This window comes from Tachypleus tridentatus, chromosome 7 (genome assembly GCF_004210375.1).
Source record: "Tachypleus tridentatus isolate NWPU-2018 chromosome 7, ASM421037v1, whole genome shotgun sequence".
Lineage (NCBI taxonomy): Eukaryota > Metazoa > Arthropoda > Merostomata > Xiphosura > Limulidae > Tachypleus > Tachypleus tridentatus.
The window spans coordinates 58,668,386-58,812,564 of NC_134831.1; the positions used below are offsets into that span (position 1 = coordinate 58,668,386).

The window sequence follows — 144,179 nt, forward strand, 5'->3', positions numbered from 1 at the left end:
GCAAAGCTGCACGAGGACTATCTGCGCTAGCCGTCCCTAATTTAGCAGAGTAGGATTAGAGGGAAAACAGCTAATTTAAAAATGACAAATATTTTTTATCAAATAATTAAATGAAATTTCTATACTGAGTGATATTTTATTATTAAATCTATCTATTATTTTCAGTATTATATACAATTTAGGTTAATTTCCTGCTGTTTTTAGCTTTCGAACTTGACGAACTTAAGGTCTGACACTGGTAGTCCTTCTGGCTTAAATACGTCTATAATTAGACGACAAAACAACTTTGATACCAAATCGAGGCAGGTCGGTAATATAAAGCCAGCGCAGATCATTCTGACACTGCTATGAAAATTTGAAAATAGACTATGGCTCTTAGACTGATACTGGGTATAATATCAGTAATACCACAGATGTTCAAATCTCCACTGGAGAAAGGGTCATAACTATGACATTCTAACCTATAACTGTAATAACAGAAATTACTTCACTTGTTGTTATTTATTTTGGCATAATGTATTTACTAGTCGCATTAAAAATAAACCTTTTCGAGTTATTAACCAAAATTTACCAATATTTTACAAGTGAGAGAAACTTCAAAGTCTTTATTTGGAGAATATACGTAAATATTTTCTGTCAAATTGATATAGATTTATAATTAAACTAATCTTTAAACGACAAATTGTATACCAGCTTTGCCCATGGTAAAAGCCGGTCAGATTCGGTAAAAGTGTACAAGTGAGCTCACAGTGCGTAATGGGCGTTCATTTTGAAGCTCTTGCAATATATTACCTTAAAAGTTTCACAGGTTATTTTAGGGAGACTACACTCTGTCCTATGCTTTCTCTTGAGAGTGCGGAAAACACGAACAAATTTGCTAAAAATCTCTACGAAAATATTCAGTAGTATTCATTTCCCAAGAAAATTGTTATAATACAGGGTAAGTAAATCAGAATTGAATAAGTTTAGCAGTCGAATCGAGAATCTTGGCAGAACTGGCAAAACACTTGCATTACTTCTTGTTCAAAGTAGTCCATTTCACAGTAAAGATGTTCTACTGTCTAAATTTGGTTCATATAATGTGTTAAATTTAATAATAATGTGAATTTGCTTCTATGGAAAACTATATTCTACATCAAGAACTAAGAAATATTCTAAAATATTTTAATTATGAAACATTTATCTTATTCAAACTTAAGCACTTATTGTAACCATAGTATAAATTGAAGTTGGATTATATGAATCAGAAAAGAGAGAGGGAAGTTAAAGAGCAGATATATTCTTATTTCCTGAATTGTAGCTAGCTATTGTATTACTATGTATTTTGGTTAGTATAGTAAACAAGCCAAAATGCTGAAAATTATATATATATGTACAATATTTTAACGTGTAGAACATTGTTTTGGTGTGAGACTTTTTAAACTCAACTATTTACAACAACTAGTGTAGTAACGATATAGGATTTATTTTATAAAATAGTTTTTTCAATGGATGAGAAAGTTGAATATGAATTTGGTTTACTTTTGGACTACTAAGTTAGAATACAAAGTTCGGTCTGGATCAGTCAACTCATTTAGGAGGAAGATGAGTTGACAAAAAGACAGAAAGTTTTCTTCGTATTAAAGTCACTGCACCGATATGGTTTAACTTGTGTAGTGTATCTGGAATAACACCTGTACCTTAATATTTTATATTAAGCTCTGTCTCGTTTCGCTCGCCAGAGCTGGATTACAACGATAGAATTCGAGTTTCGATGCCCCTGTAGGGCAGAGCACAGATAGCCTAGTGTATAGCTTTGTGTTTAACTTTAAACAACAACAGAGATGCGTAATTTCCTATATCAACACTATAGATCTCATTGTCAAATCTTTTAGTTCATCAAATAATATATGTTAGTGTGATGATCCACTGGTTACCAGAGTTGAATTATAAGAAAACACAACTAGCTGATTAATCATGAGATTATTTATACATCTAGGTTTAACGGCAGAGTTAAAAAAGAAAGTATTGTTTTTAAAATTACAAATCTATCACTGATTCTTAGTTTCCTCGACATATTAAACATATTTCCATTTTACACGGTAAAAAACAACATAGAACTAACAACAATAAAACACTGTTAATATTAATAGAGGAATTAATTGTAGTAAATCAAACAAAAGGTATCCGTTCACTTTATGTTGCAGTACAAGGCATTGCAATAATATAAAAAAGACAATTTATTTTGCAAACCAATTTAAATTCCACAGATGCTGATAATCAATTTAAATTAGCTATAATGTGTTACTTGTAAACAGTCTTTCCACATAAACCAGAGATATCTAACAAAATTAAAGTACTCTTTCAATTACTTATTCCCCTTGTGCCTCAGTGACAGGTTTGAAAGTTTATAACGTTAAAAACAGATTTTCTAAAGAAAAACTATCTAAAAACATATACTTAACGCCAAGAGATCAAGCAATCAATAAATTTGTTGTTATTTGGAAAAAGTCCACCTCTTTGGGACAGTGGTAAGTATACCACTTTACAACACTTAAATCAGGAAGTTCGATTCCTCCTGATGGACACAGCAGAGAGCCTGACGTGGCTTTGCTATAAGAAAACACCCACACATTATTTGCAAAACAATCTGTTTTCTTCAAGTCAGTAAGGAAAAACTATTTATGTTAAAACCAGTACGAACGAAGTTATCAAACAATTGAACATATATTTTAAACAAAACTTGCATTTCACAACAATAAGTCCCCCTGTGGGACAATGATAAGTTTACGGACATATGAAGTTAAATTCCGGCCTTCGATTACCCGCGATTGGCACAGCAGATAGCTCAATGTAGCTTTTCTCTAAGAACACATAAACATATCCAGTAATACAAATAATAACAGTAATTAATTTCTAAACGTTTTTATTCATTTTTGTGTTACTTTAGTATAAATACATGTAAATCTTGATTCACATGTTGTTTTATGTAAATGAAAATGTGCAAATTTGTCCGTTTTTTTATAGAAAATAGGTTAATTTCTAAATTTCATTATCTAGGTCAGAAAAGCAAAGTTAAAGGGAATATGGCCATTTTCTGTACTTTTACAACATAAGCAATTAAGAAATAACACATACTATCCAGGAACAAAATTTGTGTTACATGGTGTTATTATATATATAACCATGTTTTCAATCTTCCTCTTCTTTTATTCACAATTAAATTTTTTGAACATTTCATTTTGACGAAATATAGTGAGACGTACATGCTTTCTAAAATCAGATTTTTACTATATAACAAAGTCATTCACATACGTTAACTTTCATATTTCTTCTGGTATAAACTAACTGAAATAAATATTAATGTTTATACCATTGTAGGATTTTCCGTAGTATTGATATGGTATCATAACATCTACGATTTTCTGTAGACTATGCAATTTGATGTGCGAAACGGTACACACAATGTTTTGGAACACAGAACTCACGCCACAAATTTAAAATTTACAAACTTTATTATTTTACAGTGGATTCTATTTGATATAAAATAGACATATAAACAAACTTGAAACGTGCGTCAAACAAACTTCAAGTATTTACACGCATGAAATGTCTGCAGCCAATATTATTACAAACGAGAATCGTCACCGTTTTGTTCTCATTCGGACTGAAACTGTAAGGGTTAATCTGTTAGCTTGAGTCACGATAAAAGTTAATGGCGTGTTCTAGGAACCCTAGATAAGTTGTTTCCAATTACATTTAATATGTATAGCATAATTTGTAGATTGTAAGTTAAACTACAAGGTGTCCCAAGAAATGTATACACACTTTGAATGATTATAAGTACAATATTTATTAAGATATATCTAGGTTTTATAATACAAGTTTAAGAAGACAAGTATTTGGTATTTGGGTGTATTCTCTTTCAATTTCTGCTATCAACTCATTGATTGTTGCAGATTTTGTGCTATAAACCTTATCCTTGACGTATCCCCATAAACGAAAATTCAGAGGTGTGAGGTCTGGTGAATGTGGGGAAAATTCTGTGCTACCTCTTCGTCCAATCCACCTGTTCGGCAAGATTTCGTCAAGATAGGTCCTCACATTACGATAGTAGAGGAGAGGTGCTCCATCTTGCTGAAACGAAAACTCCTCACCTCCAAATTGCTCTCGAATGTGTGGAACGACAGATTCATGCAGGAAGTTCAGATAAACATGACCAGTGATTGTGTTTCGAAAAAGAATGGTCCAATTTCGCTCAACACTGATAATCCACACCACACTGTATCCACTGGTAAGGTTACGTGGTATTCAATCGTAACATGCGGGTTCTGAGGTGCCCAGTAGGTGCAAATGTGGCGATTAACTGAGCCATTTAACTTAAATGTGGCTTCATCGCTCCAGACAATCTTGTTTGAAAACTGTGCATCCTCTGTAGATTTTACCAGGTACAACTCACAGAATTCATCTCTTCAGTCAGGATCATCTTCATTGAGGGCGTGGACTAAAGCCGGAATAAAACTTTTCCAACAAACGAGCTTCAACATGCGATGGACGCTCAATTTGGGATTCCTGTCTCACGGGATGTTTGCCGAACAGATTTTCTTGAAGATCGGTGGAGACTTTCCAACAGTTCTGCTTTTCGTGTGGGATTGGTGAATGACCCCGGTCTTCCAGAACACCCTTTATGGACGTTTTGAACAGTTCCATTTGTTTTAAACTTATCTCTGATGCGAGTATCGTGATGGCGGATCTGTTTGAAACTCCAAACCGTCTTTGCACTTCAGCTACGTTCTCGCACTTCCGGTAGCACTTTAAGATAAATTTCCTTTTCTCAAAACTTAGTCTTGCTTCTACCATTGCTTCAAATCAATTGTACCTGTAAAAAAAGAAAGTTTGAGTGAGGTATAATCATTCAAAATGTGTATACATGTTTTGGGACACCCTGTAGCATGTAAATATTCATGATTGTTTGCTTGCTTGTTTTTGAATTTCGCGCAAATCTACACGAGGGCTATCTGATCCGTCCCTAATTTAGCAGTGTAAAACTAGAGGAAAGCAAGCTAGTCATCACTACCTACCGCACTCTTGGGCTACTCTTTTACCAATGAATAGTGGGATTGACTGTAACCTTTTAACGACCCCACGCGTAAAAGGGCGAGCATGTTTGGTGTGACGGGGATTCGAACTCCCGACCCTCAGATTACGAGTTAGGCGTCTTAACCACCTAGCCAAATATTAATAAAGTATGATGCTCAAATATTCAAACTGTAAGACATAAAATGCTGATTTTATAATTCAAACACACTTTGTTCTTATTGTTATCGAAGTGAAACTATAAAATTGACCCTAATGATAATGCAGAAACTAATATAGTTTGAAGAACTATAGAGAATGAAATAATAGTATTTAAATATAACATGAAATAGGTTGAAATTAATAATAAACAGCATTTGGTGGTTCGCGAGCAAAACATGTAATAAAACATCTGGCACACGCACCCTAGATGAATTTATAGTAACATACTTTAGAACTACCTAACCCTGCTAACACAATTATTAGTAGATTTATACATACATCGGAAATATTTTTACATAGTTTTGTATTGAAGTTCAATGAAACATTAATCAGGGACATAAGTAACATTGTCAGAAGAAACGAGAAACGTTGCGCTGATTTTTACATTTTAATTCAAACAATAAATCATTTCTCTGTTCCCAATATTTTTCAATATTTTTTATTTATTGATAATAGTGATTCTCAAAAACAAAATTTTTACTAATGGATGTACAGTTTCTATTTAAAAAAATTTCTGATTTTGTGTTTTGTAAATCAGGTTGCTAGTTTTGTAGGTTATTATAACACAGGCGTGCGATGGTTTTATTGTCTTGAGATATTTATACGTTCTTCTAAAATTCATGAAAATTATATCAAAAAAATCTCTATCTCGTACAATTTTTTTACAAAATGTCGTCCCCCGCTAGTACAGCGGTAAGTCTACGGATTTACAACGCTAAAAGCAGGGGTTCAATTCTCCTCGGTAGGCTTAGCAGATAGTCCGATGTTGCTTTGCGATAAGAAAACACACACATGCACACACTTTTACTTTACATAAGTGAATCATTTTCACTTAACTCGGGTTACAGTTTGTTATACATAAAATGTTACAATCACTGGTTATATATTTTACTCGGTCAATCGCGACGGGAGAGTCTTACTAATCTTTCTAGAAACCACGAGAAACACGTCGCTTGCATGTATATGGCTAATTAGCCACATTATTTATAATTTCTAGGAAGTATTTGTTTGTGTGTGCATTTTGACATTATTTTTATTTCAATATTACTTATTCATCACTACGGCAACAATAATTTATGTAAATGACCCAAATATATTGTTATATTTGTGTCAAATTTGGCATAAAAATTTGTTTGTTTTTGTATTTCGCACAAAGCTACTCGAGGGTTATCTGTGCTAGCCGTCCCTAATCTAGCAGTGTAAGACTAGAGGGAAGGCAGCTAGTCATCACTACCCACCGCTAACTCTTGGGCTACTCTTTTATCAACGAATAATGGGATTGACCGTCACATTATAACGCCCCACGGCTGAAAGAGCGAGCAAGTTTGGTGCGACCGGGATTCGAACCCGCAACCCTCGGATTACTAGTCGAACGCCTTAACACACTTGGCTATGCCAGTCCCCCTAAGTACACATAAATAAATAAATTTATTTACCTGTTTGTTTGTTTGTTTGTTTTTTTTTCAAATTAATCAAGCCCTTAATTTTTATTTGTAGAGATAATACTACTAATATATTCTATATCTTTAGCATAAACAAGGTCAATAAGTGAATTTATTATTTAGAAACGTTTAAACATAAGAAAACAAAAATCAAGAAAATTGTATGATCATTCTTACTAACCATCTTCTCATGGCTGGATTGGTAGGGCGCTCGATTCGCCATTTGAGGGTCGCGGGTTCGAATCTTTGCCACTCCGAACACAATCGCCCTTTCAGACGTGTTGGCGTTCTAAGTGACGGTCATTGTTTGTGAATGGTGTTAATCAAGCTGTGTTCCTTCTGGTCTTTGAGTGTTGAATTAGGGACAGCTAGGCTAGATAGCGCTCGTGTAGCCTTTATGATCACAAATATATCTTCAAATGAAACTTGTTTAATGTAATGTAAAATATCAAAAAAAGAAGAAAACAAAGTCGAATAAGCAAAACACTTCTTAATCGTTAAAAGTCCAAATTCACTCTTCACATTCATGACACTCTATCACTTTGCCTAATTATCCTTACTCACGGCGACATTTGATCCTCTCTATTTCAACCTATCCTCAATGTGATTTTTATCTACATATGCAAAAATTATTCTTATAAAATATCTCCAAGCAAAATGTGACATCCGCCCCCCTTCCAAAGCGACGTGTCTGCGGATTTACAACACGATTTCTGTGATCTGCTCATCACGGGCAGCCATTGTGTAGTTTGGGGTTTAACTTCATACAAACAAAATGTAACCTCCGTCATTTTATCCCTGTTGACACTGTTGTCCTAAAATTCGTGTAAAAATATTTTTTCTATATATTTCAGTAAGATACCAGTTGAATGCTGATTCTGGTACAGATGTTTTGCCAGTTCTTTAAATAATTAACGTGTGTATTATACTTTAAATATTTGATTCCACGTAAACATTTCCCTATTCTTTCACAAAAATGGATATTTTCTGTTGTCTTTATATCCTTTATTTATAATATTATAATTAGGTTTGATGGTGTAATACAAACAATAAGTGTTTGTAAAATTCATATACGTTTACTATTTATCAGGATTTCCGTATCCATTTCTTCTACGTCAACATGTGGAAAGATTATCGATTGAACCTAAGTTTCCATGATTCCAGTAACCCTTCTGTGATACCTCTTGATAGTTGTGAAAAAATATGGCAACCAAGCACCTACGTCGAAAACAGTAAGTCGACGGAAATGGTTGAATCGATTGGAAATGGCGTCATTTGTAAAATTTTTTCAGATGGAACAATATTTCGGTCCAGCATGTAAGTATTCAATTTTGAATCTTTATTATCAGTGAATTCATAATATGATAGTTGTGTCATAATCTGATTCTGTTTAATTTATACTTTACTTTGTGTGTTTTTCGTGATGACGAGAAAACGAACTTGAAGAGGAAATTACATATATTTTTTTGTAAACCTGACGATGACCAAAGAAGGTCGAAACGTTGTTCGCTCCTCTACTAGTGCTTTCTCTACTCATACCAGCCGTTTTTAAATAGATAATTTGTGGGTTTTTTTTGCCTTTTAATTCTGTAATGTGACGATAAATCTCACTATTAGTTGATAAAACAGTAACCAATGGGCCTGGCATGGCCAGGTGGGTTAAGGCGTTCGACTCGTAATCTGAGGGTCGCGGGTTCGAATCCCCATCACACCAAACATGCTCGCCCTTTCAGCCGTGGGGGTGTTATGATGTGACGGTCAATCCCACTATTCGTTGGTAAAAGAGTAGCCCAAGGGTTGGCGGTGGGTGGTGATGACTAGCTGCCTTTCCTCTAGTCTTACACTGCTAAATTAGAGACGGCTAGCGCTGATAGCCTTTGAGTAGCTTTGTGCGAAATTCAAACCAAACCAAACCAGTAACCAATGAACTGGCGGTGGGTGGTGCTGACTTGCCGTCTTCCTTCTAATTTAACACTAGGGCCAGTATGGCCAGGTGGTTAAGGCACTCGACTCGTAATCTGAGGGTTTCGAGTTCGAAACATATCAAACATGCTCGCCCTTTTAATCGTGGATCAGGTAGCCTGCGAATATCTTTGCGCTAAAAATAAACTCCGTAATTTAATCTTCTATCGGTGTATAAACGACTGGAACTGATAGATATCAAGTTATTCTTAGCAGCAGGGGAATCTTTGTTTAAGATGAATTTTGATAACTAAATTTTATATTGTTATGTTTGAAGATAGAAACAGTTAAGGCAAAATCAAACACAAAACTGTTTTAATTTTTTAGTTTATAAAGCACACATAACAAGAAGTGAAAACAACAACAAAAAATATTATGTTTCTATTCCTCCGCTGTCAGTAATAAAAAATGGAAGTTTTAACAAAACCTAGTTTGTTTGAGTATGAGTAGCTCTGCTTCACTACTTGTAACGTTTAAAAGCTCGCAGGTAAGCTAAGCCATCCATTTATATATTTATATAAGTGCATATGTATTGGTACTTTGTTTATCATTGCACCAATACATAGCACTGCTTTATATTAGCTAGTGGGCGCTTCTGGTGAAACGGTATTTAAATAAATCGTTTTATAAATGTTAACTTGAATTGGAATCTTCAACCTAAACAGCACATCATTGTGCGCGTGGAAATTTAGTTGTACAAGAGAGAACCCCTAGGGCTCGAGTATAGCGTCCCCTCCAAAAAAACAACAACAAACAACATAGCGATTTACTTTCCAAACTAGTATCTCCGCGAGTCCCTTTTATCAGGCTTACTTAATCGAATTTGCAGTTGTACATATTGGGCAATGTCTAGTCTGTTGGAACTTGCGTTGGTTGATCGCGAAACAAACGCACATTTATAAGCGTATTAAAGCTATAACTAATGTTATTGTAAGCACAGTATTTCCATGAGAGGTGTTCTGTTAACAGACCATAACTAAATATATGTTGCAGTTTGTTAATAAATTTTAAGGTTATTGTTTTTAATGTTGATAATATCTAATGAAAAACGCCTTAGGTGTAAAAAAGGTGCAACCAAAAATGAATTGAGTGTGCGATTTAAAAGAATGAACTCAAAATCAGCGGCCAAACTGTATTTATAGCACTGATAATAAATGCAACAGTAAATATTGATTCATTAGTTAGCCAGGCCACAAACTGTATCAGCTTCAAGTTTGATGACGGGTAAAACAAACATTCCATGAAAACTGAGAATGGTTTTCTATCCAACAAAAGTTCCGTACTTTGGTGCGAAGAGAAAAAAGATAAAAAATCAAACCTGTAGGTAATATATCAGGTATTTCTTAATGGATTGCCTTGAAATTTGGTATGTGAAGTAAGAACTCAGTACAGCACATTCACTGAAAATATGTGATTATTTGAATCACCACATTTTAAAAAACAGAAGGTAGAAAGTCACTAAAATATTACTCCTGTTAATAACACACTCTATATCCTCTAACAGGTTGTTTTGAGTGCACGAAACACTACCGTGTATCTTGATTTTTAGTCTATTTTTCTCAGTAGTTCAGACTTTTCCATTAGACGGCGTTAATGTATTGTTAATTTAAAAAGTTTATGTTGAAATTTTCTAGAATAGTGTTATTGTTAATCATAATCTTTTTAATAACGTATTTTCTACTTACCAATCAAAGAATAAATTTTAAATACCAATCTTGAAGCTGTGGTAAAAACTAATGAATTAATAAAAACGAAGAATTTCGTGATCAACCAACAATTGTGTTTATTTTGTTGTGAAAGATCTGAACTACAATCCTTTGTGGATTGCAACGTTAATTTAAAAAAAATGTTTATGACTGTATGGCAAACAAAAAAGCTATTTTTTCACTCATAGATACTTGGTAGTAGCAAGCTGCCCAATGAATTTACGGAATTATCCAATGGACACGCAAAGATGTACCATGAAGATTGGAATGTGTAAGTGTAAGAGTTTTATCTTGTCCAGTTGTTCTGTTTGTATTTTGTATGTAAGATTGTAAGTTCATGTATGTACATTAGTACTTTAAAATATCAAATTCTTGAGTAACAGGGAGTCTAATTAATAACATTTCTCCATACTAGGAAAGTATTTTATATTACTATTATTATGATTTCAGTCTGAACTTGAACGAGCTTTACTCGCATGATGTTAATAAAGCTTTAACTTCCCAAATATAAAGTTCACATAGTATATATTATCAAACTTACTTTAATTTTAAGGTGTTAATATTTTCTATCAGTCATTTGGTTAATAAATCTTTAATCGTGACTTTTATTAAAAGGAGGCGGACGTGGTTCATCGGTTAGCATGTCGAACAGTAGATTTATAGGTTTATGGCTCGCGTCCCGTTACTGATAAAATAAAAAAAAGCTACTCTTTACTTTGGGATCGTAGTTACGTAATAAGCTTTTCGGTCAATTTCTACTAACTTATCAGACAAGACCAGCCCAAGATATGGCGTTGGGTGGTGCTCACAAGATGCCTTCCTTCTTGTATTTTATCTTAAAATCAGGTACGTCTGTTCACAAATAGCTCTTGTGTAGCTTTGCGAGAGTATTCGAAAACAAACAAATGAATTTGTGAAAATCACTCTTTATGAATCACACAGATGAACAATTTGACTAATCTTTTGAGCAGCAAACTGCTTATGAAGATCTATCTGCCTTTGGTGAAAGCTCGACATATCCAGTGAAAATTAAAAATCTATAAGTCAAAGTAAGTTTTTAGTACATAATAGGCTATTATTTTGAAGCATTTGTAATGTATTATCTTAAAAGTTTCAAAGGTCATTTTAAAAAGATTACACTCTGTCCTTTATTTTCTCTTAAGAATGCAGAAAACACGAACAAATTTGCTAAAAATCTCTGTGAAAATATTCAGTAGTATTCATTTTCCAAGAAAATTGTTATAACACGGGAAAGTAAATCAGAATTGAAGAATTTCTAGCAGTTGAATCGAGGATCTTGACAGAAATGGCAAAACGGTCGCATTATCTTTAGTTCAAAGTAGTCCATTTCACAGTAAAGATGTGGTCAAGATTTATACTGTCTGAATTTGGTTCATATAATGCGTTAAATTTAATAATAATGTGAATTTGCTTGTATGGAAAACTATATTCTACATCAAGAAGTAAGAAATATCCTAAAATATTTCAATTATGAAACATTTATCTTATTCAAACTTAAGCACTTATTGTAACCATAGTATAAATCGAAGTTAGATAATATGAATCAGAAAAGAGAGAGGGAAGTTAAAGAGCAGATATATTCTTATTTCCTGAATTGTAGCTAGCTATTGTATTACTATGTATTTTGGTTAGTATAGTAAACAAGCCAAAATGCTGAAAATTATATATATATATGTACAATATTTTAACGTGTAGAACATTGTTTTGGTGTGAGACTTTTTAAACTCAACTATTTACAACAACTAGTGTAGTAACGATATAGGATTTATTCTATAAAATAGTTTTTCAATAGATGGGAAAGTTGAATACGAATTTGGTTTACTTTTGTACTACTAAGTTACGATATAACGTTCGGTCTGGATCAGTTAACTCATTTAGGAGAAAGATGAGTCCACGGACAAACAAAAAGTGTTCCTTCATATTGAATAGTAACTATATTTGTATAGTTTAATATGTATAGCGTTTATGTGAAGAACTCCTATACCTTAATGTTTTATACATAGCACTGCCTTCCATCTTAAGCCTAAATTGGATATAAAATTCATTTTGTTTGATGTTAAGTGCAAAATTATAGAGTGTGTACTTGTTCTTTACTCATCGAGAGTATGGAAACCATCTTTTTGTTATTATAATCCTTCAGAGCTGCCGCTGAGCCACTGAGGGCAGAGTGAGAATAATTAAGTTTAATTAATGAAAGATAATATCAGTAATGTGCTTTTTATTTATTTGTTAATAGTTACGTATTTTAGAAAAACTAATACAATTTTAGGCTATTATTTTTTTAAGCTACGAAAACTTTAAAAAAACCATATCATTAAGGGTTCGTCAGTGAATGTAGATCAAAGGGCATCACCTAGCAGGGGATATCCTTTGAAAATGAAAGTTGAGGTGGCATTATAGTTTTACGAAGTAGCACTAGAGGTAGGTGTTACTAGGGGCGAAAAGTTCCAAGTTGTATTATTAGTTGTGTGTTGACGACTTTCTAGGACGATGAGGTCTATTATAATGTGTGGGTGTTTGGTTCAGAAATGAGCCGCCAGAGTTTCTGGACATGGTTATCAATCAGTATCAAGTTATCCTGTGAAAGTTCCTAATACTTTTCGTTATCAACTCTGCACTTTTACTTCAATACGAAACATAGTGTTTTGTATACACAACTTTGTGCTTTATGTCCATTTGTATATATCCACTAGATTATCTTAATATATCTCTCGTTTATCATGGGAAAATGATATATAATGAAAATAGTTTCAGCTCCAGCAATTATTCCTTTAATATGCTTACGTGGAGACAATGCACAGAACAGCTCTTGAGGTTGTTTAACACTAAAATTCATAACAATTAAATGAATCGTGTTTGTGTGTACAAATAAATATAAGACATGGCAAAACTGTTTATTCATGCAATACTCTATACCCAGCTGAATATAATGTCAACTTTTACACACTACACTAATGTCCTCGGCTGGGACAGCGGTAAGTCTACGGATTTACCACGCTAAAAGCAGGGATTCGATTCCCCTCGGTGGACATAGAAGATAGCCCGATGTGGCTTTGTTATAAGGAAAATACTACAGTAAAAATAATGTTAATTTATATGATGTGTACAAGGTACAGTTGACTAACATTCAATTCCAAATGGTAACATGAAATTTTTAGGATGTTAACCTTCTCTTTAACTTTCGTAAATTTTTCTCTTATTATTCCTGCCACACTCCATAGGTAGGGGTGGTCCATGCTTCTATCTATCCTGCGAACTTGATGAATGCAGAGGGTTATTTATTCACACTGGCAACTGTATGTATCTAAAAATAATCATCCAAAAATGGAGGCTTAAACCAAAATACACCTACGTTTTCAGTGGCTAAACATTTTTAATGTAAGTTCTTGAAGCACATAACGCTCATGCTTCAGATACAGCCCTTCGAATACTATCACGGCTGTTACGTTTACGATTTAAAATAGCCTAAAACTGAGTTAAACTGCAATTTATATTTATAAGCTAATTAAATCTCGAGATTATCAAATTTATTATATTTGTTAACAAGACTGATTTACATTGTTTTCTTTCTTAATACAAATGTATTTTAATATGCAAACAATAATATAATTTATAATAACAGTTATTACAAATAATGATTTATTTACAATACTTTTACAAACTTATAAATAATATTGAGTCTTTTATCTGATCCGAAACTTCCTTGATATTCTATCGAGGGCTCACGATGAGGAAATTAATTTCGAGTTGGTAACGACACAGTTCACTTAACGAATAGCTAGCTAGCTCTTCGTTGGCCACACTTCGTTTAACAGCTGAAGTTATATAACGTCTTTATAAAAATACTAACGTCCGATGTTAATCCACTTAAGTTAAACAGTTTGTAATGTTCGAAATCTATAAACATGTGTGGTCAATATCTCATTTTACCAGTTATAGGTTCCGAGGTTTACAGCATATTAGCTGTAACAAACCAATAATAATGTATACTGTTTCTTGGCGCCTCGTTTTAGTTTTATAGGCGTGAGGCGAGACTCTAAAAATTTCATCTTGCTATATATAATCCTGGCATTTACAAACTCATATACATTGTCGATTCTTAGATTCGAGAATCTTCTACAACTTTAGTAAATAGGCGGGAATTTCGCTATACAGATTTAACTGTATAAATTAAGTACACTTCAAAATATAAATTTAATTTATATTAACATTGATATTAAAAGAAATATGTAATAGTAAATCCGACACACGGCCATAACCACGTTAATCAACAAGTAAACATATATATATGTATAAACAATAAAATATTTGCTTTTATCTCACGTGGACACATACATTACAATTTTGTTTCATCTGTAAACAGTCCTCGGTGATGTCGAGAAAAACCCACTTGTAAAGAAATATATATGTAAAAACGGCTCGTTTGGGTTGAGAAAATATTTTACGTAGAGGAGCAAACAACGTTTCAACCTTCTTAGGTCATCGTCAGGTTCATAAAGAAAGAAGGAGGTAACTGACCGGAAGCTGACCACATGTTTGAAAAGGGTTGTGTAACAACTTAGACCCAAAATGAACCAATACAAAGGAACACCTTTATGCCTATGTTAAAAATAATAAAATAAATCATATAAAATTATATATTCAAACATCTAACACCGCCCTCTACATTCCAACACTCAGCTACACAACTTCTTTCAAACATGTGGTCAGCTTCCTGTTAGTTACCTCTTTCTTTCTTTGTGAACCTGACGATGACCGAAGAAGATGGAAACGTTGTTCGTTCCTTTACGTAAAATATTTTCTCAACCTAAACGAGCAGTTTTTACATATATATGTAAACAGTTCTGTCCTGTGGCTCGTTTGTTCTGGAGGTTTTTGGTTTCAATTCAATGAGTAAATAATCAAAGGGGTTACTAAGTTGCGATTTAAGCGGCTCCTTGGAGCACAGGTTAGGAATCCCAATTACTCCTTTCCTTGAAAAAAATTGTTCTTTTTTCCGTTGCTCAGTTTAATCTTTCGAGTACTTAATTAATTAGTTCCACAAGCATTGCTCGTTTTGAATAGTTGAAGACATTTGTGCAGCCAATGATAGCTATGTTTCTTGAATTCAGAACAGTTTTTAATAGACAAAATGTGCATTAGAACGTTAATCAAAAACAATACAGTATGAACTATAATAAAGGTCACCAGACAGATAAATGTATCAAAATATCATTATCTACCAGATATATAATAAGCTGTACTCGCAGTTCTTCTTTAAAATTCAGTGTATTGCAATAAACAAATAAGAAAGTTTGGAAATTCTTAAAGTGATTGTTTAACATATTAAAACAAAATAATTGGAAGCTGAACTTGCCAGTTGTCATACAATCGCATTAGAATATTTTTCAATGTTGACTTAAACTCAGGTTTAATTTACTGTTGAAGAATTACTAAAACTATTGCACTTCCTTTCTTTAATGTATAAGAATATAAAACAGTCAGTGACGTTTATGAAGCTGTAATATTTAGTAATGACTTATCCAAAAGTGATGTCTTTTGATAACTCATGAGGTAAGCTTCAGAGCTAATAAAACTAACAGTCAGCGTTGAACCATTGTATTGCAGATGGGCGATTGTGTATTAAAACAATATTACTATATTATATTATAAGAACAAAACGGGTATTATGAGCAAGGTTTAAATTATTTATTGGGTTGATTTTTTTAATAATATTTATAATTATTCAGGACAAAATAAAGACAAGTAGTTGTGTTAAAACAACTTTTTGAATGTTTTACGTATAAAAATGTCGCTTATGTTGTTTTACAAGGACAGTTTCTGTGTTAGGAGATAGTTCGGTATATAACTTAAATAACTGTATAATTTTTTGTCATCAGTGGTACTAACTAGAATATCTTATAGTCTTTCATTCTGATGATGACGTTTTGCTGAAGTGGGCAGAAGAAAGAGAAACTTTCTATTTTGAGAGTTTGGTGGTACATAACAATGTTCGACTTCCCCAGTTCGAAATCCAAAATACATCTGCCGAAAAAGTGACCCAAGAATGGAAAACTGGTAATGACATTTTCAATATCGAAACTGGAAAACAGTACTTATTTTCGTTAACATAATACACTACTCAGCTTTTGCTAGAGATAACTATTTTCAACAAAGAGAAGTTTCATATTGTTCCATCTACTGATTGTATGAATATGTAGTTTATTTCGTGGAAAGTGATGCATAACAAGCATTAAGGTTAATAAAAACATAATGATATTCACAACAACGGGCGTCCCTTCCTTTCGCCTCTCACAACACAAGACATTTTTGGGAAAATTCAAAGTTATGAAAACAGTTTTTTTAAAGAATCATGTCTTATTTGTTTGCACAAGTTCAGTGCTTTGCATGCCGTATGGTAATCACTTTAATTCGAATAGACTAGTTGACACACACCTTGATGTGGAAGCTAAACCAACTTTTTGATAAGGAAAACTTAAGCTCTTGCGTAGTCTTGATCTGCAATGGATGACGACGAATGGGTTATGGAAGCTGGGGCTAGTTTTAGATAAGGAAATCCTGCAGTTCCTGCGCATGCCTTTGCTTGCACTGGATGACAAACACGTGTTGGTGTTGCGGAAGCTAATCTGAATTTTAGGTAAGAAAGTACCGAAAATCTGCCCAGATTGTTCTGGATGGACCGCTATCGTCCCCTGCAACATTTCTCAGTAAGGATCAGTTCAGGAGATCCTGCTGGTCAATCCATTCTCTCGATTCCATCTCGTTCAAGAGTAGCAGCGATAATCTTTCTCTGATATGAAGTTTGGCTCAGTGACACCAATATAAGATCTCACTATAAGATGGAAATGTCTTATCTCATCACCTAACTACAGTGAGTGTTGGTGACATGTTGGTTCCTCTTCCCCTGCGTGCTGATTCTAGCTCGCACCATGACAGATCCTTTTCACTATCTTCTGTGGTTTGCAAAATATTGCGGGCAAAGAAATGCCCACCACGTTCTCTCCTAACTCGGGGCTCGTAATTGAAGAGAACTGATGTTCAATCACTTATATTACATCTAACGTCCCCTTCATACCTCATCTCAAACATATCTGGATGTGTCAGAATGTCATAAATACGGGGTTTCATATCATCCTCATGAAATCATCTGGAAACCGTCTGTGTATAAATTCTATCCATTGTTAGATTTTAAAGGTACATTTTCAACTGCGTAGCGTTTGCGGCAGGTTATGGATGTCACTCAGTGTGAATATTGAGATTTTCCTGAGGGTTAGTATCATCCTAACCTGCTCCTCCTGATATTGCTACTGATTTGGTATAGGATCATAACACCTCCAATAATTAAGCAACATGGCATTAAATTGCCTCATTTCAAGCATCCGTATGTTTTTGTTCAGATTCTCATTATTTAGTCACTGTCAAAATTATCTAGTGAAACAAGAAACAAAAACAAACAAATAAAAATGAGTATACGTTCAAACTTACAATGATATAGTACACTTGTTTATATCCTAGGCTTGCCCAAGGAGTTCAACAGACACGTACTTTGCATGTGGACAAGTTGAAAGAATAACTTAGCACCGATAGATACTTACAATAATACGTGTTAATTAAATTAATTATAATTTTAAAAGGTGGTTCTCGGCAATAGTTGAGTAGTATAATATTAATATATACATGATTATGACTAAATGAGGCGGTCCGGCATGACCAGGTGGGTTAAGGCGTTTGACTCGTAATCTGATGGTCGCGGATTCGAATCCCCGTCACACCAATCATGCTCGCTCTTACAGCCGTGGGGGCGTTATAAAGTGATAGTCACTCCAACTACTTGTTGGTAAAAAGAGTAGCCCAAGAGTTGGCGGTAGGTGGTGATGACTAGCTGCCTTTCCTCTAGTCTTACACTGCTAAATTAGGGACAGCTAGCGCGGATAGCCCTTGAGTAGTTTTGCGAGAAATTCAAAACAAACAAACAAAACTAAATGAGAGAGAATATTATTGTTTTACATTGGCAAAAATATTCATCATTTTGATGTAACTTTGTAAACGGTAGATTCAGGTGGACAAATATCAAATACAAATGATATAATACAACTTAATATTATCAAGGTCATTTAAAATGTTATTATTTTATTATGTACGTCACCTTCTGTATTCTGAAGTACTTTATCTCCTTCTTTAATACAAAGTTGTTTCGTGTATAGAAATAGTTTGATATTTTGTTGGTAAATTTCTTTAGTGTATTATTGATTTTTTTGGAGTGATCCGTTTTCGATATGCTTGTTTTTAGAGAAAGGATATTTTCTTAACTTTTTATGACCCTAGAAATTAGCGAAGAAATTAATAATGAACCCAATGGATCATGTTATAACTCTATAATATTCTCCCATACAGAATTTGATATTTATTTTATGGATTGTATTAATAAAATTTACCTTGGCCCACGGTTCACGATTCATTATTACAAATAACAAACACACTCCGTACATTAGGACCGACGGTGTTATAAGTCTGACAGTTAAATTCAACTGTTTGTAGCTTAAGAGTTTGCAATGGACTTGCTGTTTTTCTCTAGTCTACCTGTTCAAAATTGGAAATGCTTGTACCCAGATAGCTCTTGTATAGTTTGGCTAAAAAATTATAATAGCAAAGAAATAAATGTTGTATATTTCTGAAAACGTATAATAATGAACTAGGAGTTTTGCATAATTTTAATTATTTTATTTTAGATTTAGTGTTTTTCAAGGTAATCCTTTTTAAAACTTAGATTTTCTAATTAATTGATCAAGACCTAGAATGATTATCTTGTGATTTAATAAGTTTATTTACTTTTGTACTTCTTTAAACTAATGCTAAGACAAGAATTAATTGGTCATGTTTTATTATGACAAATCATTTCAAAATGTGTAAATCATGACTGGTAATACGATATACCTAATCAGTAAGTAAATTAAAAATGAAACTATTTTGGTTTGTTTGTATTAGTTAAGTACAAAACTACATATTGGGTTATCCGTGCTGTGTCCACCACGAGTATTGAAACTTAATTTTAACATTATAGGCCCACAAATTCAGCATCGAACCACCGGAAGCTCTTGTTAAATTTATTTAAAGTAATATTATTTTACGTACATAAAACCTGTTTGCACCTGAACGTATTTTTTTTTTCTACATTTCACTATAAGATTGATGGTAAAAATCCTACTATCCAATTAAAGTATCCCAAGAGTTGGCGGCGGGTGCTGTTAACTAGCTGCCTTCTATCTAGTCAGTTAATTTGTAATTATACACGACTATACGCAGATAGTCCTTGTATAGTTATGCACAAAAATTCTAATAACTATTCTATCCAATATTTTACTTTTGTATATCTGGTTACTGAAATGTATTTGCATTCTGTATTTATTGCAAAGCTACTAAGAATAGCTGCTGCCATTTTGAACTATTTACCACAAGTAAGCAACGCCATACCACCCACAATTCGACTTTAATTGATTGACTGTTACTCTTATAATGCACCACATCTTGAATTACAATTCGAATACCGGTTAGCCAGCTCCGTAATTCAGAGTTCTGCCACACGGCCAACTAGCGATACATAGAAGTTTTGTGAACACATTTTGGTGGAAAGTTTCAAGTTCTACATTGTAGAGACAGCTCGATTTTTATCAACGGAACATTTATAATTACTTCACATTTCAACAACAAAAATTCTGGCCATTTAAATGAGTAGGGAGGGATATAGCTTAGTGTCAATACGCCAAGTTATTTTGATGAATATTACATGCAGATTTAAGTCAGATAGCTTAACATCAAATAGGCTATTGATGTTAATAACGACAACTTTACTACAGTAAGTTGAAGTTGAAAAACATACTTTTGCTTTCAAAACTTTAGCAAACAAATGAAACTTTTCAATGTTTTGGAATTTAAACAGTATCTCAAAAACTTACTTTGGAAGGTAGTCAGAGTTACTGCTAATCGTGTTTACTTTTTATTTCGCTTTTATGCAACAAAAATTCATAATGATTTTGTAAGATGATCTAGACTGATTATACGAGAAGTATAATTAATTTTGTGTCAGTGTTTTATTCTAATTTAAGCCTCTATTTGATTTGTAGGTAATTTTACTTACTTGCTGGCAACATTTGAATTTCAACGTAACGTGCATTTCTACGTACTTACCAGCTACATTCCAAGTTCACTTGTCGTTGTCGTGTCCTGGGTTTCTTTCTGGCTCGACGTCAAAGCAGCTCCTGCTCGCGTCGCGCTCGGGATAACATCACTATTAACATTAGCAACCCAGATGGTTCAGTCACACCTATCCCTGCCACCTGTCTCCTACGTGAAGGCTTTAGATGTTTGGATGTTTTTTTGTCTCTTCATGGTGTTTTCGTCCCTGATAGAATATGCATGCTCCTATACGCTAGCAGCTATTTCGTCTAACCAAAAACCATTGCAATCGAGTTTCGATCGGATGGGATTTCAGCTGAGGAGAAATCTAGTAAGAACTCTTCAAATGTTAACTTTCAGTGATAATCAGAAAAGCTTCTTTAAAAACTTTATTTACTATAAATATTTCAAGAGTGACTAGTCAATTTATGATTACATGGTAATTATTTTTTTTGAAAAAGAGAAACTGCCTTAACTCTTTCCTGATTAAATGCTTTTTCATCCACATAATGTACGTGATCAAAGTTCTCAGTTCTAACTTCACTGGTTATTAAGGGTGAAATTGGTAAGGCTTTTATTCTACGTGGATTGGTTTGTAATTACAAGAACTTCATCGTATGTCAATCACATTGATTCAAGTGTAACTGGGTCTATTAGATCTGTTTGGAGACAAGAAGTAACGTAGCACTTCAGACGCTATTTATATCATCAGTTGTTTGAACAACTATTTTGGTGTGAACTTTATTAAGTTAGTGAACTGTAATTTTGTAATAATTTGATTCAGGTCATTACACATCAGAATTAGGTTTATGATTTTATTAACATCAAAATATCTATACATTCCAATACTTAATTCGTTATTACCAATTCGATTCATACATAAATTAACAAACCTCGTGATTCAAAAGAACTGACGATCTATTGAGCTTGCTTAGAGTCCTCATATTTTTAAATGAGAGTTGGGTTTGACTAACTCTTGGATTCAGTTTTCTTTTTTCTTTTTTCAAAGGACACTGATGGCCTGATGGTTAGGACACTCAACTCGTACTCTGTGGGTTTCAGGGTCAAATGCCATTACTGAATATGATCATCCTTTCTGTCGTTAGGACATTATAACACAGTCAGTCCCACTATTTATTGATAAAAGAATAACCCAAGAGTTAGCGGCGGTTGTGTTGTCCCTTGCTGGGACAGCGGTAAGTCTTCGTATTTACAATGCTAAAATCAGAAGTTCAATTCCCCTCAGTGGATACATGAGAAGAACACACACATACTTGACTAGTTGTTAAATTAGGGGTGGTTAGAACAGATAGCCCTTGAGTAGCTTTGCGTGAAATTAAAAATAAATCAATCCTTGATTTTAGGTCTTACGAATTACGAAGGTAAGAATAAGATATTTAAACGAAGAGCGACATCAGATCACTTTCATGAAAACCAAACTTTTGTAAAAGACAATGTTGTTGGATAAGACTACTTGAAACAGTTAACATCTGTTACAGTCTCACTAAATTGTACATATTTTAGAAAAAACAATCATAGAGCAATGTAGTCAGTATTATATTCATAGAATATAGTCAAATGAAATTTAATCTTATTGTGAATTAACTGCTTTTTGGTGGGAGCTTTTCAACCGTTTTAAAGAGATCGATCGATTGATTATTAGGTATTAAGTATAAAGCTACTGAATAATCAGGGATGTCGAGAAAACCACTTGTAGAGAAATATATATGCAAAATCGGCTCGTTTGGGTTGAGAAAATATTTTACATATATAAAACTACACAGTTGGCTATCTGTGCTCTGACCACCACGGATATCGAAATACGGTTTCTAGCGGTGTGAGTCCGCAGACATACCGCCGTGCCATTGGGGTCCACTTTGAAAAGACTTAACAATTAAATTTATCTTTTCTTACACATAAATCTAAAATTATATCGAGTTTTGACCATTATTACTTCACTAGTGGTAGTTGCTGGCCGTATTGAGCAGTTTCCCATGTCTAAAGGCTCCAAGAGTTTGGTAATCGATGCATTTTCTGTACGTGGGAGAATATTGTGATGAGGGGTTTGTAGTCGTCATGTTGTATTATTTTAGGTTCAAGTGTTTCCAGTTTGGAGTCTGGTGCTTATAAAGATGGTAAAAGATAGAATATAAAATTAATCTATTTTTTTCTTTATGATGAGAAACCCACTTGAAATATTAATATATCTCAGAATGGCAGGTATGGGTATTAATTAACACTTTTACTAATAAAGCAGAGAACAACGTTTCGACCTTTCTCGCCCGTCTTCAGGTTAACAAAGAAGATGAACTAGGAAGGTCGAAACGTTGTTTTCTACTTTATTAGTAAAAGTGTTAATACCTATACCAGCTTTTCAGAGATACAATTTAATTTTTTTTTTCCCACAGATTTTTGGTGCCTCAAACATTGAAGTTAAAGATATTACGGAAGGACCTACTGGACAAGAAGTTGAACATAAGGCACGATCATCTGCTACACATCCCAGGGAAAATATTGTTCCATCTCTGCATCCCAGATATATTTCTACAACAATTATTGATTACATTTCTAGAATACTCTTTCCTTTTTCATTTGTAGTGTTTATAATAGCTTACTGGTCGATTTATGCATCAGATCACTAAAGTAATTACATTTGATTGTCAATTTTTTAAAAATCAGTTGTAGACACAACCAAAGTTTACATGTGCAATTATTATTGCAGCAACTCTGAAGATTTATTGAAACGAGTAATAAGAGTTCTTTTATCTGGTCACTTCGGTCTTTTAGAATCATATTTTTGTTGGGTAGCTTTCATTTAAAATAAATACAGCAACATGTGCAAGTGTTTTAGATTAGGAAGAATATTACATATGTTGTCTCATACTTTCTATGTAGGAACATAAAACACTATTTCTCAATACACATAATAAATCATTTGCTGTTAGTCTCGTTTCTTATTAGAATGTTTTTAAAGACGTTATTTGTTTTAGAGTGTTACTAAAGTGAAAGTATTCTTATAGTCTCATCTGAACCTCTCTGAATTTCCATGTCGCATTACGATCAAGTATTCTGAAAAACTAAGATTTCCAAGAAGTTATACTAAACAAGTTATATATCTTTATGAAGTATTTGAGTCGGTTTTACTTCTGTTTTTGCCATTTGAGTCCAACATCATCGCAGATACGTAAAACTATTCTTTCTAATTTGTTAGTTCTTGAGGATCTGTCACTTTTTTGGTAATAAATTCACTAATAATATATCAGTCGAATAAAAAACATTAAACAAAAATATACTTAGTAATATCTGATCCTATTAATATAAACCGATCCTTTGAATAGAAATAAAGAAACAAGTGGTGTTTAAGTATTATGGAAATAATGTTTTGTAAAGTATCTTATAGATAGATCAAAGTATTAGTTGTAAATGAATAACCTTTGTTTAATATAGACGTAATCTATATAAATACAGTTTTCGTCGTGTTCACGATTTCACTGAGGGTTTTAGCATTTTGTTAAGACTGTCATAAAAAAAATATGTTTATTTTTCTAGTCAGAACAAACAATGTCACATTACTTTGCGAAACTGCAAAAACGATGGAAAACTATACTACAAATATTAATTATGTAGAAGCCGCTAAAATACAGTACTTCACGGATATGATAAACACGAAACCGCACAAACAGTAGCATTGTACCTCATGGATATTATTGCACGAAATCGCACAAAGAATAGCAAAGTGCCTACAGATATTATTGTCCGAAACTGCACAAACCATGGCACAAAACTTCACCGATATTATTTATACGAAACCGCTCAAACAACAGCACATTACCTTACAGATATTGTTTATATGAAACCACTCATACAATGACACGGTATCTCACGGATATTGTTTATATGAAACAATTCATACAATGACACGGTACCTCACGAGTATTAAATAATTAAATAGAATATGAATACACAAATCAAGAACAGTTATTACATATTTTCATATCTTATTTTAAATAGGCGTAGGCACTATACATTAAGGTTTGCAGTCGGTATCAGTACCGGTATTGGTTTGTGGTATATCATTTCTTGCAAATAATATGTTATTACATGTCGCTTCCCTGTTATTCCAACTTCACTTTTCAGAAAATTATAAATGCTTGATGTGGTAGTTTTGAGTTCATACCTCAGTCACCTTGATACATAAAATATAGGAAACTGGTGACTTCCACACCGCCTATAGGATTATGAAGTGTAATGGCAATTATTCATTATAATTTCGTCATGAATATTCTGAAGCTATATTTTTATATTATTAAATCTTATAGAGCTAATGAATAAGCAATGAAAATAAAAATAAAACATTTTCCACGCCTACCTCTGACTTGCTCTAATTTACAATTTGCTAATAGATTTTTCTGGGGCTGTTTCTCATTAAATTTGTGCCCCCGTATAGCCAAGCGCGTTAAGGCGTTCGACTCGTAATCCGAGGGGCGCGGGTTCGAATCCCGATCGCACCAAACATGCTCGCCCTTTCAGCCGTGGGGGCGTTATAATGTGACGATCAATCCCACTATTCGTTAGTAGTAGCCCAAGAGTTGGCGGTGGGTGGTGATGACTAGCTGCCTTCCCTCTTGTCTTACACTGCTAAATTAGGGACGGCTAGCGCAGATAGCTCTCGAGTAGCTATGCGCGAAATTCAAAACAAACAAACAAACCCATTAAATTTATAATTAACAGAAAGCCTAGATTTCAATTAATTCATTGCTATAGTCGTCATATCAAGTGAACGTGAAGATAATTGACAATTTGGTTTCGTGTAAAAATATTTTACCTCAAGAACAAACTGGGAAGAATAGTTCAATTTCTAACTACTCAAGACGTGATAAGAAATACTCGAGTATCGATACCGGCAACCTGTTACCGCCGATACTATTGCAAACCCTGGCATACCTATTCAATTATAATCTTTATATTGTAAACTTTTCATTAATATAAGCTATATAACTTGGTGTTTCTGTGTGCGAATTGCACTTTTAAAATTTGTTTCGTAACAACCAATTCGCACTCTTCTGGTTAGGAATGAACTTACAGAAAAGAACAACAAAACAAAACATTTAATACGAATATTATTTAGATTCATAAATGACCTAGCATAGTTGTTCAGACGAAGTTACTGACTTGATACTTCTTGTATAATATAAGCATATGTCACGCATCGGTTAGAACTTAGAACTGATTGTTTCTCCAAACATGCTCGTCCTTTCAGACATGGTGGCGTTATAATGTTATGGTTAATCCCATTATTCGTTGGTAAGCTTTATATTACATGCTTCTTCTTGAAAACAGCAATATTACATTAGCATTCCCTTTTATTGCAATCTATTTCGTTCTATGCAGCATACTTCGTGCAACATAAACACAGTTTCTGAATTGTTTTAATATTAGGTATGCACGCACACATATTTTAGAATATTCATTTACTCTTTTCAGATAATATTAAACCTAACGCCTTAATAAAATATTTGAGTATTGAATTTAATTAAATAATCTTTATTATGTATAAGAAATACCACGAACCCATGAGTGATGGCAAAGGATAATACAGTATCACCCACACTATATCTGCCATAAGCAGCGCCAACGAAGCCTTTTCCTGGAAAACCATAAGCTGTCTGAGATACGAAAGACGTAATAGAGGTCTAGGTGATACGTGTGTTATGAATTTCTATGTATTTATTAAATAATATGCACATTTTAGAGCAGCTTATGTTAGAAAACGAATTTATTGTTCCGAATTACTAGTCGTACCTTTGAAATGCTTTATATTTTAGTTCCCGAGAAATTATGTTATTGTAACCTGTTAAATATTATTAATGAGCAATAAATAAAAATGTTAAATAAGTTTGTGTTTGAAACTAAATGTATGGTTGTCATAATTGAAATTACATTCTTCGTGCTATTTGAATGTCTTTTGTTCTTTTAATGTTATGTAAATTACATATTAAAGTGATATACCGCACTGGACATTTACTTGATTTTGCATCCATCGCTTGATTCTTGCCCAAAAAATTATATTTCTTTTAAATGATTATACAATTGAAACCTTTTTAGGCCCAGCATGACCAGGTGGTTAAGGCGCTCAACTCGTAATCTGAGGGTCGCGGGTTCGAATCCCCGTCGCACTAAACATGTTCGTCCTTTCAGCTGTGGGAGCGTTATAATGTGACGGTCAATCCGACTATTCGTTGGTAAAAGAGTAGCCCAAGAGTTGGCAGTAGGTAGTGATGACTAGCTTGCTTCCCTCTAGTCTTACAATACTAAATTAGGGACGGCTAGCTCAGATAGCCCTCGTGTAGATTTGCACGAAATTAAACCAAAAACATAGAAACAATGAAACCATTTTAGGACCCAGCGCCATCTTCCACTTGTGTGTTTAGGTGAACCTGTGCAGGACATCAGAATGTAGAATGCTAAAATAATATATTAAATTTATCATTATAATTTAATTTTACATAACTTGTATTAAACACAGACTTATTGATTGTGTTCATGTATCCCATCGCGTTTTTTAACAATACATTTTTGTAAACTATTTATGCATTAAGCGACTTTTCGGTCCATAAATTTGTGTGTGTGTGTATGGTTTTGGTTTTTTTTCTTATAGCAAAGCCACATCGGGCTATCTGCTAAGCCCACCGAGGGGAATCGGATCTCTGATTTTAGCGTTGTAAATCCGTACACTTACTGTCGTACCAGTCTGGGACAAATTTGTTGGTTATAGATTCTCTAATAACACAAACGTCACATAAACATATTAATCAAAAATACCGCCAACGTTGCAATTCATGGCGCTAACAACTAAAAGGTTTTTTCACGTATTTGACCCTCTTGGTTCAGCAATAAGCATGAAGGCTTATCACGATAAAAACTTGGTTTTGATACTCATGCAAAGTAAACCACAGATAGCCCATTGTGTGGCTTTGTGCTTAACAACGCATAAACAGATTCTATGTACTTAGCAAAATACCCATTTAATTCACTTTTTTGTATATTTCGAGTGTTGTGACAAATAAAAACATAGAATTAACCATATAACGTAAAATGCGAAACCCATTAAATCAATGCCGAATTAAACAATGTGTTCTCTTTTCACATGTACAGAATCTCCAGCGTAATCAGTAATAAAGAACCATAATCAGACATAGCAGAGTAAGCAGTGTGTATTTGTTGCACAGATATAAGATATTTAACTCAATTAGAGATCTACGACAAAGGAGTATATAATTAATCAACAAGAATTGAATATATGTTATTCAAAACCTGGTGAAGTGAACGATACACGCAAAAACCATGTTTAGTAATTGAAAGTAATAAATCTAGGTCATTCTAACAATTTATTTTGTTATGGAGTTATAAGGCTGCCGTGGATTAGACTTAACTACGTATGTGTATGGATCCAGAAAAACATTTGAAACAAACACGATACGATACTTCATTTAGTCTCGTTGATTTAAAATTAGTTGTTATTTTCAATTAAGCACAAAGCTACACATTTGGCTATCTATGCTCTGCCCACCATGAGTATCGAAATCCGGATTTCAGCGATGTAAATCCGCAGACATACTGCTGAGCCATTGGAGGGCTTTAATATTAGTTAACATATATGTACAGTAGTATGCTTTTAATATATGAACGGTTATATCAACTGAAAATTAATTAATTAAAAGAACTGCAAGCCAAAGAACCACTCGACAAAGTATACAAATGTCTAATTTGTTAACCCATGCTTTCTGAAATGTAAGTCATGGAGTCCATTAGGTATTACTACTGCAAACAGTACACGATGGTTTTGTTTACAGCTGTTTTCTTTTCGTTATGATGTTTGGCATGGCCAGGTGGGTTAAGGCGTTCGACTGGTAATCTGAGGGTGGCGGGTTCGAATCCTCGTCGCACCAAATATGCTTGCCCTTTCAGCCGTGGGGGCGTTATAATGTGACGGTCAATCCCACTATTCGTTGGTAAAAGAGTAGCCCAAAAGTTGGAGGTGAGTGGTGATGACTAGCTGCCTTTCCTCTAATTTTACACTGCTAAATTAGGGACGGCTAGCGCAGATAGCCCTCATGTAGCTTTGGCGAAATTAAAAAAACAAACAAACAGACTTTCCGTTATGCCTTACGTCAATCAATCCGAGCTAGCTAATTCCAATGCCACACATCAGCTGCCTGATTAATCTGTGGTCTTAAGAAAATGTGTTAGCTTTTATTTCAAGCTAGAGAATCTGATAGACTTTTTTCTCTTTAAATTTTAGTTAAGTATATATATTATGTTAAAATAAAAAATCTTCTTGCAAACTTGTATTTTTCTTGTCATGAATTGTACTTATATTGATGCATGGACGCCCACAGAAAAACTTTCGAGGGGTGCAAAACATGAATGTAGGAATTAGCTTTTTAATGTAATTCATCAGACTAAAAAATATGTGTTATCTGTGCTTAAACGTAAACACAAGTTTACAGTGTTAATAAAAACTATTAAAATATTTAGTTTAACTACAATGTTGACTTTAACTCATAATACGTGCAATTTGTGTGAGTGTGAAATGTAAGGGGGTAAATGCTTCTCTTGCCCCTTCCTACGGGTGCTCATGCATTGATATCTATCTCTCTGTCATAAACAGTAAATTAACATAGCTACTGTTGGGCTTATTTTAACATTCGCATTCTTTTTTTTTTATCAGTTATAACATATTATTTCATTAAAATAAAAGTATTTTTATTTAATATACAACCTAAAAATTACACCTTCGTGGCTCAGTATTAAGTCTGAGAGCTTATGATACTAAAAATCATGTTTCGATAATGATTGTGGGCATAGAACAGATATCACATTTGGGCCGTACCGTATGAGTTTATTTGTTTGCTTGTTTTTTAATTTCGTGCAAACCTACTCGATGGCTATCTCCACTAGCCGTCCCTAATTTAGCAGTGTAAGACTAGAGAGAAGGCAGCTAGTCATCACCACCCACCGCCAACTCTTGGGCTACTCTTTTACCAACCAAAAGTGGGAATGACCGTTACAAGGTCCCTACGGTTGAAAGGGCGAGCATGTGACGGAAATTCGAACCCGCGACCCTAAGATTATGAGTCGAACGCCTCGACCACCTGGCCATTTTTTATGAAAAGTTGATTTCTAATTATTCTGGCCCATGTTTTGTTTATCAGGTTCATATTACTAAAGTTTATGAGGACTTCTTTACAAAAGCAAGACATAAGAAGTCGACAATAAAAACAGATTAAGTTTCTTAACCGTGGATTTCTTTTTTTTTTTTTTAATCACTGTTCTTCAAGCCCCAAATGGTTTTTACACTGTGTATAGTACGGATATATTTGTGTATATAACATTTCTTATTGACTCTTAAAAATTTAAATACACCGTATCACATTTAAAAAAAAATCCTCAATAAACCAAAGGAATATTACAACTGTGGTTGAGGGTGTTGATTTCTAATATTACAATCTTCAGGTATCTTGTTAGGGTGTTGATTTCTAAAATTACAATCTTCAGGTATCTTGTTGCTTATGATATTATTGTTCTATAATATCGGCACTGGTATAATTAACTGCCAGTATAATTAAAATTTTAGTTGATTATAAAAATTTTAAAATTAAACCAAATATAAACTAGCACTTTATCATTACACGATCCCAAATTTCTATCTAAACAACAGTATTAATTTTCATCGTTATGACTTTAAACAATCGGAAGTTATATTATATTAAATAATATGTATCAATATAAATAAACGCCAGTATGTGTATGAGTGTGTGCATATTTCGTTCTCATATGTTTTCAGATTTCTTGACCAATCAGTACCAAGCTTGACACAATAATACAGGTTGGTACGAGAAAAGTCACCAGGATTTTTATATCCTTCATACAATTTCATGTTAATAGCATTCTTAAAAAAGTATGTTATGTTTTTCAGTATTGGCACCTTATGTACTTTTATTTCACATTTAATATTTGTTATGTTCAAGAAAAAACACAACAGAAGTCCAATTTCTTATTCTTTGTTAGAAACGAGTTTTTAATTCCAGCTATCATATATATATATATTAGAGAAAATTAATATTGTGCGAGTGTATTTTTCGAACAATTAAATACTTTTATATAGGTTCACATTGTACACGAATTGCTTAACTAGCTTATTTATCTTATCACAAATACTTTTTCTGATTATTGTTTGTCCAAGGAGATGAGTTATTAATTACTAATAGATATTTCTGTAAGTGAATAGGGGCCTGGCATGGCCTAGCGCGTAAGGCGTGCGACTTGTAATCCGAGGGTCGCGTGTTCGCGCCCGCATCCCGCCAAACATGCTCGCCCTCCCAGCCGTGGGGGCGTTATAAGGTTACGGTCAATCCCACTATTCGTTGGTAAAAGAGTAGCCCAAGAGTTGGTAGTGGTGGGTGGTGATGACTAGCTGCCTTCCCTCTAGTCTTATACTGCTAAATTAGGGACGGCTAGCACAGATAGCCCTCGAGTAGCTTTGTGTGAAATTCCAAAACAAACAAGTGAATGTGAAAGTTTTAATAACTTCTTGCTGAAAACATTTTATCTTGAAATCTTAACTCAACTAGTTAAAAGTACCTTTTTATATTTATGTATGTTTCTTTGGAATTAAACACAAAGCTATACAATGGGCTATCTATGCTTTGCCCACTGTAGGTATCGAAACCTGGTTTCTAGTACTGTGAGTTCGCAGATATACAGCTGTGCCACTAGGGTACTTTATATTTATGAAATGTAATTATAATTTCGAAAAATATCAACTTTTGGAAAATCACAATAAAATAAAAGTGTTTATATTTCTTCAGATGATATATTTAAAAAAATGACTGTCCTTTAATTAAAGAACCTGTGATAATAGTACCTTTATTAACCAAAAGGTAGCAGCACATTAGTAGAAATAGTGCTTCAAGTTGTATTTTATCCTGGAAACTACCTTAATGATTTATTATTCAAATTATAATCAGAAAGTTTTAAAGTTAATCATTTCCTTGTTTTTATTTGTGAAATTCGTTATGTTAACAATGTGCACAAAATAAAAATATATTGTTCTTATTACTACTATTTTATGCTATATAAATTATTTATATGATATCTTTTTTTTAAGAAATGGCATTGGATATTGTGTTTTCATAAAAACATGGGTGTTACGATTTTCTATTATAATCGAACATATTGTAGAAACCATGTACTATAGGATGTGTGTACAAATACACTGCCACTTGATAGTCGCCTACGTCACGTTCCAGACGTCATTTCCGTCAACACTGTCATAATAGCCGTGAACACAAGCGCAGCTGATCATTAAAGCTAATCGTGATATTTGTGTTGATTGAGAAGAGATTGCCAAAAAGTGAAACTTGTAATATAAAAGGGAAATAAAAAATGCCGTTCATAAGTAAAGATTGGAGATCTCCTGGCGAGGCATGGGTAAAGACGGAGGAAGGTTGGGAACGGAAAAAAAATCTTGAGCAGCTAAATCGCAATATGAAGAAAAGGTAGGTAGGCCTAACATACCAGACGATATTTTTATTGCTTAGTAGTGGGATAAAAGGAGACTTTTCAGAAGCATACCACAAGTAACCGTTTAATATTAGTAAATGCTTTTTACAATGTTTATATGCTATATTATTAAAATTATATTGCTGCAATACGTAGTTTAAAGGCTATATTCACTTAAAAAGAATGATTATCTTAAAAACAACTGGATAGATTTAAGATTATCTTTTTTTCTCAAATGGCTCAAAATTTTCAGAAAAATCCTAAATTATTTATTTTAATATGAAGCCTCAAGTTTAATATTTTGTGGCATTAATAATTACCATTTCTAAATGTTTTACTCTTTAAATTTTATAATATCCATTAAGAACTGAGATTAAATTTGATTTGTAATTGCAGTTGTAGATATATATATATATATATATATATATCTAAAACAATGCATGTTTTTGTTTTTTCTCATTGCTTCTTGCATGACAGAAAAGGTTTTGTGGCAGGTTTTACTTGGATACAAATATTTCACTGGAATGTATCATCGTATAATAGATTTAGTATTGTATTTGAGAACAAAACATAAACTCGGAGTTAAACTAGCAAAATTACGTAATTCTGCAAAAAATAAACGGAATTAAGTTAATGAAAAATATCGTTTACTTTGTTCTCAATAACTTGTATATTAAATAAATTGCTTGTTTTTATTATATTTGTATTAGAATATAATATTCCTACCAATTACAGCGTGCTTTATAAGACGAGTTATTTGTAACCTTAGTATTATGTTTAAATTGTATTAATTGATTGTAATTTGTATACTAAAACTAGTCATACTGAACGAAATATAACTAACTCGTTATAATGGAAATTTCTTAGAATTTGCAAATTAATTAACTGTTAACAATTGGATACCTATCCCGGGTGCCAAGAAACATCGAAATAATTAAACATGATGATTTCTAAACGTGGGACTGAGAAAAAAGTTTTGATAATGTTCGTGTAAAAAAATGTTAATTTCTATTTTATATTTAAACTAATCATATAGATTTCTTACATTTCCTGTTTGAAACGCTGCTTGGACTTGTTTACAACTGTAGCTGTGCCGTTTTTCGTGGCCCGGTATGGTCAGGTGGGTTAAGGCGTTCGAATAGCATAAATTGCTTTCGTAATCTGAGGGTCGCGGGTTCGAATCCCCGTCACACAAAACATGGTCGCCCTTTCAACCATAGGGGCGTTATAACGTGACGGTCAATCCCACCATTCGTTGGTAAAATAGTAGCCCAAGAGTTGGCGGTGGGTGGTGATGGCCTTCTCTCTAGTCTTACACTGCTAAATTAGGGACGGCTAGCGCAGATAGCCCTCGAGTAGCTTTGCGCGAAATTCAAAAACAAAACAAACCTGGATCGTTTTATGAATTACTTAAGGTACGATATTCATGATGGTTAGTATAATTTAATCTAAGTCAAATCTAATTATATAGTATTAAACTAAAAACTGCTATTAAGACACTTTAAGTGATGTCTTTTAAAAAAAAATGTTTACTTTATACTACTTAGCTTTTATAACGGACTTAATGACATGTTTATTTTTAATTTGGCGCAAAGCTATACGAAGGGTATCTGCGTTAACCGTCCATAATTTAGTCATCACCACTCATCATTGACTCTTGGACTACTCTTTTACCGACGAATAGTGAGAGTGATGCCCTCACAGCTGAAAGGGCGAGCATGGTTGGTGCTATGGAGATTTGAACCCGCAACCCTCAAATTACGAGTTGAGGGCCCTAACCACTACGCCATGCCTAATAACATGCCAAATCTTGTTCTATATAATGTCACTTTCTTATCACACCTGATGTCACATCCGAGTTTTCCATTCATGATATGATCCGGCATGGCGAGGTTGGTTAAGGCGTTCGATTCGTAATCTGAGGGTCGCGGGTTCAAATCCCGGTCGCACCAAACATAAACAAACAAACCGTTCTTTATAACGAAGAATTGTTTGATAATAAACAGAAAGCTACAGAAAGGGCTATCTGTGCTGTGCCCACCAAATGTATTGGAACCCGATATCTAGTGGTATTAGTCCAGACACGCACAGCTGTGTCACTGGGGACATATCGAAGAGGAGATAAGTCGGATACGCCAAAGTCACATGAAGCTTTCTCTGTTGTGTTACTGAAACGAATGTAAATTAAACATGTATATCTTTATTATGAATTGTATACATTATTAAATCGCTAAATACCACAATTTACGGACACGTGTATATATTCTATACTGTTGATACGATAGGTACTTTTTTTTCGACTACGCATGTGCTTCAGAATATATTATACTATATTTGTCGACGTATTTTTCATGTACACTGTATTCTCATGTATATTAATTTCTCTATATCATAATCAAATATTTGCTCTAACCTTTATTTTTTTATAATGGTACACGCATCTTTAACTTTACCCAGAAAAAAAACTGCTTCACAATGTAATCTTTTTTTTTTTCATACCTGGTAAGTGTGATGGCTTAATGGTGTTGAAAACAAGGTAAATACTTAGAACGGCTGGCATGGGTATTGACACTTTTACCAATGAAGCAGAGAACAACGTTTCGACCTTCCTGGGTCATCTTTAGGTTAACCCATACTAGCCGTTCTGAGATACATTTTACTTCACATGGGTTTCTCGTCATCAAGAGAGACCTGCGTCAACCAGTAAGTGTTTTCAATACTCATGTAAAGGTGTAATTGATATTACATTTGATTGAGTTAGAATAAAATGGGACAGGGGAACACAGTGCCATATGTTTTGCAACTCGGTGAAAGTAATTAACGTGATAGTTCTTCAACAGCTGATTCAATGAACCCTTTAGGCTTTGTTGTCTGTCTATGCATCCAGGGAGGTCATACTCAAGGCGTGCTTTGTTTGTAAGGAATGTCACGTTCTGAACAGACGTATTTTGTCGGGCAGATGTGTGTGTGTTTTCTTATACCAAAGCCACATCGGGTTATCTGCTAAGACTACATAGGGGAATCGAACCTCTGATTTTAGCGTTGTAAATCCGTAGACTTACCACAATGCTAGCGAGGGGCCTCATTTTTATATATATTTGTTTGTTTGTTGTTGAAGGCAAAGTTATGTAATAGGTTATTTGTGCTATGCTGAACGCATATATCGAAACCCGATTTCTACCTTATAAGCCTTCAAACGTACCGCTAACCTTCGGGAGGGTAAGCTTCATATCTAGATACTTTATTTTCCAATCAGTAGATGTTTAGAAAAGTGTATGTTTGTAAAAAAAAACGTCTTGTTAACTTTTTACTATTTAACCAAACTTTCAAATTTTCAGAAGTTTTCCTCTAATTAGAAGCTTTTAAATATTCAAAACGTTTTCCTAGTTTCACATAAAATTAACCAGTGTTTCTAGCAATTTTAAAAAGAAATGTTTAAAACCAACAAAACATGGTAGATATTAGGGTATATCTGGGGTGTTGAAAGACAACTTATTTTCGCCTCGCTTTGAAACATGGTTAAGTTTTACGAAGTGAAACCTGTAATGCGAAAACGGTAAGTGGAAAGAATAAACAGAAAACTTAATTAAATAATAAGAATAGAAAAGCAATACACGATGAGCAAGATCATCTGTATCAGGATCCAAAATGAAAGAAAAACGTCAGCAAACATCTAGAAATCCAAGTGGAGATGTACACAGAAAGAAAGAAAAAAGTTCATACATCTAAAAGAAAGTATCGTATGTTAAGTTTTCAAATAAATAAAGTAGTCTGGTAAATGGAGCTACAAAAAATGCTTATCGCCTTGTAGCGGCTTGAGATACTTATGAATAATAATGATAGAATAATGTTCCCAGCTAGAAGTTCGTTATAGCCAGGTAGCTAGATGTGTCATAGTGACGTCATAAATCGTCATGAAATGAATTCGTATTAGAGCCAAAAACTGAAGAACTGTAGGGATTGTTTAGGTAGTTCCACTTCGAGTTTTAATTTTAGTCTGGGTTTCAAGGTCAGAAGAGGGACTAGAAACGGTCTGAGTTGTACCGCAGACGGAAGGTAAGGGATACATTTGAACTGTTTGAGAAGGAAGAGGACGAATTTTAAGAACCTGAGCTGAAGAAAAGTTACCCTTAAGCTTAGGGTAATTTTGTGGTTTCTAGGCTTGAAGTTGGTTTGGAAGAAATTATAGTGAGGCAGATGAATTTGAATTATTATAAATAAAGTATCGTATTGAAAAACTTCGTTAGTTCTTTGACGGCTTCAGAATCAATGTGGTATCACAACAGAGAATACATTAATACATTAATAGTTCACTCTTTGTGGAAAATATGGTTAAACAAGACGTCCGCCTCTTTTTTTTTTTAACATACAATCTTAAAAGGATCCAAACTTACTGTTCACCTGAACTTGGGAAAGAGTTGAGACCGACGTGGCGGAAAAGAAAAGGAGTTGAAAGGCCATAATTTATGAAAGGTGTGACGTAAAAATGGAAAAGGGTGAAAAGGAACAAAATAAGTAAACAAACTTGAGATAAAGACCTGAAGTGGACTGTTTTTAAACAATAACAACAAAATTAAACAGTGCTTAAGAATAAGACGAACTATACACCTGAAAAAAATTACGAAGTTAGAGACACTTACACTTGTTTATTTATCAAACAATAAAATAATAGTTTTCTTCATTATATGATCTATACTAGGCCTATTACATTATATGTTTAATCTATATGAACTGTATAGTTCTAGGCCTATTTTGTTAGTATTCTAAATCTACTCCTACTCCATTATTTGACCTACACAGATCTAGTTTTATTTTATTTCTGACTTAAATTTACTCCATTATGTGTCTCATAATCGGACAACTATAAACTAATAAGTGTCTAATTGTCCGTGTACCGAATATGACAAATAACAAAGAAATGTAAAAAACAGTGGTTTGTGCACAGAAATAATAGAGAAAATTATATTAATACAAAAATAAAAAGATAAAAAATAAATTCTTTATTGTGCATGGAAAATGAAGAAAAAAAGCTATTGCCAAGAAATTTTACAAATGTTGCCTTTTTGTTTACTATCAGAAGGTTGTCACCCAATAAGTGTCGGGGTTTTAACTGGAAGTGACAAAAATGTCCTTATTTAATGATATTTATTGTTGTAATGCCAAATTATAAAATAATAAACTGGTGTAAATGTATCGTTTCACAGTATGAATAAAACTGCTGTTGTTTACGTCACAACTATCTCCACAGATCTAGAACCTATGCATGTCCAATCGAATTAGTAGCTCTTGACTCAGTTTTCCTGGTGATTGTCTAATAACTATTATCTTTAGTCGCGAAGAGTTCGCCTAAAAATTAGCATATACTATCTTTTTAACTACTCTTTCTTTTCCTGGCGGTAGTACTTAATGTTTGATCTAAAGTATTTAGTGAATAGGACAACAAATAGTGATTAATTTACTATAATTTAACATCTTAATTCTATTGTGTCATTTAAAAATTTGTCGCACTTCTGTAAATTAGTTCATGATCAAGAAATGGTACAGATTTAGAAATATTTTTGTCCAAAAAATAACAGTTTTCTACCCAGATAACTTTCCCATTTTTATTTAACCAGAAGTAGCCAATGCTGGATTAGCAAGCATCAGGCACAAAGCTGTAATGTTAAACAGATCATCTAGTTCTGTCATATACTTAGTGTTAAAAGGGAACTCAGGGTGTTTACCTATTTTTTTTAAGGCTTAAATTAGGTGCCCATAGTTAAAGGGCTAAAAATTATACTTTGTTTAAACTTTTGCGACAGATAAAAACATCAACTACTGTAATCCTAATTGTTATTTTACCTAATAATAGAAAGCTCCAAGCAGTCGCTTGTCTTGCTTGTTCTTAAGGTCGGCTTCAGTTTTTTTTTTCCTATGAATCCGTTCGGACTTTATCAAACTCGCGGGTTCGAATCCCCGTTACACCAAACATGCTCGCCCTTTCAGCCGTGGGGCTATTATAAGGTACGTCAATCCCGCTATTTGTTGGTAAAAGAGTAGCTCAAGAGTTGGCGGTGGGTGGTGATGACTAGCTGCCTTCTCTCTAGTCTTGCACTGCTAAACTAGAGACGGCTACCGCAGTTAGCCCTTGTCTAGCTTTGCGCGGAATTCAAAAGAAACCAAACCAATAACCAATGAACTGGCGGCATTATTTTGATAACCGTGGAACGACTTGTATTCATACTGTAAACCTTGCATCAAAACCTAGATCCATGAGAATTATTATATCTTGTGTCGGTTATCTGTGCTATGTGTTACTAATTGTATTTTCTATTAAAATATTTATGTATATTTCTGTAGTACGTCCTCTTGGTTCAATAATGTCACGATCAGCTCGAAGACATCAAAATCTCCTAGAACGTAAGCAATTTAATACATATTATGTTGTGAAGTAGTGTTAGTTTTTAGCCGTACCAGCAGAATTATCAGTAACTCGTATATATAAATATGTATCAACTTTTATCATATTCTAACACATTGTGTGTATATATTTGCGGATAATTTGTTGTTATACGGCAAAGGACTGACATTGAGGCACATCTTTGTGTGTCTGAGTACTTTGTTTTACATATTTTAAACAGCTCGACACGCAATTGCTTTTTTAACAGAGGGTAATCTTTGCTGAACAAAAACACGCCAAGTTTGGCTATGTTCTTGCACTGTTGTGTTTCCGAAATTAATGAATCCCTAGTACTAGATAAAAAATATATATTTTCTTTGGTGATTAAATATTGGGTAGAGCTATGTTAAATTTGCTTTTTATAGTTTATTAACATTTTAGTGTAAAGCAAGCAAAGGTAAAGTGTTATTTATCGTTGTTATAAGTGTTAACCTGTCTTTTTAAAATATAAAATAAATGCACGATGTCAAAATGTACAACTTGTATCATTTTGAAGGTTACTGTAAGGTCCGATATGGCCGGGTGTTTAGGACGCTTGACTCGTAACCTAAGGATCGCGGGTTTGAATCCCTGTTACACTAAATATTCTCGTCCTTTCACCTGTGGGGGTTATAATAGGCGATCAATCTCGTTGGTAAAAGAGTAGCCCAAGAGCTGGCAGTGGGGGGTAGTGAGTAGCTGCCTTCTCTTTGGTCTTGCACTGCTAAATTAGGGACGGCTAGTGCAGGCAGCCCTCGTGCAGCTTTGCACGAAATTCGAAACAAACTGAAAGTTACTGAAATCAGCTGTAGTTTTTATTATACTACGCGAGTAGAATCGATCATATTGGTGTTGACCATTAATTAACATGTGCCACAAGTCTGCATAAACACGTTATGAAGATAACCTTATTTTATTAACAGGTCTGTAACTTCGTCCATGAAGAAATATTAGGTGTGTTTTACAGCTGAAGGTGTGTAGTACTAGTACGTTGTAAGTGTGTCGGGAAGTAGAATATAAAAAGCTAACCGTGCTACTGTTCACATCCTACGCAGGTTACCGTAAGGACAGGTTTCGTGTGACCTTGTGCTTGTCTTAGCAACAAGCAAGCAACGAATTTGTTCTCGTACATGGAACAATACATTTGTTCTACCTTACACAACAAAGGACAATTACTTCACTCGTCTATTGCTGAAACTCTTTTTGAATCTTGAGCAACTAATATACCTTGCACATTTTAACTTCCACTTCTGTGCAGTGTTGCTAGGAGTAAAAGAAGGGGAAATGCATATTAAATTGCCAGAGAAATGGTGTCTCAGCCTGAAATGGTTTGAACATTAAAACACTTAAGTAATGTTAAACTCCCCCTCCTCCCTTTTGTGATAAATCTTTTTTATGTTTTCAACGTCATCGTATCACAGTGGTCTGTCCCAGAAGAAACTCGTATTTTACTAATACACTATATGGGATCGATATTGGATACCCTAGGAGCAAATTCAACTAATCATCAGAAATTTAGCAATACAGTTCCCATCATTTCGTTAACAAAAGCAAATGTTTTTTTTCCAAAACTGCTTGTTTCATATATGAATTAAATTCCGATTGTTATATACTGGTCAACTTGTTGGCTTTATCTCTCGAACCTTCAAGTACAAGCACACTCACATTGCTTACGCTGGTTTCATTCGAAACAATGACGAACAGTACGTGATTTGAGTAACTGGTTTGTTAGCCACGTGCACAAAATATTTTACTTTCTCAAATAGTACGGGGCTTAGGTTGCTTTTCTGGTACGGGACTTTCGATTGACTCGCTGAAAACATCGTACAAGACTCAAAACCCTCTCTCTCTCTGTATATATTACTTCATCATAATTGATTCTCTCTCTCTCTCTCTCTGTATGGGTATTTGGGTATAGATGTTTATCTACCCAGGAGGGTCAGGTTTCGTTAATCTCTTCCTCCTTCCTTGAAATCGAAATTTTGGTTTTACAACTGTCAAGTGTATTTATATGTGGTACACGAGGGCCAGAGTAACCCGCACTTACTCTGGCCCCTTTCAGGGCGATGTCCATGCACAATCTATACATACACTTGATGTAAATAAATCATTTCTCTTGTAGTTCCATAGATTATTAGCACTTTCATCAGTCAGGTATTAACTATAAAACGTTTACATAAAAAAAAAACCTTTTCAATGTTGAGTAATTAATCCCTAATCTAATGTGGAGTCTAGTTTATAGGTGGCCTTTTATATATTTAGGAAATATATATTCACTGGGGAAAGGTGCTTAGGTCTATCCTCATCATGTAAACAGTACTTGTAAAATTCGCTTACTAGTTCATTTTTTCTCCAATTTTTGTCAAAATAGTTTATTGTACTATGTAGGAGCTTATCTGCTATTGTTTCCATGTGTGCGTATTTATGCATGAATTCAGATGATGTTGTTCTGGGTACTTTATAAGCTGTTGTGAGTAGTGTATCTTGTATTGTTTGTAGTTTTAAGTAGGTTTTTGCTTACGTTTATCCATGCATGGGCTGTTTAGTCAATGACTGGTCTAATGTATGTTTTATATATTTTTATGATGTTGTCTGCCGTCGCTCCACTGTTTTTGCCAGTTAGACTCCTAGCATAGTTTGTTCTTCGCCAAATTTTTGTTCTGATATTATTTATGTGGTTTACCAACGTTGGTTTTGAGTCGAATGTAAGTCCTAAAAATTTTGCTGATGTAGCAGTCTGGAGTAGTTCTCCATTCATATAACTCTGTGTTTGTGCTTTTTCATGTTTAGTTAACTTAATGAATACTACTAGTTGTGTTTATTTTGATTCTACATTTTTGACAATATTCACTTATTCTGCTTAATTGTAGTTGTATGTTGGTGGCTGCTATTGCTGGTGTTGATGCGCTTTTCCAGATTGCTACATCGTCTGCGAACTATGAGGGGTATCCATTATTTGGATCTTTCAGAGGTATATTATTTACGTACATGATGAATAGGATAGATCTAATAACCTCTCCTTGAGGGACACCAGCTTCTGGAGTGAAAGTGTTAGAGAAGGTCCCTTCAACATTTACTCTACATGATCTGTTTACCAGAAAGTTTGACAGCCCCGCGGTAGTCCCATTTCTTGCATTCGGAACCGGAAACTGTTATGCTATACAGTGTCAAATGCCTTCTCAATATCGAGAAAGGAAGCGTCAGTGCATTCTCGTTTATTAAAATTATCAACAATTGCTTCGGTTGATCTAAGTGGTCTGTTTGTCTGAATTTTCTGAAACCATTTTGTTCTTCTGGTAATTATCTCCAGAAATGTGGAGAGTGTGTTACTGATTATTCTCTCTAGAATTTTTCCTACACAACTGGTCAGGCTGATTGGTCGGTAGCTATTTGGGTTATTGGCTGGGTTTCCTTCATAATGGAACATTGATACATTTGCATGCTTCCAAGAAACCGGGATATAACCAGAGAATAATGATAAACTAAAAATTGCTGTGAGATGTTCAAATAACTTCGGAGTGCCTTTTTTAAGAAGAATGGCTTGTTTACCATCTTATTGTGATTTATTTTTGGTGTTTGTTATTGCTTCTATGAGTTCTTGTACCGAAATTGTGTTTGTAAACATTGTGTTTGCGTAGTCGTTTGTGTTGTTGATTTGATAGTTATTTAAGTTGACTGGGAAGAGTGGTTTGAATAGTTCACTATTATTCATTATAAAGTTATTTGCTTTGTTATAGAAGTATGTGTTCATTTCTGGGTCGTTGTGTGTTGTAAACCTGTTTTGAAGTTGTTATTTGAATATTTCGGCTTTTTCTTTATTTGTATATGCTGTGGTATTATTGTGTTCTAGTGGTAGGTATTTTCTTCTTGTTGTGTCTCCATTTGTGAGTCTTTTTTGGTGTGTACAAAATTGTTTCGGCTCTGTTTTTTTCATTAAGTTTGGTGCAGAAATCGTCCATTTTTCCTTGTTTTGATAATTTAACTTCTGCTCTGATTTGGTTTATTTGGTTTATTTTATTTATTTGTGTTTTTAATTCACTGTCTCTTGTCTCCATGTATTGTCATCTTAATTATCGTCTGTGCTTGATTAGTGTTAACATTTGTTTATGTGGTTTCCATGTATTATTTATAGTTTTATGTTGTTGTTTTGGTATTGTCTGATTTGCTGCGGTTTGTAGGCATTCCGTGATTATTTGACAGCAGTTATCTATATCTGTTGTATATTTAGCTGTTGTTATAATTTTGTTTGGCAGTCGATGGTCTAATTGTTTTTGGTATTCTTTCAAATTTGATCACAATTGATTTTTTCTTTCTCTCTCTAGTTGTTTGGGTATATAATAAATTTTGTATACTCGGGAGGGTCAGGTACATTAGACCTCTTCCTCCTTCCTTTTCATTGTTAGGGTGGACTGCTTGGTATATATAAAATTAATACATGAGGGCCAGAGTGATGAACATCACTCAGACCCTTTTTCAGGGCATTGTCCATGTATATTGTACTTTCAGATTCAAAGTCTAGATCACAGATGGCCTGTTTTATTTTAGCGCTAATTTATTATTTTTATAATACTATAAATTAATCGGAGAGACGTGTTTAGGACTCTCTTCATCATATATGCAATACCTGTCTAGTTTGCGTAACACTTCATTTTTTCTCCAATTTTTATCGAAATACTCTATTGTATTATATAGAAGTCTATCTATCATAATTGATTCTCTCTCTCTCTAGGTGTTTGGGTATATATATTTCTATATAAGGTTTCGTCAAGCCACGCTAATGCATATAGTTTATATGAGATTTTTATTATACAACGTTAATGCATACTGTGTCCTATTTTCCTAATCCTTTATAAGATAGAAAATATTAATACAAAAATGTTAATCTACGATAATATAATTCATATATACGTAAAAATAAAAAAAATAAATAAATTTTAAGCATTCACAATACTACCCTTTGCCGAGAGTTAAACTGATCTCGTTAAATTACAAATAGATAAATTACATAACTCACAATGGCCGTTTGCTTACTCCCAACTTAACTTTTAAGGTCCTTTTCGCTTTCCATTAAACTTTATTTGAAGCTTTCAGTCTTAATCATTTGGTAGCGCTGAAGTGACCGTATATGTGTTTTTGTATTTATTAGTTTGCTTGGAACAACTGCTCCTCCGCCACTTTTCTGACCCCTAGTGATACTGGCCATCTTAGATATCTTGTAGTATCCACCCTTTACCTGGTACATGACATCTGGCAGTTGCTATGTCATATCGTAAGGACCTTTCCAGTTGCTATACAGCTTTAAACTTCCATTTCTTCCCATGAGATTATGAAACTATGAAGGTTTCCAGTATTAAAGTGATATAAATGCGACCTAACATAATAGTTCTACCTTATTGCCTCTGCAGCTGAGATGAGGTTCTCTCTTGTTATTGGTGTATTTCTTTCAGTTATTCCTCACAAAGTCGGTACTGTTATCTTGTAGAACTTTATTCAGTGGTCTCCAACCGACCAAATTCACTGGTTGTCAAAGTTCTCGTCCCATCGTCATCATTATAACGACTGTATAGCATGTAGTTTAATGCATAGAAGGCTTATAAGACATGAACAGTAGTGTTAAGTTTAGATCCCAATTGATGTAATTTTCTTGGCTAAACTTGACATGTTGACTGCCTAGTATCTGGTTGAAACATTCATTCCATCTGTTGTTGTTTTTTTTATGTCAAATAATTCGCATCATTCCTTAAATAATGCTAACTCAGTCTCTTTCCTAATCAGAGTAAAGTTCCATGGGTAGACAGAGTCTTGTAAAAACTAATCAAGTAACACGTTTACTGCTGTAGCTGCCTCTTGATCTCGGGTTATAAGCTTCTGGTCACTTTGTAAAATAATCCATAGCTTGTTTTCTAATGTCACTTTTTGACAGTCATCCCATAACTGTTCACTGCGTTGGAGCTAGCTGTAACTTGGTGCAGTTTGTGTTACTCTCCTTAGTTTGAAAGACCCAATATTTTCAACACACACTTTATATGCTCATTGGCATTACTTGTCATCCCTTTTCATGCTACTGCAGTAGAATTTTGTTCAAAGTTTACCAAATGTCTTCTTCATTCCAAGATGTCTACCTGAGATGCTATAATATTACTGTCACAAGTGGCTGCTTGCTTTGACTTTGATAACTGTTTACCAATATTGTTTTGACCCATCTGGGTTTTATCATTTTCTTTGTAATATATCAAACTGTTAAGTATAACATGTTCCACTGAGCCCAGTAAGATTTAGTCTCAGGGCTTGGGTAAGATATTACATGGTGATCCGTGTGTGTGTGTGTCTGATCTTATCTGGATTCTTTTCTCTTGGAATAGCTTAACATATGGATCATTATTTCTGGAAGTAGTAATTTGATAATACTCCTGAAGTTATTTCTTCTCACAATGCTTACATTATTTTCGTCCAGGTCATTGACTAAAACTGCCAACATTACCATGAGCTTGCACACTAAATCTGTTATTGGTTGTGGTTCAGCTTTCTAATCCGTCTGACAAATTGTCCCCAGGTCATTTAAGGCTGTGAAACATGCATAAATCAGCGTGATCTGCCCAACTCAAGAATGTTTGCTCATAGAAATAATAATACAAAGTACGTAAAGCATTCACCACAGCCAACAGTTTTTTGTTGGTAACATAATAATTACATTCAGACATGATCAACATTCTACTCTAATAAGCCACCACTTTTTTGTCCTTACTAGTTTTTATGATACTACAGCTTCTATTCCTTAATTCAAATCGGGGCTTTTTTAAATTTAAGTTATTCTGTTCTTTGTTAGATTTTAAAGTGGTTTGACTATGTTTATAAATTCTGGAACATATCTTCAGTACTAACTATGCAGGCTAAGAAAACCTTATAGCTGACTTACATTACAGCTTGTGGTTAATTCTCATTTGAAGCTCTTGTATCAGGATCTATCCACACAATATTTTCAATAGTGATATGCCCTAATATATCGCCTCCTTCTGAAATAACAGGTAATTTTGGGAGTTAATACAATGTAACCTTTTTATAGCTATCAGGAGACTTCCTGCAATCTTCTTTACTTCGCTTTGGAAGGTATTCCCAAAGACAGTGATATCATGTATACCAGAATAATTTTCCAATGCAAACCATCGAATACTAGCTCCATGAATCATTCTAATATTGCAGGCGAGTAAAGAGGCCGTAAGACATCATTTTGAGGTGCTACACCCTTCACAAGAAACGCAGTTTTTCTTAATTTTCATTTTCCATCATCACTTGATATAAGCTATAAGGTGTAGAAGTACTTGGTATGGGTATTAACACTTTTATTGATAAAGAGAGAACAACGTTTCGACCTTCCTAGGTCATCTTCAGGTTGACAAAGAGAGCTTGCAACTGACCGTTTCCGGCCACGTGTCTTACGGACAAGATTATAAAGGGGTACGGGAATATAGGGGACATTGCAGTTGGATGTTAGGTTATTAATCAGTATAGGTATAAAGGTGTTCCTTTATATCGGTTTAATTTTGGTTTCAGTTGTTGTATAAGTAGGGATTCTTTCATTTTGCCTTTGTTTCTACTTGTTTCCCGACTTAGTATGTGGGAGTATTCTGTGGTTACGTTGTGTTTATTTGACTTGCAGTGTTCAAAAACGTGTGAGGTGTTTTTTTTTATTCTTTGAATCTAGTTTCAATTTTTCTGCTTTTCTTCAATATAGAATGGAAGTTGTGGCAGTTGTTGCATTGTATTTTATAAATTATGTTGGTGTTATGTTTGTCAGTGTAGTTTCTATAAAGTATGGATTTTAGTTTTGTATCTGGTTTTTGAATAAATTTGGTGTTTACTGGAATGCTGTGTTTTGTTAAGTTTTTTTTCCAAATATTGGTTATTTTTTCGCTGATGTTGGGAACATATGAAATGCAGCAGTATAAGGTTTTGTAGTTTGATGTATCTTGAGATTTATTGTTGTTTGTTTATTGGTCTAGTTGTGTGTGTAAATTTTTCACGGTTTTTTTTTGGGAAATTTGTTGATGATGATAAAGTGTTGTTTTATTTTGTTGATTTCATTGTTAATTTTATCGGGTGAGCATAGTTTTGTGGCTGTGTTTATTTGGTTACTTAACATGTCGAGTTTTTTGTTCTTTTGCATGAGTTGAATCTCAGGGAATATATAATCCAGTATGGGTGATTTTTCTGTGGATTTCTGTTTTGAATTGTGTATCAGTTCTAGTGATCTTGAGGCTAAGAAATGCTATTTGGTTAGTTTTTCCTGTTCACAGGTGAACTTAATAATGGGGTGTATCGAATTAACGTGATTGAAAAAAAAACTAAGTGTGTGTTTTGTAGATGTGAATCTAGCAATGGTATTATCAACATACCTGTACCACTGTAATGATGGGTGTAAGGCTGAAATGATCGCTTGGGTATGAACAGGAAAAACTAACCAAATGGCATTTCTTAAGATCACTAGAACTGATACACAATTCAGAACAGAAATCCACAGAAAAATCACCCATACTGGATTATACATGTCCCGGGACTCAGCACATGAGAAAAAACAAAACAAAAGAAACTCGACATGTTAAGAAACCAAATAAACACAACCACAAAACTATGCTCATCCGATAAAATTAACAATGAAATCAATAAAATAAAACAACACTTCATCAACATCAACAAATTTTCTTCAAAAAACTGTGGAAAAATTATACGCACACACCTAGACCAACAACAATAAATCCCAAGATACAACAAACTACAAAACCTTATACTGCTGCATACCATATGTTCCCGACATCAGCGAAAAAATAACCAACATTTGGAAAAAGAAAAACGTATAACAAAACACAACATTTTAGTAAACACAAAATTTATTCAAAAACTAGGTACAAAACTAAGGTTCGTAATATGTAAAAACTACACTGACAAACACAACATTTTAGTAAACACAAAATTTATTCAAAAACTAGGTACAAAACTAAGGTTCGTAATATGTAAAAACTACACTGACAAACACAACACCAACATCATTTATAAAGTACAATGCCACAACTGCCACGATTTCTACATTGGAGAAATAAGCAGAAAAAGGGAAACTAGATTCAAAGAACAGAAAAAAAAAAAACACCTTCACACGTTTTTCAACACTGCAAGTCAAATAAACACGACATAACCATAGAAAATACCCAGATACTAAATATGGAAACAAATAGAAACAAAAGTAAAATCAAAGAAGCCTTACTTATACAGCAACTAAAACCAAAATTAAACCACTATACCTGTATACCTATACTGATTAATAGCCTAACATTCAACTGCAACGCCCCCTACAATTCCGTACCCGTTTATACTTTCGTCCCTAAGATATGTGTGCGGCAAAGGTCAGTTGCAAGCCCTCTTTGTCAACCTGAAGATGACCTAGGAAGGTCGAAAGGTTGTTCTCTGCTTATCAATAAAAGTGTTAATACCCATACCACCCGTTCTGAGATGCATTTTTATTTCAAGTGGGTTTCTCGCCATCAAGAAGGCATCTTGGTAGCTCATTAGTATATTGTTGTCAGTGTAAGTTAAATGTTCTGATATGTAAATATTGCTCGAATAATTTGATCCTTTGGAGAAAATATATGCACTGGCTGTAAGTAGATGTTTTTAACTTATTGTAGGGCTCTTGGTGACAATTGCATATAGCTGTGTTTATACAAACCATACAGATGCAGTTAGAGTTATTCAGTTAACTTAATCATTAACCAATATTTCTGTTGTTCTGATGAGGTGTTCACTACCTTTACGAGTTCACAATGTCTAATTCTTTTCCCACTTTTGATCTGAAAATTTCGAATCAAAATGAGTCTTCACAGCTGCAGGTTTCTTGAATCAAAAACTACTAGTAGTGCCACAATAATGGGAATGGTCTCAGTTTCTTCCGTAAATTTCCAGAGTCAACTTTTGAAAGTCAAGATTACACCCATTTTTAATGCAAACTTCGAGTCCCAGGAGACGTTTATGTTTTGTGTCTATGGTATAGACTTTCTGCACACCCACTTTAACCTTTCAAGGACTATTTAATGGCACTGACTGTCTAATTACTTAGTTTCTCTCCAGAGTCTACGAATTAGTCCTGACCCAAGAGCCCTGATTGTAGCGATATTTAGTTGAACTCAGCTTCTAAATATACTTGATTCCTTCAACCTCTTCTGCTACTTGTATGCCGTATGTAGAAGTCTTTTCTCCTCACTCTTCATAGGTAGGGTTTGTCTGATTTTGGAAAATGTGGGCCCTGCAAGATCAGACCTCAGTCGTTTGTTACTGCATTCTTGCTCTCTAGAACATCTATTTTCATTTTTGAACCGACAGTTGTCTTGTAATGACCATTTTTCTCACAGTTATAACACTGAGTATTTTTCATATTTTTATTGTGTTTTCCCAATTTCCTCTTCGAAATAACTGATTACATTTCTTTTTTACCCTAGTTTACTGAAAGCCATTTTTTCAAAACCTTTGTTCATCTGTGTTGCTGCTTTTTTATTTTGTTTTCCAGATCATCTACTAATCTATTGCATGATTCCAGGTTTCTAACTTGTATTGTTGTTGAACACATCTCATTGTCAACACTAAACATTGTTTTGTTGGCAGTAGCTTACAATCAATATCATGCATGCTTCAAATTTTAATTAATCTTGACAATTTGGGGTCAACGTTTTTTAACGTGGATTTTACCATTGTTGTCTAGAGCAACACTGGACCACTCTCTTTACGATACTTGTAATAGGATTGTTTCCTGCATCAACTGTTGTAGTGACCTCTCGTGTTGTTTGATCCTTATTCTCAACTTGGATCAATGTGCATCTTTTTGGTGTAAAGCTACCAACATCTGTTCTAAAGTTCTAGTTAGAGACATATAATCGTAAGAAAAGTGGACTGGCAGGTGATCCAAGACTTCTGACACTGTTCCTTTCAGGTTAATTGCAAATTGGATCATACACCGTTCCTCTCACCAACTATGACATCTAATCAACAACTGGAAAAGGAGAAAGCATGTTTCTTGAGAAACTGATCAGTTAAACTCCTGATGTTGTTTTTGCATTTGATGATAAATTTGTTAAAAAGGGCCAAGTCCAGGAATGTCCTGTAAGAGTTATTTTTCTTTTCATTAGCTATATGAACTGGTTGAAGAACGTTGAAATACTGTCTTTGATGGTTGAGTCAACATTGTATGCCTGGATATGTCTATTGTGTAACTTCAGTTTCGTTTATTTAACTCCTCTGCCTGATCACACTTCTGCTTGTCTATTATTTCATTTTCAATGTGTTGTTGTGCATGTGTTTTTACATCCTTACTCCACTGTTTGACCTATTGCTCAAAGGCTTCTTCTAAACAAATATTTTGTTCTTTCATAACAGTTTTAGAAAATCCAAGCTTTTGATCTTGTTGCTTATTCTTATAATTGATTTTCCATCATTATTTTTGTTTTGTATTATATCTGCTTCTTAAGTAAACTCCTTTGTTTGTTGATTTGTTTTTGCTCCTGTTGTTCTACTTCTTCTTAACCTGTTGCACTTGCTCCTCCGCTTACATTATATTGATTTTATCTTTCATTAACCTGTTGCATTTGTTGATTCGTCTGCTGATACAACTTTTGAATTTCTTGATTTGTCTCTATAGCTTGTTGATCAAACTTTTTACTGACCTGCTATATTTGTTGGTTAACCAATACAGTTTGTAGATTTATTTGTAGCGTTAATTGATTTAACCATGCTGTCGCATCTTCCTTTTCAGTTTCTGCAACTTTGATTTTTCTAGTCTGCATGTTTACTGCTTTCTTCTTTGGCGTAACCATGTTGAAATACTTCCGATAGTCTCTTCCTTCCAGTAGTTAAAAAAAAAAAAAATGTCATTCCAAAACGTTTGTTGTTGTTTAGATTAGACAAAAATGAAGTGTTTGGCATTATTTTCGAGGCCTAGGTCGCTGGATCAGACTTGATCTGATCCGATACCATGGGTTAATGGATCAGTTAACTTCTAACTATAAAGTAAAACGATGTAAAAACGAAATATGCCAGAAATGTTAGATGTGTTTGTGAATGTGATGGTTTAAATGTTACGATTAAATTAAACCGTGGAACCAGATCGGATGAGGGAAGAACTTATTCAAAGATATCTCAATCGATTTGACGTGCCACCTGAATCGGAGATTCCTCAATTGATTAACTTTATTGGCAGTAAAACATAAAAATAGGCACAGTATTATCGTTATCTTCAACAATGGAGATTGGAATAATTTATGAGAAATCATTAGTTTCAATATTTTGTGACATAAACGACACAGTAAAGCCCAAATATGCAGTGTCGGAGTTTAAGCAAATGCATGATGCATTATAAAATAACGTCCCTAGCGATTCTCAAATTTAAAATGGCATTTTTGCAATGAAAAGTAAATACGAGAAGGATTGTGTAATGCCGCATGGTACCATCATAGTATAATCCATGTAGATTTCATCATGTTTTATTTTCATTGAATATGTAGTTGTTTTTTTTTTTTAGAATTTGTACCGAGCTTCATTCATCTTGATTTGTCAAAATATCCATAAATCACCGGTTTCCGGAGTCACCTTTCTGTTGACCATTCTTAGCTTAGTACTAAAATGCTGGGCTTACTTATGTGGTAGCTGTTAAAAGTAAAAGAAAATGAAATTGATAGACTCCATTTCTGAACTTAAAAAAAAAGACGAAGTTAATATATTCTACTTCTGATCAAATTGTTCCACTAATCTAATTAAAACAACGACGAACTGTCTGTGTATTGATTTGAATAAATGGTTTATTAGTCAGTTTTATAAAATATTTCACTTCCCTTACCAGTACTGAGCTCGGACGTTTTTAGATTACATAATTAAATTGTTTCTTAATTGATTCACTTCACGCGCTATGATTTCAAAACCCTAAACCATAGTAGTTTTCTTCATGAACAACGTGTGTGTGTGTGATCACACTATTCTTTGGTAAAAGAGTAGTCCCAAGAGTTGGCGGTGGTTGGTGATGACTGGCTGCCTTCCCTCTAGTCTTAAACAGCTAAATTAGGGACGGCTAGCGCAGATGGCCCTCATGTAGCTTTGCGCGAAAATCAAATTTCTATAGATAAATCTGAGGAATGATTGTTTCAATTGTTCACAACACTAATAAAAACATCATTTATTCCGATATGCATGTTCTGTTTATTATATATATACATAATTCTTTTTGCCGTTTTGTTTGCAGAAAAGTCATGCATTCGAAAATGGTAAAAAAAGAAACATTGTAATAGTATGTTGTATAGCAGGAAATAAAAAAGTTATTTACATACAAATTATTAGTCCCCAAGTAGCACAGCGATATGTCTGCGGACTCGCACCACTAAAAACCGGATTTCGATACCCGTGGTAGGCAGAAAGCAGATAGCCCATTGTGTAGCTTTGTGTTTAATTCAAAACAAACAAATAAAAATTGTAAACGCTTTTAATGATTTGACGTGTATTAAGTTCTGTTGGATTATCTTGTGATTATCCAAGTGACTCATAAATTTATTAACGAGTAAGGCGTAATGGTTTAGTGACTGAAGATTATGGGGTTTGTCATTATGTTTATAATACTCCCACAACTGAATGTGCAAAGCGTATTCTGTGGCATTGCGTCTCAGACTTGATAGTCGTTTTATAGCGTGACAAGTTAGCAACTATGACCTGATTTACCTAGCTGGCTACTTTTTATAACTCTGAACTCTAGTCCCGGAGTTGAACAGGAACACCTTATGAACAATGACTTACTCGTAAAATGTACAATAAATTTGCTACATATTACGCGGTCCGCCATGGCCAGGTGGGTTATGGCGTTCGACTCATAATCCGAGGGTCGCGGGTTCGAATCCCCGTCGCACCAAAATGCTCGCCCTTTCGGCCGTGGGGGCGTTATAATGAAACAGTCAATCCCACTATTCGTTGGTAAAAAAGCAGCCCAAGAGTTAGCGGTTGGTGGTGATGACTAGCTGCCTTCTCTGTAGTCTTACACTGCTAAATTAGGGACGGCTAGCGCAGATAGCCCTCGTGTAGCTTTGCGCGAAATTCAAAAGCAAACAAACAAACATATGATGCAATAGTTTTCAACTCCAACCTTTATGTGCTTTTGCATAATTTGGCCATTTTCTCGAAGTTTATAAAATAAAAATACTGTCATATAGAATGGTCGTAAAACTAGGAAAGTAATTCTAACATCTTAAATGAATCGTATAAATATTGGCCAATAAAGAGCCTGTAAGAAACTAAACGTTTACCATATAATGGCTAAATAAAAGTCATATTTACAGTGTTGTGAAACTATCGTAAAATATAACTTGCATGAAATAAGCTGTTAGCTCATAGCTGAACATTTAAAATTGCATTGCTTTTTTTTGTAATTTAGTGAGCAGATGGCGACTACTACTTTTTCAATGATTAAAAACAAGTTATACAAAGTCATATGAGAGTGTTAAAAATAGAACGTGAGAGTGCAATAAAGTTCGCAGAAAACTACATGATATTCAATACTGATTTATAATTCGCTAATATTTTTAGATTAAAATTATGTTTATGTGGATTTATTATATCAGGTTTTTACGTAATCGACACTTGCTTGACTTTGATAAACAATTAATCGTTTAGTTTTGTCTTTTGTCTCGTGCGTGACCCAGTAGTTGATGTGCTATACTGTGGATCTAACGTTTCGTGGTTCGCATCTGTTATAATTGAAAATAGGAATAAAAATATCACGCTCCACGCTTTGGGGCCGTGGGTGCTTTATAAGAGTGGTGGTTAAATTCAGTTATTCTGTCTGGCAAGAATAGTTCAAGAGTTGGTGGTAGGTGTGTTGACTAACTGTCTTCAAGATTAGAGACGGTTCGCACAGACAGTTGACGAATTGCTTTCCATGAAATTTAACAAACAGTCTATTTTTGTTTATTTAATATAATTCTCTCTACTTACCGGTAACAAAAATCGTTGGTTAAATGTAAATCTTTAAAAAAAAAAAAGATTCATAGTTATGATAAAGTGGTATTTGATGTAAAATATATTAATTTCTTCTATTTAATATCTTGTTTACATATGTATATATGCGTAAGAAGAATAGTACTGTTTTTTTTTATGATTTACTGTTATTTGCAATAATGTATAATTTTCTCGAGTTGTCAAGTATGCAGTGTTCAAACTGTACAATTCTTCAACCATTCATGCGGGTGAATGTACCCATTAAATGTAATTTACGTGTCCGATTGAGGCCCGGGTAACAAAATGCGAAACTCTAGCTTGGTGACGTTTTGGTTCATACATTATGGGAACATAGAGGTACATTAAAACTAGTATTTTATTTTTGTCCGTTCTTCTGTTTTCAGGACCGAAACTGTTCTTTCAGTACGTCACAAGCCAGTAAACCGACAAGTTTATTTCATTGTCAGTGTTTGGATCCTGAACTGTGTAAACCTGTGTGTAACACAGCTGAACTGCTAGAAAATAGTTCCGTGAACTGGAACTTGCATTAGTCATACTTTTGTAAAGGTAGATTATTTAACGCGGAAATGACTGTGATCTTCTCTTTCTGTTTGGATACGTTATTTACAATCGACTTACTCTCTCGTTTGTTGAAGAACAATCACCGTGGAATTAGTTTTTTTTTTTTTACATAGCATTAGATAAATGTGTCGTAGAGGGACACTAGCCCATAGTAGTAAAACAAGGTGCTCAGTAATTCACTTAATCACAGTGGCCCTAATTTTATCCAGTGAGAAGCACTTATTGAAACTAAAGCATAATTTGTAGCTTTAATTTTTATTTTCTCGAAAGTAAATCTAACGTATATAAAGTAAATTAGTTAACCAGGAAAAGATGGTGACTATAGGCAAATAAGGTGTTCAAAAGGCTGGTTTTTCTTAGCATTGAAAATAAATGATATGTAGTCTTTATGTAAAGGGCTTTGATCTCACTGAATGAAAATAAGTGATTCTAAGTCAAAAGCTTTCACCGAAAGAAGCTCAATGGTTATAGGCACTGTTCGAAATTTTCAAAATAGGTAGTTATCTTGTTTAATAATTCCGACACCATCTGTGATATGAAGGTATTTGTTTTTCATCAAGCACACCTAGTTATTGCTTTTGGCTACTCTTCCCAAAGACTCGTGTTTCAACCACATCAGCAAATATCATAAGCATGTGTTAACTCTGTTAGAAATTTTATTTCCATCTCTGAATAATATAGTATTTAAAAGAAAAAAACAACAACGAGATGTTTAGTATATACATAATATAACAGTACAAATTTCAAGCAGTATCAGAATCTTTGTTATAGTAGAAGGCAGTCCACTTTCTATAAATTCTTTCATTGATCTGATTTAAATATAGTATTTATGCTTTCAGCTTTCAGTTAAATGTTACACAACAAATAATTTAGGATTTTTTGTGGAATGATGCTTACATTTCAAAAAACAGATGTCTGTTATAAAAAATCTAAAAGCAATATTTTTGCATCAACATGTATTTTGTGTTTGTTTTTGAAACTCAAGGGATCAAAGTAATAATGTTTCTTCAGATAACAGTATCGTAATCTTCACTGCATTTTCTACAAGATTTATGTAATTTCTGTAAACTAAAAAATATGTTGGAAATTTTAGAGCATCAGCTAATGATACAGATAATTTCTGATTTGAGTAATTTGGCCATATGCATAACTTCGTATATTTACAAGCATACACGTGTGTTTGTTTTAGCTTATCGGATATTTTTTGCATCAGAAAGTTTAAGAGTAACATTGTAGAAAAAATTCCTTATTTCTCAACGAATTTAAAATTTTTAAAGCTTCAGTCCAACAATATGCAAAAAAAGGTAAAATTAGTGAAATGTTAATGTATATAATTACTGTTGTTTACTCTCTTCTGATATTTTCTTTGTCTTTAGAAAACAGAACTACTGTGATTATTCTATTTTCTTTATACCTGGATAGTGCATTTAAATTACTTTGGCTCTGTAGGAAATGCCGATTTGTCTGTTGTGTAAGTAAATTTTATCCTCAAAGATAGGCCTTTTGGATTCAAATGCTTCTCTACTTTTTGACCCTTAAACGGTAACTTTAAAATTCTTCAAACTATAGATATAAATAGCATTATATATATATTTTTTTTCACTGTCTAGCCCAGCTAATAAATTTGAGTACGAATTGAAATGTCTTCTCGGCAATGACTTCAGAAAGCTGAAAGCTAGATCTGAAGTGTTATTTTTAGAATTATTGCTTGAATTCTGAAATGGAACAAGATAAAAGGAACGTGAAAACATTAGCAGTCTGGTTGTTATCACGTATATCATGCATACTGAATGTAAAAGAAAAATGTGCTTTATATACCGTACTAGTAAACTTGCAAAATATGAAACTGACGTTACTTTTTGTCATTTATTTTTGATAGAAGTTACTGTTTTTCAGTTTACTACTAACTTTTATGGAATACTGTATTACATTGAATAATAACGATTGTGTATTCATGTCTCTCAGAACGGCTGGTATGGGTATTAACACTTTTACTGATAAGGAGAGACCAACGTTTAGACCTTCCTAGGTCATCTTCAGGTCGAAATGTTGCTCTATCCTTATCAATAAAAGTGTTAATACCCATACCAGCCATTCTGAGATACATTTTTATTTCAAGTGGGTTTCTCGTCATCAAGGATTGGGTATTCAGTCTTAACACCAATAGTTTCGGTAATAGTTTTAATTTTATAAAGTAGTTTCCTATCAAGATAAGTGTTATCTGGTGAGGGCTTATAGTGTTGAAATTCCGGGTTCCATGCTTGCAATGTGCAAAACATATTGCACAGTTTTGTGTTTAATAAGTGATTCAAAGTAACCAATATGTGCACTGTGGGAGCGAGTATTGTCGATTATCACAGCAATATTGGTCAAATGGCATGAGCTTAAAATCTGACAGTGCTTGTCCATATTTTGGTTTCTAATAACGTGCACCATTATTCTTAATGAAGCATAGATCATCACTACGTCTCCCCCATATCGTCTAAAAGCTACTCTCCACTTCTTCACGAAGCGGCCATATTTAAACATACTTGCTATCTGTGAAAATCAGTATCATTTGAGTATAGTCATACACCATGAACTCGACGACAGTAATTTAATTGTTTGTCCTACAAGGTAATTTTAAGGGTACAAAACAGGCTCTTAGTGATCAAATACTGAAAATTGTACTAAATATTCATAACTGTGATTACATCACATGAGTTCGTTTGGTACTTTTATGATGCATATGTTGTAATAATAAAGTGCAAGAGTTTCATATGGATACTTTTTGTTAATAGCTCAGTGATAGTGTGGGACTAGTTTTGTTGTACAAGTATTCTGAATAATTAAGAACATTTTTGTAATGGATTTTATGTACACGTTATCATTATTATTAATTTTATTTCATTTCATCCACCATATTTGAATTTCTTACTAACTTGAGTGAGGTGACCATTAATTTTTAAGAACTCCCTATATGGTGGCATAGAGTGTGATCTCTAGTAGTAGCTCATTTTAAAACTTATTGAATAATAAATGGCACTAGAAATAATGTAAACTAGTGGAGGAGACTTTTCCCATAACTTTCCATCATCATTCCGGCCTCAACTGGCACTGCTTAGAAATAGAGTTTTGATAATCATGGTGGGCAGAGCACGGATAGCCCATGGTTTAGCTTTGTGTTTAACTTGAAACAAACAAACAAACCATTATCATTGGTGCTATTTTCATCGAAACTGTTATTACTGGGTTTGGCGTGCCCTGCGAATGCCGACCTGCTTGTTAGATCATCAACCCGAAACGCCAAAAGCTTCCATTTTAAATAAAGTAGTATATCCACGAAATGTACAATTTTCATATATCAGAGACTACATCCCATCCATTCTTGATCTAATTTCAGATAAAGGTTAACTTTGCAAATTTGAAGAGGAGAACGACAATGTCAATTTACATTTCTCATTAATCTAACGATTTTTCTGTTATTAGTGTTATTACTTCTAATGGTCTGGCATGGCCAAGCGTGTTAAAGCGTGCGACTCGTAACCTGAGGGTCGCGGGTTCGCATCCCCGTCGCGCCAAACATGCTCGTCCTTTCAGCCGTGGGGGCGTTATAATGTCACAGTCAATTCCACTATTCTTTGGTAAAAGAGTAGCCCAAGAGTTGGCGGTGGGTGGTGATGACTAGCTGCCTTCCCTCTAATCTTACACTGCTAAATTAGGGACGGCTAGCACAGATAGCCCTCGATTAGTTTGTGCGAAATTCAAAAAACAAACAAACATTACTTCTAAGACTGGTTTGTATTGCTTTATTCTTAAATGAACTTGCAAGTTAACTTTTAAGCAGGCACTTGTGTAGAGACAGATTGTCGATTTTCATTGTAAACAATGCTAAACATGCTAATGAAATGTATATAATTATTTTAATAACTGCTAGGTTTTATTTCTATGATGAGGGTCAGAACGCTGTTAAGCGTTTCGCGCGCCCGCATTATGAATCCAAGGATTCTTGGTTCGCGATACATTGTTTCAAAAACGCGCTTTGCATTTTTGAGTCGTCGTCGCACTATAAAAGTGATGATTTAATCCTACTGTACAATTAAACAATAAAAAAATCCAAGAGTTGGCGATAAGTACTTTCGGTTCAAAATTAGGGACAGTTATGTACTAATATTCTCTGTGTAGCATTATATGAAAATCAGAAACATACAGTCAATCTTTAGGATGTTGATTACCTTCCACGTGCCACTCTGTCTTGCTTCACGTGTGTTTCGTAAGTGTCGACTGTTATCTTAAAGATTAAACAAATTACAGAAATAACTGTATTTGAGATGCAAATAGCATAGCAGTTACTTTTTTTTTGTAATTCCAATATGGTTACGACTATATTAAGCAACCTGTGTGTTTTAAATATTTTTCGTAATGGAGGAGAACTTAATCGACGTTTTAGAATACTTTTAGTGATTTATTTATTATTATTTTGTTTTAGTTATAAAATCTAGCTTATATTTTGTTTTAAAGTGATACTGAGAGGTGTATGTTATTACTGTGCACATATTTATTTAGTAGAAAGTTTGTACAACTCAATTCTGGAATATTTCTAGCACTAAATTTCCAATACAGTATTAGTACGTCATTGAAAGTCTGTGATAGATGTGGGCGAGTGTTCACGTATTGTCAATGAATTGAGCACGCTGTATGCAAACCTATGAAACAACATACGGCTGAATAGGTGCTCGTAGCTTAAATATTTAAAGAATAAATTTTGATTTGTTGATTTTGAGAAGTTTTTTTTTTTATCATATCCAACACCAGACTGAACGGCCTGTTTGCTATGTTTTAGTATGGGGCATTTGTTTATATTCTTTTCTATAGTTCACATGTTTTTTCATAAATGTTCCAAGTCTTTTCTAACTAGGCTATTCGTATATCCTTTTCCTGCGAAGATATACAATTTCATGAACATCGTGTGCATTGGTTTGGTTAAGATATCTTTTTGTATTTCCATTTTATTGCAACTGAACCTCGTTGCATGGCTTAATGAAAACTTTACTGTCATGTCTTTAGTGTGCATAAATACGCGATTCATTGTCCGCTTGCCTAAGGTTGCATATATGCAACGATTGACCAGATACGTTTTGCAGGAAACAACTTGTTACACAGGACGTTTGTTTCTTTTTCCTTGTTGATTATGGTTTGTGCAGTTGCCTTGGCCACATGAACGGCTGTTGCCACTGTTTTTCGTTCTTAGATTATCATCTGTTACGAAACACCAAGTTTGTTCTCCGCGGCTGAGGTTCGACTTATTGCGGTCTCTTTTTGTTTGGTGTTGGTTTCCAAAGTTAATCCATATTCCTTTGTTTCGTAACGCCATTAAGTATAATTGCTGTCTTATGACTTGGAATTCTCAATCTTCGATTCGAAAACATCTTCTTGATCTGAGTGTTTTGCATTTTAAGGGGCTGCTTCATATCCTTCCAAAAGTGACTAGTTTTCAGTGCATCGCGTACTATTCTTATGAAACCTCAGTTTCACAATGGAGTTTTGATACATGCCATTCCAATACAACTGTATGTAGGTTGTGGTTGTCGCATGACTTGCAGATTTACATAACATACTCAATCGTATGTGTCACTGTGTAATATAATATTAAATGACACTTCGACTTACAACTTGTACGTGGATTACTAACGTTCTACACTGCCGATTTCTCAGCCTTAGAGAGTTATTCTGCTTGTGTGGATTTAGTTGTTCTCACAAAAATTGCAGTACATATATATGCCCATCAGGATTAATATGTTTTTAGGCCTTATTAAGAAGGCGGCTGTTTATTTATTAATACTGTATATTCTAGTTGCGAGGTGCGTCTACACTTGTTTTTTTGTCGATATTTTCTTATGTAAAATATAAAATGTATGTAAAATGAATGTAAAATCTGTGCGTACGTATAATCTATTTTTTATTCGAATCTGGTGTAATAACAGAACGAACATTACGATGGGTTGAATATCTTTGTGGTCAATAAAACATCATATTAACAGAACTGAAGTCTGTGATGCTAGTTAGCAGAATAATATTTAGTGAAGTGTAGTATTTTTATTTTGTTTGTGTAATACTGAAGTTCTTCATGGAAACGCTGAACTTATACAGATCATAATATTGCATTATGCGGAATAGATGCTTCATAGTGATAGAGAAAAAACAATAGCATTGTTATTATACGAGGGCTGTTCAAAAAATACGCGGACTGACGTCATAAAACAAAATGTACTTTATTTAGAAGTTACAGGTCTGGGACCCCTTCAAAGTACTCTCCTCCCCAACGCACACACTTATCCCAACGGTGTTTCCACTTGTTGAAAAGTCCTAGTACGCTTCTTTTGTAATGTCCTCCAGCTCCTTCGTCGCATTTGCCTTAATCTCGGGAATCGTCTCAAATCTTCTTCCTTTCAAGGGTCTTTTGAGTTTGGGGAACAAGAAAATATCTCAAGGAGCAAGGTCAGGTGAGTAGGGGTGGGGGTGGGGAAGAACAGTGATCGAGTGTTTGGCCAAAAACTCACGAGTTCTGAGGCACAAATTTCGCAGCAACGCGGTGCATCTTCAATTTTTCGGTCAAAATCTCGTAACAAGATCTAACTGATATCCCACACTCTTCAGCAAGACAGTCAGACGTCGATTTGCCCGCGCCAGGGTGTTGATTTTGTCGACGTGTGGATCGTCAGTTGACGTGGAAGGACGTCCAGGACGCTCATCATCTTCAATGGACTGTCGACCATCCTTAAAACGTTCATGCCACTTGAAACATGCCGTACGCTTCATAGCAACATCACCGTAAGCCGTGTTAAGCATAGCAAAAGTTTCAGTCGCAGAGTTTCCAAGTTTAACACACAATTTCACAGTGAGTCGTTGCTCCTTCAGATCATTCATTCTGAAATCCGCCAAACGAAAAAATCGCACTTCACTTAAAACCGCGTAGCTAATACACAAATAAAGATATCTGCAATCGGGAAATGGCGTCGTAATCAGCTGATCTGTGCGAACCTAGCGACACCAAGCGGATTTCCCTGGAACCAACTGGAGCCGCGCAATTTAAACAGTCCGCGTATTTTTTGAACAGCCCTCGTATAAACAAGTCATTCGTACAAAGTAAACATGACATTTATAAAAGTTATTTCCAATCTTTAATGAGTGCACACAAGTGCTGAGATCTCTTTAGTGTCCACCGATGGGCCGACGACAAGTTTACGGGCTCACAACGGTAAAATCCAGTGTTCGATTCCTCACAGTAGACAAAGTGTAGATAGCTTGTTGTGTAGCTTTTTCACTAAAAAAACATAAGATTCTCTAGAATAATCGTAAATTTTTTTCAAGTAGTTCTGTAGTTTTATTTGCAGAAGAAAATAAGCAAGTGGTAATGTTAGGTCAATAATGTAATGGTTCTTCCATCTTTTTGCTAAACGGGTTGAGATGTTTATGGTAGTAACACAGGTTTTATAACTAATTATACATGGATGCTCGCAATACATGATTTCTTTATTTAAAAAAAAACTACCGAACTAAGCTTGTGAGTTAATAAGAGCGGATTATTCTGCATTTCGTATTTGCTAGGTATTCAGAGCAGCATTTTTTATTTTTTGTGTGAAACAAAAACTCGCTTAAATAAATTATAATTAAAATGAAATGGGATATAGCTCAGAAATTGGCGTCTTTTATGCTTTATTTTTCAAAAAAAATGTCTCAACGGGTTGGTAGACGTAAGGTTGGTTTCAACACTGTTTTTGTACCAGTTCTTTGTTTTCTCTCTAACTCCTTTATTCAAACGTTGTTTTAAAGCATGTATTGGAAGATAAACTAGCGACATTTCATGCCATCAAGTTTCGTTACATGGAATATAAAGATATAAATGAATAGAGATGAGAATGTTTGTAGTGATTGATCGTGTAATTATATTAACACGTTTTTAACACAATATAGTGTAATTATATTAACACGTTTTTAACACAATATAGTGTAATTATATGAACACATTTTTAACACAATATAGTGTAATTATATTAACACGTTTTTATGAACTAAGTTGTAACAAGATGTTGTAGTAGTAAATATTAGTAATTAATTTGAAATTCTCATTAGTTATGCAAATGATGAAATTTATCATAATAACGAGTTTCTTAAAAGGTTGAGTATGTTATATTAAAACGGTTTTGGAGCTTTCCTACAGTTCATGTTACCACGTACAGTCATACTCTGATGACTACACATTTTAAAAATAGTTCTGAAACGTAATTTCCATTGCAAAATCCTTTGTTGTAAGTTTCTCATGTCAAAAGTACATCATTCCTTAACCCATCTTGTGAACAATGATGATGGTTTCTCAAATATCATTTCGACAGTATTACCCACAAATTCATACACACTACATCTGGTGACTTCACTAGCATGCTTTCATGTGGAATAATATGAATATTTGTTTCATTTTACAGCTACATGAACAGCAGGAATGATTGGAACCTTTATCTTTGTGAATCTATTCCCATTTGACCTTGTTTCGAAATGGAGACTCTATGTGATTTTGTAGATAACTGATGTCTGAGACAATAGGGAAGTTTTTATTACTATCTTTTGTGTTCATATATTCTCACCTGTTACAGGATACCACACTCTTCTCACCATAGCTGTGGTGTGGTTTGCTGTTCTAATACCTTACATCCACATCAACCCAAACATGCTTGCCTTTTCAGTCTTGGGGGGGGGGGACATTATAACAATATGGTCAAGATATCCCTTGTGTAGCTTTGCGCGAAATTCAAACTAAACTTTGTGCCTTAAGCTAATCCATATTCCTTTGTTTTTTAGTTCCATTAAGTATAAGGGTATTCCCATCTTTGAAATTCTTAATCCCCTATCTGAATACATCTTTATGACATGAGTGCATGTTGTATGTATGTTTTGGATTGGAAATCTCTGTTACATAACCCTTGCCAAAAGTGATATGTTTTCAGTGGCATTACACTACCTATGAGTGTCTAACATTTTCTCACTGGATTTTGATACATGCTATCTCATTGCAACTGCACTTAGAATGTGCTTGGTTGTGATGTAACCAGTTGATTTGTATATTCAAAATTGTTTTGATATAATATATTCAACCCTTGGTGTGTGTATTGTTTTAAGCTATGTTTTTGTGTTGTAAGTTAGCTGAAGGATACATCTCTTTAGGATCTGTGTTTATTACTAGAATATTTGTGAATATTAATGAACAAGAAACTTTTCAAGATATTTTAAACAAGGATTAGATTAATCAGTGGGTTAAGTAAGTTTGAGCGAAATAATGAAGCATCAAGAAGATAAGAATTGTTTTCTAAGTGGTAGAGTTAACCAATCAGTGTTTTTATGTTTTTGGATAAATATCATGCATATTGAGTTACTTTGTAGAAGTAAGTTGCTTTTTACAGTATTGTAGAGCAAATAGTGTAGCTGTAAACATAGGTCTGCAACAAGTTACATCGTTTACAATCCTATAGATGTTAAGAAGGAAATAAAACTAATTTGTTATACATCCTTGTGCAAAGTAATTGAAGGAAGATGTAAAATTACGATTTTTTCAATATTTTATTTTATTTCTGAGAATTCAAAAATTATTCACAAATTAATACATCATATGACCACCTTTATTTTTCAGAAGATCACTAATTCTCTTTAGCATCGAGTCCATGAGATGACTGCAATCTTTACTAATTTTTGGATCTTGTTACTACATCTCAATTATGGCCTCAATTAGCTTATCTTTCAAAGTACAGTCTTTCCCCCAAAGTCTTTCTTTACAAATCGCTCAAAAATTTTCAATAGGATTTAAGTCCAGAGAGTTTCCAGGCCAGTCCAGCACCTTTATTTGCATTGTAGTCATAAAATTCTTCAAAAGTTTCGATGTGTGGCACAGAGCCAGATCTTGCTGAAAAAAGCCAGATCCATCTGGAAATCTCTTTTTCAATTCTCTTCTCTGCAAAACTTCGATGTACTGTGGTTGTCGCATCATACCTTCTACGATATGTAAGACTCTGATGCCATAGTAGCTGAAAAAGCCCCAAAACATCTTCTTCCAGGGATGTTTTACGAACTGACTAATGTGAGATTCTCGAAGTTTCTCACCTGAAGATCTGTGAACATGCAGACTTCTTTGACTCTGTACGAAGAAATGAGTCTCGTCACTGAATAACACATTTCTCCATTGTTCTTGTGTCCAGTTCTTGTATGTCAGACCCCATTGATACTGTTTTTTCTTCATTGAGTTGGTAAGAAGTTGTTTTTTGACTGGTCTCCTTGCCCTTCTAACGCAATTTCGAATGATGTAATATTCCTCAAAATTTCGTCATATATCCCAAAAATAGATCGACCGTACTACAAAACACAGCTAATGATGCCGTCTGTGTGAAAAAATGACTATTAAAGGAAATCAGCGGGTCCAGCGAGCCTACACTGGCTGACATGCTGAAAATATTGTAAAATGACCATTTGCTTCAGTTAATTTGCACAAGGGTGTATAGACTGAACACTGAATTATTTGCATGAGATAATTTAAAAGAACAATATTACAACATGGTGTCAGAAGTGGCTGGGTTATTAAATTTTACTTTTTCTTCAATTTCTACTAACAAATATTTAAGCAGTATTAATAAATGAAAATGAGATAAAATAAATTGACTGCATTAATTCTAAGCTGATTAAGAAAAAATTGGGAAGTTTAGAAAATGATAAGGCCAGATAATGTTCCCTAAGCTTTTTGAAGGAGGTTAAAGATTGGATATGTGAGCCACTTACTACTATTTTTTTTAATCAGTCATTGAATAGTGGGAAGGTACCACTAAGGTAGCTAATGTAACTTCTCTTTTCAAGGGAAATGATTAACATTGTCCTAGTAATTACATTAGCTTTACATCAGTTCTGGGAAAATGTTTGGAAAGTCTGTTAAAAGATGGTTTGCAAGTCATTTAACAAATGAATTTATGAATTTAAAATTAAACTTAGGATATACTTGAGTGTAATCTTCAACTGTGAAAATGCTAACCATAAAGTGAGAGAGTGAGTATTATTTAAGATGATGAAATTATTAAGATAAGACCAAGAATAAATTTACAGAAAAATCAAGAGATCAAATAAAAATGAAATGGGGGAAAATATATTGATGAAATTGAAAGAAAATGAAAAGATCAAGAGGTAAGAGACATATACTACTTAAGGAAAAAAGTAAAATCAGCAATAAATCTGCTTGAAGACAAGATCAATGAAACTATCACATATGTAGTCATACACTGTCTGATGATTACACATCTTAAAAATGGCTCTGAAATGTAGTAATTGGCTAATTGAAAAAGTATGGAAAGGCTGTAGTAACAAAACTGACCTACAGCAAGACTAATGACAAAGTTAACAAGTGAAAATTGAAGTAAAGAAAGACATTAAGATAGATCGGAGTGTCACTTAGGTATAAACTAACATCACTAACAGAATAAAGTATTTGGAAGGTAAATTATTTAATGCAAAGATTAAGCCAGCTACTTCTTTTTGCATTGGCTCAAAAATTCCAACTAAAAACACCATCTACTATCAAATATGAAATAGGAGAACTTGTTACCACTGCTGTTGTGCCACCTGTTGCTGAAGAATCTTACTGAACTACTCTAGTCATGAAATTACCAAATTCAGTTCCAGAGTTTATATGGTCAGTTCAGTGTAAGTCTATAGAGAAACCAACAACTGTATGGGAAGGTACAATGGCTCAGTTTGAATAGGTAGAGTAGTTAACACAAGCTACCTATCTTGTGGCCCTTTAAAAGGATCAGTGTGTACAACATTAGGTGATCTTCCAGTGGAGGAGAGCTGTACCGAGTAACAAGCATTGGTAGCTATCTAATCTAACACTTTTGGAGTTTTGAACCAGAAACAAGTATTCAAAGCAAAGTTGTGAAACAGGGTACAGATGAAAGAAGAAATTGTAGCTGAATTTACACTGTTATCTTAATCAGATGCTCCTCATAAAATGATGGATTTGTTGACATGGGACTGTTGTGTATATATGCCATAGCAGATGAGGGTCAGGTTGAAGTTAAGTAAGTGTACATCTTTGAAGGACGTTTTAATGTTGGTGATGGAACTTGATTCATCAAAGGTGCAGGTGTTGAATTTACAAAGTGAAGATCAGCTGGCAATGCTCCAACTGTCCCTAATGAGAAAAGAAGTATATTATTTAAGGAAAATCAACAGGTGTCCGTGGGATTATTGATAGAAATTTGGTTTGATAATGCTTCTGTAGTTATAATTGTTTAATCTGATATGTTAATAAAAGTGTAAAATTGTTTTCATAGATGAAGAAATAAGGTTTAATGCAAAGAGCATGTTTACACATACTTCCAGCAAAGAAAAGTTGTAAATTACGCTTACTGTTGGAAGCTATTCTGTACCTCATGATGTGTGGATTATTGATGTTGAGAAAGAGTAAACACTGGGAACTGATTTCATGTGAAAACATATAAGTAAGGCTGGACTAGCTTCACAGTCTATGACTTGGAAATTCATGTACATTACATGTACATTACTGTATTGGAGGTTGAACTTATGGTAGAAACAGGGATGGGAACATTGCACCACCAAGAAGTGAAATACTTAGACCAGGAGTTAATAGCAATAATTCTCTATCAAATGGCTTTGTCTAAATATTCTGTTATGTCCTTAGGAAGCAGTGGTTGGATGAGTTCTTATGGATGTGAGGAATAAAGTTGTGGTACTTTATCCAGTTGTTAGTGGATAAATCAAAAGTACCTATCCTAGCTAGATGATTGATTATTGCATGGCCATTATTCATGGGTATCCCAGTGCTTCCTTGAAGGAGGTTCTGAATAATTGTTTTTGTTTTTTCTTTAATAGCTGTTTCCTTTCATTACTGGATATGATGACATTTTGTTTCACTGATGTGATAGATTTTGTATAAGCATTGTATAAAGGCTATATTCATCAATACCATCTTATACAACATTGCACATTACATGCATACTTGAATAAAAGCCATGTAGTAACATTAGATATTATTCAATTTATTACAGCATTTAACTGTTCTTATTAGATGATTGAAAATGTAACTTTTTTCCTAATAGACAAACAAAAATATTAAGCATTTTGCTTATGCAGAATTACAGGGAAAGGCAAGGGAAGCAGTTCAGGATAATTAAATCAGCTTATGATAAGACAGAAGGTAGGTATGATGTTGCTGTTGATAAAACTGATTTCATTGAGGTGAAATGGTATGCAAAAACTACTTGGAAGACTGACTAAATGGACATTTTATTGTAATTTCATTTTTTTGCATTAGAATTATTCAAAGGGCTCACAATTATTAAAAGTGGCATTGTTTTAAGTTAACAAGTTAACACAATAGTTGGGAATATTAATGAACAGTATACTTTGAAGTATCTAGAATAAGAATACGATCATAAATATGAATCAGTGATGTCGAGAAACCCACTTGTTGAGAAATTTATATGCAAAAACGGCTCGTTTTGGGTTGAGAAACTCTTGTTCGGTCGTTGTTCGCTCTTCTATGTAAAATATTTTCTCAACCCAAAACGAGCCGTTTTTGCATATAAAGATCATAAATATGGATGAATAAGTCAATTGGCTAAAGTAAGCTTACAGTGAAACAATGAAGTATCAAGAAAGTAAAGAGTTGTTTTTAGTCAATAAAGTGAATTAATCAATGTGCATTATTTAAATCTGTGTTAGCAATTGTGAATATTTAGTTATTTTATATAAATAAGTTAATTTTTATAAGAGTATGGCTGTAAACCTAGGCCTACAACAACTTACAAATAGTACAAGAGTGTACAGAAATTTTAAGATAGAAATAAAATTAATATGTTGTTGTTAAGTAGACTGGACATTAAATCATTTACACAAGATAAAATGCCCCACCAACAAAGGAATAATACCACAACGGTGCTGTATATACAAGCTAAGAAATAAATTTCATAACACTTTTAATTTTCTATATACAATAAATTATTGAAATGTCAGAAGGAATAAGAATACTTCTTGGAGATCTTGTGACTGGATTAGTAAAAGGATAAGAATTATTCTCTGTTATTTTTGGAAAATTATAATTCATTAATAGGCTTTGTTATTCAACTATCTTTGGGTTATTATCAAAGTTTTGTATATTTTTCTTTTTATCAGTATTTAAATAACTTTTTTAGAAGTTTAGTTCTGTCATTTTTAGCACTGAAAATACTTTAATGGTCAAGATGGAAAGTTGTCTATTCTGAGTTTGAACTACATAGTTTGTAGGGTATAGCCTTCACAACACAAATATGAGTTATGAGTTCATGGCCCAAGCTCAAGTAATGCAGATTTCAAAAACCCTGCACATGCTTTCTATCTCACTACAATCAGTCCCCATATTTACTGGATGGATATAATGACTGTATTATTAAGGTTATCCCAGAACAATGGAAAGAGGAGGAGGGACAATCTTGTAAGATAAATGTTGTACATAATTCTTGATTTCTACTTTGAAACTAAAAGAGATGATGTTGTGAGAATGCTTACTTTAATTTCTTACAAGTTATATACATTTTTTGGAATGTGATGGTTTTTTGTTTTTATCAAATGTTTTTGTGAAAGTGGGATTTTTAGATCTCTCTTGATCAAGCAACTGTAACATTTAGAACTAAAATTGTTAAAGAATTTTGTTAATGAAGTAAAAATGTTGTTTCATTAATTCTAGGTTTTCATTAGATAGTGATGGGAGTACAGATAGCAGTGACAGTGATTCAGAAAGCAAAATTAAAACTACAGCCATCACTGCTAGTGAAAAGTGTCAGAAGAGAAGAGGTAAGAGTTTTAAAAACTATTAATATTCATGATTTCGAAATTGCTTTCCATGAAATTCATACAGCTTTAAGATAATGTGTGTACCAGTGATGGTTCTAGAACCTCAAATTTTAACTCATATAATATAGTATGTGCTTAAATTTGATGTTTGTTTGTTTGTTTTTAAAGTAAGTAAAAGTTCATCAGCTTTGAGAAACTAAAAATATTATATATTAATGTTATTTAGAAAAAGCTAATATTTTATACTTCATAAATTTGTGTCAATCCTACCTTTTTAAAATAAGAAACAGTGAAGAAACATTTCCTCTGCTTTTGTCTGAATATACCTGAAGAGTATGCATGCTACTACTGACCATATATTGGAATAATAGTGCTTATTTTCAAACACGAGATTTCACACTTCTGTGGAAAAGAAATTCTGTATTTAAAATCAACTAGTTGTAGTTGTTAAATTACAATGGAGTGATCTGGAACAGCATTTTATAAAAGGGAATTCCAACTCTTTCAAAATTTCAACTTAATTACTGACTAGTTGCATTTTACATTATGACACAAAAGTATTATTTAAATTTATAGCAAAGGCTAGAAGAAGGTTAACTTGTCTCTTGTGATATTAGAATATTTGTCAATTGATAGGAGTTTGATTACATTGTTTTACTACATTACACATTTTTAGGTTAGCTCTACATGAATTAAATTTCAAATTGATAGTTTCAAGAAAATAATGCACATTTTATTTTAGAAAATCATCTATGGCAGCCACATTTCCCCATTACCATCAAGTCAACAAGAGAGGTAAAATACCTTGCTAATACGTTTTTCATTTTTATATTCAATGATTTTGTAAAGGAAAGTTAAAAAGATGATGAGATTTAATGTATGCTTTGTTTTTGCAAAATTAATACCTATTTAGTTTTATTCCTGAAATTGTGATTTGAAATTAAAAATGAATGTTTTATCTAATAAACCTTGTTTTTAAAATAGAGGCAAAGTTTTCAACTACATTTTTACATGTGTGTGTTAAGTTTTTGGTGTGCGTGTTTGTAGTGAATTTGAAACTAAATATGTATATATAAAAGTGAAGACAAACATTGACATACATGTAAACAGTATTTTTATTGTTAGCAAGTTAGTTATCCTATGACATTATGTTTCTTTTTATTGAAAAATGTATTTTTAGCATAACAGTTGATGGAATTAAAATATTTTAGGTTGCAGGTTACAACACAATCAGTGAAGCTTTTCGGAGACTTGACTTTCGAAATGGTGTTAAGGATATTAGAAGATTTAATTACATTTGCAAGGTGAGACACATTATTTCCTATCAAATTATTTTAGGGTTTTTTGATTATTTATTTATTTTAGAATTAGTTGCTTATTAAGTGTTGTTGTTGTTGAGTATGTAAAAATCTTCAGATAAGTAAAATATGCTATTAAACATGGTTTGTAGATAATTTGTCTTTGTTCTTGGTAAAAATAAAATCAACTTTTGTATGTACATTTCTGCAATGCATAATTAGTTAAACTAAGAATATGGTTGTTTATTATTTACTTAGCTTATCCACCTTATCATCAGCCAAAATCTCACAACACTCAGTGGCTGTGCTACCAAAGTTCTCTTTGTTTTACTAGAAGAAGTAGCTGGTCAAGGTACTGTCAGCCATTTTCATGTTTAATAGCACAATAATGAATTATTGAAAATATTTTTGTACAAGTCATTGCAGAAGCCAGAAAACGTTTTTTTATCACTATGTGCAAAATCTTATTTTTTAATGAAAGTAAATAGAATTTGGTTGGGGAGGGGCAGTAGAAATGTTAAAAGAATTATTTGAAAGACTGATCTGAGATATAATATTTATGTGGTTTTGTAATACAGTGCATATTAGGTAGTTTAACTTTATTTTATTAGTTTAAACCTATTTCAAATCCAGATTTTATATATTAACTATTTCTTTTCATAAAGCATACAACAAACCACTCAACTAAAGACTGAAATAAATTTTTTAAAAAATCAAGAAGAGATTTGTATAGGTTAAACACAAAGTAAAAAGAAACTTATTAAACTAATGAAAAGACTTGGAAATATGCAAACTAGTGTGTCAAATTGTTTGCTTGACAGGTAGTTTCAGTTGCAAAATTAATAATGTCGTTTGAAAGGTAGAAAAATTATCACAAAATAGTACTCCTCGGTGTGGATTCCTGTATGTGGTGAGGGGACCTTCCAGGGAAGGTTCTGTTCTTTTAGTTTACCTACTCTGGGATCTAAACATTCACCCACGTGTTTGCCGTGCATGGTGACCTGTGAAGGGGAGGAGAGGATCTTGGTGGTTGAGGGGTCCAACCCTAACACACCACTTTGGCCTTGAATTCCTGTAGATGGGCAGCCTTGGGTCAGTTTTCTTGTCCACCTGGGCTAGGGTCAACCAAATACTAGTGTTGGATGTTTTCAACAGATGTTGTGGACATTGTATCTGATGTTGGTTTTTGAGTATGGTACTCATGAAACCCTGGCATTGCTGCAGTGTCCTTGTTTGACATTGTAGTGCCTCCCCTCGTAGGGCTCCATAGTGGGTTGGGTCAGTGGACACTGAAATTTTCGTTTTTCATTATGGATACTCCAATTAAAAAACCTTAATAATATAGTGAAAAATCAGTCTGTTGGTAAATGACCACATCTTAAAGATTCTGAGCAGCAATCCTCACCAGCTGTACCACCTGTTGTACCTCATTTTCTTATATTGCATTCACTTTCAGACAGATCTTTAGGGCATATGTCTCCCTTTTTCATTCAAAAGAAACTAGAGGGACTTGCTGTCTCTCCAAAGTCAGTAAAGAAGCTTCGATGTGGTGACATATTGGTGGAAACATCCACATCTCAACACAATGAACTCCTCTTGCAGTCAAAGGCAATTGGGGATATACCAATTGAGGTTACACCTCATGTTACTTTGAATTCATCATGAGGAGTTATTGTTGAGAGGGATTTGGAGAACATCCCAGAGTCAGAGATTCTCACTGGTTTCTCCACCCAAGGAGTTTCTGCAGTGAGGCATATATTCACTTGCAAAGATGGAATTGTGATGCCAACCAATGTCCTCATTCTCACATTTATATCACCATGTTTGCCTGCCACCATCAAGGCAGGTTATCTTAATTGCAGAGTATGGCCATACATTCCAAACCCTCTGCAATGTTTCCAGTGTCAGTGGTTCAGTCAGTTGAAGATGTCTTATAGTGGCTCCTTGATGTGTGCTTCTTGTGATGGCAAGAACCATGATGCCTACAATTATGAAATGGACCATTGTTGCCTCAATTGCAGTGGCTGTCACCAATTCTACTTTCTTTTTGCCCTAAATGGTTGGAAGAAAAAGAGGTGCAATGTTTGAAAACGATTCATAACATTATTTATCTTCCTGAGGCTCGCAAGTTGCTGTCCACCACTTCATCTCAGATATATGCTCCTGCACTTTGTTCCACTACTGTAGTGGGAGTGCAGATGGATCTCTCTGTGCCTCCAAAAGAATTGTTCTCAAAACAATTGAAAAGTTTTTTGACCTCCATGGTTAAAAAGGTTGAAATCAACTTCAGCACTCATCTCTATTCATAACATACATTTCAACAAGTCCCAAGATTCCCTTCCTTTGGTCTTGGGTACAGGCATTTCTATGGATACATCTTCTTTTCCCATATTGAGATGCAAAACGATCATTCATTCACGTCCTCAGTCACTGGAATCCTCTTCAAAGAGCAAAGACCTGCCCAATCGACCTAGGGAAGGATCCATGGAGGTCGATAAACCTCCCTCAAATAAAGACAGCAAAGAAAAAAGTCATGGTTGTAAATGGAAAGGTTCTCCATTCAATTCACTTACACGTAAATAAAAATGGCCACCTTGTACAGAAATGACAGGCTGTGTGATGGAGGGGTGGCACTGTTGGTTGATCAGCATGTGCCCACCCTATCTTTGCCACTCGACACACCCTTGGAGGCCATAGCCATCTGTGTTTCCTTGGGTCATACCATTACTGTTTGTTTTCTCTACCTGTTGCCTGGAGAGACCTATGATCAGTCAGACCTTGATGCTCACATTGAACAGTTGCTGTCTCCCTTTTTAATCCTGGGGGACATTAATGGACATCATCCCCTATGGGGAAGTGCTGACATTGATAGGAGGGATTGCTCCATAGAGCATATGCTCTCTGATCACAACGTTTCTCTTTTTAATACTGGTTCTTCTACTTATTTTCATGCACCTAGTCAGTCCTTTATTGCTATTGACCTCTCAGTTGGCTTCTCTTCACTATTTTCCTATTTATCTTGGAGGGTTGACAATAATCCATGAGGCAGTGATCATTTTCCTATAATTTTGAGAGAAATTGGCCGTGGTCGATACCACCCGACCTGCATGCCCAGATGGAAGCTGGATCTAGCAAACTGGCTCTCTTTCACTGCTCTTGCAGAACTTGATTCTGCCATTGTCTGTAAGCCATCAGTAGACGACTGTATGGCAGCAGTAACTGACTATATTATACAAGCAGCTGCTCAGTGTATTCCTAAAATTTCAACACGTTTTCCACGATATCCTCGTCCGTGGTGGAATCCTGCCTGCCACATGGCATGAAAGTCTCAAAAACAGGCCTGGGATACTTTTCAAAGGTATCCCACACTCTTGCACTGCATTGCTTTCCAGCAGGCCAGTGCATGTGCTTGGTAGATAAGATGTCAAAGCCAGAAGGGATCTTGGATTATGTTCCCCTTCTTGATCCTGCTCTCTGATAGCCAGGAAGTAGCTGATACCAGGAGCATCACTGATACTCTAGGTGAAAACTTTTGCTGGGTATCTAGCACTTCTGCTTCTTCCTTCACCTTCTTAGCCATCAAGACTCAGGCAGAGCAAATATTTCTGTCCTTTTGAGCTGATTGTCTCTATGACTATAATCATCCCTATACACTGTGAAACTCAAACTGGCTCTTCATTGGTCTGGCAGTACATCAGTTGGACTTGATGATGTACACTATGAAATGCTGCATCATTTATCTCCTGCTTCTCTTACTATTCTTCTGCTTGTTTTTAACCGGATCTGGCAGGAGAATGTTTTTCCTGATGCCTGGCACTAAGCTATTGTCCTATCTTTCTATAAGTCTGGGAAGGATCTCAAGTTTCCTTTAAACTACAGTCCAATTGCTTTGATGAGCTGTCTGTGTAAAACTTAGAGAGGATGATTAATGCTCATCTCATTTGGTTCCTGGAATCAAACAACCTCCTCTCATCCATCCAGTGTGGGTTCCAGCAACAGCACTCCACCCTGGATCACCTGATTTGACTTGAAACGTCCATCAGAGAAGTCTTTCTCAAATACAACATCTTGTATCAGTATTCTTTGGCATTGAGAAGACTTATGATACAACATGGAGGTATGGCATTTTTCGAGTCCTCCATATATATGGGTTACATGACCGTTTGCCCATTTTTATTAAAAATTTTTCATTGGACAAGAGATTCCAAGTTCATGTGGGTTGGACACTTTCCCATTCTTTTCTACAGGAACCTGTAGTCCCTCAGGGCTGTGTTTTGAGTGCCACACTTTTCAGTATAAAGATTAATGCCATCACTGAACAACTCCCTCTTACTGTTGCTAACAGGCTCTATGTTGATGACTTTCACATCTCCTGTCAGTCATCGAATATGAGGTATATTGAGCAGCAGCTACAGACTGCTCTCAATTGTTTACTAAAGTGGACAGCAGCAAACGATTTTAACTTATCTCTCTTTAAAATCGTTTGCATGCATTGCTGCCAGTGGGGTATTCACCCCGATCCTGAATTCCGTGTTAGTGAAGTTGTGCTACCTCTGGTCCCTGAGACAAAGTTCTTGGGCTTATCTTTGACCACAAGCTTACCTTTATACCACATATCAAGTAGCTACGATTCAAGTGTTCAATAGCACTGAACATCCTCCGTGTCCTCTCTTCCACCAATTGGAGGTAGATTGATGTTCTATGCTAAAGATATATCATGCTCTTATTCTATTAAACCTAGAGTATGGGTCACTGGTCTATAGCTTTGCCAAGCCTCGGTCTTGAAGATGCTGGACCCCATTCATCATCAGGGACTTTGGTTCTGCATTGGGACTTTCTGCACTCCCCCAGTTCAGAGTTTATACATAGTCTCATAAACCTTCTTTGCACCTCTGCTGTTTGCAATTATCTTTACTATATGCTTTGAAACTTCCTTCCTTACCACAGCATGCCACCTGGGATTGTGTTTTCCTTCCTCGATGGGCCATACTTTTTCAGAATAGATGGTCTGCCATTACTCCTTTTGGCTTTCGTAGTTGGATGAATTGGGTCTGCCCTTGGATAACATTGCTGTATCTAGTGGCCAGCCCATCCCACCGTGGCTTCTTACAGTCCCCAAATGTGACCTGTCTTTAAGTCATCTGAGAAAGGTGGACACTCCTGATTGAGAATACTGCCTGTTATTTGCTGAACATCTTTTGAACCATCCTTCCACTCCTATTTATACAGATGGTTCAAAATCAGGTGACGGTATGGGGTCTGCCATGGTTTGTTGTGGTTCAGTGGTTGTACCCAGAATCCCCTCTACAGCTTTTCTGTTCAGTGCTGAACTGTATGCCATTTCTCTTGCCCTGGATCACATAGAAGCTAATCAGTACTCAAACTGCACTATTTATACTGACTCGATTAGTTCTCTATTGACCCTGGAATTGCTTCACATTAGTTCACACCCTTTTCTCACCGATATTCAAAACAAACTGGCCCGATTATCTGTAACATCTGCTTCTACCCAGTTTTTCTGGATACCGGGCCATGTTGGTATTCGGGGGAACAAACTCACCAACACCACAGTTAAATCTATCTGCTCTGGCATTATCACTGCTGTGCTTATTCCATACATGGACTATGGTCCTGTATTCAAGGCTCGGCTCTGTTGGCAGTTGACTTGGAATGAGCAACGTGACAACAAGCTTTTCCAAATAAAACCCTATATTGGACTTTCGCTGCCTTGCTTCCGTAAGGATTAGAAAGAGGAAGTTGTTCTAACTAGACTGCACATTGGTCACAGTTTTTTAACTCATCTTTTTCATTTATCTGGAACTGATGCACCAATGTGTAGTCTGTATGATACTCAGGTCACAGTAAACCCCATTTTACTTTCTTGTCATTGTATGACTCTCAATGACGCACCATTTTCACCATATTTTATCCGAAGGTTTGTCCATAATGTTAGACAGTGTTATTTGGTGATGGTGGAAATGATTTTAATTTTTAAAGGCTATTAATATTTTTAATGCCATTTAAGTTTCTTAATTTATATGTTAGACCTTTTTTAATGAGATTCCTTTTCAAGAATCACAGTCCATCTAGTTCAATTTGAAATTAGAAAATGGCCATAATGTCAAATAACTCGAAAGGCCAACTTCAGGTGACTAACACTGCTGTTCGAACTACCTGTTAGTCATCCTGGCGAGCTATTATTAAAATTTTTCTACAAGTCTTTTAAAACTTTTATTGCCTTACTTTTTGAAAATACCCATAATGTCAAATAACTCGGAACCAGGACTGAAAAGGCCAACTTCAGGTGGCTGATGGTGGTTTTTGTACTTACCTGTTAGTCTTCCTGGCGAGTTATGATAATTGCAGTTATGCTACAGAAAGTCCTCTACAATTTGTATTACTGTAGTTTTTCTCTTAATGATGTAGACTAGATGTAAACATAAGTTTTATGCCTTTTTTTAACTTTGTTTTATTTTATCTTAATTTCCTTTTATAAATTTCCTGATTTTACTTTAATTTTTACCTTTTGCTGGATGTTTGGCACAGATAGCCTAGCTGCTTTGTGCCATAAAACACCAAACCAACCAACCTCCCACAAAATAGTAGAGGAATTACATTCACCTCGGGTGACAAATAGTCATTGAGTCCCTCAGTTTCAAATGTCAATGAGTTTTCTTCTTATTTTCAATTATTATTTATGTTTAACTCTATGAATTTGGCTTGTTTTGAATTTTTCGCAAAGCTACGCAGGAGGACATCTGCACTAGCCATCCCTAATTTAGCAGTGTAAGACTACAGGGAAGGCATCTGGTTGTCAATACTCACCACAAACTCTTAGGCTACTCTTTTATTAGTGAATAGTGGGATTGACTGTCTCATTATAATGTCCACACAGCTGAAAGGGTAAGCATGTTTGATGTGAAGGGGATTTGAACCTGCAACTCTCAGATTACAAGTTGAGTGCCTTATCCAACTGGCCATGCCGGGCCTGACCCGATGAAAATTGCAATATGTAAATTAAATGTGGTTGCACTTACATCCACTTGGCACGTTATAGATAACAAACTAAGTATTAAAAATGTGGGACAGATTTCCACCTGAAATCAAATGCATATCCATGGTCTCAATCTTTAAACAGTGTAGACATCAGAAACTCTGTATCCTTCACCTTAAACCAAATAGGTTTTTCTGTTGTCTTTACCTGTTACAAGATACGCATTAGTGATTTGATGTATTTTTTACCTGAAATGATATAGATTTTTAGTTGAAAAAGAAAAACATTAGTAATAGTCTTTTTTGTGGTCTTTATCTGAAATAAGACAAATGTCAGAAACTTTCTGTACTTTCCACCTGAAGGCAAAAGACTTCTTTGTGCTCATGGCCTGAAACCAAACAACCATTTATGTAGTCTCTACCTAAAATTAGACAGATAATTATGACATATTTATTTATGGACTTCACTTGTAAATACATATTTTTTCCAATGTAATTTTTTTTTCTGAATTTATACACATCTCAGGTTTTTTCATGTTAAGACTCCAATTGTTATAATTATGATAAGTTGTTTTAGTTTGTTTTCAAGACTACTCCTAATCTCTACTTTGAGTTATTGTAAGTATGTGATACTATATAAAATACTTATATACCAAAAAGGATAAAGTACAAAAAAGATTCAGACCTTAATTTTTGAATTCTTCCTGTAACCTTCTTGACCTTTGCAACCAATGTACCAAGGTCTTTATTGGTATTACTGTTGAAATTATAGGAATAATCAGTTTTTCAGTAGAACATTGACTGCATAATAAGTTTAAACAAGATATATAATGATAGGAGTATTTATTTTTAGTAACAATGTCATTACATAATAATTTAAAGTATACTAATAATAAATGTATAAACAAGCACAATGAATGTCTTAATGCCCTTCATTGTAGCGAATTATTCTGTAATGATATGTGCATTTAACAAATGCAAAAAAAATAACTTGAGACTAATATTTTATCATAAAGTAAATTATACTTGATTTTTCAAATGAAAGTATAATTGGAAGCTTTATTTATAGTGGCAAGCAACCAGCAGAACATCCACATGCTTCAGGCAATTTTATATGACTTGAAGAAAACCATGAGAAAGTATTACTGTTGGGGGCGCCCTCTGGGGAGCACACTTCTGTGGGAGCAGCATCTTCAAACAATTGAGCGGATATGCATGTTTGCTAGTAATATAAAGATCAAAGAGGTTAGAATTATGGGAGTTTCTGTTTAAATAGCATAATATTTGAAGATAACAGTAAAGTGACTTTCCATAGCCATTAATGTTTGTGAATGATTTAGTAATTATAAACTAATCTCAGGCAGTGATTGGGAGGGAGCTCCTGATGTAGACTATAAATATTTATGCATATAATAATCATAAGTGCAAGATTTCTTAAATAATTGTACCAGGATCTTTTGAGTTAAGTGAAAGATACTGTGGAATAAGAAACATTGCTATTAAATTTTAATATTCTGAATGCAGATCTTTTGTAATTTTTTATATTTTTATTTACTCTAGTGGTGTAGAAGTAGTTGAGATAAATAAGATAGGGAAATTGCCTTGAAATATCCACGAAAAACAGTTTTTTTATGAAAAGGAAAAATGGTAGTAAATAAAACAGTTTAACATTTTATGAACATTAAAAAAAGACTTGTTTAAATGAGTTTTCAGCTCTATAATCAATACTGAATTAGCTATCAACTTCTGTCTAGTAGCTGTTTCCAGGCTAACTGTTACAAGTTCATTGGAATTTAACTTCTTATAACTAGCACAGTTTCATGACTTTTGGTAATTTTCCTCAATGTTATAAATAAACCTTTTTATGTATGTAATTGTGGAAGATTGTTTTATAATGAGTAGGTTGGAAGGAGCCTCCCACAGGAAGATCTTGTCCTATAACCTCTCAGATCTCTTTTAGACCTCCATTTGATTTTGATTTATATAGAAGCTGTTTTTAAAATATAAGATATAATGTCTGTGTGAGAGTATTATAAGAGAATGAAGAGTATATCAATAATTCTGAAAATAATTATTTAAATGTCACTATTGTAGGTGAATAGCCTGATGTTGATTAGTAGTAAGAGGATTTATTAATAGTTTTCAACTACACATGTCACCCCAGATGAGCACTTTTGCTCAGTAACTATATGAAAGCTGGAATTAAGTCTTTAAGATTTTTTGCAGTTTTAATGTAATCTGTTGGTGTATTGGCTCAAATATATAAACACATTATGCAAGTATGTAGAAGCCTGATTTTCTAACCTGTGCAGTCCATCAGAGGTTTTATTAAATGTTTGTTCCTTCATTATGTTGTTTCAGATAATAGAAGGCATATTTTACAAATTTAGTTCTTAAACCCCACAATGAGGTAGTAGTGTGTATGTGTTTACATGGCAATGAAAATTTATCATCTACTTTTCTGTTGAAAACACAGAGGTGTAAAGTTTCATTATTAATACTCTGAAAAAAAAGCAGTGTGAAATTAATAAGAACATTTCAATAAATGACAAAGCAAATCATGACATTTTTTTTTTTTCATTTTAAAGCCAAAAGATGATGGAAGTCTTAAGCTGACACATCTTCCAGCTGAGCTTATTCGAGAAATACTCCTACGACTTTGTGACTATCGAGACCTCATTAATTCAGGTCAAGCATACAGTGTCATGCAAGGCCTAATTAATGAACAATACATTTGGAGACAACTCTGTTATTTTCATTTCACTCTACAACAGGTTCATCATGCTCTTGACTGCTATAAGAGTAAATCTGGGCATCCCATGAAGTTAGACTGGCAAGGAGTGTTCCACCATCTTCGAAAGTAAGATTGATACATTTCTATGAAAACAACAAATACACAGATGAAAACACTACTTTTATTATTTGTTATTTGAAATAGTTTTTACCTTATTATTCTATTACTGTTCTTATAATATCTATAGCTCATAAAATGTGTTTAATTTTTCCTTTGAATTTCAAGATAATTGTTTCAACTTAAAACTTGAAAACTGAGCATATCATGATATTCTAAAGTTTTTCGCTTTAAAGTAATTTGAGAATATGTAAATAAGTTTTATTCCCTGAATGTAAATTACAAGATGTTATTTCCAAAGGCTTATCAACAGATCCTGTTTTGAACACATTAATGCTTTTCATTTTGAAATTATTTATTACTGAATGAGACGAATACATACATCATTATAATATTTTCAGAAATATTCCAATCATATGCATACGTAAATAATTTAATTGGAAGTTCTTATTCAATAGCAGTGTTATTTTGACTAAACTTTTTAAATCATCAAAAACTTCGAGTTTAATAATGTTATACCTGCAAAGCAATTGCTAACATTCTTAATGGGTTTTAAGTTTCTATGCAGCAGTTTCCTTAGTAACATTAGATACTTTTGTTACAATTAGGAACATTATGGTAAAAATTAGGCATAAGAGAACAATTCATCAAATAATATTAAAAATAAAGACAGTTTACAAAAAAGAAAGAAAGTGAGAACTGAAAAGTTTTATTTTGTACTTAAATCATTCTAGAATAGTTGTTTACATTATATTTTTTATGTAAGATTTGAATGTAAGATGTAAATCAAAGATTTGAACCCATGAACTTCAGATTAGAAGTTAAGCACCTTAACCATCTAGCCATGCTGGGCCTATAATAAAAGTAAAATAATAAAATTAAATACACATTAAAGTTTCTAACCAGTACTGTTAATAAAAGTGGTATTAAAGAACACAGAACACAAACGTTAACTGTTAGTTACAGATACTGCCATAGATTTACAACATAACATCATTATGACCATGTATGAGCAATCCTTTCCACATTCCTCCTATAAAGTGTCTTGTAACCAATGAAAACTCTTTCTGTGTGTGTACATATCTATCTACAAATACATATTGTGTTTGGATACTGTGATAATTCTGTGTCTGTGGTAAGTCTTTTATTATTTAATTTTCAGAGTGTTTGGATTAAAGGAGGAGTATGCTGACTGTCTTTTTCTCTGTAGACATTGCCGTTGTTTGTTTTGGAAGGTGAGCTATAAAGGCTAAACAAGGCAGATGTGTACAATGTGGTTCACCAGTAATGATATTTATTTTAAGACTTGCATATCTGAAAACAAATATTAGTGTGTTGATTACTTATTAAAACTGAAGCTGATAGCTTGCTTTTCAACATTATGAAAGTGCTGTTAGTGCCTTATTATTGTACTGTTGCATTTTACTGTAAAGTTCTTATTGTTATGATACTGCATTATTATATTACTATTGCAGTGTTACTACAGAGTTACTAAAATAATGTTGTTCTTTTTGGAAAATTAAGGGTTAATGTTAAAATGACCATGTAGGTATTATATTAGTACATGAACCATTTTACATATATTGCATAAGTATATTGAAGCATTAAACAAAGCCAATAATGTAACAGTTGTTTCTGAAATAGTAGTAAGAACTTCATAATGCAAAAAGAAAGTAATAAGGTTTTAATTACAGTTAAACACCTGATTATTACAAACTGTTATACAGTTATAAATACATTTCAAACAAAATATTGTCATTTGTTTTTTCTTCTACCTGTTTAACATCTTAATTCCGTTATTTACAGAAAAAGTTTTTTTTGTATATAATATTGGAAATAATTACAGAAACAGTGGATAAAATGTGTATTCAATGCAAGTATCATAGAAATTATCTTTCTGTATACATAAAAGTGAAGTGCATGAAAGAAAATTGTTTTAACAGTTTATATGGTGATTGGCTGTCATTCATTCGGTCAGACAGTACTGTGCCACACCAGTATAATGCTTCTGACAAGACAGGCAGTCATACCAGTCTAAAAAGCAGCCTGGTAAATGCATTCATGAATCCTCAGACAGAAATGTCACATGACAGACTTGTAGAAATAAAGGTTTGCTGATATTCCTTACAGTATTAATTTCACACACCCTCTTTACACCCTACTTATAGTTCCAGTTCAATAGAATTAGAAGCTCAAATTTTTCAAATGTGAGGTTAAGTAACTCAGGTACACTTACTGTTTGTGTGATACAGACAATCCAGAAGTGGTCCTACCATCTATCTACCTTTGGTGTTAATGTTACCCCTAAGAAAGTACAATATACTTTGCACAAAGTGACCTCAATAGATATGTGGCTGCTCAAAAACTCATTATTTAGCTAAACAAGAAAGTTGAAATTGGTATCAGACTTCAAATGGTAGGATGAATAAAATTGTAGAGCAGTACCCTATGCAGATCAGTACAACTTCAAATTTTTTGGTAATGACAAACAACAGTTTTTGATGACAGAGTATCACAGACAAAGTTGAAGCTTGCTGGGAGATCAATGAAGCTTCCTATATGTGTATCACCTATAGATTTCCATAATAATTTCCAGTATATGCATAAATTGTTTAACACTTGTATTATTGTATATTTACCTTTTCTTTCTTGTTTGAAATCCCCTGGTTTGTTGATGTATTCTCTATTTCTTGTGCAAAGCTGTTCAGTTTACTAAATTTTACCACTCAAACAAAAGTTAACAGAATCAATGTTCCTATGATTATGGCTGATGAGCCAAGTTACAAGTAATGGATTCGAGGTTTTAGGCAATTACTTTTATGTACTGTATATGCATTACATTACATTTGAATGAAAATTAAATTAAGAATTTTAACCATGGGAGCTACGATCAGTTTAGAAGGAAATTCCACAGTATACACAATTACAAAGAATATGTTTAAAGCACATTAGAAAAAAAGAAAGAAAAGATACTAGGTATCATCCTAGTGGTTCTTCTCTGAACCTTTTCCAACAATTCAATGTTTTTCTTGAGGAAGAGAACTTAGAACTGAACATAGTACTCTAAGTAAGGCCTTGCAAGTGATCTATACAGTGAAACAATAATATATCATGTCTTGTGCTCTATATTTCTTTAAATGCTACCCCAAATTCTACTTGTCATGTTGCAAGCTACAATACACTGTTTAGATGATTCCTTTTTAACAAACTCTCTTGATTTCCTGTAATCCTTAAAGTTCTTATTTTCAGTTTAAATTTCTTGAATTTATTATGTTATCTCCAATATGATATCTTAATCCTTTACTAACCCATACTGTTTTATTCTGCTCCATTGCCGTATTTTTGCCATAGAGAATAGGTATGTTCTGTATGCTTATAATTTTTCCCTAAATGCTTCCCACATATGTATATAATTATTTTCTAATTTACATATTATCTTAATTTTGTTTTTATGTACTTTTCTGAATAATACTATAAAATAGTGAAGCATGTGATAAGTAATAAAACTACAAAGTCAGCAGTTTTACATATATTGTTCAACTTTATTAAGCAGATTTAGGATTTTCTAAAAAATTGGGGAATTTTACAGTGGTTTAAAAAGTCATAATAGTTAATTAGAAAAACTGTGATAATTGTAAAAATATCCCATGGAAAGTTGTAGATCACAATTGCTCAAGCATTTAGAAATAATTGAATTTATGATATTTTATTACATAGCAAAGTAAATATGAAACTGTTACATTCTAATTAAAATAATGATGTTTGTCATCTCTTATTAAATTTGGTAAAGTTTACATGGTCTCTGCATAGATTTGCCTGATTTTTATTTTCTAAAAAAAAAATGTGAAAAGGAAAACCTTTATAGAAACATTTTATAGTAAATTTGACTAAGAATAGGGTATGTATTTGTATGTATCAAATTATAAATTATATTTTGGTAGCATTAAAAACTCACTAATATAAATATATATAAATTGTAATTGTATAAAGTTGATTTAATTTACTAAAATTTTTGGGGATTTTCTTTTTTATTGTAACACACTGTATGCAATGAATGATATTTTAATTGTTATTTGTTTCCCAGTCATTTGGACACCCCTGTATTGATACAACACTGCAACATACAAAAGAAGTAGCTGAGATGGCAAATGGTGAGGAGGAAATAGAAGATAAGGTTTGCGTTCCTGAATGTATTCCTGTCACACCCCAGGCTTTTCTTAAGTTCTTCTCTTTGTAATATTGTCACAGAAAAGTACTTTGTTCTCTCTTGGTGGTTACAGAACTTGTGTTTGAAACATTGCATAATCTCAAGATTGATATTGATAACTCCCATGCTTTAGTTCCTCTGCTGGTGTATAGGGCCTGCAGGCAGGGCCTTGGTGTGATGTATATAATATTATTCTTAGTTCCCAGCTGTGGGTGGGGATAATTTTACTTGTTCATCATTATGTTTAAAACTAGTTTGTTTTTTTTATGTCATTAGAAATGTAAGTGTTTATTTCTAGCTTTCATTAAAGAGTAAACACTTGCATGTTAAAATGCACAAAACTAGCCCTCTTTTAAGAAACATTTCTCCTGGAAAGATCTCAGCCTTTTAAAGGCAGACTTAAAATAGATGGAGTCACATGCTTATTCGTTTTATTTTGCAATAAAAGTATAATTACCAGTTCAATTAAAAGTTAGGAATAAAGTTGATAAAGTTTTCAGTGTGATAGTCATTGTTTTAGTAAGTAGTGTACTATCAGTGGAGTGATACCTTCAGTAATAAGTATTTGAGAAACTTTGAGAACCAGTATATAAAGTCCTGCTTTTAAGATTTTAGATTATTATTGTTCAATTACATTTTCACAGTACTCTAAGTATTGTACATTATGCTCTTATAAAAACAAAACAAACATTGATAACATTTTAGGAAATCTCTTTGTTTCAATATGTGGTAAAATAAAAATAATTTTGTGAAGAAACCTACACGTTTGCTGTTAAGGTATAAATGATTTTGTGTTTAGAAGAAAATATTTGTTTATTTTCAAAACTGCTTCTAGTTAAAGAAGTGTACTTGTTATTATGTATTATAGTCATGAACTGAAAAAAAGAGGGAATTATTGTCTTATTTAAAGATAGTTATTGCATGTATTGATTTTTTTCTATGAAAAATTTCTTATCAGTTAATATTTTACAATAATATATTTCTTTTTTAAACATGATGGATTTTAAGAAACTAGACTTTATACAAAATTTTTAAATGTGAAAGTAGAAGACCAAACCCTTGTTGCTGTCTGAGCATAATTTTATTTTGATCCAAAACTAGACAGGAAATACATGTTTGTACAGAAAAAAAATTGAAGAGAATCAATTAACATGCTGTAAAGTAACAAAAATGTAAAGGAAAATTGATTCTATTTTATATGACATTTTGGGTAGACTCCTTTCAGACTGTATACACATATATGTGTTATATAAAAATTATCTGAGTTGTTTTTGCAGAAAAGCAGTCACTTAAATATGTTGTGTCACCTCTGAAATAATAGTATATAAAATAATTTTGGATGATTTACCATTTTCAACAAACTTTGTACAAACACTCTGTCTTTCTATAAAACATAAATGGTGAAAATTGCAGAATCTTTATAAAGTACCAGTCAAGAATAAAATAAATGTTCAAATGAGAAACAGAATTGTGGATCTATGTAATCTATACATGTCTTCATTCCTTATGGATTTCTCATCTCAGCAGGTGTTGTAAAACATTAAGGTTGTTACTAATATTCTTATGTCATAATTTTCTTCTGTGTTTTCTTATTTATCTTTCTGTTTCTTTATATAAAATGATAATCTACTTAAAGAAAATAATTAAGGAATGTTTTAAGCTAATTTGTGAGTAGAAGGACATTTTTATATAGTTTACAATTGTTTAACCAGATAGTTTTCATAATTTTTTTTTCAATTTATGCTATGAGCAGAAGAAATAAATATTAAAAGCTAATTACTATTAGGTTTCCATAGTGCATGGATTTTCCATTTGAATATTGATGACAGATATCTCTAAATATTTTGCCTGCCAGTGGCTCAACTGAAAGGCTTGAGGGCTTATAATGCTGACACACAGGATTTTAATATCCACAGTTGGCAAAGCACAAATGGTCCTTTATGTAGCTTTGTGCTCAACAACAACCAGACTAACTAACTAACTATAAAACATTCTTCCCTAAAGGTTGTTCAGCTTTTGTTTAACTAAACAGATCAAATATTTGTTGTTGTTGTTGTTTTTTTGTAGTAATTATATACATATATAACATAAGGTGTTAACATTTTTTAGTTAATAAAAATTGTTTTTAGGAAATTAAGAAGATTTACTGGAATATACAACTAATCATGTTCCCAGAATTATAAATGTAAATTTCTTTTATGAAATGTCATTTAGGTAAGGTCTTCTTGTTTTGACCTGTGCAGGGATGGATATTCATGTTGTATAAATCTCCTTCATGAAACCAAATATACTTTTTTTTTGTTAATTACTTTCAATTTAATGTCACTTACAATTAAAATAATTTTATGCTCAAAATGTTTTGATAAGTGCTAACTAATAACTATCTAAACTTAATCCATAACCTCAAACATTTCTAAGATACTTTTAACTCTCAACCAAATGTACACGGGATCAGTCCAATGGACCACCATATATTGTAAAAGGAAGGTTGACTATAATTCCAAGTTTACTATCTGTATCTATATTAAATGTGATGGGTTTATAGTAATGTGTACAAGCCTACTGTATGCAAAACATTTTACTGAAAATATATTTGTGAATTGCTGACATCTGTGTGATTTAGATTCTGAGAAGTTGGAGTACAAGATGATGTTCATGTGAGGAATAAAAATGCTTTTATCCATTGTGCAGTTTGCATATTCCATTTGCATAATCTCTAGGAACTCCAAAATGCATATCTACCTTTTTTTTTTCAGATTCTCCATTTTCTGCTTGTGTTTATTCTTTTATTGCTAAATAAGGAGTGTTGAGTAAATCAAACACTTGATAACTGTGCCATCATAACAGTGTTAAATGGCACTCTGTAGAATGTCATGGTATGAGCTCTTTGATACTTACCTGTGTACACTGAGATAAACAATAACATTTTGAAATATTTAAGAAAGTGATGTTTAAAATCATGCTAAATATGTTATAATTGGTTACATTCATCCAAATATAACTTTTTATTTGTGTTTATTCTGTTCTCAGTTCATTAACTTGTAAATGTAGCCAGAACCTTTGATTTAAAAATAGACCTTTGAAAGTAAATCACCAGTAGCAGTTAGTAGTGAGATTAAATAAGCCTTTTGTTAAAATCTTTTGTTTTTTAAATTATAATTTGAACTGTGACAGAATTTTGTGCTTTTAACTTCTTAGATTAATATAAAGGAAGAAAAGGCCTAATTTTCATTAACATCATGTATTTCCTATGAAGAAAAACGAGAGTCACTTTGGTTGAGAGTCACTTTTGGTTTCAAATTTCTATTTACTGCAGTAAATATTTAAGCTAAATCTAATTTTAATGCTTATTTCATTTTCTGTTTCATATTTCAAGATCAATATAATCTTTTAAGATATTGTCTATAGAACATTTTATCTCTTGTAAAATCAAGATCACTGTTGCAGTGATTTTATCCATCTTTTAAATATTATAATTTTTTTCTTGACACATAATTGAGTCATTGTTAGATTTGTTACTATTACTTCACAGTTACACAGTTGATAAATCTGAAAGCTTATAATGCTAACAACCTGATTTTGATATCTGTGGTGGACACATCACAGATAGACAATTATGTAGCTTTGTGCTTAAGAACAAACAAACAAAAATACTTTTACACTAATTTATGAAGTTTTACACAAACACTGTGAGAGGTTCATTATAGATGTATAAATCTTAATATTTTATTTTGGTAAATTTGATTTAAATTTCATAAATGTGTAACTTAAAGTCTGATTATGGATTCATCAAGCTTGAAAATTGTATAGTAATTCTCAGTTATTTATACATTTCATTTGCATAGGTATGGTTATTTAAAAAAAAATACAAACTATATCCTACTGTATCTAACATGAACAATATTTTTAACACTGTACTTTTTACTATAAACTATAGAGCAAGTGAGTCTTGTACATATAGGGCAGAAGGAATCTCAGCAGTTTATACTGTTAAGGTGAATATCTTTTATAGTTCTTGCTGTAATTAATTGTTTTAACGAATCCATTTTGTCATAAGATCTGGTAAAGCTTCTTTAAATGTTAGCTTATTCTCACTTCTCACTGTTTTTCATGATTATTGTTCACATAAGAAAGCAAAACATGCAGGTCTAAGTGATAAGTTGTATCTGTGATAGTTAGTGCACTATTGATGTTTGTGGTTTTACTTTTATATCAATATTGGCTTTTTGTAGTTTCAAAGCATAAACTTGTTTGTTTACTTTTAATAATTGTTTTTAAAAACAAATATTGCATGAGGAAACTGTTAAACTTCAGATATGTGTTTGAGTTTTGTGCTTTAAAAGTAAAGTGCAGTCATATTTGTAGTTGCACATATCAATATTACATTGTTAATGTATTTTTTTATGCATGCAACTTTTAGAATTGTTATACATGGTTTACATAATTCAAAACATCATGTAGTTGGCAGTACTTTTTCTAATTGTAGAGGACGTTCTTATCATTATAAATTAAATAATATAATGATAATCTACATTTTCAATGTTTTTTATCAATATTTTTGTCTTTTCTTTGTTCATCTGCTTTTGTTCTTGAATAAACTGTTTGTCTTGTATATGATTTTGGGTTATATATTTTGATTGTTATTATTTTTATTTAGATGATACATACTTATTTTACAGACAAAGATAGCAAAACAAAATTACAGCATTGTCAACTATAAAAGAAGAAAAACGATTAAAATATAACTTTACTTAGTATTAATTGGAAATTAAAATACTTTTTGAATTTTTTTTTCAGAAACATTGCAGTATGTATAAGTAGACAACAAGTGTACAATACCTTTTTTTATTAAACCTATAAAAATAGTTTAAAAATTCAACAAGATACCATACAAATGTACTAACTATGTGAAGTTTGTTTTTTATTCATGAGATAAACTGAACTTTCAAAACTGCTTGAGAATTATCTATATAAAAATTGTCTAATTAAGGTAACTAAATATAGATGCTTAATTTCAATTTTTATTTAGAAAGAATTTTACAATACAGATTAAGTGGCCTCAGTTCAGATTACACATTTACAGTGAAATAGTTTATTTCATCTTTTAGTTTTAAATTTGCAGCAAAAGACGTGGACACATATTCTTCATTTTTAAGACTGTTAATTTATAACTTATTATTGAAAGGATAGTGTTTATGGTATGTTGTTTCTCTATATCATAAATAATATATTTTTTTTTAAATAAAAGGTTGTGCAGAAAGTGTAGCTTAATAATTGCATCTTCTGACCTTTTTGTGGTGGAGAGATTTGTATGTTCCAAAGATGCTGAGGATAACGTTATATGGAGTTTTGTACTCCTTCCAGAGATAACATTCTTAGGGGAAGGTTTTAGACAATCCATAGTCCAGCTCATTTTCCAGAGACCTCCACAGCTACTCAGGTGGAAGAAGATGTGTAGGATCTCAATGAGTGTGAAGGTAAAAGAAGGATGCAGCAAGAATAGAGGTCTTCCATTGTCTTGGACTGTCCTTGTCATAGGATTTGGATCCCTATCTTGCTAAGATTGTATGTCTGTTGTATGTGCACCAGCTACCTCCACAATAAAAGAAAACACATGCAGGATTCTACCACAGGAATGTGAGAGTAGATGGAATGGAGGAGTCAGGATCAGCAAATCTAGAAATATAGTTCTTGTTCTGTCCTCATTAAGATCAATAGGATTTTCTCTCAGAGTAACCTGTTTTCTCATTTTTATTGTCTATCAACCCTTGCAGTTTATCAGTGCAAGTGGATAGGTTAAGAATGCTGATTTTTCTATCACCACCTCTAAGTTGTCTTATTCTTTTTTATCTTTTACAGAGTTGTCTGTCCTTTTCTATAATTGATTTGTGTAGATTGGCTTTGTCAACGGTCTTCTATATTCTTCTTAACCATTACCAATTGTTTTCTATAGTTCTTACAGACCTTTCCAAGTCTTTTCTAATCAGTCCTCCTCTTTCTTTAATTCTATTTCTGGACTGGAACCTCAGCTTAGAACTAATGGTTTTATAAGTCCATTGTTTGAATTTTTGACAGCCTGTTCTCTGTATAATCTCTTAAGATGTATTTTCTTTTTCTAATTTGCAGGAAATGTCACTAAGATATTTTTGCCTTAGGTACCTCCTGTACTCTTTTTTTTCTCACAAAGACTGATTCATTTTGTTTCCATACTGTTCCTTTCTTTTCAACACTTGGGCTTTCTGGGAGGATGATCAAATAGTTCTTTAATCACTCTCCTTTCTATTTCATCTCTTTGTAACCATACAGAAACTAGTCGTTTACTTTGTACTGTGCATGTACTACAATGCTACCTTATTCACACAACTAACTTTAGATATAATCATAAATCTTTTCTTGCTGACCCGGCATAGCTAGGTGGTTAGGTCATTTGACTCACAATCTGAGGGTCGCTGGTTTGAATCCCTGCCCAACAAAAACATGCTCATCATGTCAGCTGTAGGGGCATTATAATATTATGGTCAATCCTAATATTCATTGTTAAAAGAACTGGTGGTGGATGGTGATCAGTAGTTGTATTCCACCTAGTCTTTCACTGCTAAATTAGGGATGGCTAGCACAGCCAGCTTTTGTGTAGCTTTGCACAAAATTCAAAACAAACAAATAAAATGTTACTATAAGATATCTGTTTCTCAAAATTTAGTTCCTGCTTTGACTGGAGATCTTAAGTAGCTCATCTGGCTTGTCTATTACTCCATGAGAGATAGCACTTTTATTCTTCTTAATGACATCTCCCATCAAGTTTGTTACCTTACAGTTTCCCTTGCCTTTGGCCACCAGCATTCCTTGGGTGAAATCTTGTAAGCAAGCATATGGATGACTCAGTCATTTTTTTGTCATATCATGTGTATTACATTGCAAGTTTAACAGCTTCAGTATTTCATGTTCCAACATTCTCTATATGAAGTTGTAATTGTAAATTTTCATTACAGCTTTAACTTTTACATTTAAGAAGTGGGAAACAAAGAAGCGAAGGAACTCACCAAATGACCAATGTTACCCCACAGTAAATATTCTTTGCCTTAAAATTCACAATGAATGGGAAATATCAAAGTGTCCAGGCTAAGTGTTTATACTCAGTGCCCACTGTTTAGATGGGATTTATTAAAAGACTCCTTAGGCAGTTATATACAGGGTGTCTAAAACGCCTGGAATCATAGATGATTTACAGCTCTTCTTAATTTCAGATACGTTACTAATTATGGTGCTTTAAGAGCATAAGGTCAAGTTAATTCTGCTGTGCGACAGAGAAGGTTGTTCTAAACAAAATGTTGCTGCCGAACTTAATGGATGACATCCAGAGTATCAAGGTATAAAATACATTTCAGTGTAAATGTTATTGATTAATGTATTTTGTGAGTTAATATCTTATGATTGTTTTGTTTATAGCAAAAGAATTAGAAACAATTACTTTAAAGTAAATCTTTTGACAAGCTTGGTTACGTTAATCGGTAAGAGTTGTACGCTGTGCTTATAATCCATTGAGATTGAGATTATCGAACGTTACGTGAAATTTATTGATGTCAAGGATATAGCAAGCAGACAATTAAGTAATAAGCATATAAATAGTGTGATATGAGCGGTTAAAGCAAACAAGACAGACAGACAGAGGAGAACAGAAGCAAAGTTACGAGAAGGAATTCAGCCAAAGAAAAGTTAATTCCAAGTGATCGTCGTAGGAGTCGAAGGCCTATTATATACTATAGGTCTAACAGTTGGTACATTAGAATGAGACTAACGGTATTAAAAGAGATAAGAATAGCATATTTTATCAAGGAGAGTTCTAAAGAAATTGAACCAACCTTAGTGGATGTTGAAAAATAGACGATTTTAGAAGCACACGACACAACTGTGGTAACTCGGTGATCAAGTTAGTAAACTATTCTCGAACAGTAATAGAGAAACATAGTTTGGTTTGTTAACTGAAATTCTAAAACCGTTGAATAGGCCTAAGCGTGCTTTTGATGAAAAGAGAAATATATAGTGCTTATGATATATATGCCTATGACCTCCACAGTCTAAGGAATTTGTACATACGTTTAACTCGTTCCGAATATATATTATGTTGAGAACAAGTGTAGTGAGTAGTGTTTGTCGATTTGAATTTATCACAAACAAATCAGACACATACTGCAGAAGAGTCCTTAGCCCAACACACACACACCTACATGTACATATTATTACTACTCAAAAAGTAAGTTTCGTGGCATAGAGAGAGAGAAATGGACATCATTCACAATGCTAGTAGGAAGTTGCTCGATAAAGTTAAGGAGACTGGCAGTATAAATAACTCAAATTTTCCCAACCCAAACGGACCGTTTTTACATATATATTTTTCTATACAAGTGTGTTTACTCGACATCACTCAATATAAATAACTAATAATGACATGAATATGCTTCGCAGTTTTCAAAGATAATGGAAATAACGTCTCTAAACTTGTTTCGAATTACAAAGACAGCATGTAGAATATATGCTATAAAATTCGTTTGAAGCGCCTATGGTTCCAGACTTTTCAGACACCCTGTGTATTTCTTATTTTCTTTCAATCCGCAAGGGAAAAAAAAAATAAAGGGACTAAACAACCATTCAACATGATAGGACCCACCTATTTTGTGGTAACCTATTACAATATATCTGTGAAAACTTTATGCAGATGAAATTATCACAGTTTGGTTCCTACATTTTTCTAGTGTCCTTCCGTATATAATTCCACTTTTAATGAAGCTGGTGAGCTTTCACTTCACCACTACCAAGCTTTGGGTTGGTATAATCCCTGGTGTGAAACCAAGTCAAAATGCCCCTCATTTTGTAGGAAGAAGTAGGACTGGTGTATAAACCTGAAAAGAGTTGTACAAGCCACCTCAAATATTAAGAACAATTCCTAAATAACCAAATGGGTCTTACGTTTTTCTATAGAAGTAGATCTGTTGCAAGCATTTCTCGCCTACTGTATGGATTGACATCTTAATAAAAAGGCAGAATATTATTTTGAAAGAATCTTTGTAAAAAAAAAAAAATCATTATTATTATTAATTAGATAAAGAGCATTTCCTGGTAAAGATGGATGTTTTGTTACCATGTGGAAAATTATGTATCAGAAATACATTTTTATCATCAGTAGTTCTATCTAAATTATCAGGAAAAGGAAACAAAAGAAAAGCTTGTAAAGAACTTTGAGGTTACAGTTACAAGGTTTCTAAACCTAAACGTTCCAAAGAAAAAGAAGAAAAAAGTTACTGTGCTGGATAAGGCAGAACAGGTAGGAGAAAGCTTCGTTTCAACAAATGTATAGCGATTATACAAAGAAACCAAGAGATTTCTAAATGCATACTTTAATTATGAACTATATAGTTGTATGTTATATTCAATTACCAGTCATCCATGACTATCCGAATGAAATAACCTTCCTGAGAACAATAAAGAAAAAATTGTCATTAAGACCTAACTGTATCAACTATAATTTTTGAGAAGGAATTTTCTGGCTTACTTGAAAAGATTCGGAGACAATTACTCGAGTTAATGTAAATCAAGTAAATTTTATAAGGTGTTCATTTTGGTAGCAAGATCATGTAACATTACAGCAAACTTAAATGTTCAAAATGGTGTTTCACTTCTATTGAGTTTATGAATTAAAATGTTGACTTTTGACTTAAATATTCAGGATTTTCAAGGTCTACTTACATTTTCAATGACACACAGCTTCTGAAGATTTGGTGAAAAGTACCATGAGCAGTTTAAAGGTATCCCAAAAGATAATAAATTTGCCATTTTATCAGTAATTGCTTTTATGCATAACCAACGAATTAAAGCCAAGCTCACTCCTTTCCTCGAGTAGCTCGCTGGGACAGCGGGAAGTCTTCTAATTTACAACGCTAAAATCAGGGGTTCGATTCTCTTCGGTGGACACAGCAGATAGCTCGATGTGGCTTTGCTATAAAAAAAACACGCACACAAACAACTTTTCACGAAATTATTTTGGTTTCATTTTTGCATTCAATCAGAATAAGTGTTAAGAAAATTTTATATTTAATCAATCGAGTTGAAACTTGAGTACAAGAGTCCATTGAGAAAAATAGATTGGAATTAGAGGAAACGGCAGCCACTAAAGAAGGTACCAATAATATTAAATAATGTTTTCTAGCTTATTAATTTATTTTCTTATTTCATATATCTGTGTTACAATTAAATTTCAATATGTTCATTAAACTTAAATATTTCTTGCTTTATTAATTAATTTGTAGAGTGTTTGTTTGTTTTTGAATTTCGCGCAAATCAAGAAGATGGCTATCTGCACTAACCGTCCCTAATTTAGAAGTGAAAGACTAGAGAGAAAACAACTAGTCATCACCACTCACTGGGCTACTCTTTTACCAAGTGGGATTAACCGTAACATTATAACGGCTTCGCAGCTAAAAGGGTGAGCAAGTTTAGTTGGGCGAGGATTCGGACCTACGATCCTCATATTGTGAGCCAAGCGCCCTAACCAACTGGCTATGCTCAGCCACTTTGCAGGATCAACGTAATACTTTGTACAATAAAGAAAGCGTGTTTGTAATAGTAACGAAAACATTCTGCAACAAAATTTTTTTTTTTCAGTTTCTGAATAATTTGTTATTCATAAGTTTCCTTCCAGTTATCCTTGAAAAAAAAAAAGCCTTTGCCTCAAAGCCATCTCTTGCCACCAGGTTGCCTTCCGTTGTAAGAATCTAGAAATCGGCAATGCCCTAAAAGACACTTCCAATGAGTCAATAAATATACGAAACAACTAATATCATTTCAAGTAATTACACTATAAAAATGACAACAAAACACCTAGAATTTAAAAATTCATGAGCAAAATTAACCAACTCGTTTTATTTTGCCCTCCATTACCTGTCTTCCAGTGGAACTGTTGTAGGTATACATATTTAGAATGGTGAAATCATGGATTCGATTCCTGACGGTGAATAGAACAGATAGCTCGATTTGGCTATGCTATGTAAAAACACACACCCAAAAATAAGTCTTAGTTGGCAAAACAAATTGATATTGTTTACATATTCCCAAAAAGCAGGGAAATATTTTTGAGAAATCGACTTCACTACACTTACCCAGGGAGCCAAAGGGGGTTTGACCTTATCGGTTTGCTGTTAAAGATTGTTGTAATTTTTTCATCAGTATGGACCTTAATAATTTTTTTACGGTGGTCGGTCACATCTTGCAGGTTTACATAGGATAGCCTGGGCAGGGCCATTTCTTTAGCCGTGATTAAAAATGTATAATTTTTCAAAAATACCTTTTCTGCTATAACTGCGCTCACATTTATTGTAAAATAATGAGTAATATATCAAATGACAGGGGGGAAAGAGCTTTAAAATACGATACAAACAATATATAGATTAGCTAAATTGCATACTTGTGACATCTTATTAATATACAAATTTTCAAAAACTTGAATCCTGGTCAAAATGCTTCACTGCTACTTAATATTTTAAGGCAAACATTCACACTTATTATACAGTATAGGTATTACTTGTATCATTTTGGTGTTGTGCAGTATTTTTAAAAGCTGACAATAAAATAAGAACGCCGTCTCCATAGTAAACCCAAGCACACATTTCCCTCAAATCGAATCCCGGTCTCACCAAACATGCTCGCCCTTCCAGCCGTGGGGTCGTTATAATGTGATGGTCAATCCCACTATTCGATGGTAAAAGAGTAGCCCAACAGTTGGCGGTGGGTGGTGATGACTAGCTGCCTTCCCTCTAGTCTTACACTGCTAAATTAGGGATGGCTAGCGCAGATAGCCCTCGAGTAGCTTTGCGCGAAATTAAAAATAAACAAACCCTCAAATCGTTAATATTTCGAATGACTCCTTTAGAGTTTGTCGCAAGTGCACAAGTAATATATCAAATGAAAAAGGAAACATCGTCTAAAATATAATAATATAAATGCTTAAGTTAGCTCATCTCCATATTCATGGTCCTCGGTGTGGATTCCTCTACGTGGTGAGGGGACCTTTCAGAGAAGGTAAACTGAAAGAACAGAAACTGCATGGTGACCCGTGAAGGTGAGGAGAGGATCCTGGTGGTTGAGGGGTCCAACCCAAACACATCACTTTGGCCTTAAATTCCTGCAGACGGGCGGCCTTGGTGTGGCTCCTAGGGTCAATCGGCTGGTTCACTTGGGCTTGGGTCAATCAAGTAGCAGTGTTGGATGTTCTCAACAGGTGTTGTGGACATTGTATCTGATGCTGATGTTTGGGTATAGCGCTCTCAAAACGCTGGCGTTGCTGCAGTGCTCTTCTTTGGTATCATAGTGCGTTCCCTTGTAGAGTTTCATGATGGGAGGGGTCAGTGGGATGAAACATTATTTCTTTATTATTGATCCCTTAAGTAAAAACGTAAATAAAATAGTGAAAAAACAGTCCATAGGTAAACAACCACGTCTTAAAGATTTTGAGGAGCAATCTTCAACATCTGTAACACCTGTACCTCATTTTCTTTCAAACAAATCTTTAGGGCAGATGTCTCCCTTTTTTATTCAGAAGGGTCTAGAGGGATGTGCTGGCTCTCAATAGTCTGTCAAAAAGCTTTGCTCTAGTGAAATATTGGTGGAAACATCCACATATAAACACAGTGAACTCCTCTTACATTCGAAGACGATTGGGATATACCCATTGAGGTTACGCCCTCTGCTATTTTGAATTCGTCACGAGGAGTTATGGTTGAGAAGGTTTTGAAGAACATTCCCGAGTCTGAGATTCTCTCTGGTTTCTCCACCCAAGGAGTTTCTGCAGTGAGGAATATCCCCACTCACAAAGATGGAATTATGATGCCGACAATGTCCTCATTTTAACATTTACACAACCGCATCAACCTGCCACAAACAAGACATGTTATTTTAATTGCAAGGCATAGCCATACATTCCAAATCCTCTTAGATGTTTCCAATGTCAGGGGTTCAGTTATTTAAAGACATCATGTTGTGATTCCTTGACATGTGTTCGTTGCAGTGGCAAGGACCACGATGCTTATGAGTGCAAAACAGACCTTCATTGCGTCAATTATAACGGCTCTCACCTATTCTACTTTCGTTCTTGCCCGAAGTGATTGGAACGAAAAGAGATGTAGCATTTGAAAACGATTCAAAATATTACTTATCCTGAGGCTCGAAAGTTGCTGTTCACCAGTGGGAGTGCAAATGGATTTCTCCATACCTCCAAAAGATTCATTTCTCAAACCATGAAAAAGGTCTTTTGGTTAAAAAGCTGATGAATCAAAGTCAACACCCATTTCTGTCCCTAACACTCATTCCAGCAAATCCCAAGGTCCACTTCCTTTGGTTCCGAGTACGGGCATTTCCTCGGGTACATTTTCTTCTCCCGCTCCACAATGCAAAACGATAATTGGTTCACATCCTCATTCGCTGGAATCCTCTTCCAACGACAAAGACCTGCCCAGTTCAGGATTCATGGAGGTCGAATAAAGAAAAAAGTCGTGGTCGAAAACAGAAGGGCTTTCCACCCAATTCGCCTGCACATAAATAAAAATGGCCACTTTGATACAATGGGACTGTCGAAGTTTGCTTTTTAATCCAGATGACATCAAAGCACTGATTGCTTCTTACCATCCTGTATGTCCTTCCTTACAGGAAACATTTTTCAAACTTTCTGATACTGTCACCTTTCAGAAGTTTTCTTTGTACAGAAATGACAGGTTGTGTGATGGACGAGTGCATGGAGGGATGGCACTGTTGGTTGATTAGCATGTGCCCACCCTGTCTTTGCCACTCGACAAACTTTTGGAGGCTTTAGCCATCCGTGTTTCCTTGGGTCATACCATCACCGTTTGTTCTCTCTTCCTGTAGCCTGGAGAGAATTATGATCAATCAGACCTTGATGCTTTCATTGAACAGTTGCCATCTCCCTTTTTTAATCCTGGAGGACTTCAATGGACATAATTTCCTCTGGGGAGGTACTGATATTGATGGGAGGGGTTGTCCATAGAACGTATGCTTTCAGACCACAACCTTTCTCTTTTTAATATTGGTTCTTAATCTTATTTTCATGCACCTAGTCAGTTTTTAACTGCTATTGATCTCTTAATTGGCTCCCATTCACTATTCTCCCATTTTTCAATTGCATATCATTTTGAGAGAGACTGGCCATGGTCGATGCCACCCGACCCACATGACCCAGTAGAAACTGGATCAAGCCAATTGGCCTCTTTTCACTGCTCTTTTAGACCTTGATCCTGCCATCGTCTCTAAGCCATCAATAGGCGACTGTGTGGAAACAGTGACTGACTGTATTATAATTGCCCCTTTACAGTGGTGGAACTCAAACTGCTCCTTCATCAGTTGGACCTGATGATATACATTACAAGATGCTGCGCCATCTACCTCCTGCTTCTCTTGCTAGTTTTCTGATAGTTTTTAACCGGAATTGGCAGGAGAATGTTTTTCCTGATGCCTGGCACTGGGCAATTGTCCTACCTTTCTCTAAGTCTGGGAAGGGTCCCGAGATTCCTTAAAACTATCGTCTAATTGCTTTGACGAACTGTCTCTGTAAGACCTTAGACAGGATGGTTAATGCTTGTCTTGTTTGATTCCTCGAATTAAGTCCCCAAATGTGACCTATCTTTAAGTCATTTGAGAAAAACAGACATTCCCGTTTGGAGGTACTGTCTTATATTTGTGGAACATCTTTCGAGCCATCTTTCCATTCCCATTTATATAAATGATTCGAAATCAGGTAGCTGTGTGGGCTCTGCCATGGTTTGTTGTGATTTGGGTGTCGCACAGAGAATCCCCTCTACAGTTTTTGTGTTCAGTGCTGAAGTGTGTGCTATTTCTCTTGCCATGGATCACGTAGAAATTAAGCAGTACTGAAATTGCACTGTTTATACTGACTCGCCTAGTTCTCTACTGGCCCTGGAATTGCTTCACGTTCGTTCTCACCATGTTCTCGTCGATATTCAAAACCAACTGGTTCATTTCTCTTTAACATCTGCTTCTATCCAGTTATTCTGGAAACTAGGTTACGTTGGTATTCGCGGGAACGAACTCGCTGACGCCGCAGCTAAATCTGTCTGCCCTGGCACTATCACTGCTGTGCCTGTTCCATACATGGACTATGGTCCTGTATTCAAGGCTTGGCTCTGTGCCAGTTGGCAATCGACTTGGAATGAGCAACGTGACAACAAGCTTTTCCAAATAAAACCCTATATTGGACTTTGACCGTCTTGCTTCCGTAAGGATCAGAAAGAGGGAGTTGTTCTAACTAGACTACATATTGGTCACAGATTTTATCTCATCGTGTTGTCTGTATGACACTCAGGTAACAATAAGTCACATTTTGCTGTCTTGCCGTCGTTACGACTCTCAACGACGGCACCATTTTAGACATGTTTTTTCCCAAGGTTTATCCATAACATAGGACAGTGTCATTGGAGATGTTGCCACTGTCTACCTTACAAATGTTTTTAGTTTTATAAAGGCCATTAATTTTTTAAACGTTATTCAGGTTTTTAATTCAGAAATTAGATATTTTTATTATGATTCCTTTTTATGAATTAAATAACAACTTGTTTGATATGAAATTAGAAAACGGCTGTGACATCAAATAACTCGAAACTAGGACTGGAAAGGTCAACTTCAGATGACTAACGCTGATATTTGAACTTACCCGTTAGCCATTCTGGCGAGTTATAGTAATTAAAATTATGCTACAGAAAGTCTTCTAATTTCTATCTTACTGCTGTAAACTAGATATAAAAATTAGACTTAAGGTTATTTAAATTTTTAATTCAAAATTCTCCTTTTATCTTGTAAAGACTGCTGTCTCCTTTCTGTCTCTACTAAGAAGATGTGTTCTTTCTCACGAACATTGTACACTTGACAGCTTATAACACGTTGTTTCTTGCTATCGGAGCCATAGAACGAAGTCTTTGTTTGGTTGTTTAATTCTTGTCTTCTTGTGTATTTTGTCTTTTCTTTGTATCCCTTCAACAATTAACTGTTTCTACAATTTGGGTGCCATATTTGATTTTATCCACAATAAACGAGTTCTTTTCTTTTTAACAAACAACTTTTTATTTGTTTCCAAATATTGTCTTGTTTGGCAGTTGCTGCAGTTTTGAGTGTATAGAGTGCCTTATCCGTAACATTGTGCACATTTCCTGGCTGTTTTTGACATATGATACACCTTGTACAATGTGGGGTGTGTTGGACTTATTATTATTATAATTATTGTGCCAAATGGGTTCAGAATTTTTTCCCACCATCATTACTGGTCTGAATACAAAATAGTCCATAAAGATAACAATATTGTTTCATACGTGATGTTAGAAAAACATGCAAGTTCAAGAAGTCTTAAGCGAAATGAATAAAATCTCTATAAACCGAGCGCTTTCGAAAGGTGAACCTTTCTTCTTCAGAGGTAAACTGAGAATGTTGCTTCGTATACAACTTGCACGTTTACTGAATGTTAAGTTCTTAAGTTTAAAACATACTGTGTTAATTTATTTTATTATTATTATTTAAAAAATGAAAACATAATTACGGTGGTCTTCCTGTTACTATCCTATTGTCGGCAACTTTAATATATCTCATAAACGTCAAAGTAAATACAGTGGTTCCTCGGTTCTCGAACTTAAGCTGTTCCAGAAGGCTGTTCGAAAATCGAATCAATTTTTCCCATAAGAAATACTGTAAATTAAATTAATCCGTTGCAGACCTCCAAAAATTACGCATTATGAAACATTTTAAGTAAAAATATTGCGCCTTTATACCTGTATAATAACACTTACATGCATAAAGTCAACCACAAAAACTATAAATACAATGAAAAAACAATAAATGAAAATTTAACTACACTTTACCTGTGCTGAGGAGAGCTGATGGCGTAAGTGAAAGGTGATGAGGAACGTGGAGAGTAGGAGGGTTATTATTGTTCATAAAAACGTCAGGTAACTCTCCTTCTGGTTTTTTTTCTATTTTCTGTCTCTTTGCACCGCTACAACATGCTTCAGACTCACTGGACCTATTTCTAACTAAAAACTTGTCTAATGAGGTTTGTTTCTGCCTGAATTTTAAAATGTTTCTGAAGCAAGATATGGCATTGTCATTGAAAAGGTTTATGCTGCGGTTTGCTACAGCATTGTCAGGGTGAAAATGTTCCACAAAACTTTGTAACTCTCCCCATTTTCAACACATTTCCTTGATTAGTGAACTAGGAACATCCTCTCTTCCCTCCTCCTCATCTGAAGACACTTCCTCAATTGCCTTCTGTTGCTGCTCCTTTTGAAGGTCTTGAAGTTCTTCCATGGTGAGCTCAGTGTTGTGGCCTTCCACCAACTTCTCCACATCATCACCACTCACATTCAAGCCCATACACTTGCCTAGTGAGACAATATCCTCGACAACAGGCTCAGCCTCAAAGTCTTCAAAGTCTCTGTCTGCTACTGAGTCTGGCCACAATTTCTTCCAGGCTGAGTTCATGGTCCTCAAAGACACTTCCATCCAGGCTTTGTCTATGATCCTCAAGCAATGGAGGATATTGAATTGATTTTTCCAGAACTATCTGAGGGTTAACTCTATGCCAGAGGTCACTTCAAAGCTTTGGTGTAGAGTTTCTTAAAGTTCGATATGACCTGCTGGTCCATGGACTGAATGAGAGGACTCGTGTTAGGGGGCAAGAGCTTCACCGTAATGAAACTGTACTTCTCCACTAACCCGTCCTCCAAGCCTGGTGGGTGAGCAGGTGCATTGTCCATCACAAGAAGGGCCTTGAGTGGCAACTGTTTTTCCATGAGGTAATTCTTTACACTTGGAACAAACACTTCATAGACCCACTCCATAAAAAAAAATGCCTGGTTACCCATGCTTTACTATTAGCTCTCCACATGACATTTAGTTTACTTTTCAGGACATTGTTTTTCTTAAAAAACTCTCGGGTTCTCAGAATGGTACACAAGCAAAGGTTAAAGTTTTAAGTATAACTTTTGGAATAATATGCCAAAGAGGCATATCTCATCACAGTTTAATACTTGTTGAGGAAAAATACCCTCAGCTTCTACATAGTATTTAAATTCGTTTTTCGTTTACCCAAATCAATAACAGTTTTTCTACCTCATCCATTGTTTGTGATCTTTATTTCGTACGCACTGTCACTCCTTTTCCAACATTAGCTCCTTTGATGACCTTTTTTATCTTTCAGTATGGTGCAGACTGTAGACATCACCATACCAAACTGTGTAGCAAGGTCAGACACGCGAACATCACTCTCATACTTCGCTATGAGATCTTTTTTCACCTCTATTGTGGCTCTAACAACGTTTCTTTCTGGTTTACTGCTTTCATTATACTTATTTGATCCATGGTGGCTTATTTAATCAGAATATTTAGAAAAACAAAAACAAAAAGAAAAACGAGAACGTTCACGGCAGATTTTAGCGGGGGTGTGGACTGAGCGACAGGTGCGGGTAAAATGTTTTGGGCAAGCTCGTGGGCCGAAAATGGTCGAAGGGTCATTTGGGTTATTTCGGGGTTTCGGGCCACGACAGCTTGATTCGGGAACCTAGTTTATGTTCGACAACTGAGACATTTTTTTCTCAAACAATATGTTCGAAAACCGAATTGTTGGAGAAGGGAGTCGTTCGAGAACCGAAGTACCACTCTACTGTCATGTTATGAATTTGTAATATAATTTTAAGTGTTTAAAATTACCGTAGCAACTCTTTCGTATTTGGCCCGGCATGGCTAGGTAGGTTAAGGCGTTCGACTCGTAATCTGTGGGTCTCGAGTTCGAATCCCGTCGCACCAAATAGGCTTGCCCTTTCAGCTGTGAAAGCGTTATAATGTGACGGCCAATCCCACTATTCGTTAGCCCAAGAGTTGGTGGAGGGTGGTGATGACTAGCTGCCTTCCCTATAGTCTTACACTGCTAAATTAGGGACGGCTAGCGCAGATAGCCCTCGTGTAGCTTTGCGCGAAAATTCAAAATAAGTAAACCTACGGATTCTCATTTTTTCAAGAACTTTGACAGATTTTGGGACAATAATCTATTTAAAAATCGGGCAGATGCAGAAGCAGCTTTCAGGGAGTTCTTTGACCATAGAAACTCTGAATTCCAGAGCAGAGGCATAAACACCATTACATCGATACTCATTGGCAAAAGTATGTTGAAGCAAATGGTGCTTACTTTGATTAAGGCACGTTTTACAACATTGGCTTATACTTTTTCAAACTTTGCAGTTCAAAAACTACATTTATTTCTGAGCAACGTAATAGTTAAAAATAAATCCATATAATGATTTATATGTTGTGCCCACCAGGGGTATTGATACTCTGTTACTTGCGTTGTATGTCCGTAGACAATCCACCGAGAAGCCTTTATATAAAGTTTAGTTTAAAACTTTAGAATCTTTGCTGTTCCGGATTATTGCTTAATAAATAATTGAAGTGTTATTTTTATTATTGAAAATTTAATTTTGCACCAAAATATTTCAAACGCCCACCTTCAAGTAATAATTCTACTTTTCAAAGCCTTATCAGAATTGAATTATACCACAATTATGCATTTTGAAACAAATTATCAGGAACGTATACAACTTGCACATTCTAACTAGTCTTAGAGAGAATTATATTCAATAATAGAAATTTCTTTCATTATTAAATATTCATTAAACTTCGCCATTATATACTTGGAAGTACGTTAATATTATAATATGTCATCGCACTTTATACCTTAAACAAGTAAAATTTAAAAACGGGCAAAGTTTTAAGTACAGTTATATTTCACATGAGGGAAGGGGGAACGAAGAAGAGCCACAACATTTCTAATTACTATAATTAAGTAAATTTGGGAATCTTCTTATTCTATAAATTAAGTCCCTGTTACCTTAGCAATCATTCCTCGGTAGTATAGTGGTAAGTATCCCCGCCTGTCACGCGGGAGACCGGGGTTCGATTCCCCGCCGGGGAGGAAGTGTTTCTTTTTTTCCCCTTCCCATATTTTTGAGTTTGTAAAGCATTTTTAATATGTTTCCATCGTGAAATTTTACGAATATCGTAAGATCACGTAATACATTTTTATTGTTAATCATGATAGCTGATCATCTTCAAAATAGCCAAGATGAACCAATGTAAACACAGTAGGATGTGTTAGGAATAATAACAGCACGAGTGACTGAACTATATAATCTTTCAGTGGTTTGGGGCACATTTGATAGGTATTATAATACTAGTTGTAAAATAGCACAAGGTGACAACTGATTCTAAAAACTGAAATTAAACGAACTTTAAATGATTGCTCATTTACTTCCTATAGAGAACTTGAAATGTTAATACTTACTCTCACACAGTGCAGTATAGTAGCCATATATTTCATGCTCATAAAGAACTAGATACCATCATTATACATCCTCTAGGATGTGTTTTCATGACAAGAAAAGGTTAATTATGAACTCCAACAGTTTTGGAAACATCAAAATGGGTTAAGGTTACTCCAAATAATGTAAAGTCATTCACCAACTTTAATGTACTTTCAAAGCACTCAGAGTCCACAATCAACCTTCCCTCAGTCATAATTAATAAGCAATTGTTTAACACTTTGTTTTAATATAATTCATTCACCACTCATAAAGCTGACATGGAAAAATCTCCCAAAACTTTGAGGACAAAATGTTTTTTTTTATTATAAACAATACATTTGCCAAATTTGTTTTATAATTTCATTTGTTTAACAGTTTCTTTCTTAGAATATGCTGCTAAAGTCTTCTTTGCTAAAAGTCCTGAGCTCCCCACTGTTGAATCTGGAAAGTAAAAAGTAAGATACAGAATTACACATATTGCAAAGTCTAATCCTGAACAAATTTCCACCCTGTTCAATGTGTTAGAAGTTAGGTACTTAAAATGTTATTACGCTTACAATCAAATATTACATTTATTAGCATAATTTTTTTGCGAGAGTATATTAACAGCTAATTAACAACAAACACAGCTCCTTCAGTTATACTGTCATTGTAATTCTCTGTGATACTGCACTTAACTTAATATTTTATGTTCAGAACACAAAAGGATTTCTTGCTAATAGCATGTGAGCGTTAAGTGTAAAATCACGTGTTTGATTAGTGATCCTACAATATATCACTAGGTATACTTCCAATAAGATTTATTTACTCAACCTTTTCACCACAGGAACCAACTATATTCAACACGTTATTTCCCATGACAGGGGAGATCAACTTTTCTGTCAAAATTTTTGTGCTGACATCTAGGAGTGTGAGTAAGAAACAATCGATTCCTCAGATGGGGCCCCAGTAACCATGTGATGCAAGACACCCAAAATATCAGATGATTTGGGTAAGTTACTGATGTTATAACGTCAAGATATGCAGTGAAAGTGTCTTATATATCATAATGCTATGTATTTGATAAAAAATGACTAACTGGTATCTGATTGTGAAGTCTAATTATCTGGTGAAAAGTTTAAAATATTAATTATCTATCATTTTTTTTTCTATCACTGAAAGTTTAATTTATGTTCACAAAAAAATTCTCAATAACTTAAGTTGTTCATTGTGCCCAAGTCACACAGAAGCAAAAAGAAAAATTCAAGTTCTTCATACTTTAAAATTAACAATACCATATTTGTTGACAAAAATTAATGGTACACAACTACATGATTTCTATTACATTTTGTAAATCATGTCATTATTTAAGTTCCTGTATTTTGTAAAATCAAAACTCAAATCTTTCAAAGAGTATTTACCTGTTTTCACGTTACTGCATAAAAACTGGTATGATAATAACTCTGTTTTTGAAAAAATAATATCAGAAGTGGAACAGACAGTTGAAAAAAAGTTATTCTAAAAATTATTACTATTTAAGCATATGTATGTAACAACTTCTAATGTCAATGCATTATTTGAATGATACCATTCCCTAAATTTACATCATGACAAGGGTGTCCCTCAAACCAATTTTACTGGTTCCTCAATCATTCATTGAATTATGTTAATGTTTGTTGTAAACAGTTAAATAGTTTACAATTTTTTTTAATAACGGTTTGTCAAAAACAAATCAAATATAATTGGGTGTAATTTTAAAATATAAAGAAGATTCCTCAATAATAACTTATGCCAAAAAAGCAATTAGATGTTACTGAAAAGTTTAAAAAACAAAATTATATTGGTAAATACAAATTAAAAACACACCCTTTCTGGGTTGTTAGCATTGATTTTTTTTTCAATGTTCATGGCTAGAATCTGTGTTCGGAAAGATAGGGCCTTTGTCTTCTCAATAAGTTGTTGATAAGGTGATATTGCTTGAGTACCCATTACAACATGGCCCTGTAAGAAAAACGTGTGTGAATGTAAAAACATATTAAAAAAACCCACAAGATATGTATGTAAATTTGAGGAAAATCTACAATAGAAGTATATAAAACATGAAAATATGTAAATAAATTCTGTAACCATTATTCAAAACTTTCAAATTTTACAACTATGAAACGCTGCTTTTACTTAATAGAAATGAAAAAACAAAATATTTTAAGTCTTCAAAATCTCAACTACTGAGTGCAAGCTCTTTTTGAGTTGTCTTGCATGTTTATGTAGCTGAAATGGAAATTGTACACTGTACAAAACCAAAATATGTATACTTTAGTATTACTCTAACTATAGTCTTTTTGCTCCTGCAACATTCCATTACCTGAAAACAAAAATGTTATGATAGAACAACAAAAATAAATTATGATGTAGTATGTAATGAACAGCTCAACACTGTGCAAGATAACTGACATTTATTGTTGCAATCTGAACTATATTGTATTCTGTCTTGGTCTTACTACTGACTTTGACTATAACTATTCTATTATTCAAAATGTAAAACATATAGTTAAGTGGTACACATTTCCTCTAAGTATTATTTAGTATTATTATAAAGCAATGTTGCTTTTTCACAGTTGATTAATACATTAATAATTATTCATACATACTAACTGCCTTGAGAATCAAAATCTTTGTTACATACTACTCTTTCATGCTCCTTAAGGGGAATAAACAACAGTACTCCTTCAAATTTATAAAGTTACAAAAATAAAGAAAAAGAAAATACTGTAATACCATGAGAAATATGAGGATTTCATTTGCTTTGATCATGTGAAAAAATTACTTTCAAGTTGACACGAATCAATGATGTGCTTGCAAATCTATATACTTCAAGACAAATTTCTATCAGAGACTGACAGATTACACTAACTGGTCAAAAGAATGCATTCAACTAGAAAAGAGCCAATCCATACTGACATTACATAAATGTTCATCAAGGAGAAGCAGCCATAATGTAAAACTTATTTCATCACAAAATAAACCCTTACGAGACCAATCCACATCGTTCATAAATAGACGATTTTCTGGTTCAGTTGTTTTTTGTAATGTAATAATTTTTGGCAGCACTGGATGAAAAGTTGTATTTTTGTGTGGTTTAATTTTGGTAATCAAAATAAAAAAATCATAGATGTCACCAGAGAGTACAATGGAAAACAATTTTTGCCCTGTGAGGTGCAATTTGTTTTTCCTTGGTAGTTTAGGAAGAACAATATATATCTCTTTTTGTATTTATTAAAATGAAGAACTCAGATACAGTCAAGGCAGTAAATGTTAAATTGTGTTATACAGTCAAGGCTCAGAAAGTTATTAGTACTGCCTTGTGAAGTTTAATTTGCTGTTTTTGTTAGTTATTAAGTTCAGGATGGTGTACATGGTGTAAAAGCTGACCACAGCACGTGTTTTATTTAGTGTTATTTTAAAATATTTGGGTAAAAATACTTTGAGGAAGACATTTTAGTTTTCTAGGACTTCTCCAAGAGTCTGAATTTGTCATCATTTTTGAAAGACCTCATAAATTAACTTTCCAGGATATTCTAGAAATCTAGGTTTACCAAAATCTCCACAAATTCTGCATAGACAGAATGAAATAAACAATGTGCACATAAAGATTATGCAAAATCTTGTTTTATTTTAAAAATCTACAATAATTAACAGTAAATAATATTTAAGAATATTTTGGAAGAGCTAGCAACAATAAAATATATTTGTTACTTAAGTTTTCTTGGAAGCAATTTCACTGATAGGTGTTTACCTTTGTTTTTTATAAGGTGCCTGCTATAGTCACACAAGATCTAGATATGACAACCAAAATAATCCCATAACCTGAAAGCTGTGTATTACACCAATGACACAGCTGAAAGCATTTTAAATGCAGAATTTCATGCAAAACAACTGTGTATCTAAGTTTTCCCATTAAAAGTATTAATTTTTCAAAAATACACACATTTATTTAAGTCTGTTGGTGTATAAACATTTCTTGTTTCATTGGTACTTGGTTTCTTTTATATATATATACAAGTTTCAATAAATTTCATTTAACACTCAATCTTTCATTATATCATATATTTTACATGGCAGTGCTTTGGATGTTAGCCTGCTGTTGTCATCATGTTTTATTTTATCAATTAGGTGGGAACTATTTTTTGATTATACATACATATATTTTCTCTGTACTTGGTTTATATTTCTTTAAACACAAACTTAAGTTTGTTTTAACTTATCCTTATGACTCAAGGTCTTAAATTTTGAGCCAGAGATTCTTCATTTTTAAAATCTTTATATTAAGCAGCATTTTAATCAATAGTTTTTATTTATTTTTTATGCAAGGCAAAATACATAAACCACAAGTAACATTCTTGCAGATGAATCCAATACTTTTTTGTACTCTCTAAAATGAATGAGCTTCAATACACAAAGTTATGATTTATGAAGCAGTATCAAACATATGCCAAATAATATACAAAAACATCATTTAAACAAAGGGCTTATTTATTCTGAAACGTAACACTTGTTAGTTATAAAGCCAGTTAAAATACAGCCATTTTAGAATATTCTATTTCAGAGAATATTTTTTGTAATACAAAATGTATGTATAAAGTAAGCATAAATAATTTGGTGCACAAGAAATGCTGTCACAAAAAATAGGTTTAGAGTGCTCTAAGCAGGAAAATAGGCTAAGTCAAGATGTAAATATTAAATTTATTTATTTATATAAAAGTAATTAAAACATAAAAATTAGAAACCTAGAATAGATAAATGAGAAAATATATACACATATAAAAGTTCTCATAATACATGATATCCTAATCCATACAGTGTGGTGTGATAGCCACATAACTGCATTTACACAAAAACGTATCACTATAATAAATGGTTTAGCATAATCCAAGATGTATAAGTACTGCAAAGTAATGATTAAATAAGACCAGATGTGAAAAGGCTACTACAGTAAGCTGTAAGAGTAAGTGAAATAATATGTAGTCATATAGAGAACAAAAAGTAATTTATATTTCATATGTTTGAATTTTTCTTTTTACTCTACAGTGCTGATTTTGCTACAGTAAGGTTCAAACTAGAAATACTAACAGATAAAATACAGGGATTTACTGAAGGGAATACTACTGATATTCATTCAGAAGGTTCTATGGGTTAGGTAAATGAATAAATATAAAACCTGTAAGATGAAAAGAATTTTTATTCTGGGCATGAAAATCACCTTTCACACATACTGACTCAGCAAAGGCTCCATAAATATCCAGGCAAATCTTCAGTTACAAAAAATACATTATTAAACAAAATTCTGATTACTTTTTAAAAAACAGACTTTGAATGTGTACTAATACGTTACTGAATTTTGTAAAGATACAAATATTGATATTGGGATTACGTAAGTAAATGCTACTATATATATCTTCAAAGAAACAGGACTGTTGCAATGTACCAATAGTTTACATATAAGATTAAAAATGATCAAAAAAGAGCACTGAATAAAGGAAACAAATAATTTTTTTGTATATAAGTATTTCCACTTATATACAATAAAAACATAATGTTGATTAATTTCTTACTATAAAGCCAGGCTCTTGTTTAGACAAATATAGCAAGGTTGAGATTACAACACTGATTTCAGCAAAGTTCACATTCAAGTTCAGGTGCTCAAAAAGGGAAATAGATAGAAAATTGGGATGAACATTAAACATCTACTTGAATGGTAATGATACCTAAATACTAAAATGAATAGGAAAATGAACTACAAGATAAAGTATAGCTAAAAAATATTCTCTTACCAATTTGGAATCAATCTTTGCATCCAACCGAGCATTTCGGATCAAATTTACAATCCATCTCTCTGCTTCTTCTGGTGTCATGTTTAGTTTCTGGGCCAACATACTGAAAAAAACAAAATAACATGAAATAGCAGAGCAGTTTTAAGATTTTTCAAAACTTTAATCAGTCAAAGAAATGTATTTGACCAATATATGATTAGATTATGGCACAGATTTTGCAAAGTAACAGAAATATTGAAATAAAAAATTATATAGGCCATAATTTTCATGAAATTTTTAAGTTTTATTTTAATGTCTTGTTTTAGATGATCAATTTTAACTTCACTGGAACAGTAGCTGTAATTTCATTGGCAATCTGAAGATCACTAAACACACTGCCTTCCAACTGCATGTGATAGTAGTGCTACTGTAATTGTATGTTATTATTAAATGTTTAACTTTCTAAAAGTGACTTTCATTATAAACATGTTTACATCCAATATGTCTATGCAGAGAAAATCAAGTGATAACGGTGAAGACCAGCTAAAAAGCCGAAGAATTCATCATGTTAGAGCAGAAGCTGAAAGTTATTCGTTGAATTGAAGCTGGTGATCATCAGGTTAACATTTGGGTTTCTTTTGCTCTATATTTAACATAATTCCGAACAGTTCTGACAAATTAAATGTGTTGGTTAGTCTGCCATGCTGACAACTGTTTACATTAACTCATACAAGTTTACATATGGAGAGAATGCTACCAATATGGGTTGAAGATCAGAACTGGTGAAATTTGCCTTTAAGTTCTGCTTTCATAATTTTGAAGGATGAAGATAGTGAGAGAACAGTGAGACATTCACATCTAGCAGGGGTTGGTACAAAAAACATCTACAAAATTTTGAAAGATGAAGATGGTGAGAGAACAGTGAGACATTCACATCTAGCAGGGGTTGGTACAAAAAACATCTACAAAATTTTGAAAGATGAAGATGGTGAGAGAACAGTGAGAATTTCACAGCTAGCAGGGGCTGGTGCAAAAAACATCTACAAAATTTTGAAGGATGAAGATGGTGAGAGAACAGTGAGACTTTCACAGCTAGCAGGGGTTGGTACAAAAAACATCGAGAAAATTTTGAAGGATGAAGATGGTGAGAGACCAGTGAGACTTTCACAGCTAGCAGAGATTGGTACAAAAATTAGAAAAAATGCTTTGTTACTGTTGGATAATGCCCTCCAACCACCCTTAAAATAGAAAGTTTTTCCCCCCCACCAAACACATCACTTTTTCAACCAATGGAACATGAAGTCATTGCTGCCTTCAAGGTGTGTTATCTCAGAAAAAACAATGTATCAGTTGCTACAGGCTAAAATTTGCCAATTTTAGCTTGGAAATCCTTATAATGTCCAGAAGTTTTATCAAACATTTCTTAAGAACAAACTTTATATTTAATGTTATTTTCACTAATGAATCTCTGTATGGGTTTAGCCAATTTGACCAATCTTGCAACCCTCATATAAAATTAGAAAATTAATACAAATTATGTTTTTCATTCTAGAATGACTACGGGTTATAAAATGAAAACAATTGTTTAGAATAAATACCTTAAATTGCATTACATATTTATAGATATAGATTTATTATTTTTATTATATTGTTCCTTCAGCAATGCTTGGCTAACAGTACAGAAGTTACAATGATGTGGTGCATGTGCATTCATGTTACTGTATCTAATAATATAAAACAGACCTTTAGTTTCTACAGTATGACCTACCTTGCCTTTGTTTTAGTGGACTAGTATTTGGTAAAATACAGTGACATTTCAGTTATTATAAATTGTATATGTATAGAGATTATTGTTATTCACAACCAAGTTTTTAAACTTGTTTTTTTAAATATAGAAAAGTAAATAAAGAAATAAAGGACACAATTATCTCTTCTAGCTATGACCTTTGTACTTGTCGCTGCTAACCTTAGCTTGCTAAGTCTTAACTTTTGCACATGGAGGATGTAAAATAAAATAATTGCTTTTATGTTTGATATATGTACTTGAATAACTAAACAATCATAAATTATATTATTGATACCACAGAAATCCATTATAATTTATCAAGTTTAATAAATATGCTGTATTTATATCTTACAAAATACAAAATTTTGAACACACTAAAGACTCAACAATACAAAAGTTTGTCTTGAAAGAGAAAAATCACCAAGGAAACATTGAGCTTTGAATTGGTTATTCACATTTCATATATAGAAGTATGTATAGGGGAGGGATCATTTAATTTATGTTAAAGAAATTAAGTAACGTATAATATGACAATTTGAATAATAATTTACAGTTTGATGCCAAACTTAGGGAAATAAATTCATAAAATAGCAGTTCAATAAAATTTTGAATGCAAATCAACAAATGCAACATGACCTTTGACCCATGACCCATTTGGAAAGGTTTAAATACCACTGGAAGGGTTAAGCTGAACATCACAACTGCAAACAATGAAAGTGAGGCCAAATACCTAATTACAAACATCATAGCAAAATAACCCATTTTGACCTAAGTAAAAAATTAGAAATTAGATAATAAAAAACTTTGAATCATAAATTGTTTTGATGCTAAGACTATTGAGATAAGTTAATAATAAAGTTAATTAATTTTTGAATGTAACTCTGTAAAAAAGTTATGATATGTGCACTGTGACCCTGTTTTCACACATAGGGTTAAAAGTATTAATAATTTCTCACTATTAAAAATAGCTAAGAAGCAGCACTTAAGTGAGAAATAATACAAAACTATCAGAAAATATACTTCATAAATGGTTAAATAGGAGTTTTTTTTTTTCTTTTTTTACAAAAGAAAATTGAAAATGATTGAAGAGAATGTAATTCTAAGCTTAATATAATTGTGATTTTAAGTACTTACTCAATGGAAATGCATTCATGAATACGGCAGAAAGTCTCAAAAATGAAAAGTCGAGCGTTTTCAATAAAGTCATCTAAACAAGCAACCAGAAAGAAGTCATTGTCTAGAACAGTCTCACATTCTCGCAGTTTTCTCTGTGCTCCATCAAAATCAAAGTTCACATAGAGACATTCTACAAACTCTGTGATTGGGTCTTTATAGGTGTAACTTTCCTATATTAATATATACAGAATTAGTACATACTGTTTTCCAAAGTTTAGAAAATGAGAAAAGTTTTGTAACTGAAATGAAATACCATTTAGAAATAACAATTTTACCAGTTGAGATAAAATTATATTTTGTGCAATACCAAATAGTATATATTGCATGCTATATATCTAATAAGGTTATTTGATAAAATACAACATGAAATAAGGACTAAAAGCAAAATCTTTAGTGACATTGTTTTCTCCTCGAGAGTTAATCACCTGTTGAATGACTTTGACCAGTTCCTTCATGGCTGTCCGTCGCTGTTTGTTAGTGATGACTGCAGTAGTTAAATATCTTAGTATGTGTGGACAAACTGTCTGAATAGCATTGAGATATCTGAAAGACAAAACTGTTTTCAATAATCCATCTGCAGTATACACATGTAGTTATTGTATAATTAAAAGTTTCTAAGCCAACTTGCTAAAATTAGGAGTTATCCTACTCAACATATATTAAACATTTAAATTTTCATTAGTTTTGTCACAATAAGTCAAGAATTCAAAAATATTATAAGAGAAGTTAAAAATGTCCCCATCTTCCCATGACTAAAAAATGCTTGGCTATTTATTTACAATTTTACAAATTATTTTTTTGGTTATGACAGGATTACCAGAACAACAAAATATTCATGAGCACTGTGAGAAATAAAAAAATAAAGATCAACTGAAAAGACATTTATTGAAATATAAATAAGATACAAGTATCTACAAGCTTTAATAAGCATATAAATACATATTTCTGAAGTCTGCATTAAACATACTACTATTAAGGATGTGTGTTTATATATAGTAGCACAATAGGACCAAATGTGATATTTTCATTACACTGAAAATCAGAAGATAGAATAAATCAATTTAATTATAACAATAATATTCATAATTACAAAGTCACAGTAAGGTCATATTAACACACATTATCAAAGTATATCTGAATAGCAGAAACACAAATGTAAAAAAACTTGTAACATGAATCATGTAGGAACTACATACAGGTACGGCATGTACAGAAGTTACATAATTGTTATAATGGATGATGACAAAAATAAAGTATAATTCTTAACAATAGTGGGGTACAAATGTTATTTGCAACTTCAAAAAAACCCAAGAGCATTCAAAATGGTTCCATTTTTTTCTACTAATATAACCAGAGCTGAATACATTGTATGCCTAAAACAGTTATCTTGTACATGTGGCATCCAGGGACACAACTTGATTACTATTCTAAATGTAATTAGTCTGTAAGTCATAAAAGTTATATATTCCTAGATTAAACTATTCTAATGAGCAAGAAGATGCATCCAAAACACTATTTAAAATATTTCAGAAATTTCAATGAACAGTTAATATCCTTTAAGTACACATAAAAGCACTGTTTGTTAACACACAGCCACAGAATTTAACAGATTTCTAAATGTTTAAATGAAGCTGCTAAAAAGTATGTGTTAAGGTTAAACTAATTTTACACACTGAGGGAATGACCCATCATGCAAAATCTGTGGGACTTTTTAATTTAAAATTTTCTTGAATGGTTTAATGCTATTAGTGAGCATTAAGAAAGAGAATCAATAATTTGTTCCAGATACTGAGCCACAGGTTTTAGTGGTTATCTTGAAAATACAGCATAATAAAAGATCTTATTGTTTGGAGGAAATTTAGTTTTCTAAAAACTGATTAAAGGTTGGTAATAAATCAAGACTACTTTTTAGTAAATAATTTCACACCAATATAACATCCAAATTTTCTGTACATATAAAGCAGTTTAATAAAAAATTATGCCTTTTATCATGATTTTATGAGAAATTTCACAAAACATTTGTGCCTGCTTTTCTCTTAACTTGCATACTTGGTATCCCAAAAATGATCCAAAATATTAAATCTAGTGACCTAGGAACATTATAGCCAAGCACAATAAAAAAAAAAAAAAAAAGGTTCTGAACTTTATCCATATGATTGTTTTCAGATTTTTGATATTCAATTAATTTAGTCACAGGAAAGCATACATTACCTTACATGATTAAAATATAAGTGTTAAATATATCTGTTAAGCAATATGATAACCATGGTTTGTAATAGCTTCTGAAGAATTAATAAACTTACTGAGGTTGGAAAAGGAACATATCAATGATCAAATCTCTTCCTTTTGTATGATTGAAAAACACAAAGAGACTCCAGTGAATTAACCAAGTTCTCTGCTGAAGAGATTGTAAGGGAGAACCAAAAGCCTAAAATAAATGAAAAAAAAATGTACATAACAATGATTTTTTCTGCTTATATTTATTTAGATTTTAAATATGACATCCTATGAATAATATTGAACAAATAAGAGAGTTTATCCAAAGCATTCACACTGCTTATTCTCTTAAAAGTTAATAATTTATTTTAAATGTTATTGAAACAGTACACATTGAATATTTTGCATTATAATTTAATTATATAAACTTACTGTTGTGTTTTAAAATACAAATAAGTTACGTTATCTAGAACTTTCCAAAAAGCAAGGCTTAGCAGTTAAAGAAAGAAAACAACTAAGCTTATCTCGAACAGTTACATTTCCATCAATGTATTCCTTCAATTTGTTTAGATCTTCTAAAGCAGTTTCCCAATTCTGCATCAATATTTCTGCTGCCAGTTTACCCCAGAGTCCATTTAAAAAGTTTTTATCTGTTCCAGGAACCTGTAAGAAAAATAAAAAAGTATAGCTAATTCGTGAACTCTCTTTCAGATATCAGACTTGAAATTAAAACAGCTTTCCAGAAACTAATAAAATTAAAGTCAAATATGTGTTGCATGGTTTTAATTTCAGAAATAAAAATTATTTATTCACAAGAACATTCACCAATCAGCTTCACAAACTGCTATTTACTGTTAAGCTGGTGTTAAGACTATTTGTCATTAACTCTAACTTGGAACTACTGACCAGAGGAAAGACATTAAGCCAACAGTACTAAATCATCTATGCTAATGGATTGACTACCACTCTTCTAATGCACCTAAAGCTCAAAATTCATAGAATCTGTATTGGTATCACACAGATTTGAGCTTGGATTATCAACCATAACAATTAGAGCTCTTCAACAGAGGCAAACCATGTTCCTTGTGCATAATACACATGCATTATTAGTAATTATTTGGTAAGTAATAAATGTAATGCTTATTTTTTTAGATAATTAACTTTTTATTTTCTTAACTAAAGTAAAATGTTCTTACTTTTTCAATTATTTTCATGAAGTGAATTAAATAAAGTTTAACATAGTAAGTTTAATAATTAGGTCTTTATGTAAATGATTATAAATTTATTCATTGAAAATGCAAAGCTAGGTTATATAAAAAGTTCAGTATTTGGTGAAAATGAAAGAGAGTTAGTGGTATAAATATGGATACTAAGATACTGTTTATTTTTATACTTGAAGTAGAACTACTGATACTCATTTTATTCTGGCTTATTGCATACCACAGATTAACACCCAAAGTCAGAATGTGAATTTATAACATTGACTTGGAAACTCTGAAGTAACAAAGAACATATGATACTGATATAGTCCTGTGCAAAAGGGTTAAGAAAAAGTCAAAAATTAGATTTCAGACTACTTTAAAAAAAACAATGGAAGGTAAATCATATGCAAAACATCAAAATTTTATGGTTATTCATATTTAGTGCAACAGAAAGTCAGTGGAACTTCAGCAAACAGTTAATATTTTGTGTGTTCCCCTTTTTGCTTTATTAACTGCAAACAGTGTTTCAGGCATTGTTGCAACATATTTAATCAAATTTTCCTTTAGAATTTTACTCCAACTGTCTCTAAAACTCTCATAAAGCTTATTTGGAAGTAACTTTGGATTTGTCAAATCCCATATCTATTCAACTGAGTTGAGATCAGGGATTATGTAGGGGCCATTACACCATTTAAATGACTCTAGCAGCTTGGTACAGAATTCTACTACTAAGAAGATATTGAGGCATACCTTCCTGGTATTTGAATTCTTTACCAATAATACACAAACCAATGGGTATAGCATAATGGATCAGTAGCTCACAGTACTTATGCTAGCCCATTATTCCTTCTATTTTGCAAATATCGCCTGTCACCTCAACAGAAAAAAAGCCCCAAACCATCACACTGCCTTCCCCAGTGCTTCATGATAGGTGCCATACAATGAGGTATCTTTCACCTTTCTTCCACATTGGACATAAAACTTAAATTTTGAACCAAATATTTAAAACTTGGAATCATCTATTCATAACACTCTTTTCAAATCATCCAGTTTTTGTACTTTTTAGCAGCTTTCAGTCTTGACAATACTTGGAGATTGTAGTAAAGGTTTTTTAACTGTTACACAACCAAATATACCATTCTTATTAAGTCTTCTTGGTACAGTAGATCTGGATACTTTTCTGTTATTTGGTACATGGTTGTTTACCTCATGCTTGAGATAAATGGCAGTATTTCTTCTGTCCTGAAGGCTGCAGAAATGAAGATACTTAACATCTGTATCATTTCCTTTCATATTTGTGAATTTACCTGTCTTAGTCATGTAATCTTGGGTGTACTTAAGAGCAATTTGTGAGAGAGTCCAACTCTCTGCTCTACTGAGAATTCTCTACACTTTTTCGGGCTGTGGTATGAGAACAAAACTTAATATATAATGTTTAACACTGTTTTTATCAAGGTGCTTTTGTGCAGTACTATTAAATTGATTTCCTCTAGTATTTACTGGTATTATATGCTAGTTCCTTGCTCACTTCTTTCTATATAGTTAAGATACTGTAAGGAGTACCATGACATTTCATACCCTAAATTTGATCAATACGTTATTCAAGTGGAATTGTTAGGACATGCCCTTGGTACAAGTATATGGGAATTCTAAAGAATGATAAGTATTATCACTCCGGCTCATCCAGTTGTCAACAGGGAACATTGAATCATTACCATAGTGTTCAAATTTACAATCTGTAATAGCATAAAGGAATTTGCTCCATAAAGTGAAAAAGAATGACAAAATATTCTCTTGCATTAACATTTTTGCATAGTACTGTACAACTAAAAATATGCTTTTCATCATAGTGCACAATCCTTACGTTTAAAGGTGACAAATAACAAGGATTATTAGATCTGTCTTTGTTTCGCTTACCAGTGCTCGATGAAAATATAAATTTACAGCAGCACGAGAGTAATCTCCACATTCATACTGAAATTTTGCAAAGGTGTAGAGGGTGTCAATCATTGAAGGCTTAAACTAAGGAGTAAAAAACATATAATATACCAAACAATATTCTCATATCTATAGCATTCTAAAATAATTTTACATACACGAACATATAAAAGTTGGTGGAATGATAATTTGTTATTTTAGCCTTAAAATCACATATATGTGACCCAAATCAAATGGTCAGATTAGAGATAAAAAAGTTCAGACAGATACAACCAATAAGCAGCAAACCTTACTTACACAGCTACTCTTACATGAAAAGAGGATTTATTATCTCTCTCTATAACATAGTTGCAGCTAAGAGTGAAAAGCATGTTAGGGATTCCAAACTTGAACTTTCTAATTGACAGCTTGCTATGCTAATTGCTAGGCCATGCCCAGCCAACCAATGGAATGGCAAATGTAATCAAGAATATCCTCAAGGTAATTATAAGACCTCTAAATACTTCTAACTTTTAGCAATTATCTATAAATATTATTAAAGAAATATGAATTTACTATTAGATAGTTATCTTTTTTAAAGTTATATAAATCATTACCATTAGTAATAATAACTTATTATATTTTACTTAACACATGTGAATGACTTGATGCTTCAGTACTTTATGAGAAACAGATGCCAGGAAACAAATAAGCTGTGAGAAATTTCTATTAACAAAATTTAACATCTGCTTATTTGATTCTTCTCTATAAAAATGAGAGAACTTCAGCTGTCTTGATTTTGTGAGATTATGAAACAGTTCTATAAGTTTTTTCTATAATTCATATACGTCTACATACTGAGCAAGTCAAGTTCCTAATTAACATACACATATATGAAGCTCTAATATTTGACTATTAGAATATTTAAAACAGTAGACTTAAACATATATTATTAGAAAAATAACATTTTTTTCTTTATTTTCCATTGTACTCAAGAATTTAGAAACATTTACTCTAGGAATGTCACAGTTTCCTTATGTCATGTGGAATAATGATCTTAAAATTATGTTAGTAACCTGCTTTTCAGAAAACATTTTTCTTAATACAAAAAACATTACAAATATTAAATCAAGGTAACAAGAAATGTTTCTTACATCGTAATTCTTCATGAGAAACTCCACAAGCTGACGACTGTCTCTATGTGAAGAGAAAATATTTTGGTCATCCCAATGAACAGTAATGTACAAGTATTATTCAATTTCTTACACATTCCTTTAATACTTCACAAGCACACTTAAATCTTAAAAAATAACAACAACAGTATTTAAACTTATGAAAGTTGAAAAATTTAGAACAATTCAACCTTCCAAAGTATAGTTTTCAAAACAATTTTTACTATGCCAATGGTGAACTAATATTTTTCAAGTAACAGTATATATATCTTAGGTCATTGTTTGAGTAAAATGATTAGTTATTCATAGAAGACTTTTAAAGATATGCAGTTACATTAACTTTAAAGGTTGATATTGAAACTTAAAGACCTAGCTACCTGTAATATTGTAAATTATTAATCATTTCCATTACCCAGGTATCAATTATCAATTCAAAAATTTAAAAAAATGTGTAAAATATGACAAAAAAGCATTAAGTTTTAATCATGAGTCTCTGGTCAGCATAGTTAAAACAGGCTTAACCCTAACTCTATGAGCCATCCTATGGTTAAAGATCAAAGGCTATTTTATTCATTTTATTGAACTACTATTTTATTAATGTGTGTGAATAAGTTTGAAATCATACTGTAGATCACAATTCAAATTTTGGTATTATACATTAATTGCTTAATTTAAGAGTAAATATTAAAATAACACCTGAATATTGATTTTCTTTTCTGATGTGTTATGTTGAATGCAGCATTGATTCAAATTAATGTCTGTGATGCCAAAATACAAAGTCTATAGTTTTTGTGAATTAGGAACTCAAATTACTGATACTGACAAGCTAGAACACAAAATAATTATTTTTCCATTTATTGATACATTGCTGCATGTATTGAATCTAACACAGTGGCCCTGCTTATCTCTGTCCATTTTAGGAAAAGTGTGTTTATATACTTCTGTATATGATGTTTGAATAGCCAATCAAAAACTCAAAATGTTCCCCCAGTGTCTTTCTTTCTCATACCTCATTGAAGTATTTGGGTAGCAAAGTCATTCTTTTTATGCTAAATTTCAGGTGGTAAGACTTTAGTGAGCTCTAAATTTCATATTTGTTTAGACACAAACAGAGTTTAAATACTAAGCTTGATAAATTATAGTGAAATTCTGTGGCACTAACACAGTAATTTATGGTTTTTTGTTAATTTAAAATGTATATATATAAAACCTAAAAAAATTATTTTGTTTCACATCCTCCATGTGCAAAAATTGATAAAACTTAGCAACCTACAGCAGCAGCAAGTACAAATTTCATAAGTAGAAGAGATAACTGTTTTTTTATAATTTTTTATTTATTATTTTATATTTTAAGAACATTAACTGAAATTTATGAACTTGTTTGTAAATAGTAACAATGTATACACACATATAATGTATTAAAACTGAATTGTGACTACTTTACAAATATATTAGTTAACTTTCTAAAGGCCAGTTTTATACTCCTAGACATAGGAATAACTGCATGTGCAATGCATCACTGCAACTTCTATAATGTTATCCAGGCACAACTGAAAGGCAATATAATAAAAATATATAATGTTATAAGATTTAAGCTATTTAGACTAAATATTCATGTTTTTGTCTTATAATCTGTAGTCACTATAAAATTAAAAAAGCATAATTTATATTTATTTCCTAATTTTATTTTATGGTGGTTACAAGACCAGCCAAATTGACCCAACCCATACAGAGATACAGTAGTGAAAATAACAGTTAAAATATCACAAGAAAATCTTCAATTAAAAAATCTTAATGGTTAATTTAAAAACCTGATATTTTGTGTACAAAAGTCTTGAAATGTTTACCAATAACCTGCAAAATTGTGTAAAGACGCGTGCACATTATCAAAAATCATGGTATAATTACTTTCATGGTTATGGGCTGGCTAGGATTAGAGAATGCTTTGCAAATTTTGGTGTTTTCTCTTTCAATAAACAATGTCCATGCAACACTTAATTGTTTTGACAAGATCTTTAGCTGCCTTAATAACTGAACTTAAAAAAGAACAGCAGCACAATATGACCAGTAGATAACACAAAGAATTGCCACAGGATGAAACACGTTTAGCATTAATAATTTTATTTTATATGAGTGTTTTTATTATTACTCCATCATTTCCAGTACTAAAAGAGGTTACACAAGTCTACAGGTTTAAGGAAATGTACGAGTACTATATACACCATTTAACTATCTATTCTGTGCTTAAAAGATTAACATTTTTGATCAATATAAATTTGTCAGTTGAATTCTTGCTGTGCCTTTGCAAGGCACATGAGATTAGTGCTTTTGAATCTGTTTCTTGTGACTAAAAGTGACTATTAAATGTTGCTAATGAAACTTGGTGTGCTATATCATTGGATTGTGCCAGATAATAGAAGAAACAATGTTGTAAAGAGATCCACTGATATTAATGTCAGAGAATTACACAGCTCAATAAAAAATAATTTTGGTACTTAGGTGAAAATAATACAAGCAAAACTGACATCTATAATAAAGAATAAATATTCTAAAAGGATCACAGTCTCCAGAGTCAAAAATTGACATCTACTCAAAATGTTTAAATGATAGAAAAACTGATTCCAAGAAGATAGTAATGAAAACATTTAGTTAGAAATAAATTATTCAAATAAATTATTTCTTACCTTGTGGTCTGCATCTGCCTTGACACCTCTGGGTCAAAACCAATCTTGAAGATAGGTTCAGTTTCAGACTGCAGCTTTTGAAGTTGGTTCACAACTTGACTTCTTTTGTCACGAAGTTCTGTCATAAAATCATTAAGTGAGGTAATATACATACTACTAGAGCAGCTATTGACATTTAAAATAAAAATAATACATAAAATTAATTGATCAATCAAGAAGAAAATTTGTTGCACAATAAGAGAGGTAGTTTATTTTACACAGTCTCTCACTTGGTGTATAAAATATTCATTGCACCAATCACATTTTTCAATTATGTTAAACATTTTGATATAACTTTTTTCTTATCTTGTTAGCAGCCAAATAACAAACTATTTTTATATTTTCTCTTGAAGAAATAAGTTTAAGCAAACTATGAAATAGACTATACTTTACCTTGAGGAATGTCTTGATCAGGATACAGGTTCCGATGTACATCCATAGCAAAATCAACCATATTGGTGTTGCTAAGCAGGTCCAGTTTGCCACGTAGAAGTTCATCTTCATTGTAAATCTTAAATAAAGGTTAAATAGTTGTCACAATATTTTTGGCTCTTGACACAGTTAACACAAGTTTTATGTGACACTTTTTTGAATTGCTAAGAGCTCAAATACACACACACACACATTTAAATTAAATTTTTACAATTGGTACAAATATTTACTACAAAATGGTACAGTTGCTAAAACGATAATGCCAACACAACTGTTGTCAATTACACTTACACATCTATCCTGTAGTAGTTACAGTTCTTAGGGCTTGAGAATATGACAATAAAATAGGAATAAAAACGGATTCTGAAAACACATTTTATTACACAAGCCCATATAACAAGTCATTATATAGTATTAAGCAGAACTGGGTGATTAGTGATAGTTGCTTATCAATTAATTACCAAGCTCATTAACTGAGAACACTAAAAAAAATTTAATTTTTATTACTTCTCATGAGTACGAACACTGATTAAGCTGAAGAACCTGGATTAAATGAAAATAATACTGAGAAATTGTAATGGTAATATTTTAATGGTTAAGATAGTTAAAATAACTAAAAAAATATTAGTAATAATCAATAACATCAATTAGTTCAAACCCATTTTTTTGACAATCTCATAAGAATAATCAGTTTGTTGAATAAAACTGATTAATGTTCCCAAAAAATGAATCAATTAGAAAATTCTACTGTCCAGCTCCATAATGAAGTGCTAGAGATAACTCCTACAGGTTCAATCTGTTTTTAACATTAAACAAGTGGATTGCAAAAGTGATTATAGAATCAGGTTAGCATGTTCATTATACATTTTACATCACTGTCAATGTTTGACAAGTTTTATAAAATGGAAAGTTGCATATTACTGTGTGCTTTATGATTTTGCTCTTGAAATTATCATGTTAGATATAGTTAGAGGGTCTGCTATGCACTTTGAAAACAAGTTTAAAAAATTTCAAACAGTTAAGTGTGTGTACTTTGTTAGAACATCAGAAACTGTAGTTTTGTAGATGCAACATAATCAAAAGTGCCAATACTGGAACTGACCTGAATTATGTAGATTCAGACAAAGAGAAAAGCAGAGATTAAAAAAAGGAAAAAGATAAATCAACTATGACAGACAAGGTTATCTCCAGTGTTTTAAAGGAAGTTAAAGATCAGATACACAAGCATCTCTCTCTCTGCTATTTTTTGTAGGTCAAAAGATGGTGGACATGACTCATGATTCCAGAATTGCTTTATGTTACACCTATTTGTACTTATATCTCATATAGCTTGATTAAAGTATATCCAACATGAAAAGGAAAGAAATTAGGGTATTTCAATAATACTCACTTCAGTATGGAAAGGGTTAAATGTATTATCTTGTATTTATTATAAGTGAAATCACTCTGTTATTTATTTGCCCTACTTAATAAATGATCTAAATCCTTTTGTAAATCAGTAGTACCCTTTCCACAGCTAGTCGCATCTAGGTAGGTATTTCATGTTTATTGGCACAAAGCTACTAGGCTATCTGTGCCAAACAAAATGCAGTACACTATAATAGTACATGGAAATGAAGATAAAAATACATAAAATAGGTAAAATTAAGACCTGCCAGGAAGACTGAAGCATGAAGTTCAAACTTGCTGTCAGTTACCTGAAGTTGGCCTTTTCAGTCCTTGGTTCAGGCCAAAATAAAATTAAAATATGTAAAAGAAATCATGCTAAAACAGTGTCTAGTTCAATAAAAACCTTAAATTAAGTTAAAAACCAATGGCTCTTAAGAATGTAAAAACATGAATGAGGTGGCAAGTATCACCTATGACATTGGCTAATGTCAAGGGCAAACCTACTTATGTTTAAAAATATGTTTAAAATGATGTTGTCGCTCTTGGTTCTTGGCATGATAATAAAATATGTATGATTGTGACATGAATGCCACACAGACTTTGGTGCATCAGTATCAGATAAAAGGAAATGGTGAGTTAAAAAACTGTGACCAATGCGTAGCCTAGCCAAAACAACTTCCTCCCTTCAATCATTACAGAAACAAGATGGCCAAAGACCTAAAGGCTTGATTTGAAAAAGTTTCTTATTTTGTTGCTCTCTCCAGGTCGACTGCCAACTGATGTATAGTCGGGTTTTGATAACTGGACCATAGTCCATGTATGGAACAGGGATGGTGATGACAGAACAGATGGACTTTGCCACTCTGTCAGCTAGCTCATTCCCACAAATACCAACATAACCTGGTATCCAAAAAAACTGGACAGAGATAGATGACAGAGAGAGATGGACCAGTTTGTTTTTGATATTGATAAGAATAGGATGGTAACTAACATGGAATTATGTCAGGGCCAATAGATAATCAGTGATGTCGAGAAACCCACTTGTTGAGAAATTTATATGCAAAAACGGCTCGTTTGGGTTTCTATGTAAAATATTTTCTCAACCCAAACAAGCCGTTTTTGCATATAAAAAGGGCCAATAGATAGCTGAGTGAATCAGTATAGATTGTATAACTCATATATTGCATAGTTTCAACGTGATTCAAGGCAAGAGAAATGGCATACAATTCAGTGAACACAGAAACTGTAGAGGGGATTCTGTGTGGTACAATAGAACTGTAACAAACCATGGCAGAACCTACAGAGTTACCCGATTTTGAACCATCTGTATATATGGGAATAAATGGATTGTTTGAAAGATGTTCGGCAAATAAAGAGCGATATTTCCAATCAGGAGTACCGGCCTTCCTCATATGACTCAAAGATAGGTCACAGTTGGGGATAGTAATTAGCCATGGTGGAAGAGGCCAAACTGTTGATACTGCTATGCTTTTCAAAGATTTATCCAATTTTTCTGATTGTGCCCGAATACGAAGGCTAAAAGGAACAATGGAAGATTTTCTATTATAGAAAGGAGTAGCCCAATGAGGATGTAAAACACAACCCCAAGTAGGATGCTGTGGTAAAGATGAATATACAGAGGGGGTTCATGGGACTCCACATACAAACTTTGGACAGGAGAAGTATGAAAAGCCCTAATGCAAAGCCAAAGCCCCTGATGGTGGATAAGGTCCAGCATTTTCAGTGCTGAGGTTCTGGCAGAACCATAAACCACAGACACATAGTCAAGTTAGAATCGGATAAGGGTACAATAAATTTTAAGCATGGAGTATCGATCTGTTCCCAAAGAGGTGGAAGAGAGGACACGGAGGATGTTCAGTGCTCTTATACATTTGACATGAAGTTGCTTGATATGGGAAATAAAGTTTAACTTACAGTCAAATATAACACCTAAGAACTTTGTCTCAGGGACAACAGAAAGTACAACATCATCAATACAAAGTTCTAGATCTGGATGGATATCCCATTGGCAGCAGAAATGTACATAAACAGTTTTAGAGAGAGAAAGTTGAAAACCATTTGCTGTGGTCCATTTAAGTATATGATTGATTGCAGTTTGTAGCTATCGCTCAATAAACCTCATGTTTGATAACAGACATGAGATGTAAAAGTCATCAACAAAAAGACCATTTACAACTGTAGGGAGTAGCTGTTCACTGATGGCATTAATCTTTACATTGAAAAGTGTGACACTCAGAACACAGCCCTGAGGAACTCCAAGTTCTTGTGGGAAAAATGGGAAAATGTTGAGCCCACACAGACCTGGAATTGGCAGTTAATTAAAAAATGCTTAATAAAAAGGGCAAGTTGCCAAATGCCATGCAATCCATACAAGATGCCATATCTCCATGTTGTATCATAAACTTTCTCTAAATAAAAAAATTAGAAACAAGAAGTTGTCACTTCAAAAAGGCTTCTCTAACTGATGTTTCAAGGTGAATTAAGTAGTCTATTGTGGAGTGTTGTCTTTAGAACCCACACTGAGTGGGTGAGAGAAGGTTGTTTGATTCAAGGAACCAAACAAGACGAGCATTAATCAACCTCTCTAAGGTCTTACTGAGACAACTCGTCAAAGCAATGGGACGGTAATTCGAAGGAATCTTTTGATCCTTCCCAGGTTTAAGAATAAGGAGTACAATAGCTTGGTACCAAACATCAGGAAAGACATTCTCCTGCCAGGAGAACAGTAAGAGAGGCAGGAGAAAGGTGGCATAGCATCTCATAATATATATCATCAGGCCCAACTGATGTATTGCCAGACCAATGAAGTGCAAGTTAAGAGTTCCACCAGTGTAAGAGGGTGATTGTAGTCATAGGGATGATCAGTTGAAAAAGAAAGAGGCAGATGTTCAACTCTCATTTTAATAGCTAAGAAGGAAGGGAATAAGTTTGAGGAGCTAGATACATGAGAGAAACATTCACCAAAAGTATTGGCAATGTTCTGAGCATCAGCAACTTCATGGCCATTGAATATTAAGATAGAGAGGGGGCAGAAGTATACCTTCCACTCACCTTCCGAATCTTGTCCCATATGACTTTTGAACTGGTGGTTGAAGAAATGCTGAAGGTACATTTAATCCAAGATTCCTTCTGACTTTGATGTCTAACTCGATGAGCCTGTGCATCGGTTTGTTGAAATGCAATGTGGTTTGTAAGCGTGGGGTATCTACAAAATTTATTCCAAGAATGTTTCTGCTACTCCCCCATGTCCTTGTCTTACACATGACCTGTCATTTTGGTATAAGGAGTATTGTCACATTTTGACTGTATTAGTAGATTTTAAAAATGTTTCCTGTGAAGAAAGACATTTGGGATGATAAAAGTCAATCAAATCCTTGATGTCATTCACATTTGATTGAAAACCTTAACAGTTCCATTGGATTAGTGTGGCCATTTGTCTTTATTTTGGAGGAGAATATGGCAAGGAGAGCTTCTGCTTGAGACCTTGCTTTTTTTCTTTACTGGATGTGGGTTGGTCACTCTCTTGTGATCCTGCTCTGGATCGAGTGGGCAGGTCAGAGTTTGTAAACATATGTTCCAGTGACTAAGGATGTGAAGAAATGGGTTGTTTAATTTTTGGGGTGTAAAGAGAGGAAGACTCCATGGAAACACCTGGACTTGAACAAGGTGAAGTTGGGCAATGACTAGAAGATGTAATAGGGAAAGAGATAGAAGTAGATTCTGATTCATTAACGTTTTTGATCACTAGATGGACTGTGATTCTTAAAAGGTAATCACATTAAAAAGGTGTAATGTATAAATTAAAAAACTTAAATGGCATTAAAAAGATTAATGGCCTTTAAAAAACTAAAAACATTTCTAAGGTGGTCAGTGTCACCATCACCAATAACACTGTCTAATGTTATGGACAAACCTTGGGACAAAACATGTTTAAAATGGTGCTGTTGTTGAGAGTCGTAATGATGGTAAGAAAGTAAAATGTGACTTATTATAACCTGAGTGTTACACAGATTACACATTGGTGCATTAGTTCTAGATAAAAGAAAATGATAGTTAAAGAAACTGTGACCAATACATAGTCTAGTTAGAACAAGTTCCTCTTTCCAATCCTTATGGAAGCAAGACAGCCAAAATCCAATATAGGGTTTTGTTTGGAAAAGCTTGTTTTCACGTTGCACACTCCAAGTCAACTGCCAGCTGGCACAGAGCCGAGCATCAAATACAGGGCCATAGTCCATGTGTGGAACAGGCACAGCAGTGACAGTGCCAGAGCAGGTAGATTTAGCTACAGTGTCTCCGAGCTCATTCCTGCAAAAAACCAATGTGGCCTGGTATCCAGAAAAACTAGATGGAAGTAAATGTTAAAGAGAAATGGACTAGTCGGTTTTGAATATCGACAAGAACAGTGTGAACTAACGTAATTCCAGGGCCAGTAGAGAACTAAGTGAGTCGGTACAAATAGTGCAGTTTGAGTACTGCTTAGCTTCTATGTGATCCAGGGCAAGAGAAATGGTGTACAGCTCAGCAGTGAACACAGAAGCTGTAGAGGGGATTTTGCGCACAACCATCGAACCACAACAAACCATGGCAGAACCCACACAGTCACCTGATTTCGAACCCCATCCTAACATTTTCTTTACTGTTAATTTATTTAAAATCTTTACTATTATTTTTAGATTTTCATCCAACCATTTCTCATACATCCTTTTCCCTGTTTCACCAACTTTCTTAATATTTTATAATCTTCTAAATCTCCCATTACACTAGTCAATTTAAATTGCTTAAATTTACGAAGCTTTTCTTTTACCTTATCGTTTATATTATTTGTCACTTAACCTGGTTTTTACTTGAAATCACCCTTTTCTTTCTATAAGAAATATGTTTACCTTGGATACTTAAAAAAATTAACTTTCTGCACAGCCAATACAAGTCTTGCTATATTTCATTCCAACAATTACATTAGTTATTAAAATTGTTTGAAACTTCACAATAACTTTCAAATATGCACATAGTTTAAGAAACATAAAGCTCATTACTTTTGATATATTTATTTTTTTGTATTATCATACTTAATATCTTCAAAAATTGCATCAGGAAATGGTATTTATAAGAGATATATATATATGTTCACACACAGCATACACAACTGTTCCAGATTTGAACTTCTTACTCATGTTTTAGAACATTAAATAAAAAATATTTTAAAAACTTTTAATCCTTGATAAAATGCAAATTTTATCTATTTTTAACTTTTTAATAATCACATACTCTGTGGTTTCAAGTAATATATAAGGCTGGAAATAGCACTTCTAAGTAAACCTAAAGTTTATATATGTCAAAAACATTTCAATTCTTCTTTTCATAAATGTATTTATTTTATGTTTATGTTTCACTGCGACCACACTTTCATTCACTATGCCAAAAAACCATGATGTTAGCAGTATGAACTTTGTACATTTACCATAAACTACCCTGCCTGTTAGTGGTCACTCTCATTCAGTACAGCATAGATGTGTTTGAACAGTACTGTAGATATGATAGTTAGACACCTTTTCAATACCTGAATATCATTATTTCGAACTTTCAAACAAGTTTGTTTCAACATGTCCTTATGTTTTGTTTCACTATACAGACAAAACTTTAATTGCCACTACTAGTGAATGTTTGAAGTAGCTCACAGTGCAGACTGAATAACACTGCCTGATCCTAGCTGCATGATAGATCCTGTTGAAAGAGATTACCAAATGATACAGACAACATAAATTACAAAGAAAATCAATTTAAAGCACTTAAAAGATTACTCCATGACACATTCTTCTTGCTATAAGGAAGATTTATATTGGAATTTGAAACTTAAGCTTTTCTGTGTATTGACACCCCCAACTGTGAGAATGTAACAGCTTCCCCTTTAGTATTAACTATTACTGAGCTGAATGCATTTAGTCTCTTTCACACCCAACATACTGGTTTTATTGATGCCATTTATATATTGAGTTTTATATATCAGAATAAACTTTTTTATATATCAGTTGCACTGTTTCAATTATAAAACAACAGAACTGTGGGTCTTATTACAAAGTAAAGAGAGTAAGAAGAAAAAATATTAATTTTTATGTGCTACTAGTAGTACATATAAATGACACATGATTACCATTCAAAATGCTGAATCATATTTTTATTATAAATTAAATATAAAATTATGCTAAGTTACTGAACTTAAAATTGTAAATGTAAAAGAATATAAAAATCATAAACTCTTTCAGTTCAAAGCATCTAGCCTAATTCATGTAAAATTCATTCACCAATCACTTGATAGATCTTAAAGGTGAATTTTACAGAAAAAAGAAAACTTTGCAGTCAAAAGAACTACTCATACTGATTAATTTTGCAGGTTTACATTTTTATAAAAAAATATGTGCTAATAAATGAAACATAGAACTTGGTGCAGAAAGAGCCCTTTCCGAGCTGCAATCTGAACGATTTAGTTTTTAAGGTTCTTGCTAGGAAAAGTATTGTGATGTAATAGTTGCCAAACAAAATTGACACCTTTAAGAAGCACGGTCTAAAACGTTACAAACAAGGTTTAACATGCTCAGATGATGTTTTACAACAAAAAGAGACCAGAAAAAGGTTTATATATCAATCACTAATAATACAACAAACATTCAAGTGCAAGCAAGAAAGCTTGAAATATTTTGGAATTTTTTTTATTAAATGTATCTTCAAGCTTCATTAAATAATACAATTTAATACAAATAACTGAATTGTTTGTTTTTTTGAGGGGTATCTGCACTAGCCATCCCTAATTTTGGAATGCAAGACTAGAGGGAAGGCAGCTAGTCATCACCACCCACCACCAACTCTTGGGCTACTCTTTTACCAATGATTAGTGGGATTGACTGTCAAATTATAATACCCCATGACTGAAAGGGCAAGCATGTTTGGTACGACCGGGATTCGAACCAGTGATTCTCAGATTACAACTCGAATGCCTTAACCCTCCTGGCCATGCCGGGCCTATAACTGAACTGTATGTTACTATCTACAAAAATAAAATCTCAAACCAATAAAAAGTAAATTCTTTATAATTTTTTAAATGCACAAATGTAATATTCTCCTCATGATAAGATAAAATGGATATAGTAAGTAAAGGGTTAATATAATGTCTTTTGTGTGGGAGAAATATGAATTTAGTTATGCTAAGATATTTGTTTTATGAAATGGTAGTGCTAATACCTGACTGGATATGGAAAAGGGGTTAGTTAAACAAAATGGCAATTATATGATATTCATTGTGTTGCTCATCAACTATAGAAGTATCAAGAAATTATAAATGGAATTTTTAAATATTTCCACTGTACTTTCAAATGCACAAGAGTATTGAATGGAATGAAGCAGATATTAGAATATTATAAAGAAAATTTGAGAACTCTAAACCAGGTAGCCATCTTTTTCATAACGCTCATTAATCCATTTAGATGGATTGGGTTAACCTTGTGTCCTGCATGAAGACAAATCAGCTGTTGTTAAAAGTTACTTGAAAATATTAACCCTTTTCCAATGGGATTTATATAATATACACAAGCTTATATACACATTTGCACACATATAAATTTTGATGCAGTATGAGTATCATCCGAAAATTTGACAGACTTTTAATAAAGATTGCACTTTTTTTTACAACAAAAAAATCAATTTTTAAGTAAATGTTTTAATAAAGATTTATTTATAAAAAAACAGTCTGTTTCATTACTATCTGAGTGCAAAGTGATTTTCATGTTATGATTAAAAAAATATTCTTCATCCCAAAATAAATCTAATATTATTTGTATCATTTTTAAAACTTCCTAAATACATTTCAAACATTTGTTTTCAACAAGACTTTATATTTTTTTCTGTTATTTTCTGTATTCTAATTATGTCAGTTTTACCAACCTCATAACCATAGTAAAAAAAATAAAATAATCAGGAAATAAAAATGAATGATGCCTTTTTTTCATTCTAGAGAGACTACAATTATAACATGAAAATACAAATGCTTAGTCTAAATAGATTAAGTCTTATAATGGTATACATTTATTATACTGATCTTCTAGTCATGCCTGGCTAATATAACATAACTTGCATTTATGTAGCACATGTGGACTGAAGTTACTATATCCAATAATATAATATAATACCATTAGTCTTTCCAAAGTGACCTTGTCTTGGCTGTGTTTTAGCAAACTAGTATTTTTTAATACATAGCTACATTTCAATTTTTATACATTATGTATGCATATAGATTTTTACCATTTATAAATAAGTTATTAAATTGTTCTTAAAATATAAAACAATAAATAAAAAAGTAAAGCAAACAATTATCTCTTTTTCCCAAGACCCATCACAATAGAGTTAACTGTATGTTTCTTGCTGCTATTACATTTTTAACTGATGCATAATTTGTTTATATTTCAATAAAAATATAACTGTTAACAAAGTTATAAACAGACGCTTGTACCATACAACTGCAAATACATGAAATTGACACTGGAACTCAAGAAGGTTTGTAATAACATTCAGTTTAGTAACAATGATGAGGAGTTTCTTCTGTGTGACAAGTAAGCCATAAAATGTAACAGGAAGTAAACAATACAAAGAAATTCATCTGCCTTGTAATACAGTTCTGTGATATTTTAGGAAAGACATCTGAAATTTGGTTAAAGTAACGAGTACTTTTAGCTAAAATACTATAAAAATGTTTAGTTTAATCTACACCCTACATACTGTATCAATTTAAGTGTTAACTTTGGTGAAATAAGAGACCAACACAAATGCAGTACACGATACAAAATAACTATATTCTTCATTTGTTCAAAAAAACCTTCCTCACCTCAGACTTTCCAGGAAAAATTCAAGATTTTTCAAACCCATATGCAGGCACATAAGAAACATGCATATTACTTCTCTTCCTTATAATTCCACTTGATTAATATCACTTCAGCTTGTAATATTGTTAATAAGGATTATAAATCCTTCAGACCATGGTCACAGAGAAAAGGTTTTTAAAGGACATTTTGGCTTGATGGTAGACAGTAAAATGTTTCATTTATTTGTAAAATAATATTTATCTTATTATTACATACATTGAATTAAATAAGTATCACCTAATAATAAAAAAGTGACTGACCAAGATTATTTTAAAACATACTAATAACTGGTAAACTTAAATAGCATGAATGGTTTACAAACACAAACAGCTTCTGAGACAACAAAAATCTCTTTCAAGTGTCAAAAAAAGGAAATATCTTTTTGCTTCTGTAAAGGTAATTACATATTTTTACACACATGCCATTAAATACAAATTTACTGTAAAATACCTGATGAAGTAAGCATACAATTGTTACTTTTATGTCATTTTATTGCTTCATGGTAATAATTATTGTTGCAAAATTACAAATACTCTTATCAGTACAGTTGGAACATCTTGTGCAAAATAAAATGTTACAAATGATGATTGAATAAAACTTCTTGTTAAAAGGAAGACTGCACTAATATGTAGAACACAATAGTCTATGAGGTTGAAAATTATATTTTTTGTCACCATCTTGATGTAGTTTGCACAAATAAATGGCAGAGGATGTTCTCGAGCATTACTTTCAATGTCACCAAGTAGAACATTCACTTAACTTTGTAACACCTGGGACAACATTGAGTAATAACTCCTTTATAATTATATCGTTCTTTAAAAACTACAATGAAACAACAGGTTTAACTTGTTGGCTATAATTAAAAGTGGGAGTGAAAGTAGTTTAAAAAACAAAATATTTAATCCTCTAGTTTAGTGTACATTTCTGCAAACTGTAGATATGTTTAAAGAAAAAGTATACGTACTATTGAATGTTATCATGCATAGGTTTTTGAATGAGCTTTAGCTGGGTCCTATGGTTGTAATGTACATGAAACACCATTCTGATAACCCTCTGTAAATATAACTTTAATAGCAATGAGGTAAGTTCTCAACATTTTGACTTTTGGCACAAGGCAGGTCAAAAGTGTTAACAAACTTACCTATGAAGGGCTGCACAAGTGGCATAATACACACACACACAATATTTGGTCTGAAAGATTGCATTTTGTCTTTTAGCCATGTGTTACATAAGGGAGATGTAGCTAGTTTATATTAATAATATTCATTTTTAGTTTTATGTTGTATTAACTCAGAATTTGTATGCAATACCATGTGCTTTTTATTTTTCAAAGTCAACTGTGATGCCTAATACATTTTTTATAAGCTATATATTTCAGTATTTATACTTTTTCAGTGCATGACAACAAAATTATATATTATTTGATGATTTAACCTTAATTGTAAAATATTAATTTTATTATGGTATATTTATACAGCCAAATCCATTTTACAACAGTGTTGAAAAAACACAATTTTTGTGACAAAAGAAAATCGCCTGGCATGGCCAGGTGGTTGAGGCACTTGACCTGTAATCTGAGAGTCACAGGTTCAAATCCCTGTCATACCAAACATGCTCACCCTTTGAGCTGTGGGGGTGTTATAATGTTATGGTCAATTCCACTATTCATTGGTAGAAGAATAGCCCAAAAGTTGGCAGTGGGTGGTGATGACTAGTTACCTTCTCTCTAGTCTTACACTGCTAAATTATGGAAAGCTAGCACAAATATCCCTCATGTAGCTTTGCGGGAAATTCAAAAACAAACAAACAAAAGGAAAATTATAAATCAGTTATATGACATATTGCCTTACTTTTTTAATTGTCAAGACCATAAGAATTATGTTTCTTTGGTATAATAGATATGTGAAGACTTATGCTTGAGACATTACACTGTTAGAAGATATGAAGTGTGCCAACCAGTGTGTTCAGTAAATTTTGCTTGATGACATGTTTGTCTCACGTTGCTGGACAAATGATTTCTTGTTTCTAGTTTGTTCTAAATACTTACATGGTATATACTCTCACAGTGCTAGCAAATTACTTGTGCACTTACACACTAAAAATGTCCTATTGGATTACACTGCATAAATAAGTATTTTAAAAAGGATAACTGCTTAGAAAAAAAAAGCAAAATAAACTAATTTTGTTAACACAGTTGGAGAAGCTGTCATCCTTTCTGTCTGAAAACTGTTTACAATTACATTTTGAGGGATTTAATTGTAAAGTATGATAGATAAAGTCAAAACATTACAGTTCATCAGTTTAACTGATCATTAACATACTTCAGATTTTTCTCACAATTTCCAACAAGTCTTTGTATTGCCAAATACTATTATGGGTCTGCACTGGCTAAGGCCAACTCTGACTATAATTTAGTAATGTCATAGCTGCAGGAAAATGATAGCATTTATGCATTATTTTTATTGTATTGGTAAAAACAGTATTAGTAGGATTATCAAACACAAAAAGAAATTTTGACAGAGTAGAAGCCATCTTCAGTAAAAGGTTTTTTTATACCATAGTTGGACTATGAAATAGGTTGCCTTTAGATGTGATATTTACAGTAAATTTAAGGGTAGGCTCGATAATTAACTAAATTTTAAGAGCTAACTTTGAGATAGTTATGTTTAATTAAGTTCAGAATACAACTTATATAAACCAACAGGTTCCTTGTACCTTAAATTTTATGTGAACTCATCTGACTTGTTATTGTTCAAATTTGACTTAGTTTATAATATTACACTTACAAGTCGTTTAATAAATAATAATTATAGCGAGCATTTTCAATTATTTTAATTATACAGAATGAAAAAGCTAAATTCGTTTATGATTAACTTATAAGTTACATTACTGATACGCATTAACACTGTTTCAATTACGTTATAAGCATAATAATAATGTACAGTGTTCACTAAATTCACAATTTAAATTACATAAGGATTGCAGTTATTATTATTAACACCAAGTTCTCCATAACTTGTAACCTTAGGCTTAACTTCATGTTGTGGAAGTTATTAGTATAATTATACTTTGAAAAAAAAAGAATCTGTATTAATAATTTTTCTCGTGAAAATATAAAATTTTGTTCATTTTTAAACTAACTAACCTTTTTTACAGACAAAAACTCTAAAAGAGGGAAGACCAGATGGCGATCTAAATACGATCCAATTACCGTCGTTAGATCCCACTCTGCCATGTTGATATCAAGAGAATAGGAAAACCTGCTTGATGATAATTAAACTGCAAGAAAAAACAAACAGTGCCAGAATTTTCATTTAGCAAAAGAAAGAAAATGGAAAAAAGTTTTATTTCAATTTTTGTATCATTTGTGTTGTTATATAAAACAATTTTTCATTTTGAAACAGTTTGTAATGATCTTATAATGACTGTCTGTTTCTATACAAATCTACAAAATGGGCTGTCTGCACTTTCTCCACAAGCGGGGAATCGAGACCGGATTTAGCATTGTAAAGCTGACAACTTAGTTCCCCACCGGAGACATTTTATAATAATCATTACGCTTTTGTACATACTCAAGGGGGAGAGTGGCGTCGTAGAACGACCAATTTTTGAGATGTGAATAAATACTGCCATTAAGTTCAAGTTCATTTGAAAGTTCGGCATCTACTCTCCACCAGTTAAATTATTACCTGAGGTGTAAACAAACCAAAGAAGGACTGAGCGTTCTAACTTTAACACATAATCAAGTGATATCAACATTGAAACAGTATGTAAGTTATTTATCGAAAAGCACCCCGAATATTGGTGTGACGGAGATTCAAATCCTCGACCCTCATATTATCAGTCGAGCCAGAGTCATTTAATGAATTCTCAAAACGGCTGGTTAACCTGAAGATGACCTAAGAAGATCGAAAAGTTGTTCTCTACTTTACTTAGATTAAAGTTTTAATGACCATACCAGCCGTCTTGAGAATACATTTTTACTTCAAGTGGGTTTCTCGTCATCACGAGAGTCATTTAATGTTGTCATACTGTAACAGATTTACTAGTTTGCATTTATTTTAATATGGATGGTTGTTATAGATGAATATATATTTAGAAATGTGTGTGACTTATATGTTAAAGTCCCGCCTGTTCTTTAACTTTGTAGAATATTCTAGAGAGTAAGAATCAACAATGTACGATGTGTGTATGTAAAACAGCAGTATTATTGTCTTAGCTGAAATTTCTAGAAAAAATTCCTCTCAAGTCTATAAAAGGTAACGTACGCAATGCGGAGAGACAGTTTAATAATAATGTGGGTTCGCTAAAGTCAGTATACTATAAATATTGGAAACTTTAATTTTGATAAATCCTTATTAATATTTGACCAGGAACGTTAATAGATTTCGAACATTACAAACGTTAACTTCACTGAATCAACTTCTGACGTTTGTAATACTATGAGGACATTAAATATTGTCGTCGGCGAAAAACCTACATGTGCTCAGTGAAGCAGCTAGCGAGTTAGCCATCAGGAGAAGTGTTCCAATGTATATAGAATTAATTCGCTCTCTGTGAACCGTCGATAAAAGATTCAGTTCCAATTCAGATAGAAGACGCAGTATTATTTGTAAATTTGTGTAGATAAATTATTATTTGTAATAATTATTTTTAGCAATCCTTATTGTAAATTGTATTGTTGTTTGTATATTGTTTGTTTTTTTTTAAATTTCGAGCAAAACTACTCGAGGGCTATTTGCGCTAGCCGTCCCTAATTTAGCATTGTAAGACTAGAGAGAAGACAGCTAGTCATCACCAACCACCGCCAACTCTTGTGCTGCTTTTTTACCAACGAATAGTGGGATTGACCGTCACATTATAACGCCCCCACGGCTGAAAAGGCGAGCATCTTTGGTGCGACCGGGATTCGAATCCGCGACCCTCGGATTACGAGTCGAACGCCTTAACACGCTTGGCCATGCCGGGCCTGTTTGTATGTTAAAATATATTTGTGTGCTAAGAAAGAAAATTGTGGGTATTAATCACGTTGGCAAAGATAATAAATTTGATAAACATTGACATTCAATTGACTTCTAAATTAAAATTAAAATTTCAAGCAATTTGAAATCGTAATACCTAAGGTACGAAACGTAACAAATCGAAGACAAGTCTGCGATAAATTATCACACATAACAATGCTAACATTGTTATTTTAGTAGTGCATACGTACATGATAGCTAATGATTAAAATATCTGGTTTGGTTTGTTTTGCATTTCGCGCAAAGCTACTCAAGGGCTATCTGTGCTAGCCATCCCTAATTTAGCAGTATAAGAATCAACAATGTACAATGTGTAGGTAAAACAGCAATATTGTTGTCTTAGCTGAAATTTCCAGAAAAATTTCCTTTCAAGCCTATAAAAGGGAAGGCAGCTAGTCATCACCACCCACCGTCAACTCTTGGGCTACTCTTTTACCAACGAATAGTGGGATTGACCGTAACATTATAATGCCCCCACGGCTTAAAGGGCGAGCGTGTTTGGTGCAACGGGGATTCGAACCATCCACCCTCAGATTACGAGTCGAACACCTTAACCCACCTGGCCATGCCGGGCACATCACTCTTAGAGAGAGGTTATTAACAAAAATACATCAATCTTTCAAGACTTCTCATGATAATGACTGTAGTTATTTGGATAATAAAGAAATGTTAATTAAAGGTAATTACTTGAAATACATACACAGAAAATTAGTACAAACATATATATAATAAAATGAAATACAATAAACTGAAAAATCTTTTAAAAGCAAACAAAATTATCATTCCAAATTGCTGCATAATATACATCCTGTACATCCTCACTTAACAAATGCCCAGAGTCGCAATAAATACTGCAGATATCTGGCAGTTTGTTACGAAACTGAAACCGTAAGAAATCGAGATAAGTTTAGCTTTAAATTGAGCCTTAAAGATATTTATAAAATGAACATCAACACGAATTGCGATGAAACCTTATCACGGGCAGAATAAATCACAAACTCAGCTAAACCCGTACACAAATAACAACCTGAGGTGACGAGAACTTAGCTGAGATAAACATCTAACCCAAAACACCTGTCATTTTTCATGATCAATTAACTTACAGTCTAATACTATCTTCAACAAACTAAATTCCACATTTCCTGTACTCTGAAACATTGGAAAAACAAATGAGCAAACAGCAATTACACAGAAGGAACATAGCTCCGCGGGATGATGAAACTTATGAACCAACCTAACATTGGTAGTTACCGCATGATGCCAAATAAGATAATTTAAATTACAATACCAGTAACTGACAAATAAATCAAAACAACCTTTTCAAATAGATGTCAGTCAGTAGAAGGTACGACACTTTTCCAAAAGTGACGCGGGACATGGAGGCCAACATTATCAGTATAGATCTCTTGCAAGGCAAGACACTGGAATACACTAAAATCCAAATCTAAAAGGTAATCTAGAATTACGTAAGGATAACCAATCCTGGGGAAGAGACGAATAAATACGACGGAAACGTTGATTAAAAAATTCCTTATTGAATTCACTATCAGTGGGCAACTCCATCTCAGTAATAATCTATTCAAGGGATAAAATTATGTACATGACGAAGTCACATGATACATGGAACTACAAATTCAGGGAAATAAAATATTCGTCTACGATTATATAGTACATTAGAGTTGAGAAACAAAGGATTGTTACTCTAAATTTCCCAGAAAATCGTCAGTTGGTCACCGAGTGAAACTACCCGAAAATATCATTCATTGATTAAAGACTTCAGCAACATATTTTCTCATCAGAGAACAAAACCTTCATCCCATGTTTGATGCTTCTCAGCAAAGTTTAACCAAGCTGTTTTATGGTATGGAAGGAGACGTGGCTTTTGAAGACGTTTACGTGTTTTAAAACCTTTCTCACGTAGATGCCGCCTCATTATTTTTGAGCTGCATTTTGCATCCGTAAGGGCCTTATTCTGGTTCAACGATCGGCTGGTGTCTTGCCAGACAACCCGTCGAATCCTCCTGCTCAACGCCAGCGAAATTTTCTTGAGTCGCCCACTTGAAATTCTCGTTCCATATCCCTCAGGTCTTTTAAGAAATTTGCAACAGCAATTTTGCTACGCCCAATCTCACCAGCGATGAGACGTTGAGAGAGACTTTGCTTTTGCAGCTCGACAATTCTGCCACGTTCAAACTCTGTCAACTTCTTAGCCTTTGCCATGTTTTAACCCAATGTAACACAGGATATCTCAGTGGAAGATGTTGACAACGCTAATGCTTGAACACAAATGACTAAATTTCGTTACGTGTTTACGATTAACGCTTCGTTTCAGTATAGTCTTAAACTTTTGACCAGACAGTATTTAGGCTAATTTCATAGTGATCACATTTTCCCTATTAAATGCGAAAAAGTTTTTTTATTTTTATTTTCCCTTTTCTTATTTTCATCTTTCGAAGCTCTACTCAAATAAGTGGTTGAGTCTAACAACGCAAAATGTATATTTTTTCTTTATGTTCCTTGGCCTCAAGATTTTGGTCAGCAAAATAAAGATAAAGATAAAGTTTATTACTCATCCTGTATCCAAATTTTAAGTAAGACCATCTTTAAATATTTTCACGTCATCTAGGTCATGAAAGAACGTTTTCTTAATTTCTTATGGGCATCTGTTGTACAATACAGGTTAAGTTGATGTTAAGACGGAAACACGATTATGTTTATTTTACCTAAAATTTTTAACGAAAGAAAAACTTTTTCGTTGTTCGATTCCCCTCGGTGGGCTGAGCAGATAGCCCTATGTGGCTTTGCTATAAGAAAAAATACACATCTTTTTCGTTGCTGTTGTTTAATTTATGCTACGTTATGTAATGCCAGATTTTTGTTTTACTCTAATAAGTTGTTTCCCGAAGTTTGGATTATGTTTAATGAAATGTAATTATGTCCATGTTTTTTATTTTATACCATTTATTTTTTTATAATTATGTTAGATTGTGTTTTTATTTTACTTTGATTTGTATTGTAAAACAAAACGACAGACTTTTCTTTGACAAACATCTCCCAAAGTTTACTTAATATTCTAACTTTATCGTTTTAAAATAGGAATTTAAGATATCGAACGTGATTTTTCAAGCTTATTTTCAGTGTCTGGACATCACTAAATATGGAATAATAATCAAAACTAGAAGGATGTATCAAAGTAAAATAAAATATTTTCTTAGTTCCATTTACTTCTACTTCAGATGTGTAAAATAGATGTTCTAAACATTTTTTTTTTTTTTACTTTTCCAGTTTATCGCAAGTGATAATAAAATATTAATTTATCAATCAAACAGTTCCAAAACTAAATTATCTTGACGAGGCATATTTTAAGAATAAGGCTAGATTTCGAAAAGTTACTACATTAATTCACAATTTAAGCGGACATTATACTGTCAATCTTTTACGTGTTTAATATTATTTTCTGTTAGAATTTAAAGTGTTTTAGTTTATCTCCATAGTTCAAGCTATTTAAAGAAACAAGTGCAAGATGCAAGAAAAATGTTACGTGGGAAATATTTAATACCGTCCCTTGCAATACAATGAACATAGATGGGGCTATCGATTAGTAAATCGACAAGTAGAGAATTATATAACTGCAATTATATCCACATTATATATATATTCCCCGATAAGCATGGTAGTTTTTTTTCCAAATATTAACATCTTATTGGTTAGTCTTATATTTATCAATATTAAAACAAGGTAAAATCGTCCTGAATTAAAGATAACCATCACTAGTTTAAAATCCTTTGAGAAAGTAAACGATTATAAAACACCTCAAACTGTCTTTTGTCCAAGAATAATAACGATTATTCTCATCTACCGCATTAGAAACAATATATACCGAACATTTATTTAATAAAAATATAAAATTAAATACAGGAAACCATTTTCTTTATTCAACATTTATTATATATATTAAATATATATACATTTACAATAAAGACAGAAAAATAAGCAAAACTGCTTTTACAGAAAAGCACTTTAGTTTACAAACGGGTTCAATTAATTTTATAGCTTATAACTCACTTCTCATTGAAACACATCTAACACTCACGAAATATACAAAAAAGCACCAGCACATTTATAGTTTCCACACTATAAATATTGCACAGTTAACACGAAATAGCACCATTAAGAGAGACAAAAATAAAAGTTGTAGAAAAATTGCTTCACGAGTCATCAGTCATCGCGAACTCAATAATAGGTTTCATGGTTTATGTATTTTAATACAAGCACCTCTTAACACAGGCAGCAGAATGATAGATACAAAACATTTAACACGACGCTTAAGACAATAATTTCTTTTTTCTTCAATGAATGAGTGAAACATCCACAAATTTAGTTAATTGAACAGTGAAAATTAAAACAATTACCTCTTTAAATTTTGAAGCTTTTAACTCGATGATTTAAAAGCAACAGAAATATGAAAGTTGACCATTGATCGTAAAGTAAGACAAGTTATCCCAGTAACACGATTTAGTTTTCCGTGTACAGATTAGGAGCCAACAAATCATAAACAATAAATGTAATTCCTACTCTTACATTTTCTTATAGACAGTTTTAAAGGCTCAAAAACATTTTTTGGAATAATGAGTGATAATATATAAAAGGCAAGTAAATTATACATTTTTAAATTTATCGTATATATGTATATATATATATATATATTGTTTTGGTCTGAATGTCTATATATATATGCTACTTTTGTAAATTCTTATTTTGTATCAAACATCTTATATACAAACTTAAGAGGATCGTTCTTCAAGATATTTTTATTTTCCACTTTTTAATAAGTATAATAATTAGGTAACTACTATATACATTCAATACTTTATCAAAAAACTTTAAATGCACTTAATTACTAAAATAACAATTAAGAAAAACCCAGAGGAATTTCAAATTGTAAATGCCCAATGTAAGACAGGAAGTAATAAAAGTAAACGTGTTCCTCGCACTTAATCCACATAAAATGCTTCAAGTGACAATTTCAAAAAATGTTATTAAGTTTCTGAAAAGCATTTAGCATCAAACTATGTTAAGATTGTCTGTACATGAGCGTAAATATTACCGACAAAAGTATCTTATAAAGTTTATGTGTAGTCTCAACGTTAACAGCTACTGCTATATTACCATAAAGAAACAAATTAAAATCGAAAGATTTAAGTGTTTTTGCTTGCACTACAGAAGAAATAGCTGAAGTTTATATATATATATATTTCGGGGAGAAACCACCGAATCACAAAAGAAACAAGAAATAATAGATTTTACGAACTTATCTATCTATAAGGCAAATTACATAGAAACTATTTGTCCATTATATATGATAATTCAGATTAAACTTTTGAGCCTAAATAAATTTTATTGCGCGTGTTTTTCTTCTGAGATAGATAGCTAAAGCAAGTAGTATCTTAAAAGGACATAAGTTATATTTCAAGTTACATAGTTAGGACAAATAATATTTTAAAAGGACATGAAGCATTAGAATTACGAAAATATATCTATAGTGTAAATGTCACTGCACAAGATATGTGAAATGTATAGATAACTCATATTTATCACCCATAAAACAAATATTATCCAGTCAGTTTTTTATAAAACATTAGAGTAGTTCT

At 33.2% G+C, this 144,179-nt stretch overlaps 3 protein-coding genes and 1 non-coding gene across 5 annotated transcripts; 3 read left to right on the forward strand and 1 right to left on the reverse strand.

Annotated features, from left to right (window-relative positions):
• The first annotated feature begins 10,593 nt into the window (after positions 1–10,593).
• On the forward strand, positions 10,594–26,478 carry LOC143255750 (glycine receptor subunit alphaZ1-like). The gene is made up of 4 exons (XM_076511923.1): positions 10,594–10,658; positions 16,313–16,465; positions 20,530–20,912; positions 22,990–26,478. Exons 1-4 carry the CDS (start codon positions 10,601–10,603, stop codon positions 23,221–23,223), a joined length of 828 nt encoding a protein of 275 aa, XP_076368038.1. The 5' UTR covers positions 10,594–10,600; the 3' UTR covers positions 23,224–26,478.
• Positions 26,479–31,908: 5,430 nt separating this feature from the next.
• Positions 31,909–88,987, forward strand: LOC143255751 (F-box only protein 25-like). Of its 2 annotated transcripts, XM_076511924.1 has the most exons (10): positions 31,925–32,142; positions 38,486–38,545; positions 68,908–69,014; positions 69,757–69,809; positions 70,226–70,318; positions 70,571–70,664; positions 78,375–78,550; positions 79,894–80,165; positions 81,319–81,391; positions 84,241–88,987. In XM_076511924.1, the coding sequence occupies exons 1-10, from the start codon at positions 32,030–32,032 to the stop codon at positions 84,391–84,393; spliced, it is 1,194 nt and encodes a 397-aa protein (XP_076368039.1). In that variant the 5' UTR covers positions 31,925–32,029; the 3' UTR covers positions 84,394–88,987. The 2 variants fall into 2 exon arrangements, with proteins under 2 accessions (XP_076368040.1, XP_076368039.1); XM_076511925.1 differs by lacking the exon at positions 38,486–38,545 and having other exon boundaries at positions 31,909–32,142.
• A 15,330-nt stretch (positions 88,988–104,317) lies between these two features.
• Positions 104,318–104,389, forward strand: TRNAD-GUC (transfer RNA aspartic acid (anticodon GUC)). Its single transcript has one exon. It is a non-coding gene; the product is annotated as a tRNA-Asp (tRNA).
• A 686-nt stretch (positions 104,390–105,075) lies between these two features.
• eIF3e (eukaryotic translation initiation factor 3 subunit e) lies at positions 105,076–136,808 on the reverse strand. Its single transcript, XM_076511926.1, has 12 exons — positions 136,653–136,808; positions 123,150–123,267; positions 122,718–122,835; positions 120,016–120,058; positions 118,862–118,966; positions 116,280–116,405; positions 115,829–115,953; positions 113,951–114,068; positions 113,484–113,695; positions 110,585–110,687; positions 106,623–106,757; positions 105,076–105,218 (listed from the first exon to the last, which is right to left on the reverse strand). Exons 1-12 carry the CDS (start codon positions 136,740–136,742, stop codon positions 105,189–105,191), a joined length of 1,323 nt encoding a protein of 440 aa, XP_076368041.1. The 5' UTR covers positions 136,743–136,808; the 3' UTR covers positions 105,076–105,188.
• Between the last annotated feature and the right edge of the window lie 7,371 nt (positions 136,809–144,179).

Bases quoted from the DNA above. Each gene is read 5' to 3' on its own strand.
- LOC143255750 (XM_076511923.1), top strand. From the start codon at position 10,601: ATGAATTTACGGAATTATCCAATGGACACGCAAAGATGTACCATGAAG. The intron at 10,659-16,312 runs GTAAGTGTAAGA...AATATCTTATAG, and splicing joins TACCATGAAGATTGGAATGT to TCTTTCATTCTGATGATGAC. The intron at 20,913-22,989 runs GTAAGAACTCTT...TTTTTCCCACAG, and splicing joins TTCAGCTGAGGAGAAATCTA to ATTTTTGGTGCCTCAAACAT.
- LOC143255751 (XM_076511924.1), top strand. From the start codon at position 32,030: ATGCCGTTCATAAGTAAAGATTGGAGATCTCCTGGCGAGGCATGGGTA. The intron at 32,143-38,485 runs GTAGGTAGGCCT...ATATTTCTGTAG, and splicing joins AATCGCAATATGAAGAAAAG to TACGTCCTCTTGGTTCAATA. The intron at 70,319-70,570 runs GTGAGACACATT...TTATTTACTTAG, and splicing joins GATTTAATTACATTTGCAAG to CTTATCCACCTTATCATCAG.
- eIF3e (XM_076511926.1), bottom strand. From the start codon at position 136,742: ATGGCAGAGTGGGATCTAACGACGGTAATTGGATCGTATTTAGATCGC. The intron at 120,059-122,717 runs GTAAGAAATAAT...CTCTTCACATAG, and splicing joins AGGCAGATGCAGACCACAAG to AGACAGTCGTCAGCTTGTGG. The intron at 110,688-113,483 runs GTAAGTACTTAA...TGTTTTTTTCAG, and splicing joins CATGAATGCATTTCCATTGA to TATGTTGGCCCAGAAACTAA.